The sequence below is a fragment of the Lepus europaeus genome, chromosome 22 (assembly GCF_033115175.1).
Source record: "Lepus europaeus isolate LE1 chromosome 22, mLepTim1.pri, whole genome shotgun sequence".
NCBI lineage: Eukaryota > Metazoa > Chordata > Mammalia > Lagomorpha > Leporidae > Lepus > Lepus europaeus.
In genome coordinates, this window is record NC_084848.1 from 13,810,983 (window position 1) to 13,955,161 (window position 144,179).

The following is a 144,179-nucleotide window of genomic DNA, read 5'->3' on the forward strand; positions in this document are numbered from 1 at the left end:
ATTTATCTCATTGTCAGTATGCACAGATAATAGACCTCAAGCTCTGCTTTGATAATGCAACAACTATAACTTTTGTCTTATTTTTGGAAAAAGGAAAGTGGATAATGAATTAAAGTCCACTGCCAAGCTAAAAAGATTGTAGGAAAGAGAATCAGGTATAGCATCATTGTATATAATCAGAACCAGCATGAAACATCTTTACTCAACAGGCCTTTTATTTTTGGACAGGCAGAGTTAGACAGTGAGAGAGAGAGACAGAGAGAAAGGTCTTCCTTCCATTGGTTCACCCCCTACATGGCCGCCATGACCGGTGTGCTGCACCGATCCGAAGGCAGGAGCCAGGTGCTTCCTCCTGGTCTCCTATGTGGGTGCAGTGCCCAAGAACTTGGGCCATCCTCCTGCTCCCCTGGGCCACAGCAAAGAGCTGGACTGGAAGAGGAGCAACCGGGACAGAGTCCGGCGCTCCAACTGGGACTAGAACCCAGGGTGCCGGCACCACAGGCGGAGGATTAGCCAATTGAGCCGCAGCACCGGCCTTCAACAGGCCTTCTTAAAAATACTCCAATGCCTTCACTCATCCCCTGAAAGTGTTAAAGCATTTTTTTTTCAAAGTATACTGATGCTCTTTTCAACATGTGCCCAGAGCTCTGGAGATCAACCAATCCTATTGTTTCACTGCTCACCTATGTTGGACATTTCAAAGACATCCAGGGAAACTACACCTTAGCTCACTTTTTTCCCAGAAGGCATGAGTGATTTCCATCCAGGAACTTCTGAGAATAATTCATCTGGAAAACTTACAGCTGCTAAACCCACGATGCCTTGTCTCAATACTCAAAGATGATAAACCCAAATGCCTTCAGGAATCAGGCAGGGATGAGAAATGTGTGGAGTATGTTGGGTGCAACACAGTAGGATTGGTAGAGACCAAGACAAGTAGGAAAAATGCACGCTATACATAAAATTTAAAAGGCTTTTGGGAATATGCACCTTCCAAGTACACCTATAGGCCCACTTTATTCTGCTTAAGTTTTCATCTTACACACGGCCATTTAGCATCTCTTTCACTCACACTCTATAACTCTTGGTGATTCCTTTCCCTTGAACAACCTGTCATATAACTTCAGATTTTCCAAGCTTCTCTCTCCTATTCCAGCTACCCCTGTAAGCAACTGATTTTACATAGATTTTGACTGATTTAATGCAAACCAACCTGAAAGTCCTGACCCTTATTATCTGACTTGGGCTTCCCCATTGATACTGTTGTGGACCCCTGCTAATCAGTTATAGGCAGAACATGGAACTACAGGGGAGTTACCATCTTCCCCCAAGGTAAACTTGACCAATGGGAGATGGGAGATTGGAATGAGTTGATAAATTCTTCCCTTTTCTCTCTCTCAACCAATGAATAGGACCACATTGCTTTCCTGGGGTTGGATCCACAAACTTGTTCATTCAGTCATACCTGTTGGCAATCTTCTTGCTAACAAATCCTCATATTGGCTTTCCTTATGTCCCTCTTTCCCCTTGTCCTTAATTCCTGATCTCATGGATTATAGTTAAGCCCCTTGCTTTGGGTGTGCTTTCTTCAAAAGCCCAGCTAAAAAAGTTGTTATTAGGAGTGGCCCTATAAATCAAATAATCTGGATGGGATTTTTAAGATAGATTACTTAGCGATGTTAACTAAAATGCTCAGAGCCTGAGAAATCAAAGTTAAATTTCGGGGGCCAGCGCCATGGCTCAATTGGTTAATGCTCCACCTGCGGCACTGGCATACTATATGGGTGCCTAGTTCTAGTCCCGGTTGCTCCTCTTCTGATCCAGCTCTCTGCTGTGGCCCGGGAAGGCAGTGGAGGATGGCCCAGGTGCTTGGGCCCCTGCACCCACATGGGAGACCAGGAGGAAGCACCTGGATCCTGGCTTTGGATTGATGCAGCGCCGGCCATAGTGGCCATTTGGGGGGTGAACCAATGGAAGGAGGGCCTTTCACTCTGTCTCCCTCACTATCTATATCTCTACCTGTCAAATAAATTAAAAAAGAAGAATCAAATTAATCAAAAAAATTAAATTTCTTTCTGCTAGTCAGACTAAGGATTTAAACCTGGAAACAACCAGTTAATTGCCTGAGTTGACTGTTTCACAAGCCTGAATGTGATTATAGGTTTTAGGCTTTTCTTCCAGGGTGAGTACCTGCATTGAGTCAGGTTTAAAACAATACAGATTTATGTATGGTTATCAGTCACATTGAAAATAAATAGTATTGGGGTTGGTACTGTGGTGCAGTGGGTTAAAGCTGCTGCCTGCAGCGCCAGCATCCCATAAGGACGCCTGTTCAAGTCCTAGCTGCTCCACTTCTGATCCAGCTCTCTGCTATTGGCTGGGAAAGCAGTGGAAGATGACCCAAGTCCTTGGGCTCCTGCACCCATGTGGGAGACCAGGAAGAAGTTCCTGGCTCCTGGCTTAGGATCCGCTCAGCTCTGGCCATTGTGGCCATCTGGGGAGAGAACCAGAGAATGGAAGACTTTTCTCTCTCTCTGCCTCTGCCTCTCTGTAACTCTCACTTTCAAATAAATAAATAAATCTTTTTTAAAAAGAAAATAAATAGTATTCATTTTGAAAATCAAATACCTGGTAAAAGCCAAGAGACTTGAGTATTAATGAGTTTCCCACACTCATTCTTACATGGGATGTGATCTATATGCAAGGACAGGGAAACAACGAGGTTATTAATCACTTTTCCTTCAATGGCCCTAAGATGTAAAGCTCATTCCTTCTTAAGGTACAATAGATGTTTCCTTGACCATGACTGGGGTTTCCTTTGTCACCACTGAGGTTTGTTGAAAGGTCACACTACATGGGAACCAGTTGCAGGGTGTTTTCACAGCACAAACAACATCTTCAAAGGCTTCTGCAGTCACCATTTAAGTCCACAGCGAACTGACGGCAATAACAAGGTACTGCCCTGATGGTGGGAATTAGAGAGATAATTCTAGGGCCTGCAGTGGCAATACAATTACTAAGGCATGTGCCAGAAGCTGGTTGTGTAAGGTTCAGTTAGAAGGAGAGGCACTAGAATGTGTTGTCACTTTTATATTATGAGAATGATGATGATTATAAGAATTTTTGAATGGGATAACTTTCTCAACTGCATTAAAGGACTTGGCACAAGAAAACGAGAAGCTTATGACAGCCAAATGCCAAGTAAAAACACTTTTAAAAAAGCCAGAGTGTTCTATGGCAACTTTGAAAGACACTCCCAATTTCTGCAAGCTGTGCTAAAAATCAGTGTCTAATTATAAGTGTGATGTCACAGGAGACTCGATGAGTATTCTCAACGGGTCTCACCTAGCAAAGTTAATGCCCTAATGGGAAGAATGGTACCCCTTGGCATATTTTAGGGATATTTGGGTTGATCATTCTGAGAATTGTGGACCTAAAGTTACCCTAAATTCAAAAACGTGACAGGAGTAAATTCTTCCATGTTGTCTGAGGAGAGAAGCACCCCCTATCCTAGTCCAATGATATGGCCTAGGGCAGATGTTTTGCAATATGCATGAGATTTCTTCAAGATCCACACTCCTCATTACTTCCAGGCCAATAGCCAGAATCAGGTCTTAGCATAGTCTGATCAAGGAAGATCAACCTCTGCTCCCGGAGGAATAGCCTACACTCCAAAGCATTTGCAGAACCTAGGGAACACGTTTGGGAGTGGGTCTAAAGGGTATCGGCCTGATGTGGGAAGGCAGATATGAGGTTACTTCAAAAGTTCATGGGATAATGGAATTAAAAGTTTGTTTTAGTGCACAAGAATTGAAATACATGCACACTTTTTTATAATGTGCATTTCCATGAACTTTTTGAAGACAATTTTCATGCACAAATTTCATTTTTTTGCATGAGAATAAACTTATCTGTTAATTCCATTTTCCCTATAAATTGTTTAAAGTCCTATAAGACTGGGTATGGAGTGTTTATTGACAAGTAAGTGCTTACTCATGACTTGGATTTCAATGCTCTAGGAAACATCTCAAGATGATCCTAAAAAAATCTGTTGGAGGAGGCACTGTGCACTTACTCCCCATGTAGGACCTCTGTCCTTCACGAGTTGTACTATGAGAATTAACGGTAAAACCAGTCTTCAAGCAGTACTTTATACTTTGTGTGTCTGTGTGGGTGCAAACTGTTGAAATATTTACTTAGTATAGAGTTGGTCTTCTGTATATAAAGTTAATTAAAAACAAATCTTAATGAAGAGTGTGATGGGAGAGGGAGTAGGAGGTGGGATAGGAGTGGGGGGTAGGAGGGCAGGTATTGGGGGAAGAACTACTATTTTCCTAAAGCTGTACCTATGAAATTTGTATTCATTAAATAAAAAGTCTGTTGGGATAGCTCCTTAAAGCTTATACAGGATGATGGCCTTCAGTAAATGAGATAGAGTTGCTAGGACTTTCTTGGCATTGTATTGAAGAAGTGATCAGAAGGCTCAAGGAGATGGAACTATTAGAATTAGTGTGTCTTGTAAGATTTAGAAAGAAAAGTCAGAAGACTTTCTATATCAAAGAAATAAACAATACAATAATAACAACTGATGGTTGTTCAGAAGTTAGACAGAAGCTGTCTATATGAAGAGACTGAGGATTGGAGATGCTGGCATAAAACTGGGCTCCAGCTTATCAGTGGAGGTAACAGAATTCCAGAACAGCAGAGTGAGGGACTCTGATAATCTATCAGAGGCATGGTGGATATAAAGTCTATAATGGTTAGTAAAGGCAGACTGTCAATCAGAATGTTTAATCGGTTCTCTGGTATTGGCTAACAGACATAGTGCTTCTGCATGTGAGATAGCTAGACTGCTGACTAGAGTTGCTGACTTATATTTTATATTTTTAAAAAGTGAGAACTACTGAGCAGATGTGGGACATGTTACCACAGTGGAAATTTGTGGTCCCTCTTCCAGTTTCAAAATTTAATTAATTCATAGAGCTAGAATCCATTTATTCAAAGAGAGGCTGAGATCTCTTGAAAAATAATCTTGCAATGCTACCATAAATATATGTATGTATATGCATGTGTGTGTGGGTGTGTGTGTGTCCATTTGATAGAATTTTATACACTGAAGAAAGGAAAATACAAAATGTTTTTTGAACACTGTTAAATACAGGATCTGATTTTTCTTATGCTAGTGGACTCAAAACCTCACTGTAGGCTTCCAGTTAGAGTAGTGGTATGTGTAGGCTAGTTGATAAATGAGATTTTAGAATAAGTTTATCTAAGTTATTTCCCTAGTCTCCAAGTACACAGTTCTCTTAAGCACCTGTTGAGATTCTCACATTGTTTTCCTGATTTGTAGCGTAAAGACCACTATGGCCAAATGGAAAGCCTGACATGTTTGCGATTCTTCCTACACACATACCCGTATATATGCATCCCTGCCCTGCCTGGTAAATGAGAAGAAAAGTGTGTCCCAGTGGGAATCACAGAGATCTTCACTACCATAAGAGATTTAGAGGAATGTATGCACACGATGAAAGGCAGTTGATGAAGGTTCAACTACTTGAGTCCCTGCCAGCACATGGAATTGAATTCCTTGTTCCTGGCTTTTACTTGGTCCAGCTCTGGCTGTTGTAGGCATTTGGGGAATGAACCAACATATGGAAGATCTCTCTCTCTCTCTCTTTCTCTCTCTCTCTCTCCCTCCCCTTCTCGCACTCCTCTCTCCCCCTCCATCCCTTTCAAAAATAAACAAATAAATACAATGTACAGGATGCAGAGTTGGTGGTTTAATATCCCCATTCTGTTTACCTGTCTAGGTCCTGAAAACACATATGGGTTTTGGCAGATAATGGTATACTAGCATAAAAATCGGTTGAAGGGCCTGCACTGTGGTGTAGTGGGTAAAGCTGCCGCCAGCAGTGCCGGCATCCCATATGGGTGCTGGTTTGAGTCCCAGCTGCTCCACTTCCAATCCAGCTCTCTGCTATGGTCTGTGAAAGCAGTAGAAGATGGCCCAAGTCCTTGGGCTCCTGCACCCACGTGGGAGACCTGGAAGAAGCTCCAGATTCCTGGCTTTGGATAAGCACAGCTGCAGCTATTAGCAGCCATCTGGAGAGTGAACGAGCAGATGGAAGACCCCTCTTGTTCTCTCCCCCCTCTGCCTATGTAAGTCTGCCTTTCAAATAAATAGATATATCTTTAAAAAAATGGTTGAGAACTCCCATTGCAGCTTACATGCAAAAATGTAGCACCTTTAATAGAGCAGATCAACATAGTCTCTGCCACTTCCTATGCAACTATCAATGTGGAAGACACATTCTCCTAGATCAAGGGTAGGAAAACCACAGCTCATGAACCAAATATAACTACAGGCTACAAAGGCAAAGAGAAATTGTATAATAGAAGCATGCGGCTGAAAATATTTACTGTTAGACCCTTTACAGAAGAATTTTGCTGAGTAGATATCCATTGATAAAGATGATAAAAGAAATTTACTTTGGGATGTATAGGGAGAACTCTACATGCTCAGTGTTTTGCCTTAGGGCTGTGTTAATTCTCTTATCCCCTGTCATAATATAGTATGTATGGATTTCAATCAACTCAGCCTTTTGTAGACTCATAACATTTGTCTACCATATTGATGGTGTCATGCTTATTGGGAGTGTTAATATTCCAAGTGTCCCCATTTAAAAAAAATGTGTGAGAAAGGAGGAGATAAACCCTGTGAAGATTCAGGATCCTCCCATATTGATAAACAAATAGGAATCCAGCAGTCCAGAACATTCTTATAAATAAATGACCACACTGCAATCTCTATCCCTAAGAAAGAGGTGCTTGCTGAGCCTTTGTGTATTTTGGTGGAAGAATAGACTACCCCTAAAAATACTACTTTGGTCTATTTTGGGTGACAGTTCAGAAGTTTTGCATGGATCCCGCTATGGATTGGGTATAGTTTGTCCACTAAAAGTTTATATGCCAAATACTTTGTCGCCAATGTAAGGGTTTTGAAAGATGGCAGAATCTTTAGGAGGTAGAGCCTAGTGAGTGATAATTAGGCTATGGAAGTGTCACCCTTAGATGGGATTAATGTTTTTCTTGAGGGAGTAAGGTCTTACTCTCCTGGAACTAGATTGGTTAGCATGAGAATGGGTTTTTATAAAGTGAGTTTTGCTTTCTTGAATTGCTCTGTTTCCTCTCTTGAGAGCAGACACTTTTGCCATCTGTTGCCATCCATCAGTTATAGCGCATTATGAAGCCCACACCAGATATGGCCACCCAATTTTGGATGTCTTTAGTTTCCAAAACTGTGAGCCACAATAAACAAAAACCCAGTTTCAGGTATTTTGTTGTAGAGCACAAAGCTAACAGACAGGCCCAGTCAACAGACAGCTCTGCAGAAGCTCTGCCACTTGAGACCATAAGACTGAAGAGATCTAATGTTCATAGAGGTCTCCATGATAGAGCAAGTGTCAGAAATGAGAATCTCTTTAGAGTTAGCAAAGCATTCTCTGATTTTCAGACATTGACATTTCTTTTTTCAGCTCCTGGCCTGCAACTAGGTATTTGTAGAGATAGGATGCCTGGTCATGAGGTCATGGTATACCAGGGGACTATGCAATTGAGGTTCCCATCATGAATTGTCTACTATTAAAGCCACTGATTCATAGATTGGGTGAGTACAGTAGTAATTCCTTATATTAAGGCAACATTGTATTTATGAAATGATCCTGAGAAGCATAAAAGTGGAAAGTTAATTGCATGAAGAGGTGACCCAGATTTGCACATCACCTGTTTTCATTACTCAGATATCTTGTTGTCTCTTCTCTCACTGATGCTTTGTAGGGGATTCTCTATGATCAACTAACTGTTAGAGGAAGGAGTTCAGACCTGGCTCACAAATGTGTTAACAGGTGCTAGTTAAAAAAATGCACTGCTGACATATTATACACCCACTTTGTGGTATCTCTAAAGGACAGTGGTGAAAGTAAGTTACCCAGTGGGAAAGCGGTGAACAACAAAATTGTCATCCACTTTGCACAGACGGCGCCACAGTGCTGGCCCCACCTCTTGTCCTTTTAAATATCTTTTGTATCTGATAATTTCTTGCCATCCCAGATGCCACCTGCCCAGCTATGGCATCTACTGAATCCTTCCCAGTTGTTTTAACAGATCTTCATTCCCAACATCAAATAACTTCTTGCTTCTAAGCTTGTCTCCCTCCATCCACCTTGGACACTAAGACAAGAGGTATCTTCCAAAAGCACAATTCTGATCATGTCAATCAACCTCTCTGCTTACTGATCTTAATATAAATCCATTGCCACTTCCGCCTTACAGTCAGCTCCAATGACACTGAACTACTTTCATTTTCTTAGAATGTAGCTGGGCCTTTACATTGGGTGGCTTTTGGCTTGAAATACCCTCCTCAAGTTCATTAGTTCTTACTCAGCCTGAACCCTCCAAGACTGGACTAGTAGTGATCATCCCACCTGCTCTTCATACTTAACATCTGTTGTAACACTTAGCATGTTTATTCTTGTCTCTGGATGCCTTATCAGACTATAGGCCTCCCAATAATCTCATCATTTGGTAAGAAATTGTTGAAATAATTCATAAATGAATTGAGTGTTTTCTTTCAATTAAATTGTTCACCATCTTTTATAATATCATGTTAAAAATAGAGTACATATTTTCTCATATATTTCTCCAATGTATTTAAGAAGTAAAATGAAATGGCATAAGAATAACATGAAATTGGAAACTTAGAGGGAGGTTATATCATTGGGCTTAACCCCTTGCAGTCACCATTTAGGGGAAACAGATTAAATTCTATGCATAGATTCACAACCATTTACTATCCTTCTATATTTTTATATTTTAAATTTTCTGCATTATATTTTTATCACAATAGTGCATTGTAAACTGGGCATGCCTCCTCTTGAACATTTATTTACCAATGGCTTTGAATCTTTAAATCTTCTGTGACATCATAAGAATTAGAATTTAGACTTCATGGTGACAGATCTGAGGAGTCAAATAAGGCTGTTCTCAGAAGTTATAATGGGGTCCCCAGGGAATACTGGTAGCCCCTTTCTCAATAAAGTACAAACAATTTTTAATAACAAGTGTACATAAGGATTTGCTGAAATTACAGGAGCAAAACTCTCTTGGCATTTCAACCCAGTTAAGATCCATTCCTCACCAGTGATCAGCCAGATTTTACGGTAAGAAGAAGAGCCTGCTACAATACCATAGAATTAGATAGGCCACATAGTATGGGATGAAGGTCACAGGTTTTGGATTCAGACATTTGTGTTCAAATTCTTTTCTGCTTTTAGCCTCTGTAACCTTCAAATCTCTTCATGTCCAATGAAGAAAAATCAAATCTACTTCCTAAGATTGTTGGGGCAATTAAAATATCAGCTGTGGCGTTCTGAGTACCTGGTATCCTAAGTATACTCCTGCTAGGTTTCAGTGGTGAGTTCCCCAAAACCTGGGACTATAAGGAAATCAGATTAAAAGAGGCTTAGGAATCAGATTACTCAGAGAGGGATGGGAGTCAAGGAGCCAAGAGGAGATGAAAGAGGCTGAAGGAAGTGTTGCCGTTTTCTCTAAGGTAGTTTTGGTTAAACTATGGCTTCTAATCTGGTATCCAAAACTCTAGGCAGTCATCCTGGGAGCCAAAAAGGCTTCAGAACTAAATAGTGATAAGCCTGGATCTATTATGGAAAATATTCTCAGCAAACTGCAGGAGAGAGATAGCAGGAAGACCCATGGCTCATGCACTGCTTTTAAAGGACTTCATAACTCACCAGGGCACACAGGATGTTTGTGCTTTTGCCTAGTCATAAACAGATAATAAGCACAGTGACTCACTTGTCAGGCAGAAAACTTGATTAATTTTTTAAAGCAATAAGCAGAATCATAGTAAATCATTTCCTTAATGTAAGCCCAGAGTAGACTGGAGGTTAATTTGTCATTAATTCATTACAGATTTCACATGGTAAAAAATAGTGCCACATGAGGAATGAGTCAAGCAGGCTTTAGAACTTCTGATGATACAAGAATTACAGAAAATCATACCCATAAATAAAGCTTACTATATATTTCTTAGGTTCACATATTAAGTTTTGAATGATCAATATAAAATTAGTATTTTATTGCTCTCAAAACACTTTTATATCCAATATTTCATTGGCACTGAATAACATACAGCACTAGGTAGGCAGCAGGGCCATTACCCTCATGTGGAAGGAACAGTTTCTGAGAGGTTATCTTTTTCTTTTTTTTGTTCAAGGTCACATAGCCTGTAAATAAAAGAACAGCAGGTGTAGAGTCAGGCCCATCCTATTACAGATACTGGAATAAGATTTATTATTCCCAATTGAAAGATGTTGGTTATTTACTTCCAGAAAGGGGAAAATTAGATCCCTTTCATAGAGAGTAGACACTGTCAACAATGTTCATTCTGGAAAGTGATTTTAGGAAGGGTCCTGACAGGCAACAAAGGGAACAATCTTGAGGTATGTGAACCTCAAATTTGAGTAAAAAATACTAAGCAAGTCCTTAAATTACTGTTTAAGCCAATAGAGACTGAAATGCCTCCCTTATGCAGGTTTAGGTTTTATGAGTTTTTTCCCCACCATTGGTGAGAATGGATTTCTTAGGACAAGATAGCGATAGTTTCTTTCCCATATCTAAATGTGGTATGTAAATATGTGACCCCTCAATTAAATAAATGTTTAGCAAATCATGTTAGTTTATACCATTGAATTTATTTTAGATTAGAATTCTAGTTAAGTTAAACTTTCACCCAGTGGAAAACTGTATTAGAAAATGGAGCTGCTGTGAACAGCCAAGAAACTATACGCTAGGTAGATGGTGGAAGAGGGGAGGGATGGAAAAATGAGCACTGTACCCTCTTCAAAATTTTCCTTTGTCTTTATTTCAAGACTCATTTGTTTCTCTGGCATTCATTTGATAGAAGTTAATTCAATCTTCCAAGGAGGCTGCACATGAACATAGAATGTTAATAATCACAATACCTAGTGTCGTATTTTACTTATAGTGGGCATTGAATATGAATTTGGTCATTTGATGTACTGATTATATTTGAAGAGAAATCATGAAAATTACATAGTCTACTTGGTTGGCTGCATTAAAGTGGAGGAGAGGAGTTCTAGGAGTATCAATGGGGCTAACAAAGGCTGGGCATGGTCCTTATTTGTGATAGACTTTATTGGGCAGACAGCAATGGCTGCCTGTCTGCAATGTGCTGGAAATGGACAATGAACTCATTTTCAGACAGAAATTTGCTCTTAGATCCAGCCGAGCTGAAAGTTTGGCCACTATTTATTCTTCTCCATATTTAGTCTACAACATAGTTTAGAAAAATCGAGTGAAAAGAAAGTCTTAATTTTTCTGGTAAAGTTATAATTCTGGTTCTCCTATCCTGCTCTCATGCTAAACCAGTCACCATGGTTGAGGGTAGGTAGCTTTCTCATGGATCAAGCCAGGGTTGCAGGCCAGATGTGAAATAACATGGATTTAGATAGGGGCACACATCAGGAGTGACACAGACAGTTCCCTAACTCTTCTTCCTCTCCAGGGCCTGATTTAGGGCTGATCATGTCAGATCTCTCATCTCTGGCTTCCTTTCTAATTCAATAGGGAATGGGGGGAGGGAAGATGGGAAGATTTGGTTGTTTGTTCCTTTCGTCAGTTCTCACTTTAATGGATGGCCCAAGGCTACCTGTGTCCCAAATGAGGTTCCAGCTCTGTCCTCTGGCCTTCTGAAGACAACCTTCAGACCTGTAGGTTTGGTAGCGACTCCTCCCTCTTTTCCCTTCCTGGTGTCAGGGTGCCCAGATGTTACTATCCCCAGTTACTACACCATCCCTGGGGCTTCCCTATGCCCTGCCCGTGCCTTTGTAAATATTACTGTATTAATCTCTCCTTGGATACATCTACAATTTGCAAAATTCTATGCTAGTTTCTGGGAAGGGAACTGAGGATTGCTTCAGAGGAGATACAGAGGTGAGTGAAACATGGGTTGTGCTCTCCAATAGCTTTTAGCCTGGTGGAAGAGACAGAGGTGAGTAGCACTGGCTAAAGCTAGGCTTAGGAAGGAAATATGGCCTGTACCACCTTGCTGTGAGACCAGAGGGGTGGAAGGTTTTATATATAGCTCCCTTACAGACCTGACAGCTTTCAGACTAATCACTTTTCTTTAGTTCTGCAGGTTTGAAACCAGAGCCAGTAGTCTTTGGTGGCATCTTTTGAGTGCTGACCATGACTTGAGGATTTGTTTTATAGCAAACAGTAAGGACTGAACCTGGGGGTGAGAGGGGTCTGCAAATATACTCCTTGCCTGCAGGCTGTGTCCAAATGCATCTTCAATCGGAATGTGTCTTTCTCTGGTAGATGGTAATTAACAACAGCTGTGTTCTATCAGAGCCGTAGTTCTCAAGTTATGGCCTACCAACATTAATGTCATTGGAGAACTTGTCAAAAACACAAACTCAGGTCCTACCCCAGGCCTAGTGAATGAGAATCTCTGGAGACGATGCCCAGCATTGTTTAATAAGCCGTGCAGTTGATTCTGAGCCACATAAATGTCTGAAAACCACTGCTTTAGATTCTGAATCATGCAACACAATCCTGGGACCAGGGACCAGCAGCACTGGTGTTACTGAGAATTTGTTACAAATGCTGAGTCTTGGGGTCCACTTCTGACTAATGGAGTAAGAATCTTTTATGTTACGATTCCCAGATATTCTTATAAACATTAGAGTTTGAGAACCAGTATTCTAGGTCATTTGAACTATACTTCAACATGGCCTCTATATCATATAGAGATATTACTGTAAGAACAAAACCAAAGTATTTTTTCTTTCTTTTTGTTCCAATCAGACCACCTCTAGTCAAAGCTTGGACATCTTGGAGAAAACGACCCCAGTACAACTCAATTGTGCACACACCAAAATGTCACTTTATTTTCTCTTACTGGTCTATGCCTCCTCTTAACTCATCAACCAGCTTGTTATCAGAGTGCAAACAATTAGTTCATTTGTGAATTAAAGATATCACCACCTCTTCAGTTCTATTCTACCCTTGCTTTTCCCATGAGGCTTTGGGGTGAGAAAGGCTTGCACATCTTTGTGGTGCAGGAGACAGTAGGGTTATGCTGTTTGTATGATATTCTGTAGAAGTTAGAAAAAATTGAGTCTCCCTTAAGATTCTCTCCCTTACAGTTGTTGGAAAATTGTTATGTGGATTTTGTTAGAACACTTTGCTGCCAAATGCTTTAAAATTGCCATTATAAGTGTGCAAATCTACAATGTCTATGATATGAATGGTGCCCTCTTAGACATAAATTTCTTATGCAATGCTCAACCTGCACAACTATATACCAATCTCTATTTCTGTACTGTGTTGGTGGGAATTATACTGAATATGAGGTTGCTCTCTGAGTCTTGCACTATCAGCAGGGAAAGCAGAATACTAGCACTGACTATCACATCACGTGAAAGTTTCTATTGTCTCAGGCCATGAGATTTAACATTTGTTTCTGACCTCCTCATTTTAACTCATCTTTGCCTCCCCATAATTCACTGAGCCAGGAGGTCAGACAGGTTCTTGCATAGCAGGAGTTTTTCTGACATCATAACTGGTTCCTACTGTCCCCTGATGTACAGAAAAGTTAAATTCTAACAGCAAGTCATACAGGCCTATTTTGTGATGTGAAATGGGAGCCCAACAAAAAAGAATGAAATGCTGGCATTTGCAACAACTGTGGTTGCAACTGGAGCTCATTATGCTAAATGGAATAATCCAGACTCAGAAAGACAAATAGCACATTTTCTCTTATTTGTGGAAGTTTACAGAGGATATAAAATTTGTGTGCATATCATATCATTTGGTACACAGTTGTAAATACTGCTTCACTGAACCATACCATGACAATATGCCCTTCTTTCCCGTTATGATCATTGTCAGGAATCCCTCACTTTTTTGAAATTAATATCATTTACTTCAAGAAAAAAATAATATATGTGTTATGTGAACAGTGTGTATATATTAAATGAATATGACAAGATGTTAAAAATTATTAAATTTTAAAGCTAAAAAACAAATAAAAAATGAAAAGAAATGGGACCATAAGAGATTTAAAAAATTTTTTATTTTCAGCCGGCGCTGCGGCTCACTAGGCTAATCCTCCGCCTTGTGGCGCAGGCACACCAGGTTCTAGTCCCGGTCGGGGCACCGATCCTGTCCTGGTTGCCCCTCTTCCAGGCCAGCTCTCTGCTGTGGCCAGGGAGTGCAGTGGAGGATGGCCCAAGTGCTTGGGCCCTGTACCCCATGGGAGACCAGGATAAGCACCTGGCTCCTGCCATCGGATCAGCGCAGTGCGCGGGCCGCAGCGCGCTACCACGGCGGCCATTGGAGGGTGAACCAACGGCAAAAGGAAGACCTTTCTCTCTGTCTCTCTCTCACTGTCCATTCTGCCTGTCAAAAATTAAAAAAAAATTTTTTTTTAAATTTTCTCTATAATGTCTGGCTTTTGAGCTACTTACTGGTGACTCACAAACTATATTCAGTCTTTTTCTTGCAAAATTCACCCTTTTCCTGAAGCATGAAAACATCTTGCTTCTATGCATTGGTCCCCTCAGGGCAGCAGTATTTTCTGGATTTGAAAATCTAGCAGCAGAGCTCTCATAAAAATTGTATTACCTAGCTCTGGAGAACTTTATTGAAGGCTGTAAGAGGAAACCAAAGGACTCCAACATACCAAATTTTCCTGACAATTCCCTGATGTCTGAGCCTTGGTAGACATCGTCTGAGTCCCAGGACATAGCAGGCAAAGGTTTAAACGGTGATTTTGCTGTGGCTTAAGGAAGGCTGCTAATTTCACAAGCCAGAGAGAGCTTCATTACCCTCTTCAGCCTTGGTCTATTCAACAATCCAGAATATGTGATATCACCCTCATTTCCATGTTCTGAATTCTATTAGGACCCATTAGAGTTCAAGCAACAAAAAGACATGGCGGCCGGCGCCGCGGCTCACTAGGCTAATCCTCCGCCTTGCGGCGCCGGCACACCGGGTTCTAGTCCCGGTCGGGGCACCGATCCTGTCCTGGTTGCCCCTCTTCCAGGCCAGCTCTCTGCTGTGGCCAGGGAGTGCAGTGGAGGATGGCCCAAGTCCTTGGGCCCTGCACCCCATGGGAGACCAGGATAAGCACCTGGCTCCTGCCATCGGATCAGCGCGGTGCGCGGGCCGCAGCACACCAGCCACGGCGGCCATTGGAGGGTGGACCAACGCAAAAGGAAGACCTTTCTCTCTGTCTCTCTCTCACTGTCCACTCTGCCTGTCAAAAAAAAAAAAAAAAAAGACATGGCACAGATCCCATTAAGTAATAAGGGGGCTTATTTGATTCATGTCACTGCAATATGCAGAGACTGTGTCATTAGGATCTAGTTCATGTTCTGTGAGTCCTTGGGCTCTCCTTTCTTCTATGTTTGGCTATTTCATGACAACAAAATAACCACAAGATAATACAGATAGCTCATCCACCCCAGCATTTAAGCAGGTTAAGTCACATGCCCACCACTCAACCAGTCATTGTGGCTAGGGGATTGGCCGTTTTGATTATCTTAGTTTAGGTACTAGCTGCTCCATTCCTGAAGCCAAGAACCACATAGATCTGGAAGTTAGGCATTCCCAAAAAAAGGCAGCCATGGAGGTTGTGACATTTTAAAGGAATGCCTATATGGCAATCTGAGTCATTAGCTGGGCTCCTGCCCAATATTGCCAATGAGCCCTATGCTCCAAGATATTCAGGAGCAGCAAAGAAGTGGGGTTCAAGGTACCACTGAAATCTTAGGCAATCACTGGTGAGTGTTGTAGGATATAAACCAAAGCCCCTCCTCCATTTTTTTAGCATCATATAAACCTCCCTGGTTGTGTTGTGAACCCAAAAGAGAAAGACAACCCAGTAATGACTGAGATGAGACTTCCTACAGCTTGGCAGTGTGTGGGCTGGTAGTTACAATTAAAGTGACAAAGTGCAGCAAAATTTAGCACTGACTCCATGAACAAGAGATTCATGCCATTGTTTGCAACAAAATTAAGTAAGTTCATGCACATCTTACTAAAAATTTAGGGGAGGAATACCCAAAAATCTTTTCTCATGCGTAAGGAATAAAATAGTTGGAAATCAACATGACAATTCCTGTTACTACCAATGGGTGGGAGGGCTGGGGAAGAATCACCATGTTCCTAAATTGTATATATTAAATGCATAAAGTTGTATTCCTTAAACAAAATTTTAAAAAGTCATTGAAAATGTCTGTTCCTGTTTCACTGCAGCAAATGTAAGAAAAAAAATTAACAAAGACTTTCCTAAAGGGAGTTCTTTCATCTTAACCTTATTTTTCCATGTGATCTTAGAGTCTTTTGATGTAAAATACAAATGGTTCCAAACGTTGCAGAAACTGAATACTAGGTTATGACAAAGCATGAAATTGAAATTGCACCACTAATCATTCATTCTATTAGTTAACTTATTATTTATTCACTCAACAAACAACTATGATTACTGGTGAGAACATCATTAAGAAGAGTTCTTTCAGGGATTAGTACAAGAGTTATTTCTAGGTTTCCGACAGAGATTTCCAAGTTAAACCATCTTTTAGTTCAGCAGTCTTGGAAATACACCAAAAATGTTAGAGTAATTCAAACACAAATCCAAGAAATTCAATGAAATGCTTGAGACTTAAAGTTAATATTTTAATTAATGGGTTAGTCAAGTCATTGTACAGAAAGGTTTCTTGATTGTGCTCGATTTGTAATAAAGGTAATGAGATTCATATTTTTATTCTAGAACTGGCACAGAACAATATTGTGGCATTTTGTTTCATTTTTCTATTGGCTAAGTACATGGTTTGCTCTTTGAACACCTAATTATTATACTACTTAAAGAACTATAACTTATTTTTAAAAATGTATAAAAATCCACTGGTGGGGTGGGCACTTGGTGGCACTGTTAAGTTATGCCCACATCCCGTACTGGAGTACCTGGTTCATATCTTAGCTATTTGCTTCTGATTCTAGATTTCAGGGAATGCAGTCTTTGGGAGGTAACAGATGATGACTCAAGTACTTGATCCTTGCCACTCACATGGGAGACGTGGATTGAATTCCCAGCTCCTAGTTCAGCCTGTTCTAGCCTTGGCTGGTGCAGGTATTTGGGAAGTAAACCAATGTCTGTCTTTATATCTGTTTCTATTTCTGTCTCTCTGCCTTTCAGATAAAATGATCATAAATTGGGGCCAGTGTAGTGGTACAGAGATAAGCCACAGCTCAGGACACCAGCATGTCATATCGGGGTGCTAGTTTGAGTTCCGGCTGCTCTGTTTCTAATCCAGCTTCTTGTTAACATGCTTATGAAAGCAGTGCAGGATAGTTCAAGTACTTGGGCCTCTACTACCCATGCGGAAGACCTGGATGGTGTTCCAGGCTCCTGGCTTTCGAATAGCCCAGTTCTGGCTGTTGTGGCCATTTGGTAAGTGAACCAGCTCATGGAAGATCTTTTCCTCTCTGTCTCTCTCTCTCTGTCTTTGTCACTGTGACTTCCAAATAAATGAATAAATCTTTTAAAAATGATAATCAATAAGTAAAATGTTTATAAAAGAAAACTATATATTTTTTTTAAAAATCCACTGGTGCTTCATAGGGGGTTTCAGAAAATTATAAGCAGAAGAAAGAAAGATTACAGGCAATTATACACTTAATGATATGCAAATGCTGTTAAATTAGAGCATGATTGTATTACTGTTCTTTGGGGAAGAACAGATTTAAACAACTTAAATAACAGATGCAAGTTTTTAGTACTGAGGTTTAGCAACAATAAATTACAAATTAAAAACAATACATGTAATGAATTCTATCTTGACCTCCATAGCAGACAAAAATGCAAACTGCTTACAGCTTCAGTGTTTTATGTTTCTATTTATATGAAATGTGGCCAGCATTTTCTCATACAGGTGAGATAGCCACATAAAGACATGTGTTTAATGCTTTAGCCATAGTCCTGCAGAAATTACAAACTTAGCCCAAATTCTCTTACATGTGGACTAACCAATTTTAATTTAAGTGATTTATTTTGAGAGACAGAGAGAAGATCCTCCCTGACCCCCACATGGAGATCTCTCATCTGCTGGTTTACTCCTCAAATGCCCACAGCATCTGGGGCTGGGTCAGGCTGGAGCCAGGAGCCCAGAATTCAATCTGAGTCTCCCATGTGGTGGCAGGGACCCAAGCACTTGAGCCATCATCTGCTGCCTCTCAGGATGCACACCAGCAAGAAGCAGGAATGGTGAGTGCAGCCATGACTTGAACCCAAGCAGTCTGGTAAGAGACGTGGACATTCCATTGGCGATTTAACACTAGGTCAAATGCCTGCCCCTGATTACTTTTAATTTTAAATTGGAATGACATTTGGAGTTTAAACCAAGTGAAACTGTTTAATGATTGCCAAGCTTTCCAGAGAGCAGAGAACTAAATGGTGCAAAAAGAATTCTGCATTTCTCCCTTAATTTCCTGTTTGAAGGGAGTTTTTCTTCCTTGGATCAGAAAATGTCTTCCCGGGCTACTCTGCTCTTTGGGAGTGGCAAGGAGATGTGCACTGCAGGGTTCCATGATGGAACGTGGCTGACACCTAGTGGTCACAAGCAGAAGCCCTGCATAGTTTTTCTTGGCCAGCATCAAGTGTTAAGAACAAGATCTTTGGAAGAGAAAAAGAGGAATGTCAACCCTGGCCTCACTTCCCCCCTCACTCCAAATGTGATTCACTTTTGCAAGTGTCAGCTTATTCTCCCAATGCGTGCATTCAGCAAATCTCATTATCATCAGGAAGCTGAGTACATTGTGCTCCACTTTAAGCTGTTAGAAAGGCTACGAATAAAAGAGGAATAGCGGTAACTTTTTAAAATTTGAATTGAATCAAATGTTTATATCTTAAACGAAAAAAATTAAATATTTAAGTTACATTTCTATTATTTTCCCTTAGGAGATATAAATAAAAAAGAAACATCTCAATCAGTACTGAATTTTTTCCAGACTAGCACAGCAATGAGAAAATACACATAGAAGTTTTCTTATCACAGCTCCCTAGAAGGAAGGTGGGAGGGACAAGGAAGGAGAATCTTTTTTTTTTTTTTTGACAGGTAGAGTGGATAGTGAGAGAGAGAGGGACAGAGAGAAAGGTCTTCCTTTTTGCTGTTGGTTCACCCTCCAATGGCCGCTGCGGCCAGCGCATCTCGCTGATCCGATGGCAGGAGCCAGGTGCTTCTCCTGGTCTCCCATGTGGGTGCAGGGCCCAAGCACTTGGGCCATCCTCCACTGCCTTCCCGGGCCATAGCAGAGAGCTGGCCTGGAAGAGGGGCAACCGGGATAGAATCCGGCGCACCAACCGGGACTAGAACCCGGTGTGCTGGCGCCACAAGGCAGAGGATTAGCCTGTTAAGCCACGGCGCCGGCCATGGAAGGAGAATCTTGAAAGTGATCCCCTCCCCACCCCCTACTCCTCAGCTGCAGGTTCCTTGAACAAGAAAATGAGAATACCCACATGTTAGATTATTTCAGAAGTTAAGGAGGTAATATGACTTAAACTAGCTGCTATCATACACTTTAAAAAACAGCAGAAGCCTGTGCTAAAAATACTCAAGGATTTTTTTCTTTTTTATTAGATGGGACAAGTTGCTTGTGTGTGTCTATGAATATGGGTTTTTGAGTCTGAGTGTGTCTGTAGAGGAAGTCTTTTGTTTCTGCAACAAGCTCACTAGAAGGACCTAGACTAAGAGATCTGTTAATCCAAAGGTCTTCTTGGGTCAGGGTGTTCTAGTGGCTGTTGGTTTCTATAGCAAACTACGATGGGTTTAACCAGAAATCAACAGGGGCCCCACTGATGACAGTTATGATTGGGCAAAAGGAAGTGCAGGGCAAGATAAAAGTGTTAGAAAAAGAAATGCATAAACGGTATCATAGTTTCTATTTTAAAATCAGTACTAATTAAAAATAAATAAGGTTAACAAAGCCAAAAGAAGCAATTGATAAATAATTGTTCCTTTGACTATAACATTAAAGAAAAGAAATCTAATGCCTTGGGGAGAGCTGCTGGCTCATCTTGAAAAGAGAACAAGGAATAAATCAGGTTGATAAGCAGATTTGTTCAGGATCCTCCTGGGGAGATAATGCTGTGTAATTTGGATCAAATGAAGCTGATATCTGCCACATCCTTTCATCCATGAAGCCTCATCCATGGAGCTTCGCTAGATTGGGTGAGGGAAATGAAAGTTTTAAACCCTGTACACATGGAGCGGGCATGTGGTGCTGCGGTTAAGTCGCTACTGGGAGCACCTACATCCTGTGTGGGAGTGTCTGATTGAGCCTAGCTTCTGTTTCCAATCCAGCTGCCTGCTAACAAACACCTTAGGAGGCAGCAAAGGTGGCTCACGTGCTTGGGTCCTTGTCACCTATGTAGGAGACCAAGATTGAGTTCCAGCCTCATGGCTTGGGACTGACCCAGCCCTGGCTGTTGCCTGCATTTGGGTGTCAAGATGGAAGATCTTTCTCTCTCTGCCTTTCAAATAAAATGAAAATAAATATTTAAAAAATTAAAAATTCGGCCGGCGCCATGGCTCAATAGGCTAATCCTCCGCCTAGCGGTGCCGGCACACCAGGTTCTCTCCACCTCTGCCTCTCAAATAAATAAATCTTCTTTTAAAAAAAAAAAAAAAAAAACTAAAAATAAAATGAAATTACATAACTAAATTTCTCATGACAATATTTCCTTGGTTAATCAGGTGATTTGAAATTACTTTATACCTAGTTAATATATAAAAATTTGCAACACTCAAAATTTACTGATCAAAAACAAATCATTGAGGCCGGCGCCGTGGCTCAATAGGCTAATCCTCTGCCTTGAGGCGCCGGCACACCAGGTTCTAGTCCCGGTTGCCCCTCTTCCAGGCCAGCTCTCTGCTGTGGCCTGGGAGTGCAGTGGAGGATGGTCCAAGTGCTTGGGCCCTGCACCTGCATGGGAGACCAGGAGAAGCACCTGGCTCCTGGCTTCGGATCAGCACGATGCACTGGCCGCAGCAGCCATTGGAGGTTGAACCAATGGCAAAAAGGAAGACTTTTCTCTCTGTCTCTCTCTCTCTCACTGTCCACTCTGCCTATCAAAAATAAATAAATAAAATTAAATTAAAATTAAAAATTAAAAATTCCTGTGCTAAGTCCCTTCCAGGCCTCTTCAAGATATTTATTTTTAGTTCATTAAATTAAAAAATAATGTGCTGACCGGCGCCGCAGCTCAATAGGCTAATCCTCCGCCTTGTGGCGCCGGCACACCGGGTTCTAGTCCCGGTTGGGGCACCGATCCTGTCCCGGTTGCCCCTCTTCCAGGCCAGCTCTCTGCTGTGGCCCGGGAGTGCAGTGGAGGATGGCCCAAGTGCTTGGGCCCTGCACCCCATGGGAGACCAGGAGAAGCACCTGGCTCCTGCCATCGGATCAGCGCGGTACGCCGGCCGCAGCACGCCTACCGCGGCGGCCATTGGAGGGTGAACCACGGCAAAAAGGAAGACCTTTCTCTCTGTCTCTCTCTCTCTACTGTCCACTCTGACTGTCAAAAATAAAAAAAAAAATTTTTAAAAATTTAAAAAAATAATGTGCTAAGTAAGAAAATATAAAGTCTAAATTTAAACAAATACAGAATGCATGTCTACATGTATGGTGATTTCCATATTGAGCATCTCCTCAGAATCTTGGCCGGCACTATTGAAAATGTTCAACAGATCCAGAAACAAGAAAGGTCACTCAGTGACCATAATGGACTTATCTAACCATCTCTAGGAAGTAACTATAGCAGCCAAATCCTACCAGCTCATATTGCTACATCAGTACCCACAGTGTTCCTTCAGGAATTTTGCTATCCCTTTGGTTACCGTCCACAATCATGCTAAAGATGAAATAACTAATAGTAAATGAACATTTAGAAAGCTCATCACCATTTACAAAGTTTTCACATCTACTTCTTAAAAGCAGTTGTTACTACTGTCCTTAAAGTTTGTAGAAGCTAGTCATGAAAATATTTTGAAGACAAATAGCTAGAAAGTGAATTATTTGATGTTCCAATCTATGTTTTTTGACAATAAAGTCCCTGGTAATAAAGACTAGAAGGTTTTCTCCCTTCTAGAAGTACTTTCATTTTAATGTGGAACTTAAAGGAGGAATCCAAAAAGCCTTTAAAAACTAAAGGATAACTTGCAATCTTGATTATTTTAGTCATGTCTAGAGTCCTGAATCTTATGAATACCCTCCCAACATGGCTTTTCCATGACTGGCCTGGATCTAAAGGAAGGATTAGCAGGTTTGGGCAGCTGTCTGATTCATTTGGAAACTAATCTCACAACATCCTAAATAAAGTTTTGCAGTTAATCATTAAGTAGAACATTCCTATTAAGGATCTGCCATGTATTTTCATACAACCAACTGAGGACAAATCCTGATTAGGTCTTTGTAATAAATCAGTTTAATTACTATCTATATGATTTATTATACTTCCAGAGGTATTAGTAACATTAATAATTTTGCTTGTTTAGACTTAAACCAATCAACAACACTAAACAGCTCTTCATGTATATGCCTTTATTATGCTTAATAAAAGAAATAGAAGTTTGTTAATAATAAGTCATAAAGGGAATAAAAACAACTCTGAAGGGAAATCATATTTGAAGTTCAAAGTCTAGATCTGCTTTCAACCAACTGTGTGATCTTGGATAAGACAATCTGTATCTGACTTTCCAGATGTGGGCAAATTTTTTTCTGGATTTTTTCTTTTATTTTTCTTTTACAAGTACTCAACTCAGAGGCTGCCAGGAATTAACAAAGCAGCTCAAAGTATTTTAATTACTCTTTAATTTTAATGTTGTATGTTCAGTCCTCAAGTGTATGTGGATGGTGTCTCAGAGTGCCAAGACAGAATGTATTAATTAATTTACTAAGTCTCTAAAACCATTATTTCCAGAAATATTCAGAGAGTACACATGTGGCCTCAAAGCAAGGTGGCTTTCTATTGCATGCATACATCTCATCATGGAAGATTTCAAATGGAAAATGTAGTCAGTTTGCATACTCACTGGTCGTTTTTTCAGTGTGCATCTAAAAATGTCTAACTGAAAGTATATTGGTTTCTCTTACTAGGCGTTTGTTTTCAAATGTGTGGGCACCAAGTGGCATCAAGATATTTGTTACCTGAACATTTTGGAGAAAGTACAGAGGACAGATAGGAAAGAGAAGGAAGAGAAGAAGAAAAAAGAAGATAAAAATATCTTTAAACATACTTTGGTTAAAAAAAGTTTACCCATTACCTACCAAAACTGAGTAGGGTTAATTTCCACAGTGGAGATTCAAAACACTACATTATATCAAAACTCTCTAAGTAGTAAAAGTTTGAAAATAAACCTCTGAATATAAGATTTAATGTAACTATTTGTCTAGACATTAAACTTAGGGTATTTTCAACCATGTTGTAATCGGCTATACATTAAAGGAGAATCCAAACAAAACCCAGAGCATAATTCACTTTTACTTTACACGGCTATCTTACGAGCTCAATGACTAGATTTCAGAACTGATGTAAATTCATGCAGCTTCATGAGAACATTTCTTCTCTAACTCCTGTATTCAGCTCAAAACTTAGCACATGGGATGGGTTCAAAGATTTTGTTAATGAATGTGAATAATAAAAGGAGAATTTAGTAGTTGAAGTTGTTGAAGACAGATCCACAGAGTTGGGAGAACTGATGGCTGACAACCTGAAATCCAAAGGCAGTGAGAAAAATCCCCAAACCATACACAGAAATCACTGCAAAAGAGACTAATAGTCCTATATTCCTTTCTAACTTCTGAGGGTTTGTAACACAGACAGAGGAACAATTTCCATTAGCAATCATGACTCTGAGTCTTTATGAAAATATTAAATTTTATTTGCTATTCCTCATTTAATAAAAGGAAGAGAGTTGTACAATGTCCTTTTAAAATATTTCCATTGTATAGACTTTATTAAAAATATTCACTCAGATCACTTAATTTCCTCACATGACAGATTTCCTTTTCAAAATGTGATCTTAATGATATAATACCATGCACCTTAAAACAAAACAAAACAAAGAAAAAAACCAAACTCTTCTACTCTAAGACTTCTAATTCCATTGTATCTTTTGTAGATGTAGAAAGAATGTGTTTTCTTTGTCTTTGTAATTTTTTACCCTTCCCACTACAGAATTTTAATATATTCCACATATCAGATCTTCCTGTCTCAGTTACAAAACAGTAAAGAATTGGATCAGCAACACAATTTAAGCTTGTTAATGCGACTGTGATTCTATACACTGTGTAAGTCTGCTTCCCAGACTTGTGGTTATCTAAGTTCACATCACGCTCTAAAATGCAGCGAATCAGCACCATCACATGAAAGGGAGTAAAGCACAAGACAAAAGTCAAAGTGAGACTAACAAGTAGTTTTATGATGATCTTCTTTTCCCTGTTTTCCGTTGCTTGGTTCTGCCGCACAGCCTGGTAGACTTTCCGGTTGCAGACCATTATGGTGGCTAAGGGTATCACATAGCCTGTACATGTCCTAAACAAGTTGAGATCGATTTGCCATTTCTCCAAAGGGTATTTGTCATAGCACAAAGTAAAATTGGATTTTTTGCCATCACAATACTCAATAGTTGTTTCGTTCTCCCACAAAATGACAGCGTTGAACATGATTTCCAATATCCAGACAGAGAGGGTGACCATGAATGCAAATCTTCTCGTTCTTAGAAAACAAAATCGCAAGGGGTAGACAACTGCTAAATACCGATCGACAGCAATGCAGGTGAGGAACGCTGTGCTGCTGTAGAAGTTCAGATACATGAAGAAAGCACTCCCTCTGCACAAGGCAGGAGAGAAAGTCCAGTTGTCGTTATTCCAAGTGTAATTAATCCAGGGAGGAAGAGTCAATGCATAGAGCAAATCCGATAGTGATAAACTGAAGAGGTAAATCCCTAGTTCATTTTTTTTCTTTGCTTGAAGAAAGGACACACAGAGAGATCCAATATTGGCTGGAACACTGACTATGATCACAAAAATGTAAACAATTGGAAACAAATAGTGATCCAGGTCATGTTGTTCTTCAATACACGTGGTGTTCATTTTTCCTTTTTAAGGTGGAAATTATATTTGTTCTTAGAAGATGAACAGAAACGTAAGTCTTGCCTTGTTGTAATTAGTTTTTAAGATTGAATTCTCTTTCACTAAGATTTCTTTTTCTATTTTTCTTTGGTTTTGGAAGTTCTGATTAATTCACTAGGGCTTTAAAAAGGGGAGATGTTAGATCAATTTTCATAGAAGTCAATCCAGGCAGTTAACTAAAATGGTCAGCTGAATTTAATGAACAGACATCCATGTGGTCATGATCACAGAACACTGATGAAGAACTCTGAAGGATCAACTGAGAGATTCCTTTGGTGTTCATGGAGTGTTGTCCCCAATTTAACTTTCTTCATGAATCTCACAGGAGATTGATTCAAACATGAATACACAAGGCTTTGTTTTCATAGAGACTGACTTTTTAAAAAATGCTTTTGTTTCTGTAATGAAAGATGAACTAGATAGTTTAGATGTTTAAAAAATAAATAATCTCATTAAAGTCATGATTTCAAGACAATATCATTTAATTTACTGAAGATACTGAAAATGCATAATGTTACAATGAAAGTGTTTAAATGGGAAAGTTATCTAATGGATGTCAGTAGATAAAATCAAGCCCAGGTATTTTATCTACCTCAAATAAGAATTATCCAACAGTGCTAGATTAGAGATAATTATATTTCTCACTGGAAATGACCTAATAATACAAAGCCAAAGTTAAAAAGCCATATTAGCAGCTGAAGTTAGACAATTCAATGATTTTTTTTTTTTTGACAGGCAGAGTGGACAGTGAGAGAGAGAGAGAGAGAGACAGAGAGCAAGGTCTTCCTTTTCCATTGGTACACCCGCCAGTGGCTGCTGCGGCCGGTGCACCGCACTGATCCAAAGCCAGGAGCAAGGTGCTTTCTCCTGGTCTCCCATGCAGTTGCAGGGCCCAAGCACTTGGACCATCCTCCACTGCCTTCCTGGGCCACAGCACAGAGCTGGCCTGGAAGAGGGGCAACCGGGACAGAATCCGCCGCTCCGGCCGGGACTAGAACCTGGTGTGCCGGTGCCGCAAGACGGAGGATTAGCCTATTGAGCCACGGCGCCGGCCTCAATAATTTGTTTTTGATCAGTAAATTTTGAGTGTTGCAAATTTTTATATATTAACTAGGTATAAAGTAATTTCAAATCACCTGATTAACCAAGGAAATATTGTCATGAGAAATATAATTTAGTTATAGAATTTCATTTTATTTTTAGTTCTTTTTAAAAAAGAAGATTTATTTATTTGAGAGGCAGAGGTGGAGAGAGAGAGAGGTCTTCCATCTGCTCGTTCACTCCCCAGATTACTGCAACCACCGAAGCTGCGCCGATCCAAAGCCAGGAGCCAGGAGCTTCCTCCGGGTCTCCTGTGCAGGTGCAGGGGTCCATCTTCAACTCCTTACCCAGGACATAGCAGAGAGTTGGATCGGCAGCGGAGCAGCCAGGACTTGAACCATGCCCATATAGGATGTCAGCACTGCAGGCAGTGGCTTTACCCCTTACACCACTGGCTCCAGTTATAGAATTTTTTAATTTTTTTTTTTTTGGCAGATAGAGTTAGTGAAGAGAGAGACAGAGAAAACCCAGTTGTAGAATTTTAAAAGACAGTAGCCCGCTGGCACTGTGGTGCAGTAGGTTAATCCTCTGCCTGTGGTGCCGGCATTCCATATGGGCACCAATTCTAGTCCCCAGCTGCTCCTCTTCCAATCTAGCTCTCTGATATGTCCTGGGAAAGCAGTAGAAAATGGCCCAAGCACTTGGGCTACTGCAACCGTGCAGGAGACCCAGAAGAAGGTCTTGGCTCCTGGCTTCAGATCAGCTCAGCTCCAGCCATTGCAGACATTTGGGAAGTTAACCAGCAGATGGAATACCTTTCTCTCTGTTTCTCTTTTCACTGTCTGTAACTCTACCTCTCAAATAAATAAATAAAATCTTAAAAAAAAAAAGGCAGCTTGTTGAAATATATTATGTAGTGACAAAATCCTACCTATTCTGTTTATCTTTTTGCTTCCTTTGTGGGCTCATGGCTTTATATTTCTTCTACTTTTGTAAATGAGAAGCATTCTAGCTCTCAGTTCTGGGTACAATCTTGTGATCATCAGTTTCTACCTTTCTACTTGATTGTTTATTCAGGTAGTTTCTTTTTAAAGCTAATATGTCATAGATTCACATAGGTGTGGAGGATCCCCCCCTTCTCTCCTTACTGGAGTAGAGAAACACTTCTGCCCACCTTTCTGTGGTAGGAAGGCTCTTGGTGGTTTGGAGACCTTCATTATGGGGACAATATGCAAGGCAACAGAACCACTTCCTTCCAAGTGCTGGTGAGTCCTATGCACAGAAATTTCCTGCTACCAGAAGGCAACAGGTCTCCGGAAGTAGCATAAACTATAGCCAGAGTATCTATTGTGACTGTATCTCGACCTTCAAACATATTAGAGAGAGAAAAGAAGCTCATGATACCTAGTTTCACCATACTTAAAATATGAATACAATGTGAAAAACAGCCTTCTGAATCAATATGAAACTTCCACAGAAGAAAAACATTGTGATAGGGAAAAGGAAGTGGGAGCTGGAATCAGGGAGTAAATGAGCTGTAAAGCTCTGGATATACAGGAGGCATTTGTGGATCTGGAGGCACACACTTAGGCCACTGGATCAAAGGAACCAGGCACAAGGCTTAGGCCCATGCAGGTAGGAAAGGGTCCTTGACCACATGTTAGGATCCAGGAACCTCTGCCCTCAGGAAAGGCAAGAACTAGAAAATAAACACAACATACTCCAGAGACATTTGCAGACAACAGAGAAAAGTTGGCAAGTTCCCTGCCTTAGCTTGGTTTCTGTGAGGAACTACAATAAAAAATCCTTCTTTGAGGATTCATGGCTTACTTGTGGAACCCACTTGGAAATGGACTCTGAGTCTACACAGTTAGTCTTGTGGCAAAAACATTAGGCCAACCCACATGCTCAGCTTCACTGGTCATCAGGGAAATGCAAAGGAAAATCACCATAAGATACCACTACACACTCAGAAGAATAAATAATATATAAAAAGGTAGAGACTTGTATCAAATGTTATTGAGGATATAGAAACCTGGACCTCTGGGGCTGGCGTTGTGGTACAGTGGGCAAAACCTCTGCCTGTGACACTGGCATCCCATGTGATTGTGGTTCATGTCCTAGTGTTTTGCTTTGGATCCAGCTCCCTATCACTGGCCTTGGAGAAGCAGTAGAAGATGGCACAAGTAGTTGGGTCCCTGCCACTCATGTGGGAGACCTGGATGAAGCTCCTAATGCTGGCCACTGCAGCCATCTGGGGAGTAGAAGATCTCTCTCTGTCTTCCCTCTCTCTATGCAATTCTGATGTTCAAAATAAATAAATAAATCTTAAAACAAACAAACAAACTTGGACCATTACAGACTGTTGACTGGAAAATTGTATGGCACTTCCATATATCAAATGATTCAGTAATTTCACATCTCGGTACATGCTCAACTAAATTTACACGTAGTTTACCAAACAGCACATAGCTGAATTAGTATGCTCACGGTAGCACTGTTCATAATATTTCCCAAGTACCATGGCTATTATCAGATTAGATAAGTAAATTAAAGTATGTTGACACACTGAAATCTATATATTAGTGACAAAGAACAAATTTTCATTGTGTGCAATCATATGGTTGAAGCTCATAAACATGATGAATTAAGAAAAACAAAAAAACAAGCAGTGATGGGTATGCCAGCTCACAAAAACATGATGATCTATTATGGTAGGAGTCAGCATGGTGGTTATCTTTGGTGAATGGCTGGGTCACACTGGGACAGGACATTGAGGGTATTTCTGATATCTTGGTAATGTGCTCTTTGTGGTTTATGCTGTTTCTATGAGCTCAGTTTGTAAATATTTATCAAGCTGTATACTTAGGATATATGCAATTATTTGTGTGTATTTTATATTGCAATTGAAAAGTGGAATCCAAAGGTTGTATAAAATGGAATGTGAAACATTTTGACAAATGAGCTATTTGTATCGACTGCAAATGGGGCATTTATGCCTTCATATGAAATTGTATGATTTTAGTTCTTTTCTCAAATATAAAAAACAATTCTGGGAAACAAAACAATATGTGAATAACCTAAATAATTATGAAAATAAATATGGCAAAGAAAAAGGTTTACTACATGAAAAAATAAATCCAGGGGTTGGCGTGTGGCGTAGTAAGCTAAGCCTCTGCCTGCAGTGCCAGTATCCCATATGGGATACGTGTCCTGGCTGGTCCTCTTCTGATCCAGCTCTCTGCTTATAGCCTGGAAAAGCAGTGGAAGATAGTCCAAGTGCTTGGGCCCCTGTACCCACATGGGAGACCTGGAAGAAGCTCCTGGCTTCAGATTAGCCCAGCTCTGGCCGTTGTGGCCATTTGGGGAGTGAACCAGCAGGTGAAAGACCTTTCTCTCTGTCTCTCCCTCTCTCTCTGTAACTCTTTCAAATAAATAAATAAATAAATAAATATTTAAAAAATAGTCTGGTCATTTGTTAGTCTCTTGCTTCTTGTTCATATTTTCAAATTCCTTTTTTTTTTTTAAGTGGGAAAAAGTCTTCATTATTTTATTTCTCTCAAATGCTTTCTTAAGTGCTTCAAGAAAGTTTTGACAAAATAGTCACCAAGTAAAAACATTCAGTCATATTTTCTATAGGAGTCCTTAGTATTAAGGACCACATGGATGCAGGAGCCCAGGTACTAGGGCCATCTTCTACTGCTTCCCCAGGCACATTAGCAGGGAGCTGGATTGGATGTGGAGCAGCATGGACTCTAACCAGCGCCCATACCCTGCTATACCACAGCACCAGCCCCTGGGCAGAGTTAGACAGTGAGAGAGAGAGAGAGAGGGAGAAAGGTCTTCCCTCCATTGGTTCACTACCCCCCCCCCCCCCGGATGGCTGTTGCGGCCAGTGCGCTGCGCCGATCCGAAGCCAGGAGCCATGTGCTTCCTTCTGGTCTCCCATGCGGGTGCAGGGCCCAAGCACTTGGGCCATCCTCCACTGCCTTCCCGGGCCACAGCAGAGAGCTGGCCTGGAAAAGGAGCAACCGGGACAGAATCCGGCGCCCCAACTGGGACTAGAACCTGTGATGCTGGCAAGTGAGCCGTGGCACCAGCCCCCCGGGCATATTTTATTTTATTTATTTTTTAAAAAAATTTTTGACAGGCAGAGTGGACAGTGAGAGAGAGAGACAGAGACAGAGAGAAAGGTCTTCCTTTGCTGTTGGTTCACCCTCCAATGCTTATCCTGGTCTCCCATGGGGTGCAGGGCCCAAGCACCTGGACCATCCTCCACTGCACTCCCTGACCACAGCAGAGAGCTGGCCTGGAAGAGGGGCAACCGGGACAGAATCCGGCGCCCTGACCGGGACTAGAACACAGTGTGCCGGGCTGCAAGGTGGAGGATTAGCCAATTGAGCTGCAGCGCTGGCCCCCGGGCATATTTTAAAAAAAGAGTCAAGAGTTCGAGTTTGGCCTGGCAGTTAGGACACTGTTGGGATACTCATATGTCATATCAAAGTGCCTGCATTTAAGTCTTGGCTCTGATCCCGATTCTAGCTTCCTGCTCATGAAAACCCTGGGAGGCAGCAAGTATGGCTTCAAGTAGTTGTGTCCCTGCCACCCATGTAGGAGACCTGGATTGTGCTCCTGACTTCAGCCTAGCACATCCTTGGTCATTTTTGGCACGTTGGGAGTGAATTACCAGACGAGATCTGTCTGTCTGCTTTCCTTTCTCTCTCTTTCTGCCCCTCAATAAAAATTTATAAACATAATAGGATTTATAAAAAATATAATAATTTAAAATTAAAAATCAGTAGGGACTAACTGTTTGGATCTAGTTGGAGAATTATTGCATTGCAAGATAGAAGTAAATAGATAGAAAAATACCAAAGAAACCTGGACAATAAGGTGAAAAAGTCAACACAAATTAATTGTGTAACTGGAGTTTCATAAAGAGAGAATAAGAAAGAGCTAATATTGTGAAGATAATGGCTAAGAACGTTCTGTAACTGGTGAAGGACAGGGAATCCTTCTGTTTAGTAAGCCTAGAAACTCCCAAATAGGATTAAAAACAACCAAAAATGGAACTCTATACTTAGACTCATTGCAATCAAAGACTACGAGAAAAAGATTCAGAAAGAAGACATGGATTATTACATAGGATGGAGTTAGACTGGCAAAGCACTTCTCAATAGCAACAACAGAAAGCAGAGATGAGGGATTAACATTTCCAAACTGTTTAGAAAATATATGCCATCCTATAATTATATACCCAATAAAACCGGATTTAAGGACTACTGCAAAAATTAAGTCATTTCCAGACAATCTCACTGAAAAAATTTACCCTCCAAATCCTTAATAAAGAAACTTCTAAAGTATGTAATTGAAGAGAGAAAATGACACTTGTGTAAGATCTGAAGTACATAAAGGATTGATCAAGTTATTGTGGATGACTCTGGTGAATGCACATCGTATCCACCATTGGACTCAGGCATCTGGAGAACACCTGAACCCTGAAAATAACCCCGCTGAAGACTAGGACCAAGAGAGTTGGGTGATGGGAAGAGGCTACCTCCTCCATCTTTGTCTGTTCATATATATTTGTCTGTTTATATACCTTATATTGTATATATGTTATACATACACACACATATATTTTAAAAATAGACAAGATGGAAACAATGATTTTTTTTTTAAACTCAGTTCTCAGTAGAATGAATTTCTCTAGCTATAAAAGCATTTCTTGCCTCCACTAACACAACCACAGACAGAATGATTTGATGGAACAGAGACCGGGTCTCTTTTTTGTTGGGCAGGAGAGATAGCAGAGGGTTGTGGTTATGAGCATGGGCTCTGGAGATAGTTTGAAGGTCTCTCAATAGCTCTTGGTGGCTCTGTGACCATCTGTGTTTCTTCACTTATCTCAAGTTCCAGTTTCCACATGAGTAAGTTAGTACCCACTTCCTATGGTGCTGTGAGAATTAAATGAAATGATACATAAAGCAAAGTACCTAGCACATGGTAAGCCCTTGCTAGACATGAGATGATAGTGTTGTTTCAGGGACAGTATCAGTGGTCTGCTGCTATTTTCTGTGTTGTCCCCTACATTCCCTAGAAAGAGGTCATCTTTGGCCATCTAGGCAGAGAGCAGGAGAGAAACCAGAGGCACTCAGAGCATGATTCCTACAGTAACACTCCACACACTATACCACATACCACAATTTGTCAATTTAATTTGTGCAGATGTAAAATTTTAATGGAATATATAATTTCTGAGGCTGGTGCTGTGGTGTAGCAAGTTAAGCCACGGCCTGCAGTGCCAGCATCTCATATGGGCACCAGTTCGAGGCCTGGCTGCTCCACTTCCAATCCAGCTCTCTGCTAATGTTCCTGGGAAAGTATCAGAAGATGGCCCAAGTACTTGGGCCTCTATACCCATGTGGGAGACCCAGAAGAAACTCCTGGCTCCTGGCTTTGGATCAGCCCAGATCCATTTTAGAGAGTGAACCAGTGGATGGAATCTCTCTCTCTCTCCCTCTCTCTCTCTCCATAACTCTGCATTTCAAATAAATCTTAAAAAACAAGAATATGTAATTTCTATCACATATATATATTTTCAAGTATTTTTAGCTATTTTAATCATATTTTGATACAACTGTTTTTAGAACCAGCACTGAGATATTTGCACTAGTTTAAACTTATATTTTAATTTTTACCAAATGCCAAAAAGACAATCTACAATATTTCACTCTTAATTGGCTCTAAAAATAGTATAAATCATTGATGACAATAATCAAAAGTGAAATGTTGTCCCACAATATTACAGGAAATGCTTGCTTTCACTTGGTAGTTTAACAGCTACTTACTAACAGTCCACTATGTACAGGAACTGTGATGGTCATTTATTAACTAATCAAATGTATAGTATTAATCAATATCAATGATTTTCTAACTTCATGTTGTTTCTGATTGATTTAAAAAGTATTACTAGACTATCGTACAGATGAGGAAATGGGACTAGATAGCTTTACAGCCAGAAGCTGGTAGGTTTCTTCCTAAACAATGCAGTTTGCTAATACATTGTGTCTTGGAAAAGAAATGGAGCATAAACATCCCCCTTTTGGATATCCAAGGTTTTATCTAACTAGCTCTAAATTTAAGTTTTGACATTCTTTAACCACTGTTCAAAGAAGAGGAAACCGCATTTCTCTTTCTTGCTTACCACATTTATACTGCTTAAACCAGATAAAATGTTGTGAACATTGTTGACATTCATATCTTTCAAAATATCTTATTAAATCTTTTAATATTTTATTTTTAAATCTTATACTTACCCATGTTCTTTGGATGATGGTTTTGTCGACTGAACAGCCTGATAAATCTTGTTCATGGAGAACAGAAACCAACACTGTTGAGAAGACAGGAAATTGCACTCATAATTTCATCATAAACCAATGAGGAAGCAGTATCTTAATGTGGGGGATGTACATTTTCCAAGTTTGAACAAAATAAGCCACAATTATTTTAAACAATGTTTTTTATTTATCAATTATAGTAGTGTAATTTTTGTAACTCACTTTTCTCTTTGCACCTTTATTTATTTGAAAGTCAGAGTTACACAGAGAGAGAAGAGGCAAAGAGAGAGAGAGAGAGAGAGAGAGAGAGAGAGAGAGAGAGAGGTCTTCCATCCCTTGGTTCACTCCCTAGTTGGCCACAACACCTGGAGCTATGCCAATCCAAAGTCAGGAGCTAGGAGCTTCCTCCAGGTCTCCCGTGCAGGTGCAGGGGCCCAAGGACTTGAGCCATCTCCTACTGCTTTTCCAGATGATAGCAGAGAGCTGGATTGGAAGTGGAGCAGCTGGGACTTGAACCTGTGCCCATATGGGATGCTGGCACTGTAGGCAGCAGCTTTACCTGCTACGCCAAAGCACCGGCCCCTCTCTTTGCACCTTAATGTGCACCTACTAATGCATATTCTGGGAGGCAGCAGGAGAGGACTCAAATACTTGGGTCCCTCCTTCCCAGAAGAGGGATCTGGATTCAGTTTTTTCTTTCTTTTCTTTTTCTTTTTTTTTTTTTTTTTTGACAGGCAGAGTTAGACAGTGAGAGACAGACAGAAAGGTCTTCCTTCCATTGGTTCACCCTCCAAATGGCTGCTACAGCCGGCGCACTGCGCCAATCTAAAGCCAGGAGCCAAGTGCTTTGCTGCCTCCTGGTCTCCCATGTGGGTGCAGGGCCCAAGCACTTCCCTAACCGGGACTAGAACCTGGGCTGCCAGTGCCGCAGGTGGAGGATTAGCCTAGTGAGCCTTGGCACCAGCCTGGATTCAGTTTTAACTCCTGGCTTTAGCCCAGCTCAGCACTGTCTGTTGCAGGCATTTGGGCATTGAAATAGCAGATGGAAGATCTCACTCTGATCATCTCTCTGCCTTTCAAATGAATTTTAAATTATTTTGTATTTTTTAACTTTTAATCAGTTTTTAACAGATTCAATGTGATTTGTAGATACAATTTTTTTTTTTTGACAGATAGAGTTAGACAGTGAGAGAGACAGAGAGAAAGGTCTTCCTTCCGCTGGTTCACCCCCCAAATGGCTGCCATGGCTGGCACTGCGCCGATCCAAAGCCAGGAGCCAGGTGCTTCCTCCTGGTCTCCCATGCAGGTGAAGGCGCCTAAGCACTCCCATTATTTATATATTTATGTATTGCACCACATTTTCTTCATCTATTCATCTGATGACAGACATCTTGGTTGGTTCCAAATTTTGGCTATTGTGAACAGTGTTGCTATAAACAAGGTGGTGCAGATGTCTCTTTGATACATTGTGTTCATTTTGGGTAAATAGCCAGTAATGGGATTGTTGGATCATATGACAAGTCTATTTCTAGTTTGTAAAGAAATCTCCACACTGTTTTTCACCGTGACTGCACTAATTTACATCCCCACCAACGGTGTTTAAGTGTTCCCCTTTGTTCACATCCTGGCCAGCATTTGTTTCTCTCTGTGTTTTGGATTTTAGCCATTCTGACAGGGGTGAGATGGTATCTCATTGTGGTTTTGATTTGCATTTCCCAGATGGCTAGTGATGTTGAGCATTTTTTTCACATATCTGTTGGCCATTTGTAGCATGTTTGTGTGCTAATGATGAGCTCAAGGAAAGAGAAATCAATAAAGAAATCCATTCACAATAGCTACAAAAAATCAAATATTTAGGAATAAATTTAATCAGAGAAGTGAAAGATATCTACATTGAAAATTATCAAACATTGATGAAAGAAATCATCAAGGACACAAAGAATGGAAAGATATTCCTTGCTATGGATTGGGAGAATCAGTATCATTAAAATGTCTTTGCTTCCTAAAGCAGTTAACAGATTACATGCAATCCCTATCAAAATACCAATGACATTCTTTACAGAACTAGAAAAGCAATCCTAAAATTCATATGAAATCACAGAAGACCCAGAATGGCCAAAGTGATCTTGAACAAGAAAAATCAAGCTGCAGGCATCACAATATTTGACTTCAAAGCACACTACAAAGCTGTAGTAATTTAAACAGCATAGTACTGGCATTAAAACAGAATTATAGATCAATGGAACAGAATAGAGAACCCCAAAACTAAACCACATACATATAGCCAACTGATTTTTCACAAAAGTGCTCAGACCATACAGTAGACTAAGGATAATCTCCTCAACAAATGGTATTGGCAAAATTGGATGTATATATGCAGAAGAATGAAATTAGATTCAACCATATGTCTCACCAAATACAAAAATCAACTCAAGATGGATCAAAGCCTAAATTTAAGACCTGAGACTATGAAGTTGTTGGAAGAAAACGTAGAGGAAATACTTCAAGATATTGGTGTAAGGGACAACTTCTTGGATAAGATTCCCAAAGCACAGGCAACAAAAGCAAAACTAAATAAATGATACTATAGCAAACTCAGAAGCTTTTGCATAGCAAAAGAAAAGATCAATACAGTGAAGATTCATCCAACAAAAAATGTTTGCAAACCACCTGACAAAGGATTAATATCCTGAATATATCAGCAACTTAGAAAACTCAACAACAAAAAAGCAAACAATCCAGTTGAGAAATAGGAAAACGAGTTCAATAGACAGTTCTTAAATTTTTTTTTTTTAACACTGTAACAGGACATTCTGAGTCTGCGTTTGTTAAAGGATATTTAAGGTGTTGTTGATGGGCACTTTTTTTTAATCTTTTATTTAATGAATATAAATTTCCAAAGTACAGCTTATGGATTACAATGGCTTCCCGCACCCATAACTTCCCTCCCACCCACAACCCTCCCCTTTCCCACTCTCTCTCCCCTTCCATTCACATCAAGATTCATTTTCAATTCTCTTTATATACAGAAAATCAGTTGAGTATATATAAAGTAAAGATTTCAACAGTTTGCCCTCACATAGCAAAACAAAGTGAAAAATACTGTTGGAGTACCAGTTATAGCATTAAATCACAGTGTACAGCACATTAAGGACAGAGATCCTACATATTTTTTTTTAAAATTTATTAATTTTCTATGTAATTTCCAATTTAACACCAAGTTTTTTTTTTTCCATTTTCAATTATCTTTATATACAGGAGATCGATTCAGTATATACTAAGTAAAGATTTCATCAGTTTGCACCCACATAGAAACACAAAGTGTAAAAATACTGTTTCAGTACTAGCTATAGCATTACTTCACATTGGATAACCCATTAAGGACAGATCCCACGTGGGACGTAAGTACACAGTGACTCTTTTTTTTTTTTTTTTTTTTTTATTTTTGACAGGCAGAGTGGACAGTGAGAGAGAGACAGAGAGAAAGGTCTTCCTTTTGCCGTTGGTTCACCCTCCAATGGCCGCCGCGGTAGCGCGCTGCGGCCGGCGCACCGCGCTGTTCCGATGGCAGGAGCCAGGTGCTTCTCCTGGTCTCCCATGGGGTGCAGAGCCCAAACACTTGGGCCATCCTCCACTGCACTCCCTGGCCACAGCAGAGAGCTGGCCTGGAAGAGGGGCAACCGGGACAGGATCGGTGCCCCAACCGGGACTAGAACCCGGTGTGCCGGCGCCGCAAGGCGGAGGATTAGCCTGTTGAGCCACGGCGCCGGCCCACAGTGACTCTTGATGTTGATTTAACAATCTTGTTTATGGCGTCAGTAATCTCCCTAGCCTCTAGTCATGTGTTGCCGAGGCTATGGACGCCTTTAGGGTTCGCCGACTTTGATCTTATTCTGACAGAGTCATAGTCAAAGTGAAAGTTCTCTCCTCCCTTCAGAGAAAGGTACCTCCTACTTTGATGGCCCCGTTCTTTCCACTGGGATCACACTCGCTGAGGTCTTTCATTTAGGTCTTCTTTTTTTTTTTTTTTTCCAGAGTGTCTTGGCTTTCCATGCCTAAAATACTCTCATAGGCTCTTCAGCCAGATCCAAATGCCTCAAGGGCTGATTCTGACGCCAGAGTGCTATTTAGGACATCTGCCACTCTGAGTCTGCTGTGTCTCCCACTTCCCATGTTGGATCGTTCTCTCCCTTTCTGATTTTATCAGTTAGTATTAGCAGACATTAGTCTTGTTTGTGTGATCCCTTTGACTCTTAGACCTATCAGTGTGATCAATTGTGAACTGAAATTGATCACATGGACTAGCGAGATGGCATTGGTACATGCCACCTTGATGGGATTGTATTGGAATCCCCTGGCACGTTTCTAACTCCATCGTTTGGGGCAAGTCCAATTGAGCATGTCCCCAGTTGTACATCTCCTCCCTCTCTTTTTCTCACTCTTATATTTAACAGGGATCATTTTTCAGTTAAAATTTAAACACCTAAGAATAATTGTGTGTTAATTACAGAGTTCAACCACTAGTACTAGAACAATAAAATACTAAAATGGACAAAGTATTACATTGTACAAAAACAGTCAGCACAGGAGCTGATCAAATTACTGTTTCTCATAGTGTCCATTTCACTTCCACAAGTTTCCCCCTTGGTGCTCAGTTAGTTGTCACCGATCAGGGAAAACAAATGATATTTGTCTCTTTGGGACTGGCTTAATTCACTCAGCATGATGTTTTCCAGATTCCTCCATCTTGGTGCAAATGACCGGGTTTCATTGTTTTTTGACTGCTGTATAGTATTCTATAGAGTACATGTCCCATAATTTCTTTATCCAGTCTACTGTTGATGGGCATTTGGGTTGTTTCCAGGTCTTAGCTATTGTGAATTGAGCTGCAATAAACACTAATGTGCAGAAGGCTTGTTTGCCAATTTAATTTCCTTTGGGTAAATTCCAAGGAGTGGGATGGCTGGGTTGAATGGAATCGCCAGACTGACTTCCATAGTGGCTTAACCAGTTTTCATTCCCACCAACAGTGGGTTAGTGTCCCTTTTCCCCCACATCCTCTCCAGCATCTGTTGTTGGTAGATTTCTGAATGTGAGCCATTCTAACCGGGGTGAGGTGAAACCTCATTGTGGTTTTGATTTGCATTTCCCTGATTGCTAGTGATCTTGAACATTTTTTCATGTGTCTGTTGGCCATTTGGATTTCCTCTTTGAAAGATGTCTGTCGAGGTCTTTGGCCCATCTCTTAAGTGGGTTGTTTGTTTTGATGTTGTGGAGTTTCTTGATTTCTTGGTAGATTCTGGTTATCAACCCTTTATCTGTTGCATAGTTTGCAAATATTTTTTCCCATTCTGTTGGTTTCCTATTCACTTTCCTGACTGTTTCTTTTGAAGTACAGAAACTTCTCAATTTCATGCAATCCCAAAAGTTAATTTTGGCTTTGACTGCCTGTGCTCCTGGGGTATTTTCCAAGAAGTCTTTGTCAGTACCTATACCTTGCAGGGTTTCTCCAATGCTCTCTAATAATTTGATGGTGTCAGGTCATAGATTTAAGTCTTTAATCCATGTTGAGTGAATTTTTGTGTAAGGTGAAAGGTAGGGATCTTGCTTCATGATTCTGCACGTGGAAATCCAGTTTTCCCAGCACCATTTATTGAATAGACTGTCCTTACTCCAGGGATTGGTTTTGGATCCTTGATCAAATGTGAGTTGGCTGTAGATGTTTGGATTGATTTCTGGTGTTTCTATTCTGTTCCATTGGTCTATCCATCTGTTTCTGTACCAGTACCATGCTGTTTTTATAACTACTGGATGGGCACTTTTTCTACCCAGAAATGGAAAAAAGGATCTTGTGGTTTCACCAACACTTTCCATCTTGGGGTTAATCAGAATATATTAGGAACATAATTGCTTTTGATTCTTTCTTTGTAAGTCTTATATTGAGAATAATGAAAGTAATACCTTAAATTTATTAAGTATATAAGAGTTTGCAAAGTAATTCAGCATATAGCAACATAAAATTCATAATACTTCATATTGTTACTGAATTAATGAAAAATTAAGTACAAAACTTTAAATTTTTACAAAAAAACTTCAAATTTTTACAAAAATAAAAGTAACAATTTCAGTTTATTTGTGACTACAATACAAAATTCTCATTTTTGCTTGGGTTTTGTAAATCTGCTTATGTGTGGTTTATATACATGTATATTTTCATGACTCTGACAATCTCTTATTTTACATAAATAGAGAATACTTCTGCTTTTAGTGAGAGGTACTTGCATATCCATGTCAAATATGTATGCATTTTGCTATCCAAACAAAAATATGTGGTTAGGAAACACAATCAAGCTTTAATTTCTCCTAATTAAGCAGGAGGAAAACTGTGGCTGGCCTACTAAAATCTTGCCAACTCTATACAACAAGAAATTCTTCACCTTCTAAGAAATTTGCATCTTATTTAGTCCAGAAAATATGGCAATACTATATTTTTAACCATAAGTCCATTTTTTTTAAGATTTCTTTATTTGAAAGTCAGAGTTACATAGAGAAGGAGAGGCAGAGAGAGAGAGAGACAGACAGACAGACACAGAGAGAGAGACAGAGAGAGAGACAGAGAGAGAGAGAGGTCTTCCATCTGCTGTTTCACTTCCCAGATGACTGCAAGGGCTGGAGCTGTGCTGATCCGAAGCCAAGAGCCAGGAGCTTCTTCCGGGTCTCCCACATGGGTGGAGGGGCTCAAGGACTTGGGCCATCTCCTACTGCTTTCCCAGGCCATAGCAGAGAGCTGGATTGGAAGTGGAGCTGCTGGGACTGCCTATATATGGGGTGCCAGCATTGCAGGTGGTGGCTTTACCCACTATGCCACAGCGCCGGCCCCAACCACAAGTCTATTGTTATCAGTTAGAAATTTCAGAACATTGAGTTTATGACATTTTAACAACGTAAAACTTAAGAACATGCCAAACAGCAGTTATTCGGAACACTGTCTCTAAGGAGTTGGCATTCCTGGCTAGTCATTTATCCAGTCTTTCGTGGTCTGAAATTGGGCTCTCAACACTGCCCAGTGGCAGGGTACCTGGGACACCAATGAGTAAAAGGGACTAGAATGCAGATTAGCCTGGTTCTGACTTCTCCATGGGGCAAACGGTACAAGAATCTATTCTGATGATGAAGAGGGCTTGTCAGGCCACTTTGGTGCAATTTAACCCATAAAAATAGCAGCTAAATATAGCAGGGTAAGATTTTGAAATGCTACCATATTTTCCCAAGCACATTTCCTTTTACCTCAGTCCTACCTTCATGCACTCAATTAACTGTTTTGAATTTATTGCTTTGAGAGAAAGGATTCTCAGCAGAAAAAGAGGCGAAAATAAGACAATGTAGGTTTTGAGTTTCCAAAGATTTAGGGAGCTTGAGGATGGAAAGGACGAAAGCATTGATAACATGCTTGGAATAATAGCTGTCGAAATACAGCAGAGCGTCCATCCCCAGAAAAAGGTTTTGCTGCATGGTGGAGGTGGGGCTTAGGGGAGTGAGAAAGGAAACAATGAGAGTTTACATGTGGTGAGTACCTGAGAAAGGGGTCCCCACATCCTGACTGTTATATCTCTCCTCGAAAGCCCTGAGCTACGGTTGCATGAAAGTTAGACAATTAAGTTAAAATGAAAAACAGACAGGTTCTGTAACCGGGGGAGAAGAATGAATTTGTGCCTTTTATGTTATGAGACTCAGGAGTACGCATTTGAAAGGCCTGAGATTACCTCACCCAGTCCCCCTGAGCTCACATAACACAGGGAGAGCAGAATGATTGGCATGTCCAGTGTCCCAGCATGGCGCAGAAGCAGCCACGAATAACAACTTAGGTGAGTCACATAAGACTGACCACCACCTGATGGACGGCTGCTCTGCGAACTGAGGGTGGTGACGCCTTCCAGCTTTCATAACCTGAAAGCTTTCTGCATCTTAAATGGTATTATGAGCTGAAAATTTTTTACCTCTCCTAAATTCATGTGTTGAGGCCCTGAACCCCAGGGCCTCAGAATGTGGCTGTATTTGGAGACAGACCCTTTAAAGAGGTAATTAAATTAAAATGAAGCCGTAAGAATGGGCCCTAATCCTATGTGACTGGTATGTTTATAAGGAGAGGTAATTTGATAACAGAATAAATTGATAAAATTCTAGATACATACAATCTACCAGAACTGAGTCATAAAGGAGAAAATCTGAATAGATCAGTCACAAGAAGATTGAATCAGAATATTAAAACATCGTCTATCAAAGATAAGGCCAGGATCTGATGGATTTGTTACTGAATTCTACCAAAAGTTTAAAGAATAAATACTAACCCTTGTCAAATTCTTTCAAAAAATTGAACAGATGGAATACTTTCAAAATCATTTCATAAGGCCATTATTATCCTGATACTAAAGTAAGACAGAGGCACTTTAGGAAAAGAAAATTACAAAGCATGCTTTCTCATGAATACAGATGCAAAATCCTCAACAAACTACTAGAAAATCAAATGCAACAGCACATTAAAAGTATCATTCACTATGACCAAGTAGGATTCATTCCAGCAATGTAAGGGAAGTTCAACATACACAAACATATAGATGAGATATACTGAATTAACAGAATGAAGGACAAAAATCATGATCATCTCAATAGATGCAGAAAAAGCACTTGAAAAATTTCAACATCATTTCCTGATAAAATCTCTTAATAAATTATCTGTAGAAGGAATGTAACCAACACAATAAAGGCCATATAAGAGAAACTCATAGCTAATATTACACATTTTCAAATATTTGGAAAATTCTCCTCTAAGGCAGAATAAGACAAAGATGCTCAATCTTTCAACTTCCATTCAAAATAGTACTGAATCCCCAGCCAGAGAAATTAGGCAAAAAAAAAAAAAAAAAAAAAAAAAAAAAAAGATAAAAGGCACTCAAGTTGGAAAGGAGGAAGTTAAATTGTCTCTGCATATTTCATGATATTGTAAATGGGAAACCCTAAAGACCACCAAGAAACTGATAAATCAAATAAATGAATTAAGGAAAGTTGCCAGACAAATTGAATACACAAAAATAAATTATCTACAAACTTACAATGAAAAAGAAATCAAAAGAACAATCTCAATTATAATAGTGACAAAAATAAAATATGTAGCAATAACTAAGAGATGAAATATATATTGTTCATAACTATAAAACACTAATGAGAGACATTGGAGACAAATAAATGGAAATATATTCCATATTCATGGATTGGAAAAATCAATACAGTTAAAATGGCTGTCCTATGCAAAACAATCCTCAGACACAATGTAATTCCTATCAAAATTCCAATAAAGGGGCAGATTCTGTGGTAAAGTAGGTTAAGCTTCCACCTGTGGCACTAGCATCCCATATGAGTGCCAGTTTGTGTCCCAGCTGCTCTTCTTTCAATCTAGCTCTCTGCTAAGGTCTGGGTAAGCAGTAGAAGATGGTCCAAATGCTTGGGCCCCTGCATCCACATGGGAGACCCGGAAGAAGCTCTTGGCTCCTGGCTTCAGATTGGCCCAGCTCTGGCCATTGTGGCCATTTGGAGAGTTAACCAGCAGATGGAAGACCTTTCTCTCTGTCTCTCCTTCTCTCTATCTGTAACTCTACCTCTCAAATAAAATAATTTTTTAAAAAATTCTAATAAATTTTTTTTCACAGAAACAGAAAAAATTCTGAAACTTGTGTGGAAAAAAAGATCCAGAATAGACAAAGCAATCTTGAACTAAAAGAATGGAGTTATTGTATAATCTGATTTCAAAATAAACTACAAAGCAATGACAATCAAAATAATAACTACTGGCATAAAAACAGACACATAAACCAATGGAGAAAAGCAGAGAACAAACAAACAAGAGTATGTATTTATACTTAATTGATTTAAATAAAGATGGCAAGAACACACAATGGGGAATAGCAGTCTCTTCAATAAATGGTAGTGGGACAAGTAGATATCCACATGCAGAAGAATGAAATTGGACCATTTTATTACACCATATAAAAATAAACTCAAAATGAAATAAAACTTAAATGTAGAAACTTAAACAATAAAATTATTAGAAGAAAACAAGGAGGAAAATTTCCATGACATCAGTTTGTGCTATGATTTTTTTGGATATGACTCCAAAAGCACAGGGAACAAAAGTAAAAATAAACAAATGTAATTACTTAAACTAAGAAAGCATTTGTACATCCAACGAAATGATTAATAGAGTGAAGAGACAATTTAAAGAATGGGTGAAAATGTCTACAAACCATACATCTAATTTCCTCATCAACAATACAAAAGGAACTCAAACAACTCAACAGAAAGAAAATAAATAACCCAATCTTAAAAAATTGGCACAGGATCTGAATAGGCATTTCTCAAAAGAATAAATACAAATGGCCAATGTGTATATAAAAAATGCTCTACATCTTAAATTGTCAGGGAAACACAAATTAGAACCACAATGAGCTATCACTTCAGAACTGTTAGAATTGTTACCAAAAGGAAGACAAGAAGCATGGAGAAAAGGAAATTTTGCATATTATTGATGAGCATATAAATTAGTGTAGTCATATTGGAAAACTGTATGGCAGTTCCTCAAATAATTAAAAATAGAACTATCATATGATTCAGCAATCCCATTACTGGACATATATTCAAAATTGAATTCAATATGTCAAAGAGACATCTGTGCTCCCACATTCCTCGAGCCAATATTCACAAATAGCCAAGATATGGAATATCTGAGTGCCTATCCATTGATGGATAAAGGAAATATCACACACACACACACACACACACTGTAATGCTCTTCAGCCTTGGAAGAAGAATGAACTCCTGTCATTTGTGACAACATGGGTGAACCTGGAAGATATAAGTGAAATAAGCCAGGCACAGACAAATAACACATGATCTCTCTTATACCTAGAACCGAAAAATGTTGAATTCACAAAATTATAGAGAATGGCAGTTACCAGGGGTGGAGAATTGGGGAGATGTTGGTCAAATAATAGAAAAATTCAGTTACATAACAGGATCAAGTCCAAGAAATCTATTGCACAACATGGTGACTAGAGTTAGTAAAAAGGTTTTATATTATTGAAAATGGCCAAGAGGAGATTCTGAGTGTTCTCACCAGAAAAACAGGTATGTGAGGTAATACATACATTAATTAGCTTGATATAACCTTTCATGGTGTATATATATTTCAAAAATTATGTTGTACATGATAAATATATATATAATCTTACTTATCAATTAAATAAAGTTTAGAAAATAAAAAACAAGAAGAAGAAATTCGGACACAGAGGAACACCAGGGGAAAGACCATTTGAGGACATAGTTTGAATGTGGCCATCTATAAACCAAGGAGATCTCAGGAGAAAACAAATTTGTGGGTACCTTTAACATTGCTTTTCTGGCCTCAGAACTATAAGAAAATAAATTTGTCTTTAAACCACCCATTGAAAATAATGGCAGACACAGCAAATTAACCAACTAGTTATTCTTCAACCATGTCTTTTGCAGTCAGAGGAGTTTTAATGAGTGTGGCTAGCCCAGGGCCTGGGATATCTCAGATCTGTTGATCCCAATGTGACTACTGTACATTCAAAATGTGGCTAGCCCAATCTGAGATATATGTGTAAAATACACCATATTTACGAAAATCTAGTATGCAAAGAATCCAAAATATCTTACTAATAAATATTTATAATAATTACATATTGTGATGATAATATTTTATATATTTGGGGTTAGACAGAAACATCACACATCATCAGAATTAATCTAAATCAGCTTTTACATTAATGTAGCTACCAGAAAATTTAAAATTTTATATAAGTGTGTGTGTGTGTTTGCATTATATTTCTGTTAGGTAGCATTGTTCCAGATGTTTAAAAAAAATCTTTTGAGTAGTGAGAATCTATCATTAGTCTCCTGAGACCACATCTATCCTGAGATTAATTGTGAAATGCAGCTATAGAGGCTACAATGATCAAATAAGCTCTGGAGTATAATCTGGTGTGTCAGTTTGTATTTTTGCTGCAGACAACAGAAACCACCAAACCACCATGTGCAGAAAAATGACCTAGAAATAAGTCAGGATAGAACACAGAATTGGTGCTGGGGCTTCAGAACCAGGTGAGTTAGAACCAAAAGTCCCTCTGCTTGAGCACTCGGGTTAGTATGGCTGCTGTATCACTTCTCTGGGCACTTGTGGCCACCTCTGATGGGGCTTCTATGTAGATTATTTTCCTGGATTATGACAGGGCTTCAGGGTGATTCCTCAACTCTGCATACATCTGGTCAGTCTTCCAAGGTCAGAGCAGCAGGTTCCAGGAAGTAAGTGAAGGAGGTTGGCCACTATTACAGCCTGCACTGCTGAAGGCAGCAAGAGGGAGGATCTGGCTCCTTAACTCATGAAGGAGGCCAAGACTCTCATCATAGGGATCTAGCCACATGAAACATAGTTAGGATGATTGTAGACCAAAAAATAAAACAACATAAAAATATCCAGACCTCTCCCTCCAAAAAAAATTCAGACCAACACAAAATAATACTTTTCCCCAAGACTGTCTTCATTGTTGGAAACAACTCAAAAGTTACAATTAAATCTGTATGTAACTTATGTAATAAACACTAATATAGAATGTAACATGTGTTAGTCACTCTTCCAAGTGCTATAGGAATACAGAGTTGACTGTCACATCAACACATTGCCATCATTATCTCTATTTTATAGAGGGTGAACTTAAGTCTAAAGAAGTAATATAACATGGTCAACATTATACATCAAGTAAATGATAGGAGAGAGACTTGAATCTAAGAAGTCTGGGGCTCCAGGACCAATATTTTAACCACCACAGTACATTGCTTTTTGCAATGCTAGTTTTTATTTGTACATATTCTTAAGAAAATGTTTAATAAGCAAGGTATCGTTTATTCCATTAGGTGGATTCTGTCCTCTGGACTATATTCCTTGTGTTTATATAAAGTCCTGAGTCAACAGAACCCCTTCTCATAGTTTGGAGAGTTGTTGATTAGAGTGACATAACGAGGAGCTGCAATCAAGCAACTTATGCCCAGAGTTGAAAGACCAGATCAACAGCAGATGTTACAAGACAGTTAATGAAGAGACAATACTCCATGTCCTTTTATTCTCCTGGAGATTCCTACTTTAAGGAATGTTTCTGTCAGGTAGATAATTAGGCATGAGCGGCTGGGGAAAGGCCATGAAACCCTCATGCAGGGCAGGGAGCAGGGACCAACCCAAGATGCTCACTCTGCAGTTTAACTTGTGGTTAAAGTATCCTGATAAAATGGGAATTTAGCCAAACTAGAAAACTCTAGTTTACTGCCATATGTGCAGAGAGCCAGAAGGTGTGCAACTCCCAGATGTCAATCATGAAGGAACATCATGGCCACACTGCAAGTAACCGCTCCTCATACTTCAGGGATAAAACCTACAAACCAGGAAGAAAGGCTTCCATGTGCTCTCACCTGGCCTGTTCCTTCCTTGGGATGTCCTTTCATAAACTCTTGCTTTATTATCCATAATTCTGTGTCCTGAACTGTAATTCATTATCTGTCTGGGAAAAGGATTTGAAGTAAGCTGGCTGCCACTGGTGACACTTTCAAATCTTTTTGTATATAATTCTTTCTTCTTGCCCCCTTATGTGATCATTCAATTATATACATATATAAATTACATATATATAAATATAAATTACATATATATGTAGGTATATGTATGTAATTGAATTATATATATATATATATATATATATATATTTAAAGTTCAATTCAAGCATTATGATATATTGAGTACTTACCCAGGGTCAGACATGTGTTCAGGAATATCAATTCATTCAAGCCAGAAATTGTCAAAGTGAAAGAACTTTTTTGGAGTCTTAGGAACTGCAATTCAGGAACCAGCTTGAGTTTAGCACCGAAAAGGGTGCTCTGAAGAAGGTAGGGAAAGTAGAGGTTTATGTAGGCAAGCAGTGCTGACTTATTACAGAACAGTAGAAAGTCCTTTGTAGGAAACAACTGAATCTTGAGAGAGAACAGGGATTACATGTCTGATAGAAGATAAGAATATATATACTTAATAAAAACATCCATAAAATAAGAATCCAATAAATTCTTAGCCTATATCTTTAGTCTCAGGATGCAGTATAATTACCTGGGCCTTCCCATCTTTTCAGATGCTTGTAGTCAAAGGGTGCAGGTTGTCAAAGTTCATGTTTCCAGGCTTGAAGGGAACAAAATTCCCGTTTTCTTAATGGTCTCCGGACTCCATCTTGAAAAGCTCTCTCAATGTTTCTTTCCCCTTGATTTTAGAACAAAGAGATAAAACTTGGCTTCTGCCCTTGAATTTCTGTCAGCCTAATTCAGATTTTTAAAAGGTAAAGCTGTTTCTTGCACTGAGAAGCAGATAGCTATCAGCCTTTATCATGAATTTCCATTAAAAGAAAAAATTTCTTATCTTTCTAAAGAGGAAGTCTGATTTTGATAGTTTTCACTTTAGAAAAAAAAGAAATTTTGCTATGGCTGATGTAATAGTTGCGATATTCATAATCGCTTCTGATTTAAGAGAAAATGTCATTACTTTTAAAACTCCTACAAGAAATGTGAGAACTAGGACCTTCTTACTCTCTTAATGTCTTATTTCAGTGATCCTGAAACCACAGATACAAGGTAAATCAAGTGCATGAACACCTGTTTGCTAACTGCCATTTCCGTTTATCTCACATCTTGAGCAAATTTGAGTTTTATGACCAGCACTCCAAAGATCTTTCTCAACTTGGATTTATTGCCCTTTTCCTTAGAAACTTTCTTGTCTAATGGTCTCCTTAGTGTAGATTAGAAATTAGAAACAAATGTTTTCTCTGATGAGTAGTTGTTCTCACAGATGTACAAACAGGAATTAGAGATACTTGCTGGAAATGAGATTACCTTTTCTGTTTCTTCTATGGAATTCATACATTGCACAAACATTTGGGGCCTTTCACAAGGTTCAGTGAGGTGCCACCTGATGACATATGCTGGGTGTTGGTCTGAATTTCCTAATTTCATATGCCTGGTATTTCTCTTATCACATTGGTACTTCTCATATAATCACATTCTGTGATCCTTAGGTGTTATGTGCATATCACAAATATACAATTTCAGGGTTGGTGGGAAGCTTACCTCTTGGCATACACAGGTGCTCCAGCTTATACTTAAAAACATGCTTACAAATGCACAGGGGCAGGCATTTGGAGGAGCGGTTAAGTTGCTGCTTGGAAGGCTTGCATTCCATATCAAAGCGCCTGGTTCAAATCCTGGCTATTTCATTCTGCTTTTGATCCAGCTTCCTTCTAATATGTATTAGGGGAAGGCAGCAGATACGGGTCCAAGTATTTGGGTTCCTGTCATCCATATAGGAGACCCAGACTGAATCCCAGACTTCTGGCGTTGGCTGACTGTTGCAGGCATTTAGGGAAGTGCACCAGCAGATGGAAGATTTTTCTGTTTCTCTCTCTTTGCCTTTCAAATAAAATGGAAATAAATTAAAAAATTTAAAATCATGATGAAACATGGATAAGAGTGAGCTATACAAAATTAAGCCTATAGAATTGGAGAGTTACCAAATTTTATCATAGAATGGGATGGGGGGGGGGGGCAGAGGCTGTGGTGCAGCGGGTTAAAGCCCTGGCCTGAGGTGCTGGCATCCCATATGGGCACCGGTTCTAGTCCCAGCTGTTCCACTTCCGATCCAGCTCTCTGCTATGGCCTGGGAGAGCAGTGGAGGATGGCCTAAGTCTTTGGGCCCCTGCATCCACATGGGAGACCTGGAGGAAGCTCCTGGCTCCTGGCTTTGGACTGGTGCAGCTCTGGCTGTTGCGGCCATCTGGGGAGTGAACCGGTGGATGGAGGACCTCTCTCGCTGTCTCTACCTCTCTGTGTAACTCTGTCTTTCAAATAAATAAAATAAATCTTTTTTAAAAAAAGAATGGGATGGGGAAAACAGAGTTCAGATATATGCAGTATTGGGGAAAAAAAGACAGTGAATAAACTAATTGGCCCATAGGAGTACATTGGGAACTATATAACTTATCATTCATATCAGAACACATTTCAGGATAGAAGAGTTACTATTAATAATTGCTTGAAACAATCTACATAGGCTTGGCAAACCAGAATAGACTTGGCCAATTTAAAAAGAGAGGAAAAAAAAGCCATTGTCCATTAAGAACCTCAGGATTTCAACAGGCCTGGTGAAGATGTTTATGGGATTGCTCAAACTAAGATTTGACCTCTGCACAACTGTCCAGAAATTTAAATTTAAGTCTCTAGTAAAAGGAAAAAAGAATTTTATTTCCAAAAGGACTTTCCAGATAACACTCCCTGTGTGTTAAAGCCTCTGGGTCTTCTTGTCATTTCGGCGTCCCAGAGGCTTGCATGGGTATTGATAACCAATTATTGCATGCTTCTACCAAGGGAGATTTTGGGATCAGAAAGGTTTTCTCTGTAGCCTCTCAAAGTGTCTTTAATTTGGTCTAATAACAAGGGAATCAGAAATCTCAGGCCAATGCAGGATACCACAGAAATCCTAGGGCAATTCACAACTTTCCTACCAATTTAGGCTTGTCTGTAGAATCATTTCAACTGAAGGTATCAGTTTAGAAGTTAGGAAGAATCCCACCTCCATTCTTTTAGGGTCCTAGCTAGGCACAAGAACTGACAAAAGATAAATTAACAGGAGAACATAGGAACTTATTCGAGTTTTACATGATATGAGAGTTCTCACAAGGAAGTGAAGACCACAAAAAAGCAGAGTCAATCACTTATATGCTGTATTGGAGCAGAAATTATTAAGTTGTGAACCGTGTTTAGGCAAAGGGGCTTGGTCTGGGCTAGTTCACTGGGAAGTCGCCTAGGAAGAAGAGGGTTAGTTTAACAGGGCTTGTTTGCAGACTCCTTCCAATCTCTCTTCTTCAGGAGCAATTACTTCAGATGCAGGACAGCTTTTACATAGGAACTTCATCTGCTGTTGATACAGAATGAAGGTCAGCGTGGTCTCCTAGCGAGTGTTTTTTTTTTTTTTTTTTTTTTTTTTTTTAAGTGCTGTTAACTCAAAATAGGCCATGTGCCATACCAGCATACTCCAGGGTGGCAGATTCTTCACTCTTCCCTGCTAAAAGCCCTGAATATACTAATTAGAGAGTGGAGAATCTTCTCAGCTAAGGCCTGTCGAGTGTGCAGGGCACTCAGGTGGGACTGCCCGCGTGCCTAGCACCTGCTCCTCGCATTTAACCATACGTCCTCCACACCGGGGCTGTTCTCAAGGTGACGCTTAGCCTCTGAAAACTAAGCGACTCCAAGGTGACAGCTGAAACTGCGGCTGGGCGAGAGGCTCCAAGCTTGGTCCTCCTTCCTGTTTGCCACCTACCGGTCCGGGGACTTGTGCCCTGAGACGCTGGGGTAGGTGCATGGTAGCACCACTCACTGCTTTCTCCTTTGACAGGCCCTGAAGCCCACATCCCTTTCACTTATGCGCTCAGCGAAGCGCGCAGAGTCCGGAAGAGAAGCCACAGAGCACCGGCGAAAACCAGCGGGGGCGACCGGAGAAAGTTCGCCGGGCTTCCCCCTAAAACTACGGAGGCCGCACGGCCGGATCCTAGCCCGCACTCAAGATGGCGGCGCTGGCGTCAGAAACCTACTTGCCCTTCTCCATCATGACGGCGACCGGACCCGCCTCCTTGGGTGCCAGAGTCATGTGACCCACACAATGGCTGAGAGCCTGTTCCAGGCTTCCCGGCAACGCCAAGGGAAAGTCATGACGGCCGCCGCGGGCTCGGCGGGCCGCGCCGCGGTGCCCCTGCTGCTGTGCGCGCTGCTGGCGCCCGGTGGCGGCTACGTGCTCGACGACTCCGACGGGCTGGGCCTGGAGTTCGACGGCGTCGGCGGTGTCAGCGGCGGCGGGGTGAGGCCTGCGGCCAGGGCACCAGGGGCTGTCAGGTGCCGGTCCCCTCCCGCCCCAGAAGCCCCTGCGGCATTTTCCCGCGTTTCGCCTCAGCTCTGGGTCCCCTCAGCTGCGGTCCGGCCAGGCGACGGCTAATTAAGACGGATGTAGAGAGGCAGTTAGGTTTGAATGGAGGGTCGGGAGGTCCGGAGTTAGTGACAGGTGCAGGTGGTGACGCGGCAGGACCCGGGCCCTCCTCCTCGGCAGCGGGGCTGTGTACTCCTGGCTGAGGGGACGGAACTCGGGGCGGGGAGGGGTCGCTTCGGGAAGGACGAGGGGAGCCGGGAGGGGCCCCGTGCCCAAGGGGACACCCTCGTTGGTGGCTTTGGCGATGTCTCCTACATCTTCGGCAGCGGAGGAGTCTGGGAGTGGGAAACCCCAGGTCACTAGGGCAGGTTCCTTCTGAGGAGCCACAGTGGAATAGCTTTAAAAAAAAAAAAATTAGTCTACTTTTAATTTTTAAAGAATTGTTTATTTCAAAGGCAGAACGACCTAGAGAGAGGGAGAGACAGGGAAAGAGCGAGCTTCCATCTGCTGGTTCATTTCCCGTATGCCCAGCACAGCCAGGTCTGAGCCCGGAGCCAGGGACTTGAGTGGCCGGCCTGGGCCATTAGCACCTGCTGCTTTCCCAGGCGCATTAGCAGGGAGCTGGATCAGAAGCAGAGTAGGCAAGCCATGGCTTAGTCCTCTGCGTCATAATGCCCACGTTCCCCCCCTTTTTTGGGGGTGGGGGTGAGAAACAGATTTAGGGTCCGCCAGTTCTCTCTTCAAATGCCAGCAACCATCCGGGCTGAACTAAGCCCAAGCCAGGAGCCGAACTCCATCATGTAGGGTGGCCAGGACCATTATCTGCTGCTTCCCAAGTTTATTAGCAAGAAGCTGGATTGAAAGCAGAACCCAGCTGGGATGTAACCCTGACATTTTGATGTGGGATGTGATTGTAGCAAGTGGTGCCTTAAACTTTAATGCTGTGCCAGACACCCCCCCCCCCCCCCCCCCGCCCTGCTCCGCTCCCATGTTTGATTTGGAGGCGTGACTGGTGCCTTAAGGTCTCTTTATGAAGCTATGAGGCCTGAAGTGATTTAGGACTTTTTTTTTTTTTTTTTTTAATAAGGGAAGGCTGTACTTATCCACTGATAGTTGAGGATATTTAGTTTATAGAAAGATTTTTAAGACTGTAAGAGTGTTCTCTTATCTGATGGCCAATTTCTTCTATTAGAGTGGTAGCTTTGTCACAGCCAGTATTATTAAAGTTTATACTTCTTTCAGATTTTCTTAGTTTTTATACAAAACTTCCTGTTCCAGGATTTCAACCACAGTGCCACATTGCATTTAATTGGCATGTATTCTTAGGCTTCTCTTGGCTGGAATAGCTGGGATGACTTCGTTTATGTAGATGATTGTAGAATTCACCTGAAAAGAAACAAGGGGAATTACAGTTTTATGCAACACTGTGAATGGGCACAGCTGGTCATTTTCTTAACTCATGCCTAAAGGTGAATTCCAGGAGTGGTGCTATTTTCAGTGGCGTCATTGTTCTTGGCTCCTCACAAAAGTTGCTTGTCCCTGTCACATGCTCACTGTAACCTTTATTTTGTTATCTTCTTTTTATAACCTTTAGGCCAATGGGATTTATGGTGCTAGATATTTAGGTGAGAGGGTTTCTGTGCTTTGTTTTGTACCCTGGTTCACATTTAAAAACTATTTTTATTTGAAAATGCTAGGGCAGAACTCTTAAACTCTTGATTTTGTTGAGTTGGACAGATGGAGCTTGCATTCTTAGATCCAACTCAGAGGAAATTTGAGGACTTGCTTGTGGCTTGGGTGATGTGACCTGTAGACTGCTCATAGTGATTTTTCTTAAGAAATGTTTTCCTGGTTCAAATGACTTTTCTTGATTTTTAAACCTTTATTACCTAATTTTCAACCTCACCTGATGCATATTTCAGGGAGAACCTGAAGGGCTAATGAGCTTGTGCATTTGTTTTTTATCATTACCATACTCCTTTATAATGTATTTATATACATATATGTATTTTATATATATATATATTTGTCTAAATCTGAGATAACCAATATTTCATAAAAAGAGACCTCGGTCTCCTTCTGAAACCTTGATGAGTGATATTAGATCTAGCTTATTAGCTTACTGAAAAATGGAAGTTTTTGGCTATATTTTGTTTAGCTTTATATAAAATTATTAAGATGAGAAGAATCATTTCATTACTCAGGATAGGAAACTCCTATCTAATCTGATTGAGTATCCAACAGTTAATAGTGTCCCTAGGTATAGTGTGTTACTCATCTTAGAAGCTCAATAAGCAGTGAATGAACATTGTTGTAACACTATAGTTTTACACCAATTTAAACTTCTTTATGGAATCCTTGGTACCTGGCACAGTTTGTGGGAGTGTTTAGAACGGTTTCATGTAATCTTCATATCAGATAGGGGAAGCATTTGGGTGCAGTAATGTGGACACATAGTAGGAGGCCATGCATAGCTTTTTTCATAATGTGTATTTAACATGAAGTTTTTGAAGACCCCTTGTATGTATGCATTTCAAATTCTTTTGATTCCATTTTTTTCATTTTGAAGTATCCTCATGTAGTGATCATTCATTTAAAGAGGGTCTACTTTAATATTTGAGATTCTGCTAAGCTCTTCAAGTACAATGTAATTAAAAATTTGTATAGACAATGCTTGTCATTTATTTATAGCTTACAATGTGCCAGGTGTTGTGCAATGTCCTTTACATACATTTTATTTTAGTCTTACAACTGCTGAATGGGTTGTAGTAATTTGCCTTTGGTTGCATAGCTTATAAATGACAGAATCAGTATGCAACCTCCATTTGACTCAATGCCACTTACATTAGGTTGCCTGCTCCAGTGCAACAACAACAAAGTCATAAAAGATAAGTGCTTATTAAAAAACAAAGAGTGAAGATATGAACTTGAATGAGACACAGTCCAGGTCCTCAGGGAATTTAGAGGTGAGTCAGAAAGGTAAACCAGTAATTAGGGCACTGGGTTCCAAGTGTGATGGTAGAGATATGGACCTGGAGTCAAGGGATTTTAAATCAGGAGTACTTAATGAAATCAGCTGGGAGAGGAAGCAGCCATTCTTCCTTGAAGAGGTGGGGTTTGTGCTCAGAGCTGAAGATGAGTTGGAGTTGTCCAAATGAGGATGTGGAGTTTATTCCAGGTAGAAGGAAAAGGAAAAAAGAAAAAGCCATGTCAGGATAGAAGATAAGAGATTGAAAAGGGGTAAATATCAGAGTTAGGGTTCAATAGTTAAGGAGTTTGGGTGTAAAACTGAGCAATTTGAGTTTTCTCTTTAGCAGATTTGAACATGACAGTTAAAAAAATGTTTATTTTACTTGAGAGGCAGAGCAACAGGGAGGGAGAGAAAGAAACACACACACAACACACACACACACATACACAGGGAGAGAGAGAGGGAAATCTTCTATCTGCTCTTTCTTTCCTCAGATATCCACAACAACCTGTCCTGGGCCAAGCTGAAGCCAGGAGCCCAGAACTCCATTTAGGTCTCCCCCATGGGTGGCAGGGGCCCAAGCACTTTGGGCCATCCTCTAATACTTTTCTCAGGCCATTAACAGGGAATTGGTTTGAAAGTGGAGCACCTGGGAAAGCAACTGGCACCCATATGGGATGTTGGTGTTGCAGGTGGCAGCTTTATCCGCTACACCACAGTGCTGACCCCTCATGTGGTATTTTAGCCACTGTGCCAAATGCCTGCCCCTCAAGATTACATTTGTATTTTGGGAAGATGAGTCTGATAAATGGTGTGGTGTATAAGATACAGGGAAGCAGTTAGAGGGCTCGAGACCATTTATGCTGTTCTAATTAGTGAGGAGGTCCTAGGTTCAGTCAAAAGGGTTGAAGAGTAGGTGGTGCATTTGAGAGATATTATGGACTTAGTGATGACTGAAGATGGATATAAAGTTTGATGAAAGGATCGCCCCTAATTTATGGTTATGGAGTTTTTTCCCAACTGCTTCTACTTTTTATTTTTTGGTCACAATTTACATGGTTTTATTATTTGTATACCTTAACAAATTATTGAAAGTTTTTTTTTAAAGTTCTGTTTATTTATTTGAAAAACAGAGCAACAGACAGATAGAGATCTACTTGCCTGAAATATCTGCAAAATTCAGGGCTGAAGCCAGGAGCCTGAATTCAAACCAGTTCTCCTAAGTGGGTGGCAAGGATCCAAATACTTGGGACACCTCTTGCTATATCACAGGGTTCACATTTGCAGGAAGTTTGTATCAGAAGTGGAGCCAGAACTTGGTCCCAGGCACTCCAATATGGAATTGAAGTACCCCAAGTGGAGTCTTAACTACTAAGCTAAATACTCACCCTAGTTGTTTTTAAGTTTCATCTTTTAACCTTTATATTAAAAAATATACTTGATTTTTGTTTTGCCATTACAATATTTTTATGCTTTGGATTTGACAGTGTACTTACTTTTAAATATAACTAGTGAGTTTTGTACATTCATATATTTTCATGTTACCATTTAGCAGTCTCTTCTTTCAGTTAGGATTCGCTTAAGTATTTCTGTTTTTTAAATTTTTATTAATATAAAGTGAACAGATTTCATGTGTTTCATAGGTATAATTCTAAGAAAATAATCAGACTTCCCCTCTCCCTCAATCCCCTTTCTTCCTTCCTTTTTTTTTTCTTTAGTTTTTGCAAAAACATAAATTCAGTCCACAGGCTTAATGCATCACTAATCACAATATTCAGCAAATTAAAAAATAGAAAGACCTCAGTTCCACAGGAGCATAAACAAGGGCTGAAAACAACAATCAGCACTTAGCGAGATCACAAATGTATGAGAATGTGCAGATTTAGGCAAAAATATTATGTTTGGTTTGGAAGTGTTGAGCTAAATGGGACAGGTGACAAGAGAGCAGTTCTGTAGTTCAGTGGCAGGAACTGAGGAGGTTCTGGGTGCATGAGAGAGTAGATACGGGTACCTCTAGAATGTTAGTGGTAGGATATATGAGAGTATGCTATAGAAAGTTGAACCCAGTGAAAGTCAAGTATCTTGTCCTGTCATACACCCAAGGTGATTTAACCCTAGGAATATCTGGCTTCTAAACCTAGGAACAAGTTACTGTTTGGTGCCAAAAACTTACCTTTTTTATTTCCTTTGCTTATATTGCTCTTAAAAGATAGGCTATTAGTCAGTTACAGGTTTTGAGCTTTCTTTTTTTCTGGTAGTTATTGGCCATGGTCTCAGTATGATCAAGTATTGGTCCCTGAACTTTCCACTTATGTCTTTCCATGGCTTCTGAAGCCAATCTTGTGTGAGGTTTCCATAGTACAGTCTGGTCAGAGTGGTCACTGTGTGGTCATTCTTAATAGTAACAGAACTTGTGATGAGGAGGATAGTGCATCCTTCCAACATTGCTGCTTATAACATTTTCCTGCAAGATGGTGAAGGGAAAATTATCCTAGATTCTTTTCACCCCTCCTAGTACTGAGAGACTTTTGTTGATAAATGATCTTAAGATAGAAAACCTAGTTTTCAAGGTAAGTTTGTAATCACAAGATTCAACAAAACCTCATCCCAGCAGAATGCAACCTCTTAGCTGGTGTGCCAACAATGTCCCTGTTTGCCCAGTGATTAGCAGAGCAAAGGCGGTCAACCAACCTGAGAAGTGACTCTCCACAGAGCCACCTTGCCCAAGAACTGGCTAAGCATGAGCATGAGCTTTATAGGCAAGTATTTGTGACTGGATATGTTTTATTCATACTTTTAAAAACTTTTTTTTCCAGGCAACCTCTCGACTTCTAGTAAATTACCCAGAACCCTATCGTTCTGAAGTATTGGATTATCTCTTTAAGGTAATGAAAAAAATAATCATTTAATGGTACATGTGATGTTTTAGAAATTGGTGAATTTCATCCATAGAATTTATCAGCTTCACAATTCTAGTTTTTTAAAAACAATTTTATTATTTGACTGGCAGAGAGAGAGAGAGAGAGAATGAGTGAGCAAGTACTCTCATAGACTTTTTTACTTGTCACATGCCCATGATGGGTTGGGCTGGGCCAGACTGAAGCCAGGAATTTAATATAGGTGTCCCACATGGGTGGTAGGAACACAATTACTTCAGCTGTCACTGCTGCCTCTCAGGATCTGCATTAGCAGGAAACTGGAATCAGTACCTAGAGGCAGATAATGAACCCAGGTACTGTGGTATGGAATGCAGGTGTCTTGACTGCTTGATCACATGATGCTCCTTGATTTTGGTTTGTGAAAAATGGCAATTTGCTTTCTGGGATCAGTTGCTCTTTAAAGTTTTGCTTTTGTTTTCTCATCCTTAAAACCCAAAGGTCAAAGGCAGTAACAAACAATTGTCTTGAAGCTTCATAGGATGAAGCACAGTGTTAATATTTTTACTTCTTTCCACAGCCAAACTTTGGTGCCTCTTTGCATATTCTAAAAGTCGAAATAGGTGGTGATGGGCAGACAACAGGTAGGAGTATTTGGGAAATAGGATTCCTCCTTCCCCAACATTTTAATCTTTATCTAACCACATGGACTATGATTTCAGAATATAAATAATACCAACACTTGAAGTTGATTGCTGCCTCGTAGATTATTCTTCATTGTTCTTTGTTAACTGTAATTTAGCAAAAATATATAGAAATATGAATTTCATGTCAAAAATAGTATTCAGACTTTAACTTGCTTATTTCATTGAAGTTTTCTTAAAACTGTGTAAATTAAACAGAGCAAAAGGACAGTTAGGAGTTTTTTTGAGAAATTCAAAAGTTACAAAAGAAAGACCTTAATTTTGTGTAGAACATATAAGGCATCATTAACTTTAATTTTTTTAAAAAAGATTTATTTGAAAGTCAGAGTTACACAGAGAGAGAAGAAGAGGCAGAGAGGGAGAGAAAGGTCTTCCATCTGTTGGTTCACTCCCCCATTGGTCACAATGGCTGGAGCTGTGCCGATCCAAAGCCAGGAGCCAGGAGCTTCTTCTGGGTCTCCTATGCGGATCCAGGGACCCAAGGGCTTGAGCCATCTTCTATTGCTTTCTCAGGCCATAGCAGAGAGCTGGATTGGAAGTGGAGCAGTTGGGACTCGAATGGGTGCCCATATGGGATTCCAGCACTGCAGGTGGTGGCTTTATCCAATACGCCACAGTGCCGGCCTCAGGCATCATTAACTTTAAATATGTGGTAAAAATATAAGTGGTCAGTATTTTGGAGATGTAGCTTTTAAATTTATTTATTTACCTTTTTTAAATTTTAAAGTAAAAACTATTTTTAATCACTCAATCCCCAATCTTCATTGTCAACATTTTAATTGGCTTTGTTTAGTACATACTATCAAGTGGCAAAAGGCCTGTGCTTTCAGGAAGAAGAGAAAACAATTTAAATCTCTCAGTGATTAGATATCGCTCATTATTTGTAGGTCAGATTTCATTATAATTAACTCTAGAGTATATCTTCTATCTGTGCTGCTGCTAGTGATTGGAAGTAATTTTTTTAAAAAGATTTTATTTAGTTATTTGAGAGGTTGAGTTACAGACAGAGAGGGAGAGACAGAGAGAAAGGCCTTCCATCTGCTGGTTCACTCCCAAATGGCCACAATGGCTGGAGCTGAGCCAATCTGAAGCCAGGAGCCAGGAGCTTCTTCCAGTTCTCCCACACAGGTACAGTGGCCCAAGGACTGGGTGGTCTTCCATTGCTTTCCCAAGACATAGCACAGAGCTGGAATGGAAGAGGAGCAGCTGGGGAGTAGAACTGTCGCCCATCTGGGATGCCAGTGCTGCAAACGGAGGCTTAGCCCTCTAAGCCACAGCACTGGCTCATGGAAGTAATTTTTTTTTTTTAACAAATCTGTCTTTGTGTTGGTGGCAGTAGTGTGTAATTTATATAGAAAAACAGTGTAAACCTCAAACCAAAGAAAACTCCCATAATAGAATCTTCCCCAAAGTTGTTTCAAGAGAACATAAATTTTATTGTCAAAAATTTTAAGGGAGAATTAATAATCACTGGCCGGCTCCATTTGCTGAAGATAATTAGAGGTAGAGACACAGACACAGGTAGTTCTGGTGAATTCCTATATTTACCTTTAAGAAGTGGGCAGGGATCCCTCTTCTTGAAGGCTCTACTTGGCAAAGGAAGACATTTGTGAAGCGTGGGAGCACATGAGAACTTGGAAGTCACTACCTCAACACTCTGATGATGTTACCTCAACTAACTATAGATGTTGGGATAGGATTTTATTATTGTTATCATGGGGATGTGTGTACTCTTTGTTTTATGTTCTTGAAAGTCTTGTGTCAAGATTTGTTATAGGCTCAAGATGTGAGGTATGAGAATTGGGGCTTAGGAACCTGCGAATTCATCTACAAGATTGAGGCTGGAAGTTGAGGTTATGTGAACTTAGACTGGTTATGGGGATTTGAAAACCTCAGAGAGAGCAAAAGCCCAGCAAAATGTAATCCTAAGGAATATTCAGCTTTATGAGGTAGTGGTACTTCAGTTAATTCTGCTGATAAGTGAAAGTTCTAGTTTTATGTAAGACCTTTATAATGCTTAGGGCAATAAAAGGAAATAATATGCTTTGGTTATTCATCCTCAAGTTATTTAAGATTATTCTTTTTGTCTAATTTCAGGATTGGAACTGAAATAGTACTTTTGTGAAGTGTGTGTGTATGTGTGTGTGTAGGGAGAGTGGCCCTAGGAAGCAACATTAATGGATCATTTCCTTTCTCTTCTGCTTTTCTCTATTCAGATGGAATCGAGCCTTCCCACATGCACTATGAGCTAGATGAGAATTATTTCCGAGGGTATGAGTGGTGGCTAATGAAGGAAGCTAAGAAGAGAAATCCCGATATTATACTTATTGGTAAGAAGTGAAGTTGCAGTGTATCTGTACTCTCCTTTCCTTTAACTTTACATTCGGCATCATATTGGTGGAGTCTCTAAGCTACCAAAGCAAAGCCCTTTGCCCTTGAGTGTTATGTTGGATTTTTACAACATGTCTGGAGTAAGGCATCACTATTCTTGTTTTGCAGAGGAAGCAGTGAGACTTTGAGAGCTTTGCCACTAGCCTAAAGTCACAAATAGTAAGTGGCAAAGTCAGGTTTAGAACCTAATTCCATTCTGTATTTTTTTCCCCTGTGATGCTAAACTGGTTACCTCAACGAAATTGCTCATCAAAATTCATGAAAGGGCAATGCTGTTTACAGAAGTTTATATGCAGTAGTGTATCCTGTTTCTAGAAGAGGTACATAAAGAAGTGTGTGTATATGTGTTTGTGTGTGTGTGTGTTTGAAACTCAGGAATGTGCTGATAACTATTCCTGGGACCAGGGCTATGAGAGAATCTAGTCCCTAACCTCTGTCCTTGTAGGGTTCAGGTTTCTAACAGGATCATTGGGTAATTGCTCAAATGGGCCTATATTCATTTTACAGTCTTGTAGCAATGTGTACAAACTCTGTAAAACTCTGTGGGTTTGATACTTTCATCACTTGAAATACTGTTGATGTTTTGAGTCAGGCTTACATTCAGAGTAAGTTAAATGAGATTAAAGATCCATTTTTAAGACTTGATTTCCAATTTTTAAAAAAGACATTATTTGTTTGTTTAAAAGACAGAGTTACAGAGAGGCAGAGGCAGAGAGAGAGAGGTCTTCCATCTGTTGGTTCACTTCCCAAATGGCCACAATGGCTGGACTAAGCCAATCCAAAGCCAAGAGGCAGGAGGTTCTTCTTGGTCTCCCACGTGGGCTCAGGGGCCCAAGGATTTGGGCCGTCTTCCACTGCTTTTCCAGGCCATAGCAGAGAGCTGGATTGGAAGAGGAGCAGCGGGGACTCAAAACAGTGCCCATTTGGGATACAGCACTGCAGGTGGCAACTTTATCTGCAACACCACAGCACTGGCCCCCTGATTATTTTAAATTTTGCAAAAAAGGATAAGGGTAATATTTTCTAAATTTACAAAAATGAGATGTGAGTGTGTTCTTTCAAATGGACTTTTGTAGGGGATTCCAGAGATGTGTTGAACAGTAAAAGCATCACTCAATTCAGCACATGTTCACCCATTGGGCTGCTTTAAATGTGGAAAATATGCAGTGCTAAATTGAGTGCTAACAAAGACTTACCCAACGTTGGCCTTTGGATTGGACTTATCATTTCACTGTGTTCAAATGTTCTATTGTTTTAATGTCATATTTCTTATGTAACATGTAGGCATTCCTCCTGAATTGAGAAAAATAACCTCTTTTTAATTTTGATTTTGGCTTTTTCAGTGGTGAGCTAGATTGGTAATATACTCAACAACTAAGGAACTTAACTGTCAAACTTAATATATTAGGAACATAATTGGGATTGTTAGTGTTTTTCTACTCTTCATTTTTTTACTTACAAATAATAGGACTTAGTATATATATAATTTAAGAAAGATATATTTCCTTATTAACATATCATATCAGGAAAAACTTTCATTTGTTTGCTAAATTTGATTGCCTAAGTGATTAATCATTTCAGTAGCCTTAAATTGTAAGAAGTTATTCTAGTGAAAGAAAAATTTGTGTTATACTTATTGCCTAGAAGTTGTTTAGTGTAAGTCTTTTATGACATTTTGACCTCAGAGAACAGAAATTGATTAGTAAACATAAAATGTAGCATATATTTTCCTATTGGTTAGTGTCTATGAGAGAGGTGTTTGTTTTTTATTTCTTTTTGTTGAAAGAATATTTGGAATTATAGAAACTGATTCAAAAATCAATAAGGAATTGCAGTGTCCATATAGTATCAAGAATTTGTGTGGGGTATATAATCTTTCCATTAGTGAGAGCTGTACTGGATTGTTGCTTAGCTGAGTGTTGTTGCTTTTTAAAAAAATTTGTTTTGTTTTGTTTTGTTTTCAGTAGTGCCAGCACTGCTGTTGTACCCATTCCACGTGTGCCTCTTTCCCTCTCTCTGCAGGGTTGCCATGGTCATTCCCTGGATGGCTGGGAAAAGGTTTCAACTGGCCATATGTGAATCTTCAGCTGACTGCCTACTATGTCGTGAGCTGGATAATGGGTGCCAAACGTTATCATGATTTGGACATTGATTATATTGGAGTTAGTAATATATTTAAAATATGACTAATTTTTGGACAATTATTTGTACTTAGTCCAACTTGATTCTGCTGCTTTAAAGTTTTCCCTAGTTTTACTGGTTCCTAAAACAATCCTATCTTTCTTACACAGTTTGAAGATTATCCTCATTTTATTCTGTGAGTCTTCTGTTGTTCTTAACTAGGGATTGGCAGTTTTTTTTCTTAAAGGGCATAAATATTTTAGGGTTTGTGGGTTATTTTTTAAGATAATTATATAATTACTTATAATATATAGCTGTTTTAAAATTAAAAAACACATTTAGCTCCCAGGCTGTAAAAATATATGTGGTGGGCCAGATTTGTCAGGCTGGCTGATATCTGCCTCCCTAGGTCATAAAATGTTATTTAACCCCTTTTAATGATTTTAAAAAGTATAAAGAAGATATTGTGTCTTTCCAGCTGCTTTAGTGGTAGACTGGAGGTGTGCTTCAAACTGCGTTGTAACCCACAGGGCTTCTACATATGCATAGTGGATCTCCATAAACATTTTGTTATTAATATTCCATATGTCAAAGCTGACTTCCCATAAAAAATTATGGAGCTCCTGCTGTGTTGCAGGAAGTATGACTACAACGTTCTAGGATTACCAAGGTTAATAGTTTCTTGAGTTTGTTGAGAGAGGTAGACAATGGAATGGATAAATTGCAGTGTCATAGGATGATATTGGGCATGATGTTGAACCAAGGGCTACAAGGAAGTTTTTGCTATCCTTTTCCAAATTATAATTTAAAAATTGGTTGGTATTTGAGAATTTTCCTAAATGTCAGGGCATTTTTAATACTTAGACTAAATATTGATTTGGGACTGATATATTTCTATTATAATACAGTAACACTTAGAAAATGTTTCTGGTGAATAATCAGTGATTGATGTCTCATATAGACACTTGATAATCACATGCTATGTGAGGAGCTTCCATGATAGGAAATTATTTGTTTTTAAAAGTCTATTTACTTTAAAGACACACACACACATACACACACGCTGATCTCAGTCTTCCATTTGCTGGTTCACTTCTCAAATGCCTACTGCAGTTTAAGACTGGGTCAGACTGAAGCCAGGATCCTGGAGCTCTATCTCAGTCTCCCATGTGGATGGCAGAAGCTCAAGAACTTGAGCCATAACCTGTTGCCTCCCAGGATATGCATTAGCAAGCTGCTGGATCAGAAGCAGAGGTGGAACTCCATCCCAGGCACTCTGCCATATGGGATGTGGGCATCTCAAGAAGTGGCTAAATCTGCTAATGCCAGTATGCCCGTTCCAGGAAACCGTTTCTTTTATCATTGGAGTAAAAAAAAAAAAACTATGGTAATTGGACTCTAGAGTCATATCTGTTATATATGGTTTTATTTGCTGCAAAATGAAAGTTCTCATTCGACTCTAAAATCCCATGCTTCATGATTCTGAACCTAACAGGTTTATGTGTGTTTCTTCTATGCATCCTCACTAGGAGTTTGCTTTTGTAATCTGGCAAATCATTGTGGTTCTTTGTATGTACTTAAAAAATTTCCTTTTATACAATGTACATATTAATACTTGGCTTTCAGGTGTTCCTGTAGGAGTCTTGTCAGAATTTTTGCTATAATCCCCATTATGTTGTTTTCTGGTGCGTAGTATAGTCCCTGTCACGCAAGAATGAACATTCTGTTGTTTAAAATCATGACTCCTTGAAGAATTGCCACCAAATATTTTACAGTTTTTAAAAATTACATTTTAACTTAGAAAAGTCATATTGCCTTATAAGTAGCTATACATTTTCTGGCAGGATGTTCCATAAGGTAAGGAAAAAAATGGCTCATCAGGTAATATGGAAGATGATGTGAGTGAAAAGTGGCACCTTAATGATAATGTCTATTGTCTATTTCTGATATTAGAAACATTTCACTTTGCATTTTCTGACTTTCTGTCTTGCAGATTTGGAATGAGAGGTCATTTGACATCAATTATATCAAGGTCTGTACAAATTTAATATCTTTCTTTCATTAAGTTATTAGTGAATAATTCCCTATTGTTCTACATTCAGAAATTTGTAGAAAATGTATGGTAGGAATACCATCATTTTTTATTGCACAGTTATTTATTTTGCTAATTGTGACATAAAACTCAAGCACTTTTAGTAATGTTTATGTTCCTGACATTAAAGCATATATAATTCTCTGTAAGCACTAGATTGCCTTTATCTAAAGAGTTGTATTGTAGTTTCCTTTTAAAATGCATTCATTTTAAAATTATGATAAACATTATAAAACAAGTGTAAAATTTTAGACTTTGTGGAATTCAAGAAGTGTAACTTTTTTATTATGTCAAAAATTGTAGTATACTCATTTTTGGGGGTATGCTTATGATATAAGATCTTGTTATATGTAACATGGCTTTCTTTGAGATTAGCAAAGAGATAGCAGCTTACATTTTCAAATTGTTACTTTTGAGCTACTTTTCCTAAGTTTTTATCGCATTTAACTCTTACAAACTTCCTCATGAGGTAATTCTTATTGTTATTTTTTTCAAGAAAGGAAAAACTGTATGTAATGCCTTCTGTTGAAAACAAATGGCAATTTTGCTTTTCAACTATTTTCCAGTTTACTTTTAAGTTCCATTTGTCTGGTTTTATGCATCTTTCCCCAAGAAATCTAATTTTGTGGTTATACTTTTTTTTTTATTTGACAGGTAGAGTTAGACAGTGAGAGAGAGAGACAGAGAGAAAGGTCTTCCCTCCGTTGGTTCACCCCCCCAAATGGCTGCCATGGCCGGCGCACTGCGCTGATCTGAAGCCAGGAGCCAGGTGCTTCCTCCTGGTCTCCCACGTGGGTGCAGGGGCCCAAGCACCTGGGCCATCCTCCACTGTCTTCCTGGGCCACAGCAGAGAGCTGGACTGGAAGAGGAGCAACCGGGACTAGAAGCCAGTGCCCATATGGGATGCTGGCACCGCAGCCGGAGGGTTAACCAAGTGAGCCACGGCACTGGCCCCTACTTTTTGTTTTTTAAAATCTTTCTTCAAATTTAATGTTTTAAAACAGATAATATCCAATACATTTCATTCATTTGTTCATTCAGCAAGCATTTATTCAACACCTAGCTGGTCAGGCATTGTGCACATTCTTGAAACATAATAGCAAATTCTGTTTCCGCCCAAAAGGCACTTATTTGAGGGGCAGTATAGAGTCAGATATGGATAATTGAAATATCTGCCATAATTTTCTCTAATAGATTAACACACAGACAGGGTTCTTCAAATGTGCACAGAGGAGATGTCACCTCTGTCTGGGGTCATTAGGGATGTGACCAGTAGTTGGAATCTTCAAGAAGGATGGATAGAAACTTGTTCCCTAATTGCTAAGGAAGGGCCATGCAAGGAGGTGAGGACTGATAGGAAAAGGGATTGAAGGGAAAAGTGTAGGCAGCCCATAGATGAGTCAAGGTCAGTCTTGGCTTGTGGAATTCCTGGGATGAGAAAGTCACTACTCCCATGTTGAAGGAGGATGATTAAACAAGAGCACTCTGTTAAAATTGACTATGTTATGATTATGTTGCAAAAAGCCTGATAAGTTGCTTGTGTATGTTGTTATCCTCTGTGTTGCCTTGAGCTATAGCTGGTTATGTATAAATATCGCTGAAACACTGGAATAAATGAGCCTTGATCAGTCTTTTGTCTTGGCTCCATTCTCTGTGCCCTTGTCCCTCTTTTCATTCCCACACTCCCCTTCAGGTTCTGTTCGACTGGTGTGGCTGGCCCGCACAGAAAAGCAAGTCATGTAAGATAGATTAGACAAGGGAGAGAAAAGTAGGGGCCCTGAGCCTGGTTGGTAAGCTCATGTGTTCACTGAAAGAGAGACATATTATAACGAATCTATCGTAAGGAAAAAAAGACCATAGATATGAGAGGATCCATTGCAGCCAAGACCAGGTAACTGGAGGTCAAATCCAGGCTGTAGGCTTTATCAATAGGGCAGGGGGAGTATTGTGGTGGGGGGCTGGATGATTTGGCAGGTAGGGAAGTGGAGCTAGTGCAAGATTGAAGTCCAAGGATTGTTAATGGAAATCATGGCTGCTATGTGCACAGTCTGATGAAAGTAGCAGAACACAGCAGAAGCCAAATTAGTGCATGTGTGGTGTAACTCCTTAGCAAGTGGGTGGTGTGACTACAGGGCCTTAATAGTGAAGGGCAGTGAATTTTTTATTTACCTAAATTTGATATTTTGAAGCTTGTGTTTTTTTTTCTTTTTTGTGTGTGATTATACAGGGTCTGTCTTTTTATTTTTTTTAAAAGATTTATTTTATTTATTTGAAAGTCAGAGTTATAGAGAGAGGTAGCTACAGGGAGAGAGGTCTTCCATTTGCTGGTTCACTCCCCAGATGGCTGCAACGGCCAGAGCTGTGCCAATCAGGAGCCAGGAGCTTCTTCCCGGCCTCCCACATGGGTGCAGGGGCCCAAGTACTTGGGCCATCTTCTACTGCTTTCCCAGGCCATAGCAGAGAGCTGGATCAGAAGAGGAGCAGCCAGGACTAGAACCAGCACCCATATGGGATGCTGGCGCTTCAGGCCAGGGCTTTAACCTGCTACGCGACAGCGCTGGCACCTATACAAGGGTCTTTCTAGTAGTGTTCATTTCATTTGAGAAAAGTACTAAAAGTATTAGAATCTAGATTGGTGGTTTTTTTTTTTTTTCAAACTAGTGCTCTAGGACTGAGGTAGATTTTTTTTTTTATCTTTTTATATGAAGAGATTATCACTGATTACTGTTTTTTTTTTTTAAGATTTATTTATTTTTTTGAGAGTCAGAGTTACAGAAACAGGAGAGACAGATTTTCTATCTGCTGGTTCACTCCACAAATGGTCACAGCGGCTGGGGATGGGCCAGGCTGAAGCCAAGAGCCAGGAGCCGGGAGCTTCTTCTGTGTCTCCCACATGGATGTAGGGGCCCAAGGACTTGGTCCATCTTCCTCTGCTTTCCCAGGCCATCAGCAGGGATGCTGGATCGGAAGTGTAGCATCTGGGACTTGAATTGGCTCCCATAGGGCATGCGGGTGATGCTGAGAGCAGCTTAACCCACTGTGCCACAGTGCTGCCCCCCGATTCCTGTGTGTTCTAATTAAATTTATCTGATTTGAAATACTAATTGTTGCCCTAAGATTCATTATCAGAATTTTAAATGGTTCTTATTTAATTTCCTTTTCTCTTAAACCTTTGACTTTTCTGCAGTGAAATGCCTAAGGATATAAAATTTTTGTTTGTGTTTGCTGGTTTTTTTTTTTTTTAGATTTATTTTATTTATTTGAAAAGCACAGTTACAGAGAGAGAGAGAGAGAGAGAGGAGAGAGAGAGAGAGAGAGAGAGAGAAGGAGTGAGAGAGAAACACACAGAATATTCCATCTGCTGGTTCACTCCATAAATGGCTGCAATGGCCAGTGCGGAGCCAGACTCAAGCCATGAGCCAGGAGCTTCTGCCAGGTCTCCCATGTGAGTGCAGAATCCCAAACTTGGGCTGTCTTCTGCTGCTTTCCCAGGTGCATTAGCAGGGAGCTGGATCAGAAGTGGAACTACTGGGCCTAGAACTGACAACCTGCTATGCCACAACACCAGCTGTTTGCTGTTTTTGCAATAAGATTTTTTTGGGATCTGTGTTTGAAATGCCTGTTGTAAAAAGTTCATAATGTCAAATGAATGTAGGTACTGAGATTGGAATGTACATTTACTATATTCCATGTAGTATATTGAGATAATTCCTAGAAAGAATAAGGATTTTTTTAAAAAGTAGAAATAAATATAATACTTTAAAGATAGCAAGTTTATTCTTTGCTATTTACATTGTATTATTTACCTTGGCTTTCAGTAGTATTCTTAGGGTTTTAACATTGTATGTAGAAAATACCATCTAGGATCTGATGTTGGTGGATTGAAATGGATTTGTGAATATTTTGGTTCAACTAGAATAGCTTCCCTTTCATTTATTTTATAAATAGGGCTTCTGTCTAAGCTTTTTTTTTTTGAAAGGGAGAGTTGCACAACTAAAAACAGATTTGAAAATGCATTAAACTTTGCTCAAAGAATGCTACTATTTGTACCGACTTTTGGATGGAAATTTATTTATAAATCATAGCATATAGATTTACACATTTTGAAGTGTTATTATAATATTAAGCATAAAAGTAAGCAATTTTACTGGTGATTGTCTAGGAACAAGACTAGAAAAACTAGATATATCTAAAGTGATAATTGCAGATTTTTCTAAGTTGTTCTCATTCCTGTCTATAAGAATAACACTGAGGGGCCAGCGCTGTGGCATAGCAGGTAAGACCACTGATTGCAGTGCCAGCATCCCTTATGGGCGCCGGTTCAAAACCCAGCTGCTCCACTTCCAACCCAGCTCTCTGCTATGGCCTGGGAAAGCAGTAGAAGATGGCCCAAGTCCTTGGGCCCCTGCACCCACGTGGGAGACCTGGTAGAGGCTTCTGGCTCCTGGCTTTGGATAGGTGCAGCTCCAGCCATTGCAGCCAATTGGAGAGTGAACCAGTGGATGGAAGACCCCGCCTCTCCTCTCTCTCTGTAACTCTGACTTTCAAATAAATAAATAAATCTAAAAGAAAAAAAAAAAAAGAATAACATTGAACCTCAGGGTGATGAAACTCAAGAATGAACTGCTGGCTGGCGCCGCGGCTCACTAGGCTAATCCTCTGCTTGCGGTGCCTGCACCCCGGGTTCTAGTCCCGGTTGGGGCGCTGGATTCTGTCCCAGCTGCTTCTCTTCTAGGCCAGCTCTCTGTTGTGGCCCGGGAAGGCAGTGGAGGATGGCCCAAGTGCTTGGGCCCTGCACCCGCCTGGGAGACCAGGAGGAAGCACCTGGCTCCTGGTTTCGGATCGGCGCAGCACTGGCCATGGCGGCCATTTATGGAGTGAACCAACGGAAGGAAGACCTTTCTCTCTGTCTCTCTCTCTCACTAACTCTGCCTGTCAAAAAAAAAAAAAAAAAAAAAAAAAGAATTAACTGCTAATAGGGGGATAGGGAGTCTCAATCCTAGTTAATCTTGGGAGTTGTTCTCTATTTACTATTAAGGACCTGTTTGTCATGAGGAGTGGCCTGTGGAGGCTGCTGTTGCAGAGAGTGTGAAGAATTTACCAGCAGTAGAACACAGAGAGGAGTGACCAGAGTTAGATTTTTTTTTTTTTTTTTTTTTTTTTACAGGCAGAGTGGACAGTGAGAGAGAGAGACAGAGAGAAAGGTCTTCCTTTTGCAGTTGGTTCACCCTCCAATGGCCGCCGCAGTTGGCGTGCTGCGGCCGGCGCACCACGCTGATCCGATGGCAGGAGCCAGGTGCTTCTCCTGGTCTCCCATGGGGTGCAGGGCCCAAGCACTTGGGCCATCCTCCACTGCACTCCCTGGCCACAGCAGAGAGCTGGCCTGGAAGAGGGGCAACCGGGACAGGATCGGTGCCCCGACCGGGACTAGAACCCGGTGTGCCGGCGCCGCAAGGTGGAGGATTAGCCTATTGAGCCGCGGCGCCGGCCCAGAGTTAGATTTATTAAAACACACTGCAAAGGGGCAGTGTGCCAGGAGTACAGCAGACTACTGCTTCAATGTGTATGATGGTCTGGGGGATATGTGTCTGAGGCAGATTGTGCCGGCTGGAGGCTTTTCCATCACTAATGATTTCCTTATTCCCAGGGGCCAGGTGATCTCCACATTCCCCCCAGGAGATTAGCATTGACAAGTATTTAGCATTTGGATCAAGGCTTCTTCTTGTATAACTGCTTTATGCTCAGCTAGGGACATTGCATAGGCCCTAAGATTTGTGATCAGTCTGGAGTTTAGGGTGTCCTGGGGCCCTGGCTATAGGGATCCAGCAGGTAGTAGAGCCTCAGGAAACAGGGGATGATCTGCTCTGGAAATGTCTGCCCATGTTATCCAGGGGACTGTTGGCAGCCTTGTCTGGAGGAATTTGATGTTGAAGGAATTGCATTATAATTTGGAAATGGAACTGCTGTATTCTGCAGGAGATAAAACAAACTAATTTGTTTAAAAGAGGAGGCCCAAGAGTTAAGGGCAAGGAGGGAAGATCTGAGAGGAATGACTGGGGGCAGGAGAGAAAATAGAATCCAAGTTATCCACCAGGGGAATTGAAAACTCAAGCCTAGGGTCTCTAATTTTCTTAATCTCATTTACCTAACATTCAAGTTCTACAAACCTTCTACAACATTCTTTTTTTTTTTTTTTTTTTTTAAAGTCGGAGAGAGAAAGGTCTTCCATCCACAGGTTCACTCAATGGCCAGGGCTGATCCAGGCCAAAACCTGCAGACAAGAGCTTCATCTCCTGTCTCCTATATGGGTGGCAGGGGCCCAAGTGCTTGGACCATCTTCCATCTTCTGCTGCTTTTCTCCAGGCCATTAGCAGGGAGCTGGATCAGAAGTGGCGCAGCTGGGACTTGAACTGGTGCCAATATAGGAGCCGGCATTGTAGGCAGCAGCTTTACTGGCTACACCACAATGCCTGTCCCTCTACAACATTCTTATATTCCCTCAGTTATTTGTCCTCCTTTCCTTTCCAATCTAGAATAATCCATTCTATTTCAGCACAAAAAATTCATATTTTGTGCCTTTCCTTATCCAAAAATTCTCTTTTCTTAACTTTCTTAACAAGAACATATTCTCATATTTATAGTTCCCTTTATAACTCTCTCTTATCTACTGGCTCCTTTTTTTTTTTAATACATTTATTTATTTGAAAGAGTTACACAGAGAGAGAAGGAGAGAGAGAGAGAGAGAAGGAGAGAGAGAGAGAGAGAGAGAGACAAAGAGAAAGAGAAAGAGAAAGGGGTCTTCCATCCACTGGTTCACTTCCCAGTTGGCTGCAATGGCTGGAGCTGAGCTGATCTGAAGCCAGGAGCCAGGAGCTTCTTTGGGTCTCCCATGTGGGTGTAGGGGCCCAAGGACTTGGGCCATTTTCCTCTGCTTTCCCAGGCCATAGCAGAGAGCTGGATTGGAAGTAGAGCAGCCAGAACTCAAACCAGAACCCATATGGGATGCTGATGCTGCAGGTGGTGGCTTTACCTGCTGTGCCACAGCACTAGCCCCTCTACTGGCTCTTTTAATTTACATTTTGAAACAATCCTTTAAACATATCTAAGTTAAGAGAAAACCATTTTTTAGTATGATAACATTTATATAGAATGCAATGAATACTCTACCTTTATCTCAATTATTTGTTTTCTTCTTGGTTATAAACTCAGGCATCAATATATACTAACAATTCTGAAAATATCTTTACCCTTTTAAAAAACAAATTTAAGGCAGTTTATCTAACAAAGATTTACTTAAGTTATGTGAACCAACAGGCATTTAGATTAATACAATTTTTATGAGCCATTAATTTGAATAATTTCATTTATTCTGTGTTAGTGTGCTTTGATATCACAGCCTAAGAGCTTACATATATGGAACTTAAAACAATTCTGTCTGAAAAACAGTAACTCAATCTCAGGAAGTACTGTGGCCAAGCAGTATTATGGTCATGGCCTTACTTTAATTGGTCAGTGCTATTGTGCTCTTCAGGAAATTTTATGATGGCCAAGATCATAAACCCCTACTTCAGTGCGAATGGGGTTTATTCACAGATAGTAGTCCCAGACCTGGAATTTCCCTGAAGTGAGGCTTTGTGAGAGGATATTGATCATCAAGGTGCTATCTGTTGGAGAAACAATTGATTTCATGAGGGATTAGAATCTTTAGCGCCTGCTGTACCACGCTGGCAATTCAGTGAGTGAGGTCAAGGAAGGGTAGCTAGGAGACTGGGGCTTGGTGGTATCTGCATTCGAGGTGCTGTTTTGGAACTTGGTTCCATTGTCCTCCCTCTACCCCCCAACCCCATTTCTTGTTACTCCTCAAACCTGTAGGAGTTTCAGGGTTGGAGGAGAACAAGCTGGGAACATTCTCTTTAAGAAAATCCTTGTTCCTGGCTTACTTGAAGAGATTTTCTGCATCATGATAGGGTTTGGCTCAGTAACTTTTATAGCTTCATTTTACAGGTGCATCAGCATTCTACTCCGAGCATTCCTATACTTATATTGAAAGCTGGAAAGATTAGTATTTTCTCACTAGAAAACTTCTAGTCCCAAACCACTAGTAAAGCCATTGATTTAGACTTAATGTGGGATCAGACACAGCACTAATCTGGGTATGTATATACTGAGGAGCTACAGAGATGTAAATAGAACATTGTTTTTAATGAGGCACAAGTTCTCCCATGGCAGCTGTAAGAGCATCTAGAGCCATTTCACTTTGAAGAACTGCTTTAACAAGGACAGTTCTCTGGCCAGAAATGGCAGCGCACAGTGAGATGTATGTACTGCGGTGGGCTTCCTGAAAGTAAATCTGTCTTCTGCAGTATAGAGGGCCTATTATTCTCAGATACATCAGCCAGCTTTGGGTGACAATGTCCAGATTTTTGAAATGTATGCCATCAGTCATTTTATTTTTCCAAATTTTAAATCACTACTTCCCAGTGCTAATCTTACTTCTCAGGTATGAAGAGGTCGAAGAGCTTTCTTAGCGCCTCACTATGAAGTGAAAACATATAGTTTTCAGTATTAGGAATGGGGGCCCTTTCTAGAGGGTGTAGTTATAGCAAAGTCTTTTGTCTCAGTTATTATCAGCCAACTATGCATAAGAACCTTTCTTCCATAACCTTTTGGCTTTATTTAATTTTGTTTATAATTGACACTAGGGGCCCCATCTTGATTTTTATTCCCTGTTTGTGATCAAGATCTTTTTCTGAGCATGTCACTGATCAATCATCCTGTAGCTAGGTCCTGCTTGTCCCTCATTGCTAGGTAAGATTTGATCTGGTTCTAGATCTGGACCCACACTAGGCAAGAAGCATTTGATGACTAAGAGTCACTGTCAATATCCCTTTCAACCGCATTTGAGCAACAAAGAGTTTCACAAGGAGTAATACTTAGGCTAACTTTACCTGGAGTCTATTGTTAAACAGCGTTATCTGTTCTGTAGGCACAATTCATCATCCCAAAATGCCAGGCCAGCATTATCTTGCTGGAAATTTTACTTCTGTAAAGATGTAAAGTAAAAAAATTTTTCTTCTGTAAAGATGTAAAAGTAGGTGTATCTTAGGTTGTTGATTGACTATTTTCATTAAGTACAGTGACAAATGTTGTTTTACCATATGATAAGTTTAGATTTAGAGAACTCTCAAAGTTAAAAAGCAGACTTAGATTTTTTTAAACTATGATGCCAATCTTTTGAAGCTTCAGGGTCTACTAAAAAGTGGCAACTTTACTTAAACTCATTGCAATGCTAGGAACTCTTGAAGCAAGGCATTTTGTGTATAATTTTTAGATATGCCAATGTTTCCAACTGTATTTGTTATAAGAACAGATTTTTATTGAACTTGTGTAATCACATTGCCATGAAACATCAACAATCCTCAGAAAAGTCACCCTGGCAAGAATCACCAGCACACGCCTGCTCTTCTCTGAGTATCAGAGAGAGAGGACACAGAGAAAGTATCTTCACACATGAAGGCAATGGATATGAGGCATCTGAGAATGGGGGTTTTTCAATTCTGCAGGGGGTAGCCCTGGCCAGGACTGTCAGTTGCCCCTCTGCTGGTGAACTGCTTGCCAAGGACCAGAAACAGAGAGGAAGGGTTGAGAGTGATCAGAGGGCAATGGCATGGCTCCACATGATCAGAGGAGAAATCCCCATAGAGGGGATAGGACCATGTCATCGGTGGTAAGAGTGAGCAGAGTTAGATTTATTAACATACAGTGCAAGGGAGCAGTGGGTGAGCAGAATACCTAGAAGCTGACTAGTGCTGTAATGTGGGTTGTAGTCTGGGAGATACACAGATACATATCTGAGGCAGATTGCCACTGGCTAGAGGCTTTTCTATCACTAGCGATATCCTTATTGCTGGGGATTTTTACCAAAGGTTCCCTTGTTACCAGGGGCCTAGGTAACTTGCACACTACTCATATTGCTTCTAAGGTGTCCAGGGACTCAGTTGATCTTACTTGAAAGGTGAATTTGAATTGCCCCTCTAATTCTTACTCCATTTTCTTAAATTCCATAATAATCCAGCTAAAAATATCCATTGTAAAGTACACCACGGATTCAGTTAGAGGCTTTGGTATCTGTCATTTAATTGGAAATTTCCCTTGTTCAGATGAGTTAGAATGTGAAAAACTGGTGCTGTTGAGACCTGCTACTGCAGACACAACAGTTTCAAGGCCTTGAAAGGATATTTAGGGGGGTTCTTATTTGAAATTTGTTCCTCATGATTCTGGATCAAATGATGTTTCCTTTTCCCTGCTGTTGTTTTATGTTTAGATAACCCATTCATTTTCCTCTGTCCCTACTCTGTCTAGCATACCCTGTTAGTTTTGGTATTCTGGTGAAAGTGTTCACCACCAAAGGGTGAGGGCTGCGCCTTGTGCTTTTTCTAGGGCCATCCTAGGGCCCAACTGTGGTATTAAGTGCCAGAGTAGGTGCTCAGTTTGTGTTTTGTCAATGTGTTTCCATTATATTTAACTTATTACTTTTAATTTTTGTAGGTGGATAGTCTTACAGGTAGATTTTATTTTCTATTTATAAATGTGAAAGACTACAAAATGGAGTATTTCTACTTCTAGTACGATAAAATATTTGAACAACTATTTAAAATTTGAAAAGCATTGGGAAATACTTAGAATAAAATGGCTTGTTGTATGTTATGATTTCAATTTTATTATTGTGTCTGTGTGGGAAAATTCCTGGAAGAAAACATACCAAAATATTTCTTTCTGTCTTTTTTTTTTTTTTTTTTTTGACAGGCAGAGTGGACAGTGAGAGAGAGAGAGAGACAGAGAGAGAGAAAGGTCTTCCTTTTTGCCGTTGGTTCACCCTCCAATGGGCGCCGCGGCCGGTGTGCTGAGGCTGGCGCACAGCGCTGATCCGATGGCAGGAGCCAGGTGCTTCTCCTGGTCTCCCATGGGGTGCAGGGCCCAAGCACTTGGGCCATCCTCCACTGCACTCCCTGGCCACAGCAGAGAGCTGGCCTGGAAGAGGGGCAACCAGGACAGAATCCAGCGCCCCGACCGGGACTAGAACCCGGTGTGCCGGTGCCGCAAAGCGGAGGATTAGCCTAGTGAGCCGCGGCGCCGGCCCAAAATATTTCTGATAATACTATTTCATTATTTTTATTTCTATCTTTCCCTTCACTCTGCTCTTTTCTATGGTTAAACATAATTTTAAAGCCAGAGGGAAAATATATAACTATTTGGGAGAGAACCAGCAGATGGAAGATCTCTTGATCTATCATTCCTTTTTTTTCCTCTATCACTCTGTCTTTCAAATAAATAAAATAAACCTTGAAAGTTTTTTTTCTGATGCAAACAAGTATGAAAACCATGCACAATTTTTCTGTAATATACATTTTTCATGAACTTTCTGAAGACTCGTCTTATGCAAGGATTTCAAAATTTTTATTGGTCCCAAATAAGCTTCTTTTAATACATTTTCCATGTGCTTTTTGAAGTACTTTAGTATTACTGAAACCATCTTCCAAGAATGCTGATTTTGAAGCTATTTAGGCTAACTTCATTATAATTCAATAGCTAAAAACTCAGTTGTAACCTTTTCTTTGTTCTGTTTGTCTCTCTAAAAGGTTTTAAGAAAAATGCTGAACTATCAAGGTCTCCAGCATGTGAAAATCATAGCGAGTGATAATCTCTGGGAGCCAATTTCTGCTGCCATGCTTCTGGACACTGAACTCCTGAAGGTGGTTGATGTGATAGGGTAAGGAATCTTTCACTTTAAAAACCAGCAGTTTCTGGTTGTTTGCTCTGCTTCTCAACTGTGCCTTTGTTTTTCCTTTCTCCTCCCCATTTGAGTATATTCTCAGAAAGTGAGGTATTTATTTAAATAAAGCATGTATAACTCATAGTTCATTCCTTCCTCTTTGAAATATGTGTTTTGAGATCATTTTATGACAATGAAATATACTGTTAAGTTAAAAAATATGTTGATATTTAGAGTAATAAAATGGGTTTATTTTAAGGGGGTAGAATATTTTTTTTCACTTTTAATAATTTTAAGTTTACAAAACAAAAATTGTGAACCGCCGGCACCGCCGTAGTTCAATAGGCTAATCCTCCACCTGTGGCGCCGGCACACTGGGTTCTAGTCCTGGTCGGGGCGCTGGATTCTGTCCTGGTTACCCCTCTTCCAGTCCAGCTCTTTGCTGTGGCTCGGGAAGGCAGTGGAGGATGGCCCAAATGCTTGGGCCCTGCACCCGCATGGGAGACCAGGAGAAGCACCTGGCTCCTGGCTTCGGATCAGCATGGTGCGCCATAGCGCACCGGCCGCAGTGGCCATTTGGGGGTGAACCAATGGACAAGGAAGACCTCTCTCTCTGTCTCTCTCTCTCACTGTCCTCTCTGCCTGTCTAAAAAAAAAATTTGTGAACCAGTGCAACAATTTCCTCTATACCCCTCACTCAACTTTCCCTGTGGTTAACACTTCAAGTTAGTATATTTGTCATAATCTATAAACTATACCCAACTCCCTCTATTACAGAATAGTATTTAATTTTAATAGGCAATGTTGTAAAATGAGTTCCTAAGTCAGGTTTCTTTTGGATGGGAGTTCTTGTGTGAACACTATGTTGGAACAATGACACAGACTGTAACTTTTTGTCATATTTCTTTAGTAGTATGGTTCTGACCTTATTCCTTTTTCTTCTTTCAAACCATTCAGTCCTGACCTCACTGCATTCCAGCAGTGTTTTTTCTTGGTTAATTTGCATTTATATCATGATAGTGTGTATAAACATTTGAAATATATATTACATATATGTGTGGAATTTGTTATTTTTAAAAATTATATATTTACTTACTTGAAAGGCAGTATCTACTTAAAAGTTAGAGTTACAGAGACAGTTATCTTCTATCACTGGCTTACCCCCCAAATGGCAAAAATAGCCAATGCTGGGAGAGGCTGAAGCCAGGCTCCTGGAACATCATCTGGGTCTTCCACTTGGGTTGTAGGAGCCCAAGTACTTAAGCTATTCTTCCCTTGCTTTCCTTTGCACATCACTGGGGAACTGGATCAGACATTGAGCAGCCAAGACTTGAACCAGTAGTCATAAAGGTTGCTGGCATCACAGGTGGCAGCTGTACTCACCACAACTCCAGCCCCAGAATTTGTTTTTTATCTAGTATGAACACGTTACTTGATCTCTCCATGTACTTTATTTATTTGTTTAGTAAATTTTGAAGTATACAAAAATAGGCAGACCAATGCAATGAAGATATTTTTATCACCCATCTTCAAGAACTGTGATCCTATGGCCAATTTTCTATCCACATGCCTATACAGTCCTCTTTGTTTCCTCCCCACATTATTATATTTTTAAGATTTTATTATTTTATTTGAGAGTTAGAGTTACAGACAGTGGGAGGGAAATACAGAGAGAAAGGTCTTCCCTCCGTTGGTTCACTCCCCAAATGGCTGCAGCAGTCAGAGCTGCGCAGATCCGAAGCCAGGAGCCAGGTGCTTCTTCCTGGTTTCCCACGTGGATGCAGGGACCCAAGGACTTGGGCCATCTTCTACTGCTTTCCCAGGCCATAGTAGAGAGCTGGACTGGAAGAGGGGCAGCCGGGACTAGAACCAGTACTCATATGGGATGCCGGCGCTGCAGGCAGAGGATTAACCTGCTGTGTCAGGGCGCTGGCCCCTTCCCACATTATTTTGAAGCAAACCATAGACATTATATGATTTCTTCCATAAAAATTTTTACCTCATACCTCTAAAGAATAGAGTTCTTTTTCTTTTTATCATAAGCAACACTATTATTATTCTTAAAAAGGTAATAATTATTGATATCTTGATAGAATCAACTATCCATTATTTTATACTTTGTGTGGATTAATTTAAAATTCATATATTGTAGTTGGTTAATATTTAAGACTCATCTGTAGGTTCTTGCTGTCTTTTTTTCCTTTTATTTGTTAAAGAAACAGAGCTATGTGTCTTTTAAAAATCTCTCATGGTCTGGATTTTATGATTTCATCCTTTCATTTAAAGTAATCTGTTCATCCATTCTATTTCCTATTGGAAATTGGAGGCAAGATTATATTCGATTTTTTTTTTTTGGCAAGAGAAGTAGCATATTTGTATAGTTATGAGGGAAAACAAAGTTATGTTGATCTTGGGTATATTTAATTAGGAAAAAATACTAAACCAAAGTGTAGGTTTGACTATAGCTTCATAAAGAGATTGAATAAATATTTTTATTGCTTCAGTTAGTTTAATGCAATTAATTTTCCTCTGAGAACTGCTTTAGCTTTATTTCATGGGATCTGCTTGATTATCATTAATTTCTACTTTTATTGCATCATGATCATTTAGTGCTAAAATGTATTTAATTTTTTTTTTTTGACATTTCCCAAGAACTTTTTTTGACTTGGGATGTATTCTCTATCAAGGTACAGAGTTGAGTGTATAATACCTATCTTATTGATTATAATTTTTAGATATTTTATATCCAGGAAAGCAATATATTTGTAAAAAATGATTCATAAAGTAAATTGGGATTAAATAACTAAAATCCAAAACAAGTCTTCACAATCATTCATTCGCTGTTATGAGCATTATTACACAAAACTATAAGGATCAGAATTTTGACATAATCTAATCTTTATTATTCAGCTTGTGTTACTGTTACATGTCTTGTAAGTAATTGTTGATCTAAAAATTATAGTCTTATTTCTAAAAGCTAATATGCTCTTACTATTGTATTAACTCTGTTTTCCATTTAAAATATATTGTTTTTATTTATATCATTAGTAGCTTCCACAATCATGATAGATTTTACTCCTGTAATAATAAATATGCATTTATTCTTCAACTAGTTGACTTCCTTCAAATACTAGAATGAGAGAGGGACTCATTTTCTGGGACAATTTTTCAACTTTTCCTCTGTCATCATCATCATCATTATCATCATTATTATCTTATAAAACTTTATTTATTTGAGAGGCAGAGACACAGGTGGAGAAAGAGGGTTCCCATCTGCTGATTCCCTCCCCAAATGTCTGTAACTGGGCGGAGACAAGAGCCAGGAGACAAGAATGCAGTCCAGGTTATCTGTGTGAGAGGAAGGAATCCAATTATTTGAGCCATCATTGCTGCCTCCCAGTGTCTGCATTGCTGGGAATTTGGAGTGAGGAGCTGAAGCTAGGAATAGAACCCAGGTACTCCAATATGGGATAAGGGCATCTTAACTGCTAGACTAAACACCTGCCCCATGCATTATTTTTTCAAAGGAGAATTCCTTGTTGTCAAGGCCTATCTTAAGTATTGCAGGAGTTTAGCAGAATTTCTGGCCTCTAGTAAGAGGGACAGTTGAAAGTATCCAGATATTGGGGCCAGCACTGGGGCATAGTGGGTAAAGCTGCTGCTTGCAGTGCCAGCATCCCATATGGACACTGGTTCGAGTCCTGGCTGCTCCACTTCCTAATCAGCTCTCTGGTATGGCCTGGGAAATCAGTAGAGGCTGGCTGAAGTTCTTGGGCCCTTGCATCTGCTTGGGAGACCTGGAAGAAGCTCCTGGCTCTCGACTGGCACAGCTCTGGCTGTTGGGGCCAACAGGGGAATGAACCAGTAGATGGAAGACCTCTCTCTGTCTCTCTCTCTTTTTCTCTCTCTCTGCTTCTGCTTCTGCCTCTCTGTAACTCTGACTTCCAAATAAATAAATAAATCTTAAAAAACAGACAACGTGTCCAGATATTGCCACATATCATCTCTAGGGACAAAATCACTCAGGTTGAGGTTCATTGCTGCTTTGAGATAGTGATTTCTGGTTTTCCCAAGGTATTCTTTTTATTCAAAAAAGAACCGTATCTGTCCTCACCCTTTTGATTTGCCTGGGAATAAATGCAAAGCAGTGTTTCTCTGCCCACTGGAGGCAGGATTAGGGAGTGGTGTGACTTTATACTGTAGACTTATTAGTCTTTGACCTCCTTCTTCCTACATCTGTCCCAAGCTCTCTGCCTTCTCCTAGGGAGTCTGAATCCTGCTTCCATCTTATTCTCATCATGGAGTGTCCTAGGCTGTGACTTCCTCAGCTACCTCAATTTATCAACACGCTTCGATCCATTTTATGATTTTCAGAAACACTGAAATTTCTCATCCATTGAGGAGCTTCCTTCCTATTCTATGCACTGTTTGGGGGTGACCCCCTGACCCCCTTTTGCTTTCTTTGCTGTCGTTTTGAGGACAATCAGAGACAGAAGGGCTGGAAACAGATGCTGACATTCAGTCTGCCATCTACTTGGAAGTACCCCAAAGGTTTCAAAATAGAAAACCTTGGAGAAGACTTGTATTTTTATTCACTCAAAACAAATATATACAGGAGCCACATTCTGGTCTTTTGTCATTTACTCCTGTGTGGGAAACACAAACCGATTTCTGTCTGACTTCAAAAGGTGTGGGGATGTCTCCCCACCAGCAAGCAAGTCATTAATTCTGCAGCAGCAGCAGACACTGGCTGGGTTTCCACTAGTCCATTTCATTCCTGACCCTGTCTACCTGGAGATAGCTCCAGATAACACACATTGAGAGCTCAGTCTGCGACACTGCCACCACACCGGACCCAGCCACAAGTCTGGGCCTCCAGAGCTTATGACCAACCAGTTACAAATTGAGGTTTCCATGACCCCCTCCTCAGGTTTGATGAACTTGCTAGAGTAGCTCATAGAACTCAGGGAAATACTACAGGAGTTGCATTTACTGGTTTATTATAAAGAGTTGTTTTAAAGGATACAAATAAGCCACAGGTGAGGAGATACATAGAGTAAATGAGGTCTGGAAGGATCTCAAGCACAGGAGCTTCTGTCCCAGTGGAGTTGGGGTACACTATGCTTCTGGAACATGAGGGAATCTTTGTTCATCTTCCTGTGAGCCTTCGTGTGGTCAGCTGTACAGAAGCTCTCAGAATCCTATCCTGTTGGGTTTTCATGAAAACTTTCTTGCATAGGCATGATCAAAGCATGGACAGCCTTGTTAAAATGTGATTGCACAAAAAGGTGTGAGCTACTGCTAATATGTGGAGTAGGGAAGCCCAGCGAGACCTGTCTGTTCACTGTTTTTCTTGGTCTCTGATGCAGCAGTCCTTCCTTGGAGGCATGGAGCAGGATCCCTTCTGAATGGGGGTTTTATGATCCATTCAGACAAAGTGGATGGCCAGTTCCAAGACAGAAAGATGAGAGGAAAGATTGGGATATAGTCTTAGTTTCTATAGCCAGTCTTGGGGAAGAGAAATTCTAATTCCTATGGTCTGCTTTGGGGAGAAAAAGGAAGAGAGAGAAAGGGAGAGTATCTGAGGATTTCTTGAAAGGTTTACAGTACTCCAGCTTCATTTTTGTCATTTGGGAAGTAGCTACAGTTGTAATTAGCCAAGAACTGTGGACAAACCCTCCCCTCCACATACATTTATTGATCGATCAAGCATAACTCCTACTCTCTCTTTTTTAGGGCTCATTATCCTGGAACCCACTCAGTAAAGGAAGCAAAGTTGACTGGGAAGAAGCTTTGGTCTTCTGAAGATTTTAGTACTGTAAATGATGATGTTGGTGCAGGCTGCTGGGCCCGCATATTGAATCAGAATTACGTCAATGGATATATGACTTCGTAAGTTACTAAAAATCTTTGAGTTCTTTTATTATGAAAGTGTGAAAAAAATCACAAGAAGTAAAATAAAGTGTAATAGACTTCCTTATTCTTACAACTACATTCAGTGATTGTAACATTTTGCCTTACTTGTTTAGTCTATACTTAATTTATACCTGTCTTTGTTTCTATATTTGAATATAGTTCATTTTAAATAGAGCCAGGTTTATTGAAGTCTAATTTACTTGTATAGTAAAATTCATACAGTTCTATGATTTTGACAAGCTACTTATATTTTTAGTGAATAGTGATAAATTATGTCATGACACATAACCCTTAGATATTTTAGCATGTATCTCCAACACATAAGTGTGGTTTCCTGCATGATCACAGTGTCATTTTCATAGAGAAGAGCATTTGAAAATATTTCTCGTATCCCGAATACATTCATATTTTTCTAATGTCATTTATGATTTTTTGTTATTTATTTATTAAAAAAAGATTTAGTTATTTAAAAATTTGAATGACAGAGAAAGGAAGAGATCTTCCATCGTGTGGCTCATCCTCATATGGCTGCAGCAGCTGAGGCTGGGCCATTTTGAAACAAAAGCGCAGCACTCTAATTGGGTCTCCCATGTGGTGGCAGGGGCTCAAGCACTTGAGCTGTCATTTGCTGCATTCTCAGGCACATTAGCAAGGAGCTAGATGGGAAGCTCATTCATTTATTCATTTCTTTAGAAAGAAAGATGTAATTAAGCACTATGCATTTTATTTAGAAATTATGCCCTTCTTGTCTCTTTTAATCTGGAATAGTTTCCTTCATCCTCATTTTTCTAACATATTCAAAAGATTAGGCAAGTAATTTTGTGGATATCCACTTTCCAGTCAGCCTAGTTGGTTCTTCAAGGGATCTCTTACCTTGTGTGGCTGTTAGAAAACATAGATTCTTAAGGGAGAATGCTACTCTTTATTTCTAAAAAAAAGCTTTTTTCTTAAATGCTCTGAAAATACTGTGTGATTATATTTAAATTAGCTTTCTAAAACATTGATAAATTGAACAAACTCAAAACAATTTATCCACGTACCTTTGTGATTTCAGTGCTAGTTGCACATATATTACATCTGAACTTTTTCTTCTTGAAAGAAAAGATGGTTATGGTGGAAAGTTTGATTTTGAAAGTAATTTGTGTTCATGGCAGAGAATTTAATAACTAAAGATTAACTACAAAGGATGAAAAAAATCACTCATAATTTTATCATCCAGAAATGACTATACAAATTTTGGTGTATGTCCTATTTATGTTCATATTATATATTTTCAACACAAAATAGAGACCATACTATAGTATAAACTGTTTAGTAAGTTGCTTTCCATTAGCCATGACATTATGAACTTTCTCTCATATTTGTGTTTCTAGTTCATCATTTTTTTTTTATTAAACTTTTATTTAATGAATACAAATTTCCAAAGTACAGCTTATGGGTTACAATGGCTTCCCCCCTCCCATAACTTCCCTCCCACCTGCAACCCTCCCCTTTCCCGCTCCCTCTCCCCTTCCATTCACATCAAGATTCATTTTCAATTCTCTTTATATACAGAAGATCAGTTTAGTATATATTAGGTAAAGATTTCAACAGTTTGCCCCCATATAGCAACACAAAATGAAAAAAATACTGTTGGAGTACTAGTTATAGCATTAAATAACAGTGTACAGCACATTAAAGATAGAGATCCTACATAATATTTTTTTAAAAAAATTAATTATTTTTCTATGCCATTTCCAATTTAACACCAGGTTTTTTTGTTTTCTCATTTCCAATTCTCTTTATATACAGAAGATCGATTCAGTATATAATTAGTAAAGATCTCATCAGTTTGTACCCACACAGAGACACAAAGTGTAAAAATACTGTTTCAGTACTAGTTATAGCATCACTGCACATTAGACAACACATTAAGGACAGATCCCACATGGGATGTAAGTACACAGTGACTCCTGTTGCTGACTTAACAATTTGACACTCCTGTTCATGGCATCAGTAATCTCCTTAGGCTCTAGTCATGAGTTGCCAGGGCTATGGAAGCCTTTAGAGTTCGCTGATTTTGGACTTATTCCGATAGGGTCATAGTCAAAGTGGAAGTTCTCTCCTCCCTTCAGAGAAAGGTACCTCCTTCTTTGATGGCCCCGTTCTTTCCACTGGGATCTCACTAACAGAGATCTTTCATTTAGGTCGTCTTCTTTTTTTTCTTTTCCATGGTATCTTGGCTTTCCATGCCTACAGTACTCTCTTGGACTCTTCAGCCAGATTCGAATGCCTTAAGGGCTGATTCTGAGGCCCGAGTGTTGTTTAGGACATTTGCCATTCTATGAGTCTGCTGTGTATCCCGCTTCCCATGTTGGATCCTTCTCTCCCTTTTTGATTCTATCAATTAGTATTAGCAGACACTTGTCTTGTTTGTGTGATCCCTTTTACTCTTAGACCTATCAGAGCCATCAAATGTGAACTGAAATGGATCACTTGGACTAGTGAGATGGCATTGGTACATGCCACCTTGATGGGATTGTATTGGAATCCCTTGGCACATTTCTATCTTCACCATTTGGGGCAAGTCCGATTGAGCATGTCCACAATTGTACATCTCCTCCCTCTCTTTTTCCACTCTTAAATTTAACAGGGATCACTTTTCAGTTAAAATTTAAACACCTAAGAATAATTGTGTGTTAATTACAGAGTTCAACCACTAGAATACTATACAGCAGTAAGAAACAATGAAACCCGGTCATTTGCAACAAGATGGAGGAATCTGGAAAACATCATGCTGAGTGAATTAAGCCAGTCCCAAAGAGACAAATATAATTTGTTTTCCCTGATTGGTGACAACTGAGCACCAAAGGGGAAAACTGTTAAGTGAAATGGACACTATAAGAAACAATGACCTGATCAGCTCTTGTCCTGACTCTAGATGTACAATGTAATACTTTATCCTTTTTAGTATTTGTTGTTGTTGTTGTAGTTGTTGTTCTAGTACTAGTGGTTGAACTCTAGTTCATCATTTTTAATACCTATGTGTATTCTGTTATGTAAAGCAGTAAAGCAGGATTTTCCAAACTTGCCTTCTCTTAAAAGTATGTGAGACACTTGTTACATTGATTCCTTGGCAGGGACCCAGGCTTACTAAATCAGAATCTGCAGGAAAGGCTCCTGGGACGGTCTAGTCAGTGCCACGGGTGATTCTGATGCCACAGAAGTTTAGGAAATACTGTTGTAGAAAATGTGTTATATCTCATTGGCTTTTTCCATTTTCCTAGAAATGGAGGGTATTACTATTTTAATTAGTAACTTTGTATAAACTGAAATAATTAACTGTATATAAGTATCTTTCTATGCAGCTATAACTATTTCCTTGGAATGTAATGTTGGGAATGAGATACCTGGGTCAGAGGTATATAAATTTTTGAGGTGCATTGTACTTATTTTATTAAATGCCATCTGGAAAGTTTGTCTCAATTTATACTTCTGTCACTAGCCAGAGAGGATGCCAGGCATCTTCAAAACCATAAGCAAGATCATAAGAACTCTCAAAATGTTCACTGGAGAGTAAGGTTTATTTTGAAAATTGGGACTTTTACTAAGATTACTAGTTTTTTTTTAATGATGGATAAGGTCTTGATAAGAAAAATAAAATTTTATGAGTAAATTGTTTTTGTTTGTTTTTTTTTTAGCTGTTAGTGACTGAGCAGTATTAAGTAGAAAATTTCCCTTTTGCCCTTGGATTTTCTGAGAACCACTGAATCAGAATCTTAGGTTTTTGTACCTACTGTGAATTGTTAGGGCCTGGTCATCTGCAAGAATAGTTCAGAAGGACCCAGGAGCTGATGCAGTTAGTATTTGTTGATGAAGCAGAATAATGGCCCAGACCCTGTTCTGTAGTCTTCAGGTGCACTAGGACGTTTAGTCCTCGCCATAATCACGTGAGCAAGGTACGATCGTTAGCCTCATTTTACAGATGAGCAAACAGGTCCAGGGAGGTTGAGTGGTGGAACCATGATTTGAACCCAGTCAGTCTGACTCTTAAGGGTTTTCAGTTGTAAAACTTCGCAACAGTTCAGAATCAAGTTGATAGAAATTATGTCATAAATCTGGGGCATTAAGAAGGTTGACTGCCAAAAGGAAAGCAGGTATGGATGAAGTCTTTATTCATATTTGATTCAAATTTGTGATATATCTGGTACTTGTAATGCATGATTCATCTTCTGGATGTATTGTTGTTCAGTAAAAAAAATGTGTAAATCCCATGTACATTAAAAAGTTATGTGGTTCACCTGTAAAATATTTAGATATATACAACAGTGGATTTTTCAAAATAGGGTGAACTTAGGTAACTTACATTTTCTTGTCTTGAGTGGTCATTTTATAGTCATCTATATAAACTCATGTAACTGTGGTAAGTTCTTTTTATTGTAAGTTTTGTAGACATTTATATCTTTATCTCAAATTGTTTTGGTGTTTTTCTTTTACCTACAAATCTTTTAGAACAATAGCTTGGAATTTGGTAGCTAGTTACTATGACAATTTGCCATTTGAGCGATGTGGATTGATGACTGCCCAGGAGCCATGGAGTGGGCATTATATAGTGGAGTCTCCTATCTGGGTCTCAGGTATGGTTTAGATTCCATCTCTCTCTCTCAATTTATTTCTTTCTTTCTTTCTTTTTTTTTTTTTGAACAGGCAGATTTAGAGAGAGAGACAGAGAGAAAGATCTTCCTTTTTCCGTTGGTTCACCCCCCAAGCGGCCATTTAAGCTGGCACATTGCAGCCAGAGCATTGCACTGATCTGAAGTCAGGAGCCAGGTGCTTCCTCCTGGTCTCCCATGCATGCAGGTGCAGGGACCAAGCACTTGGGCCATCCTCCACTGCACTCCCGGGCCACAGCAGAGAGCTGGACTGGAAGAGGAGCAATGGAACAGAACCGGCACCCTGACCTGGACTAGAACCCGGGGTGCCAGCACCACAGGCGGAGGATTAGCCTAGTGAGCCGCGGCGCCGGCCCTCAATTTCTTTCTAAGAGAAAAAGCAGAAAACAGAGGACGTCATACAAATTGTGTGTGTGTGTATCTGTGTGAGTGTGTGTGCACACAGACTGTTTTGGGTAACTATACTGCTTTTTGTATTCTATTCTTGATTAAGACCAGACTGTTAGCCAAAGGTGTGGTGGGGAGGAAGAGAGACATAGGTAAAGGTGTTGAGATGGAGAGAGCAAGAAACAATACCAAAGTGTATGAAAACAAATTATATTAGTTAATAAAATGATACATTTGTAAAGATTCATTCTAATTTAGAGTACCTAAAAGTCTTAAAGTTAGTTTTGGAGAAATTTTAAAAATTATATGTTAATATAGCTTTTTGGTGCCGGCGCCATGGCTCACTAGGCTAATCATCCGCCTGCGGTGCTGGCATCCTGGGTTCTAGTCCCAGTTGGGGCCCCGGGTTCTGTCCCAGTTGCTCCTCTTCCATACCAGCTCTCTGCTGTGGCCCACGAGTGCAGTGGAGGATCCAAGTGCTTGGGCCCTGCACCCGCATGGGAGACCAGGAGGAAGCACCTGGCTCCTGGCTTCGGATCGGCGCAGTGCACCAGCCGTAGCAGCCATTTGAGGGGTGAACCAACAGAAGGAAGACCTTTTTGTCTGTCTCTCTCTAACTCTGCCTGTCAAAAAAAATATATTGCTTTTTGGTTTGAATAGTGTGCTAACAAAATCAAAGGTGGGTGATAAATCAGGCAATTAACATAAACCATTGAATCATTAAATTAATAAGTAAATATCAAAGTCAGGTGAACTATCATGGCTTTAGATTGTTCCATTAATCTCCTGGTTTGTGTTGTTAAAAAGTAATTTTCAGAAAAAGATAAAATTATAACTCATGTATACAAAAATGAGCACACACTGAAGAATGTTACTCATGTGATATGAAGGAGTCAGGTAGCTGTTAGAACAAGTTCAAAGGAAAAGTCAACACAGCACAAATTTTTGTGGAGTAAAGGAATATGAGATGAATTGCAAATAGGGACATGCTGCGTTTCTCAAAATAGTGAGGAAATCAATTAAATTCCCACCAGACAAGACATCATTTACATAGCTTAAAGAGAATGAACAGGGATATTGATCCATTTATTTCAATTGAGACAAAACTTTTTCTACTGTATTCTTCATTAGTCCCAAGGGAGGTTTAGGTTCATGTAGACAATGTATGGCGTGGTATCAGTTTCTCCTGAAGGGTCATAACCATCCTAATATTATAATTTCAATGAAATAAAAATCAGTTGAATAATATGGAAATTTTTTCTATAATTTGTTGGTTAAAAGTTTAAACATTTATGACCATTTTGCTTTAAAATCATGATCATAATCTTTTTAAAAAATCAGTTTCTTCAAAGGTAAGTTGCTTTCAGGAAAATTATGAATTCAGAGTAGACTTAATTTTAAACACATTTTGACAATTTTTTTTTTTTTAGTTTATGTGTCTCAGGGAGATTTGTAATCATATTAGTCATATAATCATGATATTATTCTAAACTCCTTATATTCTTAATCTAAAGTATTGAAAAATTCAATTGAACTTATAATGTCTTGCCTTAAATATTAAAGTTGTTGGCCCACGTTATCTAGATAAATTAACATGTCCTTCTGTTTTCTGAGTTTTGGGGGTGTGAGTGGACATGGGATATTAGTACATTTTCAAGATCAATTTTAGAGATGATGAATAAATGTACACAGGTACTTCCAAAAGTTCATAGAAAATGTAGACCTTTTGATTCCATTTTCCATGAACCTTTGGAAGTATTCTTTTTTTTTTTTTTTTTTTTTTGACAGGAAGAGTGGACAGTGAGAGAGAGAAAGAGAGAAAGGTCTTCCTTTTTGCCGTTGGTTCACCCTCCAATGGCCACCGTGGTAGCGCGCTGCGGCCGGCGCACTGCGCTGATCCAATGGCAGGAGCCAGGTGCTTCTCCTGGTCTCCCATGGGGTGCAGGGCCCAAGGACTTGGGCCATCCTCCACTGCACTCCCTGGCCACAGCAGCGAGCTGGCCTGGAAGAGGGGCAACCGGGACAGGATCGGTGCCCCGACCGGGACTAGAACCCGGTGTGCCGGCGCCGCAAGGCGGAGGATTAGCCTAGTGAGCCACGGCGCCGGCTGGAAGTATTCTTATATATGTTGTAGAAATGATTTGCTTGAAACTATACAACTTAGTTTTTGAAATGCATTATTAACTTTTTAGCTTCTTTTTTGCTGTTATATTAGGATGTGTTAAATAGTGATGAACAAAAGTTGGGAGAGAATACCTTTATTTTGCCCTTGGGAAAAAGACCAATCAATATTCTTAAACTGACAGGTTCATTTACTTTTATCAATCATTCAAAGAGTCTTCCTGTAACTACTATTTAAGTGGATTAATTATTTAAAAATTGAAACATGAGGTTGGCATATATTTTCTTCCTAAATAGAAAAGAGCTTGTAGGTTTAATCATACTCAAAAATTTTTAAAGAAACCCTATTATCAAAAATTTTTATCTTATTTGAATCTTCTGTGCTTTTGTTTAGCCCATACTACTCAGTTTACTCAACCAGGTTGGTATTATTTGAAGACAGTTGGCCATTTAGAGAAAGGAGGAAGTTATGTAGCTCTGACTGATGGCTTAGGTAACCTCACTATCATCATTGAAACTATGGTAAGTTTTTGTCCTTGTTATTGGATTAACTCACTTTTATTTAAATATAAATTCATAGGTACAGCTTTAGTAATATAGTGGTTCTTCTCCCCACATCCACCCTCCCACCCCCAAACCATCCCACCTCCTTCTCCCTCTCCCATCTATTCTTCATTCAGATTCATTTTTAATTATATATAGAAGATCAACTCTATACTAAGTAAAGTTTTCAACAGTTTGCACCTACACAGACACACAAAGTATAAAGTACTGTTTGAAGACTAGTTGTACTGTTAATTCTCATAATACAACACATTAAGGACAGAGGTCCTACCTACATGGGTAACAAGAGCACAGTGACTCCTGTTGTTGATTTAACAATTGAAACTTTTATTTATGACGTCAGTGATCACCCGAGACTCTTGTCTTATCATAAGCCACTAAGGCTATGGAAGCCTCTTGAGTCCACAAACTCTGACTTTATTTAGACAAGGCCATAATGAAAGTGGAAGTTCTCTCCTCCCTTCAGAGAAAGGTACCTTCTTCTTTGACAGTCCCTTCTTTCCACTGGGATCTCACTCCCAGAGATCTTTCATGTAGGTCATTTTTTGCCACAGTGTCTTCGTTTTCCATGCCTGAAATGCTCTTGTGGGCTTTTTAGCCAGATCCGAATGCCTTAAGGGCTGATTCTGAGCCAGAGTGCTATTTAGGACATTTATCATTCTATGAGTCTGATGTGTGGCCTGCTTCCCATGTTGGATCATTCTCTCCTTTTTTATTCTACCTACTGTTATTAGCAGATACTTGATCTTATTTATGTGATTCCCTTTGACGATTATTCCTATCTATATGATCAGTTACACACTTAAAATGATCACTTTAACTAGTAAGATGGCATTAGTACCACCCAGCTTAATGGGATTTGGAGTCCCATGGCAAGTTTTTAGCTTTACCCTTAGGGATAAGTCCATGGGAATGTGTGCTGAACTGTACATCTTCTCCCTCTTTTATTCCCACTCTTATTTTTCACAGGGATCAATTTTCAATAGGATTTAAATACCTATGAATAATTCTGTTTTAAGAGTTCAACCAATGGTATTAAGTAGAAAAAGAAAATAGTGGGGCTGGCGCCGTGGCTCACTTGGTTAATCCTCCGCCTGTGGCGCTGGCATCCCATATGGGTGCCGGGTTCTAGTCCCTGTTGCTCCTCTTCCAGTCCAGCTCTCTGCTGTGGCCCGGGAGTACAGTGGAGGATGGCCCAAGTGCTTGGGCCCTGCACCTGCATGGGAGACCAGGAGGAAGCACCTGGCTCCTGGCTTTGGATTGGTGTAGTTCCAGCTGTAGCGGCCATTTATGGAGTGAGCCAACTGAAGGAAGACCTTTCTCTCTCTCTCTCTCTCTCTCTCTCTCTCTCTCTCTCTCACTGTCTAACTGTCAAATAAATAAAAAAAAAAGAAAGAAAAAGAAAATAGTAAAAAAAAAAAGAGAAATAATAAACTGTTCCTCAACAGGACAAGGGCTGATCAAGTCTTTGTATCTCATAGTGTTAATTTCTCTTCTACAGGTTTTCTGTTAGGTACTCAGTTGTCACTGATCAGGGAGAACATATGATATTTGTCCTTTTGGGACTGGCTTATTTCACTAAGTATGATGTTTTCCAAATTCATCCATTTTGTTGCAAATGACTGAATTTCATTTTTTCTTTTACTGCTGTGTAGTATTCCATAGAGTACATATCCCATCATTTCTTTATCCAGTCTTCCATTGACGGGAATTTAGGTTGATTCTATGTCTTAGCTATTGTGCATTGAGCTACAATAAACATGGAGGTGCAGATAGCTCTTCTATTTGCCTATTTCATTTCCCTTGGGTAAATTCTAAGGAGTGGGATGTCTGGGTTGTATGGTAGGACTATATTCAGATTTCTGAGGTATCTCCAAACTGTATTCCATAGAGCTCACTTCTTTAGTTCTTGGAAAAACACATGATAGAAAATGGGACACCTTTTTTCCCCTTCACATACATATATAAACATACTGAGAAGTGCTAAGATGTTATACTTAAAATTGTGGCCTTGAGTCAGTACATCATAGCAGAATAACTGATTGGTTTGAAGAAAGTTATTAGCTCTCAAATTGAAGTTACCTGTTTATTAATATTTGTGGAAGAAGGTTACCTGTTTACTAATGTTTGTGGAAGAGCCCTTTAAGGTTTTCTCTTGCCCTGCCATGTAATCTAAAGGAGATAGAGGCTTTTTTCCTTTACCAACCTCAGGTGGTTACTTTTGAGCATCTTTGAGTCTATTGAGAGCAGATGTCCTGAAGTCCAAGTGACTGAAGGGCTGATGTGGGAAGGAAGAGGTCTGGCAGGGGTGGATAGGTAATGGAGGAGGTAGTAACTTGAAGAGGGACATATTAAGGATTCAAGGGAACCAAATGGAAATATCAAAGGAATCAAGTAGGGGAAGAAACACGTCTTAGAAGTGCCAGACTGTAGAGATCATAAAGAGGCCAATGATAGTCTAACAAAAATGAAGTAGACAGAGCTGGTGGAGCATATAAAATAGGGATATAAAAAAAAGTTTCAGTAATACTGAGATGTTTGTATGAGAGAAGCAGGCCATTAAAATATATATAATTGGAGCATATACTCCAAAAAGTTCATGGAAAAAGGAATTAAAAGATAAATTAATTTTGGGACAAAATTTTGAATCCATGTGTAATTTTTAAAAATATTAATTAATTTATTTGAAAGGAAGATTTACAGAGAGATAGAGATCTTCCATCTGCTGGTTCACTCCCCAAATAGCCAGAAGAGCTGGGGCTTGGTCAAGCTGAAGCCAGGAATCTGGAACTCTATCTGGGAGGATGGCAGGGGCCCAAGCACTTGAGCCATCTGCTGCTGCCTTCCCAGGCACATTAGCGGAGAACTAGGTTGGAAGTGGAGCAGCCAAGACTTGAACCAACACTCATATGAGATGCTGGCAATGTATGCATTAGTTCAACTGGCTGCACCATAATACCAGCTCCAAGCTTTTTTCATAATACACATTTCCCATGAACTTTCTGAAGGACCCATTTTGTATAAGAAACCATTGCCTCATCAAAAGTCATGGAGATTTACACCTATGTTTTCTAGGAGTTTATAGTTTTACATCTTACATTTGGGTCTTTGTTCAATTTTATTTCTTAATGTGAGGTTATGTAGGTGTCCAACTTCATTCATTTGTACATGGGTATCCAGTTTTCACTTAAAATCCCTTTTGTTTATTGCTGGACTTTTTGTTGTTGGAGATTTTTGTGTCTATATCCATAAGAAATATTGTTCTGTGGTTTTCTTGTGATTTCTTTGCCTAGTTTTGCTATCATGGTAATATTGATCTCATAGAATAATTTGGGAAATTTTCTTTGAAGAATGTGTGAAGGATTAATTCTTTCAGTCTTTGGTTGAATTCCTCTGTGAAGCTATGTGATCCTGAGTTTCCCTTCAGGAAAGTTTTGGTTTACTGATTTAAGGTCTATGCATTATAGGTCTATTCATATTTCATAGTACTTCTTCAGTAGATTGGTAGTTTGGAATTTCCTACAAATTTATCTTTTTTATCTATCATTCCTAATTTATCTGCATATAATTGTTCATAGCATTCTCTTTTTTATTTACATTAGGTTGGTAGAAAATGTTCCTATTTCATTCCTACTTTTAGTAATCTGAGTCTTCTTTCTTTTTTCTTGCTTAGATAACCACAGGGATTGTTTCAAACTTTTGTTTTTGTTATTTTTTTCTATTTTCCATTCTAGTGTTTATTGTTTCTTTTCTTCTCTTTACTTTGGGTTTAGTTTGCTTTTTAGAGAATTTTTTAGGTTTTTTTTTTTTTTTAAACATTATTTATTTATTTATTTATTTATTTGAAAGGCAGAGTTACAGACAGGCAGAGGGAGAGAGAGAGAGACTGACAGACAGACAGAGACAGACGGGGACAGGTCTTTCATCTGCTGGTTCACTCCCCAAATGGCTGCAATGGCCAGAGCTGAGCCAATCTGAAGCCAGGAGCCAGGAGCTTCTTCTTGGTCTCCCATGCAGGTACAGGGGCCCAAGCACTTGGGCCATCTTCTATGGCTTTCCCAGGCCATAGCAGAGAGTTGGATCAGAAGTGGAGCAGCTAGGACTTGAACTGGTGCCTATATGGGATGCTGGCACTGCAGGAGGTGGCTTTACCTGCTGTGCCACAGCCCTGGCCCCTCTTTTTCATTTTAATGTCTGTTTAGTCTGCCAGTGTTTGAGCCATTACCACTTTCTTGTGTTTCCTATTAGTAGGATATTTGTTTTGACTCTTTTTGCTTTCAGTTTATTTGTATTTTTGAATCTAAAGTGTATCACCTTTCAACAGCAAAAAGTTGGATATTGGCCTTGTATTTAGTTTGAATTTGTGAATGGTTTAATCTAATCACACTTAATATAATATTAATATAGCTTGATTCACATCTATGACCTTTTTTCTTTATGTGTCATGCTTTTTTCTTCCAACTTTACCGTTCTTTTTGCATAAGAAAATGTAAAATGTAGCATTTTAATTCCTTTAACAATTTTTTTCACTATATTTTTGTGAGTTATTTCTTAACTGGTGGTTTTGAAGCTTACCATACATGTCTCAACCTATCAAAATCACTTCAGAGTTAAACTAACTGGATTCCAGTGAGATATAGAAACAGTATCATATTACACTATTCTCTTACCCCTTTTTTATTCTATTATTGTCGTATACATCACACCTCTATCTTATAAATCTAACATTGTTATAATTATTGCTCTGCATATAAATTTATATTCTTTTAGAAAGCTGAGAGAAGAAAAAACAACTATTTATAGCATTTATTCTTTTAATCTTATTTACCATTTTTTTGTTCTTTTCATTTTCTATGGATTTTAATTGTCATCTTGTGTCATTTCTTTATTTTAAATACAACTTTTCTTCTACCTGGCTTTTTTTTTTTTTTTTTTTTTTTTTTTTTTTTTTTTTTTTTTTTTTACAGGCCGAGTGGACAGTGAGAGAGACAGAGAGAAAGGTCTTCCTTTTCCTTTGCCGTTGGTTCACCCTCCAATGGCCGCCACGGCTGGTGCGCTGCAGCCAGCGCACCGCGCTGTTCCAAAGGCAGGAGCCGGGTGCTTATCCTGGTCTCCCATGGGGTGCAGGGCCCAAGAACTTGGGCCATCCTCCACTGCCTTCCCGGGTCATTGCAGAGAGCTGGCCTGGAAGAGGGGCAGCCGGGACAGAATCCGGCGCCCCAACCGGGACTAGAACCTGGTGTGCCGGCGCCGCTAGGCAGAGGATTAGCCTGTTGAGCCACGGCGCCGGCCTCTACCTGGCTTTTTTGTGCTGTTATTGATTGTATTGTATCTTTGTTTATTGTAAGTCCGAAACACAATTATGTACATGTTGTCTCTTAAAATACTTTTAAAATCAGTTATGAGAAAAAAAGGAGTATGTGTTTTTTACTGTCTTTTATGATTACATGGTTAACATTGCCAGTAATTTTTGTGTGGATATGAATTACTGTCTGGGATCATGTGCTTTTAACTTTGGGTACTTTTTTTAGTATTTTATGAAAGCTTCTTCTGCTATCAACAAATTCAACTTTTTTTTATTTGAGAATATCCTCATTTTGCCTTTGTATTTTGAAAGGTAGTTTAATGAATATAGGATTCTTGGTTGACAGTCTTTCTTCTGTTAGCACTTTAAACATGTTGTCCTCCCTTGTTTTGGGTGATAAATCAACTCTAAATATTATTAATATGTCTTTGTAAGAGATGAAGTCATTTTTTTCTCTTGCTGCTTTCAAGATTTTTTTTTTCTTTTCTTTGATTTTCAGCATTTTCACTATGATATGGCAATGTGCTGATCTCTTTGCCTTAACTTTTGGAGTTTTTTTGAGTTTCGTGACTTTATAGATTTTTTTTTCATGAAATCTACGGAATTTCTACCTGTTATTTCTTTGAGTATCTTTATTTTTCATTTGACCCATGGACTATTTAAAAACTTGTAGTGGGGGTGGGAGGTGGGTATGGGGGGAAGAACCACTATATTCCTAAAGCTGTACCTATGAAATTTGTATTTATTAAATAAAAGCTTAAAAAATTTAAAAAGAATTAAAAATGAAAACTTTTTACCAGTTTTTGGAAATTTCCAGAGGTTCTTTCATTACTTGTTTTTTATTTAATTCTATGTGGTCTGTCAGGGTTGTATGATTAAATCTTTTGAATTTATTAACACTTCTTTTATGGATAAGAATATGGTGTACCTTGTGTACTTGAAAAGAGCGTATTTTCTGTTGAGACTGGACAGAATGATCTGTAAATGTCAGTCAAAGCAAGTTGCTTGTTAGTATTGTTCAAGTCTCCTACGTGTCCATGCTGACTTTCTGTCTAATTATGCTATTGTTCTGGCATAGGCTCCCAGCTGTATTTATTTCAGGTTCTCAGTTCCCCATGAGGTAAGAATTCAAAGCAGAGACATAGATAAAGTGAAAGCATGGGAGCAGGATTTATTTAAAGAGAGAGAGATGGGGAAAGTAGACATTCATATGTGAATGTGGGCAGCCCCAAGAGGAGAGACATGCCATGAGGACGATCTGCACATGCGGAGAGAAATGCTCCCCTCCACCATTTAGTTGCCCCCTTTATTGGGTAGGAGATGATATCTTAATCGAACATACAAATTGGGTGGAGTTTGGGCAGGACTCGCTACTCATGATCTCTGGGAAAGTTTTCATGGTATCTCCAGGTACAGCTTAGTGTATGTAGGCTCATCATGGCATCTTCTTCACGATGGAAGAGACTCAGGTGCATCATAGGAAGGTGTGTGTGTGTGGCAAATTTGGCATGCAAGGGGATAGAGTTAAGAATGCAGGGCTACAAGACACAGAGACTGCTGGAAACCCCCCAGCTCTTTTGTTTCTGACTCCCTGCCTATCAGTTATTCAAAGTGGAATAGTAAATGTCTAATTATGATTACATGTTTTTTATTGTCTACAAAGCCTAGTATAGGGTACAGAACCTTGTACTATAAATGCTCTGTGATTGTTGAACTCTCTAAAATAGGGATTTTGTCTCATATTTCTTTTGATCCCAGTTCATAGTAGTAACTATGAATATGAGAACTATTTGTTATACATTTTTAGCTAACCTTATTGAGTATGTATTTGAAAGTTATACTCATATTTAGATGTGATGCTTTTGCATTTTATTTGATAGATTTTACTTGGAAAATAATTATAATAAAAAGAGTAATCTGTGTGTACCATAAATGTTATCTGGAATTTAGGTATGAATTCAAAGCTTAATTCAGTTAAAATGCTATTGTTGACTAGGCACACACAAAACACATTCAATAAAAGTTATGTTTAACAAAAAGCTTCTAAAATTCAAAACAATCCTGTATTTGTTATATTACATATTCCATTTCTATTAGTATTCAAAATTTTTATTTATTTATTTATTATTTGAAAGAGGGAGAGACAGAGACAGAGAGATGAAAGGGACATATTCCAACCACTGGTTTATTCCCTAAATGCCTGCAATAGCTGGGGCTGGACCAGGCTGAAACCAGAAACTAGGAACTCACTCCAGGTCTCCCATGTGAGTGACAGGGGCTCAAGTACTTGAGCCATCATCTGCTGTCTCCCAGGATGTACATAGTGGGAAAACTTGATTGGAAATGGGGAGTAGCCAGGACTGGAACCCAGACACTCCTGTATGAGATGTGGGTGTCCCAAGTATAACTTAATCATTTTGCCACACATCTGCCCCCACTTCTATTAATCTTAGGGCATTAACTATTTAATTTTTACCCCCATGAAACCAGCATGTACATCATTTGGATAACTTAGGTAATTTTTTGTCTCCTCAGAGTCATAAACAATCTGAATGTATACGACCAATTCTTCCTTATTTCAACGTGTCCAAGCAATTTGCTACTTTTTTTCTTAAGGGATCTTTTGTAAGTAAACATATCTGACTTTCATTGTGCTTTGATTTGAGAACTTATGTACCCTATTGAAGGCTAGCCATTCTTAAGTGAAGTCTTATGTTATGAAATATTAGCAGTCTGCATATGAATGGACAAACGCCCTGTTGTTTTCCATTTCTTGATTGTTTTAATCAAACAGGTCAGAAGCCAGTAGGAGGCAATGCTCTCTGGGCTTTGAGGAACACTTGGGGCTTCTAACAAAGTCATTATTGATGGGCAACCCTCCACTGTGTGGTGAAGGAACTTCCAAGTATTGATCTTTTCAGTTCTCTACACCAAAAAACAAAACAAAACAAAAGGCACCGGTTTCTTGCTATTTCTACCTGTTATTAGATTTGAATTGAGAAAACACAATGCCTTTCCTGGCTACTGATGGTGAAAGAATTATTTTTAATACCAGAAAAATTTTGAGAAACGTTTTCAACAGATGCAATAATGAGTTTTAGTGCAAATGCACTAAAATATTTTTTAACATTTGCCAAGATTCTTTGCTGTTTATTTGAAAAAAATAAAGTATGTTACCATTTAAACTTTGAGGTGGATCTTTTGCTAAGTAGAAATGGAGTGCATATTGCAATTAGTGTATTCTTACTGATCCTGATTTTAGAAATCCTCAGAGAGGGTCCTATGAATCACTCAACCTTGTTTTTTTGTGTGTGTTTTCTCCCCAGAGTGAAATACCAGAGCTACAGGTGTGGTATACTAAACTTGGAAAATCATCTGAGAGATATCTTTTCAAACAACTGGATTCACTATGGGTAGTTTTAAAATAAGTTCCCATATTGCAACAGTAAAACTCCATCTAAGTCTCCTATGTGGGTGTCAGGGACTCAAGTGCTTAAGCCATTATCTGCTGCTTCCCCGGCACATTAACAGGGAGCTAGGTTGAAAGTGGAGCAGGTAGGACTTGAACTGGCACTCCAATAAGGGATGTGGGAATCTCAAGTGGTGGCTTTACCTGCTTGTGCCATAACACCTGCCTCAAAAATTTTAACATTGGAATTTACAGTTGAAGCGTAATAAAGTTATCCCCAACTGTGTGCTTCTTTTTCTTTTTTCTTTTATAGAATTTCTTTTGAAGGCAGAACAGAAGTTTTTAGGAGTGTTTTTCTCTGAGTTCTAGCTTATCTTGGTGCATGATATTGCCATCATTTGGCTGTCCCAGTCAGAGATTCAAGCTTCATTCCAGACTCTGTATTCCTCACACATCCTCTGTATCACATTGATGATGGGGTACAGAAGATGATTCTGTCATCCACGAATTTCTCTTACTCATTCCTCAGTCTTCATCCCCACTCCTACTGCCTATCTCAGTTTCTCTTTGTTGCTCTCCTGGGTTCCAGAAACTTCCTCCTGTTTTCCCAACCTTCCACCTAACTCTCACCAGGCTGCCTACCACACTGGTACCAGAGCAGTGTGTCCGAAATGCAGAACTGGATTTTGTCAGTACCTTGCTCAGGGTGCCTCGGTGGACTGCTTTCCTTCCTAGGCCCATGCCCCACTAACCTGGCCTCTCCTCACGGATTGAACTTCTTGCATTTTTCAAAGCATGGCAGGCCTGCTTGCTTAACTCTGTGACTTTGCACATGCCCTGTCCTCCCCTAGAATGGCTTCTGGTACCTTTTTCTCTTTCAAAATTCAGCTTAGGCATCATTGCCTCTGAGGCTGTCCCCACCCTCTTAGTGCATAACCATCTAGGATTATGTGCCTGTCTAATTAAACACTTTTTTCTCCATCAGATGCCTTGAGGATTGGGCTCTGCCTTTTTTGGTTTTATAACTCTTGTGTCTACAGCAGAGCTTAGCACATGGTGGTTTCTCAGGAAAGGTTTCTGAGAACGAATTGGCTTAAGCAAGCACATTATTCCACCTAATTGATACAAATATGCCATTTTTCTTATAATAATTAATGTTCTTATAATCAGCTTCTATATATTAAGTTCTAAAAAAAGAAGTCTCTACTTTTTGTATAACAAGTTGTTAGCACTGATATAATGAGATTAACTTTTCCCACTAGAAAGAAGAGTATCATTTGTGGTTATTCCTGAGCCAGAATACAGTATTAGATATTTCATAGATCCAACCATTAATTTGTTATTAAAGCAAAGATATGATTAAAAAAAACCTTTAATTCAAAGAAGAAAATAAGATCTCAGTTTTTTATGTAATGGGCATAAATCTAATGCCTATTGTAATTCTGAAAGGCATTTTAGTGTTTTCAGAGGTTTACATTTAGCATAAAACAACTATGACATGGGAGTGTTTCCTGTTGGTCACACACTGAGCTCAACAGTATCTGGTTTATAACCAGTATATGGTTTAATCCTCACAACAGTCCTGTGAGGTGGTAGATGAAGAGATTGTGATTTACATAAATTAAGTTGCTAAATCATAAGTTTGACATAAACTTAACTTGTTCATTGGACTATGTATTGAATGTATAATGAGCAGAATTTTTCTTTCTCAATTGTAAAACATTTTATGTGTTTAATACCTGAGTAAACAATGAAATTTTAGGATTTTTGTACCTTACTAAAATCCCAAAGCAGGAATAAGCAGGTTTCTTATTTGTATGTATTGATATACATAGGTTTTAAAGAGCTAGTGGTTAAGGGGGAAAATAGGCTCATAGAAATAGTTTTGGGCATCTAGTTATTTTTCCCTCCATGAAGTGAAATTCTTTAGAAATCCTTTCTATAAAATATAGTTTTGTAAAGTCTTCACTCAAGACAAAAAGAGTCTAAGGGCCTTATTATTGGTCAGTGCCTTTTGCAAGTGTTTAAGAAGTTCTAAGAGAAATGAGCTATTTTGTTGAAATGAGCCCTAGCACCTGGCCCTAAATGTAGTGGTGTTGTCTTTTTCAGCTCCTTGACAGTGATGGCAAATTCACACTGGAACTTCAAGAGGATGAGCTGTTCACACTCACCACTCTCACCACAGGTCACAAAGGCAGCTACCCACTGCCTCCAAAATCCCAGCCCTTCCCATGCACCTACACGGATGATTTCGATGATGGTAAGTATTTTTCACTTAAAACATAATGTGATCTCTATTTTTAGCTGTCGTAGGTTGATTGCTACCTATCAAATTAAATGTGTGATGGAGTGGTTGTTAAAAAGCACATTCGTTTAGCTCTCAGATCTCTAGGTATAGGTAAATCTCAACTTGAAGACCCTGTATTTTTAGTGCCAGGAAAAATGTAGAGATCATTGTCAGAATGAAGTTCTAATTCTAACTTGGTAAAACTTTGTGACTTTGCTATTTCCTGGTAGCCATTCTTGGCATCTTCCTTTTGTTTGGAGGTTAAAGCTCATTCGTTTCTGGCATTCCATGGTGCTGGTGAAGCAGATACTTAGGGGAACTTCTGCTCTCCTCAGATAACACAGCTCATTATGTAGCCTCTAGCTGTACAGGGGAGTTTACATGAGTACTAGAGCTCTCCTGGTGTTACAGGGAGATCTGCCCTAAAACTATTAGAAAAGCTTTGGATTATGGGTAATTTGGGAAAACTGGAAAAAAATTAGAAGATGTGTTCTATTCATTTTTTTTAAAAGATTTATTTATTTATTGGAAAAGCAGAGTTACAGAGAGGCAGAGGCAGAGAGCGAGAGCGAGAGAGAGAGAGAGAGAGAAAGTCTTCAATACACTGGTTCACTCCCTAAATGGCCACTATGGCTGGAGCTAGGCTGATCTGAAGCCAGGATTCAGGAGCTACTTCTGGGTTTCCCATGTGGGTGCAGTCTCCTACTGCTTTTCCAGGCCATAGTAGAGAGCTGGATTGGAAGAGAAGCAGCTGGGACTTGAATGGGCACCCACCCTAACCCTAACCCTAACCCTAACCCTAACCCTAACCCTAACCTAATCCTAATCCTAACCCACACCTTTACCACTATGCCTTCATGCTGACCCCTATATGTTCTATTCTTAGGTCATTCAGCTAGCAACAAAATTTGTTGACAGTAGGTGTTGTGTAGGCTTGTGGATCTTGCAGACAGATGGATGGCTCCATTATCTGTTCCTAAAACCAGTAATTGTGGAAAAGTGAAAAGGTGGGAACTGGCTTCACTAGAGAGTGTCTTGAACCTCTTGTTGGCTGCATGGATGTTTGTTCCTTCAGAAATGGAGACTGCCACCATTGGAGGTGGCTGGAATAGAGGTTCTTGTCTTCCAGTAAGAAAAGAATTTCAGATGTGAGGCAGAGAGTAGTGATAAGCAAGGTAGCAAAGTTAATGAGTTAGTGCACCCATCAGAACAGATGGGTACCTCTCCAGACAAATCTGAGGGAGGGTATTCAGTCATCCAGACTGGGTAAGCCAATTTACAGTCTTTAATAGGGAGAATAGACCTGTCAGGCCAGGTGGGCATCTCAGCAAAGAACTAAGACCCTGGTTTGCATTCAGGCTGGGGTTTATTAAGGGAATGGGATCCAGTTCTTCCTGCTGTTTTTCCTGCTCCCTCCAGCCCCCACTTTTCCAGGACAAAGGGTTTCTTGGGTTTGAAATTGGTGAAATTCCTCCTGAGGTTTTATTACCCAATGCTATTAGACTGGATAACCTGCTTGGCACTGGGCAAAGAGCATTTCTAGGGGAGTTTTTCTTGAGTGGTGGAGATGTTGGGAATACCTATAAAGTTATTGGGATATGAGCAGGATTTGTAGTTTAAAATACTGGGCTGCTTCCAAGGTATGCTTCTGAGGCTGATACATTCTTTTCTGCAAGTGCTTTTCTTTTCTTAGGCCCCCTTAACACACAAAGGCTTATTTCTGTCTTCTTACCTAGCACCACCACCCCTTCCAGTTATTGCCGTAGGGTCCCAACTCATTTCCTGGGAAATGTTCTTCTAGTTGACTGGAGTATAAGGCCCCTTGGGATGTATACTGGAGTCTTCTCAACTGTTTGGGCAACATAGACAACAGTGAGCCTCAGGGGAACTTGATGGTTTGTTTTCCTCAAACTCTTTGAAATGATCTCTTAGATGAGTCCATTAATTTTGCTCCACACAAATGTCTCAGAAATCCGTGGCTTAATTGGCAAAGTTAACAGGACAGCTTCAGTGGATGAAGTGTCTGTGTGGGATATGGTGCAGCTAACAACATGGGAGACTTCTGCTGACATGAGAACATTCTTCTGTGACCTGAAGACTGAGGCAGTTCTCAACCTTCAAATCTAAAATGCCATACTTTTATTGGCCATAAAATGAAGCTAAAAACTAAAGTTAAAAACTATAAGCCAGGCTTTGGAACATCATAATGGAGTTCTTAATGTCTCAAATGAGGTAATGAATATGAACACACTTGGAAAAGCATGAAGTGGAAATAGCTGTAAGAAATTATGACTAAAATTGTCCTTTGATAGACTTCATTATTGTAAGACTATAATTTAATTTAATAAAATTGGAAGAGGATTGATAGCTTAGGCCCCAAACTGGTTTGGCACATTTTAGAAGTAGAAGATGATTTATAAATTCTGTACTTGATAAGGTGCCTTTTCCAGTGTTCTCTGAGTTGATGATTATGACCACTAATTTGGATCCTTTTTTGACAAATACTTATATTAGAAATAACAAAATCATTCACTTTTCTAGGTGCTAACTTATGTACACATGTTCTGTACATTTTCTCATTCAATTCTCTTGATCTCTTGCCAACCTGGAAATGAGGAAACTTAAGGTGCATGGTAGTTAAATAACTTTCCCAGGGTGACAGACTGAGCTAGAATTTAAATCTAGCTTTGACCTATCCCAATACTAATGATCTAATGCATGTAATAAATATTACACAGGATCTGTATCTCAAACCCATCAGCTTGATATTTAATAGTGACAATATTAAAAAGTCATTATCTCTTTATTAAAGACTTAAACCCTGAACTTTGGTTATAAGTAATATTTACTTATTTTAAAATGTTCCAAGGGTGTATTGAATATCTCATAAAATGTCAGAGGGGAAAGATTCTAAAAGGATTTGATACTAAACAGAGGACTCATTGTGTTCCAAACAGATTATCCATATTTTAGTGAAGCTCCAAATTTCGCCGATCAGACTGGTGTATTTGAATACTATACCAATATTGAAGATTCTGGAGAGCATCGCTTCACACTACGCCAGGTTCTCAATCAACGACCCATTACTTGGGCTGCTGATGCATCCAACACCATCAGTATCATAGGCGATTACAGATGGTATGTAAGATTGATATCTTCGGTGTGGATTTGGCTGAGATAATTTGTAATGTTGTTGAGTCCTTCTGAAGCAGAGATTTCAATGGTTCTCCTTGTTCAAGACCGCAGGTGTGTAGTAATTGTTGAATATTGTGGTGGCCACAAATCAGGAAATTGTTTTGCTGCCCCTGGAGATATGAAAGGAAAAGCTAACTCAAACCCAGATTCTGATCCTCCTACTGTATGCTCACAACACAGATCACTTCTGTGATCGCAAAAGCTATGGGGATTTCTCCCCTCCAGCAAGCAAGCCATCAGTTCTGCAGTGGATCCTAGCTGGGTGCCCTCTAATTCAGTTCGGCTTTGACACTGTTTACCTGGAGATAGTGTTCCACAGGTTTAGGGCTCAGTCTCCCTGTTTTAGATGCTATTCTCAAACCCTTGGTGGTTTTATCTGTGATTCCTATCTCCCCATCTTGGGTTCCACAGCTCCTCCTTGGATTCCATTAATTTGCTTGAAAAGTTCCCAGAACTTGGGGAAATGCTTACACATTTACTGGTTTATTACAAAAGATATTTCAAAGGGTACAGTTGTAGAGATTTATAGGGTCAGGTATAGGAAAAGGGGCACCACATCTCTAGAAGTTCTTGGGACTCTTTAGGAGTTTTGTGGAGACTTCACTGCCTAGGCATGATGGCTAATGGACTGGGTAGGGAAACTTAGGCTGGTGTGTTCAGCTTCTTCAGTTGTCCTTCCTCCAGGGTGTGGAGCAAGTCTCCTCTGGAATAAGCAGGCACTTAGGAGCTACTCATTGCATTTCCATGGCTTGCCTTGGGGAGAGAGTTGTGAGCCAGCAACTATGGGCAGGTACCAATATATTGTATATATAGCATTGTTTCCTCAGATTTTTCAAATTAAATACTCATTATTGCAGGAGAAGTTTGATTTTAATATAAAAATTGAGGACTTTTGGAGTCAATTGTAATATTTACTTATAAATAGACTGATTTGCATGTTTTTGCTTTCTGATTTATTGGATGGTTAATTTCTTGATTTATGGTTGCCATCTGCTGGATCAATAATAGAATTACACTGTCTTAGCTTTTGCAGAAAATGTTTACCTCTTGACAGTAGATGGCAATAGTAAAAACTTAATCAGCTTTAGTTAGCTTGTGACTTCAACCCCCCCTTTTTTAAAAGATCTCTTCTCTTCTCTTCTCTTCTCTTCTCTTCTCTTCTCTTCTCTTCTCTTCTCTTCTCTTCTCTTCTCTTCTCTTTCTTAGATCCATTTATTTACTCGAAAGGCAGAGTTACAGAGAGGCAGAGGCAGAGAGAGAGAGAGAGAGGTCCTCCATCCACTGGCCCACTCCCCAATAGCAGAGAGCTGGATCAGAAGTGGAACAGCCGGGACTCCAATTGGTGCGCAGGCAGCGGCTTTACCCACTAAGCCACAGCGCTGGCCCCTGCTCCACTTCTGATCCAGCTCCTTGCTAATGTGCCTGGGAGAGCAATGAAAGATGACTCAGGTTCCTGGGCTTCTGCCACCCATGTGGGAGGCCTGGAAGAAGCTCCTGACTCCTGACTTCTGCCTGGCCCAGCCCTGACAGTTGCAGCCAGTTGGGGAGTAAACCAGCAGATGGAAGATTCTCTCTCTCTCTCAACTCTGCCTTTCAAATGAATAAATAAATATTTAAAAAAAGCCCAGCTCTTAATAGATAATTAAAGGTCCATCTTTCTGATTATGTACTGTTGTAGGTGCTTCCTTTTTCAGATTTTTCTTTATGTACTAAAATTGCATTGTGTAAAATTCACTGATCAAAAGAAATTCAGAAATGTAAAAGCCACATAATTCTAGATTCAATCTCCCCACACTTACAAAATAGATTTCTTGACTTTCTTAGCCTTATTTTAGATAAATCACTTGATTTATTACTTGATGGTCTACAGGCTTTCTTATCACTTACAGTTAAATATTGAGTAGGAAGTAATTTATTTTCAGGGATCATGTTGGTTCAGGGTGGTTGTGTCATGCCAGAAGTTGAGTTGTATCTGGTAGCATTTTAAAAGTGCAACCTTGAGGAGAGTTCCTTGTAGAAGCTCTAGTAGTTCCTGGTTGGCTGAATCTTTTCCCTTTTTTGATAGACAGTTTCATGGATCAAGGAGCCTAGAACCAGGGTTTTATTGCCTGTGCATGGGGAGACCTGCTCTGTAGAGGAAAACAGTTCTCAATGAGAATTTGCTAGGCAAGCAAACTCGAGGAGACTCAGACCTGCTGAATCAGATATAGTAATTGAAGTTCTCCCTTAGGGCACTAGCACTGCCTGCATTGCTTCTCTTTGCTGATGGAAATGTGAATAAACCTGTTTAGAATTCTGTGGAAACTTTTATTTTTTATGTGTTCCTAGAAAAAACTGGCATCTTTCATTCAAGACAGGGGTGAGGAGCAGAAGTTGTTTTATTATTGAGAGACAAGATATAGGTTCTTAAGAAACTTCAAAACTGAATATTATTGTCTAATAGCTCATTAAAGAAAGCAACAAAATGACTCCATTTAAATCATGTAAAACTTAAAACTATCATCAATGAATATTTTTGAGATTTATTTATTTGAAAGTCAGAGTTACACAGAGAGGGAGGAGAGGCAGAGAGGCAGAGAGAGAGAGAGAGAGAGAGAGAGAGAGAGAGGTCTTCCATCTGATGGTTCACTCCCCAATTGGCTGTAACGGCCGGAGTTGCGCCGATCCGAAGCGAGGAACCAGGAGCCAGGAGCTTCCTCTAGGTCTCCCACGTGGGAGCAGGTGCCCTAGGACTTGGGCCATCTTCTACTGCTTTCCCAGGCCATAGCAGAGAGCTGGATTGGAAGTGGGGCAGCCAGGTCTCGAACTGGCACCCATATGGGATGCCGGTGCTTCAGGCCAGGGAGTTAACCCACTGGGCCATAGTGCCAGCCCCATCGATGCATATTTTTGAAGCCCACTCCCATTGCAAGTTCAGACTTAGCAAATCATATGCTCACCTCAATCAGAAGTTTGGAAGCATTTGCTGAGAAATGATATATTTGCACTACATTAAGAGTGTCAAAATTTAAGAATTCTAATCACCTGTTTCATTCTGTAGGAGCAATATGACTATAAGGTGTGATGTTTACATAGAGACTCCTGAGGTGGGGGGTGTGTTCATCGCAGGAAGAGTAAATAAAGGTGGTGTTTTGATTAGAAGCGCCCAAGGAATTTTCTTCTGGATTTTTGCAAATGGATCTTACAGAGTCACAGGTGATCTAGGTGAGTAATATCTCTCATAGCACTTTTAAAAATTATTTATTTATTTGAGAGGCAGAGTTACAGAGAAAGAGGGAGAGACAGAGATCTTCCATCTCCTGATTCACTCCCCAAATGGCCACAAAAGCTGGGGTTGGACCAGGTTGAAGGCAGGACCCAAGAACTCTGTTTGGATTTCCCACATAGGTGGCAGGGAACCAAGGACTTGAGGCATCTTTTGCTGCTTTCCCAGGCGCATCAACAGGGAGCTGGATCACAAGTGGAGCAGCAGGGGCTCAAACTGGCACTCTGCTATGAGATGCCAGAGTTGCAAATGGCAGCTTAACCTGTTGCGCCACATTGCTGGCTCTGGTATGTGACTTTTTATGTAATATTTTGTTTTGAGCACCTGCTTCTTATTTGTGGGCATGATAAGAACACTCTACTTCAAGGTGTTGGGACATTTTATTGTGAAGATATTCAGCATATGCATCCAAATACCAAATAATGCACAGTATAGAGTTACTTAATTAGAATAGATATAGGCAGTTCAGTTAAAGAGAAGTAATTGTAGAAAGCTTTTTGGGGGATTGAAGAAGTGAGCTGGGCTGTGTGTGTAGTCATATGAACTGGGATTAGGTGGTGGTGGGAGGGAGAGGGTATCCAAGAAGCATCGTAAACAAAAACAAGACCATAAAATTGTTGCCACTGTGCTTAGGAAAATAGTAGGGAAGGGATTGATCTACTTAAAATGAAGAAATCCTGTTTTCTTATTTGTACTTGAACACACCTCTACTTTTCTCATTTATATGGTACTTTTCTCATTTATACAGGTTTTTTTTTTTAATGCACAATAGGTATTTAGAAAGTGCCAAAATTGGGGCCAGCATCGTGGCACAGCAGGTTAAGCTGCCACCTATGATGCTGGCACCCCATATGAACCTTGGTTCAAGTCCCAGCTACTATGCTTCCAATCCTGTTCCCTGTTAATGTGACTGGGAAGACAGTAGAAAAAGGCCCAAGTGTTTGGGCCCCTACCACTTGTGTAGGAGACCTGGGTGGAGTTTGAGGCTCCTGGTTTTGGCCTGGCCCTGCTGAACCATTGCAGCCATTTGGGGAGTGAACCAGAGGTGAAAGCTCGCTTGTGTTCTCCCTCTCCCCCCCCCCCCCCGCCCCACCTCTCTCTGCTGCCTCTCCTTTCTCTGTAACTTTGATTAAAAAAAAAAAAAATGTGCTCAAATTGAACTGCATCCAGTTCAGTAGGTTTTGGTACAGTTCACTCCACTGAAATTAGACTTTATTGGTGGTGATTTTTCTTGATTTTTTTTTTAAAGATTTATTTATTTATTTGAAAGTCAGAGTTACACACACAGAGAGAGGTAGAGAGAGAGAAGTCTTCCATCTGATGGTTCACTCCCCAGTTGGCCGCAATGGCCGGAGCTATGCCGATCCAGAGCCAGGAGCCAGGAGCTTCCTCTAGGTCTCCCACGTTGGTGCAGGGGCCCAAGGACTCGGGCCGTCTTCTACTGCCTTCCCAGGCTATAGCCGAGAGCTGGATCAGAAGAAGAGCAGCCGGGACTAGAACCGGTGCCCATATGGGATGCTGGCACTTCAGGCCAAGGCGTTAACCTGCTGCGCCACAGCTCTGGCCCCTTTCTTGATTCTTGATTTCTTCTTACATTAATAAAATATCTTTCTTTGGTAATTTTCTGCTCTTTGCCTTGCCTCTGTCAATAAATAAAAATTAAGGAGGTAATAGGTGGTAAGGACATTACAGCAAGAGTTGTAAAATCATAGCATGACTGGTCAAGAAGGTACCTCACTGATTCTCTAATTCAAAACAAGGCAGAGAGGCTAATTGATTTGCCCAGTCTCAAAAAAACTAGTTAGTGGCAGAATTGGAAGCAAGAATTTAAATCTGTATATTTTGTAGACTGCCTCGTCTGGGGTTTGTCCCCAGGCACTCAAATGGAATAAATCCAAAAATTAACTGATCCCTTTCCCCCTCCGAGTCTAAGTGGATGCTGTTACTGTGGAAGCAGTTACACCAGGCAGGAACCTTGTGTATTCCTTGCCCCCTCTTATCCTGCATAGTCTGTCCTTCAGATATAAATGTGTATGTGGACCACAGATGCTAACACATTGTACTGTGGTGTGAACTCATAGCATTTGGCTCGGAGTAGATCTCAATACATGCTTACTGAATGCATGGCAGAGTTAGGGATGCTTTTAAGTCAGTAACAGATCTAGATGTTATGGGCCATAGTTCCCTATCAAGCCTGACTTTATGTATCAGTGCTATCTCAGGACTCCTACCAAGTTATTTGATTCTGTGATTTAGATTTTAAAATGCATCAGTCAGGATGATCTTTGTGTTACAGCTGGATGGATTGTGTATGCTGCAGGGCGTGTTAGAATTATGGAGAAAACATGGTATACACTCACATTAACTATTAAGGTAAGTGTTGCTGATCAGAATGTCTGGAAGTAAAATGTTCTTTTGTGTGCCTTTCTAAAATGTTCTGTGATAACAAGGGAGGAAGAAAGTATGATAAATAATGGAAACAGCAGGGAGTCTGCCATTCAACCAGTCAACCACCTATCCTTCAGATGATAATATGTCTCAGATAAACCCACATGACAATCACTAGCTGTCAGCTCTATCATACCACTAATTTTTTTTATTAGGTTTTAATTTGAAAGGCAGAAAGACAGACAGACTTCCTATCTGCTGGTTCACCCTCCAAATGCCTGCAAAAGTTGGAACTGGGCCAGGTTAAAGCTGGGAGCCAAGGACGGAATCTTGACCACTATTTTCTTAAATTTTGTTTTTGATTTTTAAATTGAGGAGTAATTGGTGGAAAAGTCAATAATTGAATAATTGAATTCAAATTTACTTGAACCATGACTATAATTAGAGCTTATTTTTATAAGAAAAGTCATATAAATTTGTTTGGTTTTCAACACTCAGAACAGGTTTTATAGGTTGGTTTCCATAGATATTTTGTTAGAGAAGATACTAGATTAATCACATCATACTGGAAATCTAAAAATTGTCAAAATTATTTTTTTTAAAAAAATAATTATTTGAGAAGAAAATTTACAGACAGACAGAGGAAGAGACAGAGAGAGAGAGAGCTCTTCCATCCACTGGTTCACCCCCAAATGGCTGCAACATCCAGAGCTGGACTGATCTGAAGCCAGGAGCCAGGAGCTTCTAGGTCTCCCACGTGGGTGCAGAGGCCCAAGCACTTGGGCCATCTTCCACTGCTTTCTCAGGTCATTAGCAAGGAGCTGAATTGGAAGTGGAGCAGCTGAGACTTGAACTGGTGCCCATATGGGATGCCAGTGCTACAGATGGAGGCTTAACCTTCTATGCCACAACACTGACCTCATCAAAATTATTTTTTATCATGAGTTTATAATTGACAATGCTTCTAAGTAATGCTGTATAGGGAAACTTTTTCATGTAAATACTGCTCTTCCCCAAAATATTTTTCTCATACTATTATTTAAGTTGCAATAGCAATTAAAAATGGGGTTCAAGTATGTGCAAAGACTCGTTTCTAAACTTTATGCTCATATTGTCTGACATCATTTTTTAAATTATGTTAGCTTTCTAAAATCTTTGTTTTTTCATTTGCATCCTTCAGAATTCTCTCCTGACCACCTGATATAAGATAGTACTCCTCTCACTCCCAGTCCTCCTGCTATTACTTAATTTTTCTCCAATGCCTTTGTCACCACTTTACACCACCACATCCCATTGATTGCCTGTGTGTTGTCCCGCTCCCTCCAGTGGAAATCATTCCTTCAGGGACCAGTCTGTCTCCATGGTAGTCGCTGCTTCTTGGAAGCACCTGGCAGATGTCTGGCGCATGGTCAGAGCAAAAGCCCAGTGGATTCTTGTTAAATGAATGAGTGGATATTGTTTGTAGGGAGGCACCTTCTTTATTGTTTCTTTTTCAAAATTATCTTTGCTTTTTTAGTACATTTACTTTTTGAATTTTGAGAGCAGTTTTTAATTCTATAGAAAGTGCTGCTGATATTACATTGAATTTATATATTAATTTGGAGAAAATATCTTTTTAAGTAATAATATGACCTGAATATGCTGTACCTTCTCCCTTTTTGAGATCTTTCACTATGTCTTTCAGTTTTGTTTTTGTACATTTCTGATTAGGGTTTTTTTTTTTTGTAATTTTATGAATTGTTAAAAATCATGAATGGGATATGAAAAATGAATTTCCTTAATTTTTCCTGGGAGCTTCTTCTGGGTCTCCTACGCGGGTGCAGGGGCCCAAGGACTTGGGCCATCTTCCACTGCTTTCCCAGGCCATTTCAGAGAGCTGGATTGGAAGAGGAGCAACTGGGATTAGAACTGGCACCCATATGGGATGCCGGCACTTCAGGCCAGGACGTTAACCCGCTGCACCACAGAGCCAGCCCCATAAATAAATATTTTTTAAAAAAATTTAGACAGTTGCATTGAAAGCTGGCACATCCTTCCTATTCTCCCATTCCTTCTTCCTCATCCCAGTTTTGCATTCTGTGCTTCTGATACAAGCATTCTTACTTTTTTAGCTATGTATTCTGGTATGTCTTTAATATAATATAATTTGTTGCTTTTAGAAATTAGCTCTTGTCTTGCTACTAAAGTGGATGGGGATTTTCTGACTTGGACACACTCTACTCCCTTTCCTCCAATATTTCTTTCTTTTTTTTTTTTTAAAGATTTATTTATTTATTTGAAAGGCAGAGTTACAGAGAGGCAGAGGCAGAGGCAGAGAGAGAGAAGTCTCCCATCTGCTAATTCACTCCCCAAATGGCTGCAACTACTAGAGCTGAGCCTATGAAAAGCCAAGAGCCAAGAGCTTCTTCCAGGCCTCCCACACAGGTGCAGGGGCCCAAGCACTTGGGCCATCTTTTACTGCTTTCCCAGTCCATAGCAGAGAGCTGGATCAGAAGAGGAGCAGCTGGGTCTAGAACTGGTGCCCTTGTGGAATGCCAGCACTGCAGCTGGAGGCTTAGCCTACTGCACCACAGCACTGCCCCCCTGCCTAGTATTTCTTGTTCTGTCATCTGTGTGCCCTCTGTTTCTCCCTTGCATCTCTGCTGTGTGCCACATACTCAGAATCTTTTTCCAATCATCCAGCCTAAAGCTATCTCCCAGGCACTCATCATCTTGTCAGTGTATTTTGATACTTGACCCCCTTCACAGTGCTTAGCTCACATTTATTGTGTTTGTGTGTCTCCTTCAACTAAAAAGTAATCTCCCTGTGGACAGGCTCTTTTCTTTTCTTGTTTTCCCTGAATTGCAAGAACATCCAACAGCATTTGATGTATTAAATCATTGCTGTGTAAGTAAAAAAAAAAAAAAGCATAATCTCTGTTGCCCATACTCCAAATTATAGCTGATGTGAGGATTTTATCCTTTTTACATTGGCTATTTGTTTCATTCTTCCCAGAACATGTCAGATGCCTTAATCCCTGCACTTAAGCATCACAGTGGTTAGAAAGATAGACTAAAGTCTGTGCTCCCCTTGCAAGGATTTACTGTCACTTAGCTTCAGTTTTTCTCATCCTGTCTAACATCATGAAGATTAAATGAGATACCATATATGAAAGCTTGGCACAGTACCTGATGCATGGTGAGAACTTCATGAATCAAGTTAATATTCTTATGAGTAGGCATAGTTGGAACCAGATTCAGGTTTCCTTGGTGATACATACAGAGACTCTCCAGCAAGTTATTTCACCTTTTCCAGGTGCTGTTTCTTTATCCATCAAGTGGAGCTACCCTCTGTGAGGTTGTCTTGAGAGCTAAATGTGTCTCATAGTTTCATCCAACACCTTTTGGTTAAACACCTTTCCTTAGTGCTTGGGCTGTAGCAGCTTGCAAACCTGATAACATTTCCTGCTTTCACAGTGCAGAAATTCTTAGAAAAAGATAGGCAAGCTTCTTCTGTCAAGGGCAAAAGTGTCAGTACTTGAGGCTTTGTGGGCTCTGTGGCCTCTGTTGTAGCCTCTCAACTTCACTGTGGAAGCATAGACTTACTGAGGAAGTAAGTGAACAGGTGTGTGCCAGGAAAACTTTATTTATAAAAATAGGTAGCTGGCCTGTGGGTCATAGTTTCCCAACCCCTGTTCTAAAGCATTAAACTTATAAATAAATAAATAATTATGAAGAAAAAAGTGGGCTTATGAGATAAATTATCTCCCCTGCTGTCATCATCTAATTAGGGAGGTTGGGGAAGACCTTGCTGAGCTGGTGGTGTTTGATCTTAGACCTGAACAATGAAGAACAATCTGAGCAGACAGCACAAATGGGGCAAGAGTAGGCCTGGCTGGTCCTGTCTAAGGGGCCTTTCAGAGGCAGGACTAGCTGAAGCCTGGGATAGTAGAGGGCAGAGGAAGAGAAGAGTACTATTGGGTGAGCTTTGTGTTTAGGATGATTTGTGACAGGGATGTTCAGTAAGGATATTTAGGATTGAAGCTAGCTGTGCAGGTGTTTGGTAATATGAATGTGACAATGAATTTGCAGCTGGATGACTTGGAGTCACATCCTAGTTCTGGTAGTAACTTTGCGACTTTGAGTTTTAATCTTGTTGAACCTCAGTGTCATAAAATAAAAGAACCAAATTAAAGCCTATTGCATTATAATTCTAAGACTTAAGAACAATTAGTTTTGCTTCTTGGCCTAGTGCTTTGAATCATCAGCTCTTCCGTATTTGAGAGTAGCCAGTTTTAAATATTTAGCTCTAATTGTTAGGCTGTGACTATCAGCTTTCTAATGCGCTACAGTAATAATAAGAATGGCTAACATTTATCATGCACCATGTGCCAGACACTAAGCTAGGAGAACATGGCGTCTGCCTGAGGACAGGAAGTACCGCAATATTCATCCTGCTCTCATTCCACTCCCCCCCCCACCACTGAGTTAACTGATGGTTGCTATTTTTCCAGTTTAAGGGTAGGAATTTCATATGGCTTTGAGGTGATAGTAAATACATGGGGACAAAAAATTAAACAAAAGGTAATTGCTCTCCTTCTAGCTGGGCCAAGGATCCTTAATGAGGACCTTAAATAAACAATGAGGTAGAGCAGACGTTTTGGCTCCAGCACTGAAGCCTTGGTGCCTGCTAGCCACAATACCTGTACATGCAACTACTTGTAAATAGCAATTTTTGCAAAAAAAAAAAATAGTATACTTTTGTCTAAAACTTTATGATAATATTATGAACAGTTTTTGTTGTTTTTACATTTTGTGGAGCACAAGGAAATATTCTGAAATTCCTTGGGCCTTGGGAGCTATTTAAATAGGAAGGTAAGAATTTCCTCCTGGAACATTCCCTGTATTTCAAGTTTTTGCCCAGACTTGTGGAATTGAGTTTCATTGTGGTAAGTCTGGAGTGAGAAAGATATTTGCTCCACTAAGTAGGTGGCCTATGCATTTTTTAGGAAACAAGACTTCAGAAGATTATTTCCATATGTTTTCAAGGGATGTGTTTCTCTCTACTCCAGGGTCATTTGTCCTCTGGCATGTTGGATGGCAACTCTCTGTGGAATAACACCCATGTAATGTTCCCGAAGAATGGCTGGGCTGCGATTGGAACTCACTCCTTTGAATTTGCACAATTTGACAACTTTCATGTGGAAGCTGCATGCTAATACTGAACATCACAGAAAACGCTTTGGATATCCTTTCTGTCTTTTTGGTTTTGATTCAGAGCCCATTCTTGTTTTGATGGACCAATATATGGACCTTTGGAGGCTGAAAATAATGAAGAGTAAATGGGGAGAATAATATATTTTGGTTTGATCCTGTGGAAGATTTTCCTAGAACCAATTCCAGAAGACTACAAATAGATCTTTAACACTATCTACTGTGTCCCCTCAGTTCAGACTGCTCACTGGTCCTGTCCTTAGCAGTGGTTTGGGTGGTTCCGATGTCAAAGCCTTGGTGTTAAACCGAGGTAGCTCTCTTCCTGTTATTGCAAGTAGTCATTCCAGTGGCTCTACTGTGATCACGCCAGAGGTGTTTGTGAATGCTGACCATGTGTCTGAGTGAACTGAAATTCCCGTCATGAGACAGAGCTGCTACAGTGGGAAGCTGAAGAACTCTGGAGGTGCTGATTTTGAAAACCACTTAACACATTATTCTTACAAAAAAATGATATTTCTTTTATAAGATGATGCTTTTCGTGGCCTTAGAATTACAGGAAGATTTGAAAAATGCCTCATTAATAAACTACCTCTACAGCTATTTCTGCAGTAATAAATGTTAATAGACTAACTGGGTTATTTGTATTCTTTAATTCCTGTGATTTCAGCTTTTAGTCTTATAATCCGTGTACTCTCTGTGATCATTTTCCCAGGTGGCTGGAAGAAGGAGGAAAATGAAATATAGCCACTGCTCTAAGTGAGTCTAAAGTCAGAATTGTAGTGGTTTCCTTGTGTCTCGTTTCAGTGTGCCTTTTTCTGGTCTGTCCCCACATGTGGCACTGAGAACAGCTGAAATATCTGATGAATACTTTTATCTCCTCATGTGGAGAAGGGGAGGACTCTTAGCTTTTTACTGTAGTTCGCAGAATTGGATCACCCCTTAATGTTTGCTCAGTTAGATGCACTTACTTTTTAAAAGTTCAAATATTTTTAAATATGGTAGAATGTGTTTCTCATGTAGTCTATATCTAAGCATAATGTTGCTGTCAGAAGAAAATCAGTTATTGACACGGGTAAAGTAGATTCTGGAATTCTTTATAAGAATTATTCATTGAACTAATTCTACTACTTAGGAATTTTTAATGGTCTAACTAGGCTAAGATACAATAAAGTTTTACATTACTTTGGAAGACAAAAGCTAATTACTGGAGTAAGTCAGATAACAGAGAAAAGTTTCTAATTAAAACCAAGTTTAAGTTATTTCCAGTTCAGATCTCTATGTATTTTCAAAACTAATTTTGTAGTATACTTTATGAACAATAAAATGTTCTCATTGAAAGTGTACAGTTCAATGAGTTTTGAAAAAATGAGGCCGGCGCCGTGGCTCAACAGGCTAATCCTCCGCCTTGCGGCGCCAGCACACCGGGTTCTAGTCCCGGTCGGGGCACCGATCCTGTCCCGGTTGCCCCTCTTCCAGGCCAGCTCTCTGCTGTGGCCAGGGAGTGCAGTGGAGGATGGCCCAAGTGTTTGGGCTCTGCACCCCATGGGAGACCAGGAGAAGCACCTGGCTCCTGCCATCGGAACAGCGCGGTGCGCCGGCCGCAGCGCGCTACCGCGGCGGCCATTAGAGGGTGAACCAACGGCAAAGGAAGACCTTTCTCTCTGTCTCTCTCTCTCTCTCACTGTCCACTCTGCCTGTCAAAAATTAAAAAAAAAAAAAAAGAAAAAATGAAAAACTCATGTAACCAGTTCTTCAATCAAGCTGTTGAACATTTCCATCACCATGGAAAGTTCTCTTATACACCCATGCTGTCAGTTGCCCTCACTATCAATCTAGGCAACTACTGATAGGATTTCTGTCATTATAGGTCAGTTTTCTTTGTTTCAAAACATCCAACAATGACATCATATGCTATGGACTCCTGTGAAGGGTTTCTCTTTCTTTTATTTTAAAGCTTTTATTTAATGAATGCATTTTTCATAAGTACAACTTTAGGAATATAATGGTTCTTTCCCCCATACCTACCTTCCCACCCCAACTCCCGTCCTACCAACTACTCCTTCTCCCATCCCCTTCTTAATTATGGCTTATTTTTAGTTTAACTTTATATGTAGAGGACCAACTCTATGCTAAGTATAGATTTCAGCAGTTTGCACCCACCCACCCACACAACATAAAGTACAGTTTGAGAACAAGTTTTTTTTTTTTTTTTTTGACAGGCAGAGTGGACAGTGAGAGAGAGAGATAGAGAAAAGGTCTTCCTTTGCCGTTGGTTCACCCTCCAATGGCCGCCACGGCTGGTGCGCTGTGGCTGGCGCACCGCACTGATCTGAAGGCAGGAGCCAGGTGCTTCTCCTGGTCTCCCACGGGGTGCAGGGCCCAAGCACTTGGGCCATCCTCCACTGCACTCCCGGGCCACAGCAGAGAGATGGCCTGGAAGAGGGGCAACCAGGACAGAATGCGGCGCCCCGACCGGGACTAGAACCTGGTGTGCCAGTGCCGCAGGCGGAGGATTAGCCTACTGAGCCATGGCAATGGCCGAGAACAAGTTTTACAGGTAATGCTCATAGGACAACTCATTAAGGACAGAGGTCCTACATTGGGAGTAAGTGCACATGACTTCTGTTGTTCGTTTAACAATTAACACTCTTATTTATGATCTCAGTGATCATCCGAGGCTCTTGCCATGAGCCGCCAAGGCTGTGGAAGCTTTTTGTGACCTCAGACTGCATCAGTATTTGGACAAGGCCATAAGCAAAGTGGAAGTTCTCTCCTCCCTTCAGAGAAAAGTACATCCTTCTTTGATGGCCCCTTCTTTCCACTGGGGTCTCACAGAGATCCTTCCTGTAGGATATTTTTTGAAGGGTTTCTTTTAGCAGGGTGCTTTTATTTATAGCTGTTAGAAAATTTTATTTTATTGTTTTAAAAGATTTTTATCTAAGTTATACAAGTTTCATGTATTTCATATATACAGATGCTTTTGAGTTGTCCACTGTGTGTCAGTCAATGATTTGCTTCTTCTTGTTTCTCAAGAACATTCCCTTTGATAAATATACCAGATTTGTTAATTGTTCCTTCCAATTTCTGGTATTGCAAATAAAAGGGCTGTTAGCATTTACATGCAGATCTTTGTGTAGGCATATATTTGTAGTTCTTCTGGATGAATACTGAGGACTGAAATTGCTGGGTCTTACATTAAATATATATTTATATTTGTTAGAATCCATGAAACTATTTTCAAATTATATCAACAGTATTTATGAGTTCTACTTAATTCATATTCTTTTGTGCTTTGTGTTGTTTTTTCTAATTAAAAAAAATTATTTGTGAGGCAGGGTCAGGGGTGGTGGGCAGGCAGGCAAAGATTTCGCATTCTCTGGTTTATTCCCATGTATCCACAATGGCTGGGTCTGGGTCAGGCTGAAGCCAGGAGCCAGGCACTCAATGCAGGTCTCCCATGTAAGTTGTAGGGACCCAACTGCTTGACCTATCAGTTGCTGCCTTTCAGGGTGCATATTATCAGGAAGATGTAACTGGGAGCAGCGCTGGGACTTAACTCCAGGCACTCCATTATGGGATGTGATGTCCCAAGCTGTGTCTAAACTGCTATGCCAAGCACCAGCCCCTATTCTTTTTCAGTTTAACCCTTAATTGAGGCTGAATTTCTCTGATGAGGGACTGGCATTGTGGCATAGTAGGTAAAGCTACTGCATGTTATCCTGGCATTTCATGTGAGCATCAGTTTGTATCTTAGCTGCTCCACTTCAGATCCAGCTTCCTGATAATGGCCTGGGAAAAGCAGTGGGAGATGGCCTAGCTGTTTTGGCTCCTGCCATTCACATGGGAAACCCAGATAAAGCTCCTGACTCCTGACTTCAGCCTGGCCTGGTCCTAGCCATTGTGACTATCTGGGAAGTAAACCAGCAGATGGAATATATCTCTCTGTCTCTGTCTCTCCCTCTCTCTGAACTCTGACATTCAAATAAAGAAATAAATTTAAGAAAAAATGTTGAACATCTTTTTATAGGCTTACCAGCTAGTCTTTCATTTTGTTTTACAAAATGCTCAAATGTTTTGCTCCTTTAAAAATTTGTGTTTTCTTTTCCTTAAGCAAATTATTTTATTTATTTGAAAGGCAGAGTTACAGAGAGGGGTGGGGGAAAGACAGAGAGAGAGGTCTTCCATCTGCTGGTTCACTCCCCAGATGGTCACAACAGCCAGAACTGGTCTGGTCCAAAGCCAGGAGCCAGAAGTGTCTTCTGGGTCTCCTACGTGAGTACAGGGGCCTTGTCCTCTACTGAATTCCCAGGCACACCATTAAGGAGCTAGATCTGAAATGGAGCAGCCGGTACCAGTGGAACCAGCACACACATGGGATGCCAGCACTGCAGGTGGCAACTTAACCCACTATACCTCGCTGGCCCCTGTGTTGTTTTTCACTGAATTATAAACACTTTTTATGCCAGATACATTTTTTTTTTTTGACAGGCAGAGTGGACAGTGAGAGAGAGAGAGAGAGAGAAAGACAGAGAGAAAGGTCTTCCTTTACCGTTGGTTCACCCTCCAATGTGCTCTGCGGCCGGCGCACGGCGCTGATTCAAAGGCAGGAGCCAGGTGCTTCTCCTGGTTTCCCATGCGGGTGCAGGGCCCAAGCACTTGGGCCATCCTCCACTGCACTCCTGGCCACAGCAGAGAGCTGGACTGGAAGAGGGGCAACCGGGACAGAATCCGGCGCCTTGACTGGGACTAGAACCTGGTGTGCCGGCACTGCAGGTGGAGGATTAGCCTATTGAGCCGCGGCGCTGGCACCAGATACACTTTTTTAAAAAAATCAATACTTTACAAATTATTTTCTGGAAAGAACCTGATTTGATTGCAATCACATTTAAGTTATGGATCCATTTGGGGAGAACTGATTATCTGAATAATATGGACTCTTCAGTCTTTGAGCAGTTACGTCTCTTTTTGTATTTAGACTTTCATAATTTATCTCAGAAATTTATAAAGTTTTCAGTGTACAGGTCTTGAACATATTTTCTGAAATTTATCCTTAAGTGTTTTGGCTTTTATGCTATTGTAAATAGTGGTTTTTTTCTTGTTTCCTATTTCAATTATGTGCTGCTCATACATAGAAATGTAGTTGATTTTTGTATGTTGACCAGCAGTTCTATTGCCTTGCTAAGTTCAATTACTAGTTCTTGTTCTTTTTGTAAATTCTTTAGTATTTTCTGCATATTTTTCAAAAATGTGTATTTGAGAAAGAGAGGGAGAGAGAGATTGACAAATATGTTCCCATCTACTCCCCAAACATCCCCACACCTACTTGGATGAGTTGGGGTGAAACTGGACCTGGGAACTCAATCCATTTCCCCCATGTGGATAGTAGCAGGGACCCAATTACTTGAGCCATCATCTGTTGCCTCCCAGTGTCTACGTTAGCAGGAAGCTGGAGTCAGGAGCCAGAGCTCGAAATCAAACTCAGGCATGTTGATGTGGGATGCAGTACATCCTAACTGGTGTCTTAAGTGCTAAGCCAAAAGCTTGCCCCTACATATTCAGTTATTAATCTGTAACTACAGACAGTGTTCCTGCTTCCTTTCTAATATGTTCCCTTTTTTCTGATGTTGCCTTATTGCCTAATTGTCTAGGACTTCAAGTACAATGTTGAGAAGTGGTAAGAGCAGATGTCTTATTCCTGATCTTAGGAAGAGTGTCTTTCACCATTGAGTAAAGTGTTCTGAGTGTGATATTAGTTTCAGAGATTTTTGGTTTTCTTTTTCTTTTTTGTGGTTTCCCTTTATACTAGAAATTTTCCTTCTATTTCCAATTTGCTGAAATATTTTTATTATGAATAAGTGTTAAGTTTTTTAAATGCTTTTTCTATATCTAATAATTATGTGTTTTTCCTCTAATCTGTTTATCTGAGGTCACATTGTCTGATATATTATTTTCAAATATTAAAACAACTTTATTTTCTTGGGAGATGGCATGATTGAGTTGGGTTTATTATCCTGTTTTTATACTGGTGAATTTAATTGACCAATATTTGGTTAAGGGCATTTGTATCTATGTGCATGTGGAATATTGGACAAGTTTTATTTTCTTGTAATGTCTGGTTTTGGCAACAATGAGATGGCTCAAAAGTGGTTGGGAAATCCTTTATTTTCTGAAAGAGTTTGTGAGGTTCTTGAATCTTTGAGTTCACCAGTTGTATTAGTCAGGGTCCGATGAGGAGACTGAAACCACACTAAGAAAAACTTAATATAAAGCACGGTTAACTAGTAACAGAAGAAGCACCACTGAGGGATTTAGAGAACTCCAAAGAGTACAGAGAGTGGCCACTCCCTTGACCAGGGTAGAGGAACCCAAGGAGGGAGCACGTTTGGAAGAGGTCCTCCTCACAGGGCTGGCATTCAGGTCCTGTGAAGATGATGTGGCTGTGACCCTGGGATGACAGACATTTGTTGAGATGTTGCATGCTTGAATTGGCAAGCTTGGTACTGCCGGTGGGGTGGGGTTGAGACATTGGTTCTGGGTGCTACTGAAACTCACCAGGAAGCCCTGCTCTGTGATACTGGTTGGGAATCTACCTTCAGGGATGTTGGCAAAGGGCCACAGATGGTATTTGTCACTGACTGTCCTACTGCTCCCTGGAGATGGTTCTTCATTGAGTGTCTCAAGTGCAACTTGCAGGTATCTGCCACAGAAGGAAGAAGCAAGAAACCAGGTGAGACCTGAAAAATTAGTTCCTCCCCTTGAATTGTCCTTCCAGTAACTTATGACAAAGCTTAAACGTGCCACATGCCACAAGGAAATGTTCACAGAACCCAGCTCCAATATCATGGGGCAGGAGCAAGAAGAGTGGATTGGGAGTCAAGAAACTTTAACACATATGACATATACAGGGTTGTTCCATTAATTAATTAAGTCTTAGAAAAGAGGCAACTTATTAACCCTGCATAATTTATTCTACTGCTTTTTGTCGGCAGCTGCCACCTGTCTCACAATTCTGTCCAGATCTCTTTGTACCTGAGAGGTCAGTTTGGGGCCCCGATTTGGCCTTTTCCACCATTTTCAGGCCCTCCAAGACTTGGAGGAACCCTGGGTCACACTTTGGAGCCTTAGTTGAAGAGGCTGGGCATGCGGCTGTTTCTCTGATGTCCCTGTAGGTATTTGTCATGGAACCAGCCCCAGTGCCACCCTGAGGTTCGGGTGCTGCATTATGGAAGTAGCTTGCAGGTAGAAATAGTTCTCATAAGAAGCAAGTTCTTTATGCTTGGCCACCTTGGCTATACCAACTGTTTGAAGCCTTGCAGCTTCCCAGGCTGTTTGAGGAAGGCTGCAGAGCGCTGACAAACTCCTGCCAGCTCACAGTTTTTGCAGTAATTCCAGGCATTGTGCGACCTCCATACTGCCTCAGCTTTTAAATTTCTTATTGTCAGTTTTGGCAGTTTGTGACATTCAAGGAATTTGTCCATTTCATCTAAGTTGTCTAATTCTTTTTTTTTTTTTTTTTTTTTTGACAGGCAGAGTGGACAGTGAGAGAGAGAGAGAGACAGAGAGAAAGGTCTTCCTTTGCCGTTGGTTCCCCCTCTAATGGCCGCCGCGGTAGCGCGCTGCGGCCGGCGCACCGCGCTGTTCCGATGGCAGGAGCCAGGTGCTTATCCTGGTCTCCCATGTGGGTGCAGGGCCCAAACACTTGGGCCATCCTCCACTGCACTCCCTGGCCACAGCAGAGAGCTGGCCTGGAAGAGGGGCAACCGGGACAGGATCGGTGCCCCGACCGGGACTAGAACCCGGTGTGCCGGCACCGCAAGGCGGAGGATTAGCCTGTTGTCTAATTCATTCACATGAAATTGCTTGAAATACTGCAATGTCTATAAGGCATTTGTGAGATAGCTAAATCATGCTTTCTCTCTATTGTTTATGGCCTAGTTTAGTGTTTTTGTTCATTTTATTTACTTTTCTAAAAATCAGGCTTTGATTTCTTTTTCTGTTACTTTGTTTTCTATTTTCTTGATTGTTCCCTATATCTTTGGGGTTAAATTTACTTTTATACTAGCTTCTTACGGTGTAAACTTAGATCTTTGATTTTGGATTTTTTTTCATAATGTAAAAAAGAATACTGAACTAGAGTCCTAAGATCTTGGTTCATTATCAGGTCTACTGCTTAATTAATCTGACTTTGGTTGGGTCACTAAAGCTTCTGGACTACAGCAAAGAAGTGGGGCTGGATGATCATGGAGACACTTGCAGAATGTATTCACTGAGGGGAAACATTTTGCAAATGAATTTTACTGTTTTTGATAATATAGATATAATCTATCTGTCTATCTATACCTATATATATAATATGGATAATCCTCATGGCAGATTCCGTTCCTCTGGATATGTGACTTGCTTCAAAGTCACCATTTTTTGTCACTATAACTGGTCTATTGTTAATATGATGATGGTCTAAGCAATGGGATATGATAGAGTCGAGAGATAGAAGACATGGTGTAGAAATCAGTGTTCTACAGTCTGCTTTTGGTAGAGTTCCTAACGCTTGATTTTTCTTTTGTTAGTATTTTACAAGTTTTCTTTATATGTTAGAAGTATTATAGTTTGATAATATTCTGAAAACAGGTTTCCTGCTTAATTCACACCCATGAATAATTTGAAATTATTCTAAAACCCTTTATCCACCTCTTCTTTCTCTTCCTCATCCCCTCTTCCCTCTTCTCCATTCCCTCCTCCTCTAACCTCTCCTTTCTTATCCAATAAAACTGAACTTGATGCTCCATGGAATTGACAACTTGTACTCAACTAGAAAAAAATGAAAACATTTTGAGGGATGTAGAATATTGTTGGGCAAGAAATTTGAAATGATTTGTTGCAACAGGGTATTTATAGTTACCACAGTCACTAGGGGGATGGAAACATTATAGAATTAAGTGATTTGAAGATTATACTGAAGAGACAGTTTATTGCTTTCCACATCTGTTTAACAGATTGCACTAATTAATGTTTTTGAATTGTGTGGTATATATTTAATACAATGTGGGTAGTCTTTTTAAGACTGTGTTAAAGATTTTATATGTGAGGTGGTCCTGTGCTTTGGGAATTGGCATGGACTTTGACATCTGTTATTTAACAGCAATGGATTTACTGCTTTATTTGATAAACTGGAAAGAGGAGGCGGCAAGATGGCGGAATAGGCAGGGAGCACACTTAGTCCGGGGGAGAGAAAGTTTAATATAAGTGGAGATACTTGGAGCCCATACTAGACACAATAGATGATATAAGAAACTTATCTGGGTATTGATGGTTCTTTACTGTCCTCCCTGCTAGGGTTGCATGACTTCTGGCCCTAGAAACTCATAAGGATTTCTTTACAATTTTTAAGAAATGTATTTGAAAGATGAAGAGCAAGAGAGTAAGCTAGTGAGACAGAAATAGGAGAAAGACGGAAAGAAAGAGAGAGAGATTGCCTATCCACTGTTCACTACCCCAAATGCATACAACAGACAGGACAGGAACAGGCTGAAGTCAGGAGCTGGGAACTTGAATCCAAGTCTCTATGTGGGTGGTAGGGGCACAAATACTTGAGTCATCAAGTCAGGGTTATGTCCTTCAGGGTATGCTTTAGCAGGAAGCTAGAATAGAAAGCAGATCTAGGACTTGAACCCAGGCATTCTGATATGGGATGCAGGTATCCAAGAGGTATCTTAATTGTTGCACCAAATATTTACCCCTTCAAGGATTTGCTTATGATATTGTTTGATGGAAGTGGAAATATGGTCAGATTTTGTGCAAATTGAAGGTTTCAGGACATCTCACCCCTCTTACCTCTTTCCAATTGTTGTGATGACTTGGCTAAGTGTGTGACTACTCCATATGCACAACTAGTAAGAACCGCAAAACAAATAGAATTTACTGGCCAGCGCCATGGCTCAACAGTCTAATCCTCCGCCTTGCGGCGCCGGCACACCGGGTTCTAGTCCCGGTCGGGGCGCCGGATTCTGTCCCGGTTGCCCCTCTTCCAGGCCAGCTCTCTGCTATGGCCCGGGAAGGCAGTGGAGGATGGCCCAAGTGCTTGGGCCCTGCACCTGCATGGGAGACCAGGAGAAGTACCTGGCTCCTGCCTTTGGATCAGTGCAGTGCGCTGGCTGCCACGGCCATTGGAGGGTGAACCAACGGCAAAGGAAGACCTTTCTCTCTCTCTCTCTCTCTCACTGTCCACTCTGCCTGTCAAAAAAAAAAAAAAAAAAAAGAATTTACTGCTAGACTGGGTGAGCTGAAGGTTGGTTTCTCAGGTATAACCCTCTCTTTCCCTGTTGTTGGTCCAGGCCATGGATCTCTCCCTTCTCCCCTGAAGTCTCTTCCACACGTTATATGCCAGATTTACATAGGCTGAGATTTTCATTGGCAATAATTAAGGTTTGCAAATAAAATTAAGATGCCAGGGTAGTTAATTTTACGTGTCAGCTAGAGTAATCCACAGTAGCTAGATAGTTGGTCAGATATCTTCCTAGATGTTTCTATGAAGGTGATTTATAGATGAAATTAACTTCTAAATCAATAAACTTTGTGTAAAGCAAATTATTCTCTACAATGTGAGCAAGCCTCATCCAATCTGTTGAAGATCTTACTAGAACAAGGCTGATCCCTCCAAGCAAGAAGGAATCCTATAGTTCTGCATGTAGACAGTCTTGGGACATAGACTGCAACAGGATCTCCAACCTACTGGCCTATTCCACAAGATTTTGAACTTGCTAAGTCTCCACACTTGCATGACCAATTCTGTCTCCAGAGAATCTGGACTGTTATAGATGCCTTTTTGAAATGCATCTTGAAATTCTGAAAGAAAACTGCCTTAGATTTCTTAATACAGATCTAAGTTTCTCTGAGTGCAGGGACCTTTGACAGTTTCTCATAAAGGGTACAAGAATGCATGGACAATCTTTAATGATCATAAACAATTTGTCAGGTGAAAATCTTATAGTCACTCTAACTATGATGATATTTTCCCTCAGGAGTGTAAAGGGTATAAAAATCATTAAAAATAGTATGGATTGCTGAATTATGGTGGTATTTAACTAAAAAAAATTGTCAAGCAAATACTGACTTTTGATTTCTTCTTTTGCATATTTTGGTGGTATTTATCTTTCAACATATCCTTTAGTTTATTGTTGTCCATTGGAGGAAGGAGGGCTTGGCCTTTCTCACAGAGAGACTTGCTGGAAAGACCAATTTACTTGTCTTTAACCAAAATTAAGTAAAGTGCCAGCCAGGGAATCATACAGGAGTCTGGGAAATATCATTCATTCAGCTGGGAGACATTGACACTTCACGTAAAACCGGGATTCAGTTACTGAGGTGGGAGGGGAAGATGGATATTAAGGTAGGCAGCACACAGCTTCAGTCAGAGTAACTGATTCTGATCAAGTTATTTAAAATCTCAATCAGTGCAAACACATTTTGTGTAGTGTTTTCATTGCTGCAGTTAAAGCTGGCAGACCTGAAGTGTCATTGCTTTTAGGCAAAAGTACAAAATATACATGCACTTAAAATTATCAAAAAGTGCTAAGACTAGTAGGGATCTGAGAAATAATCTGGGACAGCTAGAGGAGAAACTAAAGCCCAGGGAGTACAAGTGACTTAAGTGGGAGTTAAGTGCACCGGTAAGACTTGAGTAGGCAATGTCAGCCCACGCTGTATCTACAGACCTAGAATCCCTGTTATCTCAAGTTCAATCGAAGTCAGCATGCCATCCCGCCCTCCCGTGCTGTGTTGTTGCTTCCCATGAAACATAATTGTACAAATGCCTGCCATTTGGGAATCAGCATGCTTGAGGAAATGTTTGCAAATTCTTGCTGTGCCACTCACAACGGTTTATTTTTAGCAGTGAATGGATTGTTCCCATTCTTAGCATCTTGAAATAATAATAGCAGGCATTTATTGAGAATTAGCTTGTAAGCTCCATGGAAGCAGGGATCAAGTTTGATTTTATGCACCACTGTATCTGGAGTGCCCAGCATAGCCCCTGATATATGATACAGATTGCCACAAACAAACAGCTGTTGGTTGAGTGGATGTAGTGTTTACGAGGTAGCAGACATTGTCTTAAGCACTTCTCATAAGTTACCTCATTCCATCTTTGGAACAACCTTGGGAGGCAGATATGTTTAAAAGCAAAATTTGAAAACATGCCCAAGGGTACAAACATAGTGAGTGCTGGGATCTGAACTGGTCTGTCTGACTCCATCTTGAATTACTAAGGGGAACTGGAGGTTTTAGCGTTGCCATTTTATTATCATATGAAAGAATAAAATGACTTTTAGAGTAACTGTGAGGAATTTGAAAAGCTTGACTAGGTGACATATTATCTGGCACTAAAGATATATTTATTTTGCTTTATGAAAAATGGGAACCTGTTAGGTGAGCCAATATTTGGAGAGGAGTAGGGTGAGGCAAATGGTGAAGAAATCATTCAATGCAATTTCTTTTTCTCTTTCTTTCTTTCTTTCTTTCTAAGATTATTTATATTTTTGAAAAGCAAAGTGACACACAGAGAGAAGAGAGCACGAGATCTTCCATCTATTAGTTCACTCCCCAAATAATTGCAACAACAAGAATTGGTCCAGGCCAAAGCCAGGAGCCTAGAATTCCATCTGGGACCACATGGATGGCAGGTACCCTTTCACTTGAGCCTTCCTCACTGCTTTCTGAGGCATATTACTAGGCTGCTGGATTGGAAGTGGAATAGCCAGGACTGGAACCAGTGCTCTGATATGGGAAGCCAGTGTCACAAGTGGCAGCTTAACCTGCCGTGCCACAGTGACAGCCCCTCAATTAAATTTCTGCCCTCTCTTGTTTTAGATGTCAGGAGACTTTCTTCTGAGCCATACTCTCAATTTGAAAAAGCCATCCTGTGTGTATTATCACATGTAGGTCACGGATAAGTGACATTGAATTTTATTCCCAGGACCCCAGGATGTATTTTTAATGGTTCTAAAATGTTTTTCAAAGGAAATGGTGAATTTCTGCAGCAGCAGAGGAGAACAGCAAGCTACAGGAATGGTCTCTTTGTGGCTTTTGCGCCTCTGGCCTCTTCCACCTGCAGAGTCACAGACTCTTCCACTTCCATTGGGAGAGAATTTTGGTATTTTGTGTACATGCCCCAAGGCATTTCTAATGCCAGAAACCTGTCTTAGATGCTTTGCTGCTGTGATCCAGTGTCCCAGATCCCTATGGAGAGATTCAAGTCATTGGATCTGGGACAGGATCTCTATAGCAGACCCGTGGGTTCAATGTGGCCTAGGAATCAAGTATTTTATTAGTGGATTTGGGCTACAGACTATGTGGCTGTATTCCTTTAAGAGTTTTCCCCAGCTTTCACTGTGTTTCCGGAACCTAGAGAGTCTCAACTCCGGTACACATTAGAAACATTGAGGAGACTTAAAATACTGATGCCTATGTTCTACCCCAAAGAGTCTGCTTAGATTTGTTTGAGGAAGGGTCCAGGCATTAGTATTTATTTTAGCAGCACCCTGGGTGTTTCTGATGAGAACCATTCCTGTTGCCTAACAAGGCTTCTGTCCCCCAAACCCTTTCCCTACTTCCTGCATCCTGCATCGTGTAGCACGAGAGCTTCTGCTTCTGTGGGAAGGCACTTCTTTTTTTTTTAAACTATTACTTAATAAATATAAATTTTGAAAGTACAACTTTTGGATTGTAGCGGATTTTCCCTCCCATAACCTCCCTCTCACCCGCAGCCATCCCATCTCCCACTGGGGAGGGCATTTCCAAGGACTGTCAGAGATTGTGTGTTGCACTGGGGAAAGCTTCTATGGAAAGCACCTAGCAAGGCCCATGTAACGATGAATTATTTTTCTTTTTACTTAAAAAAATAATGAATTAAGGAAAGAAACAAAAACTAAGTATGAACAAGAAAAGTTTTATGGTTTTTTGTAACCAGTAAATCCAAATGCAGTAATCTGCCAACAAATGGAAAAATGATGCTAAAAATTAATGCTTTTCCAAGAAAAAGCCTTAAAAAAACCGACTTAAAAGGAGCTGAAAAAAAAAAAAAGAATGACCAATCATATGGAAGAAATTGAGCCAGTTGCTATAAAACATCAGACACGAACTGTTTTACAGTTGCATAATTTTAAATTATTGAGGCCCTGATGGCCCCCAGGCTGTTTGCAAGTATTTTAAAACAAAGAGAAGCTTCTGAATTATCTTTATGAAGTAAGCACAATATAGGTATTAGAAATAGGTGAAGGTAGCACTTAAGAACAGTTAGATATGCAATTTAATCTTCATAAGAACATTGATATGAACACCCCAAATAATGTTCAAGTGAATAAGATCTAGCAATGAATTAAAGGATAGCATGTGGCTAAGTGAGGTTCATTTTAACAAATCAAAGATGGATCAATAGTGGAAATCTGCTAATGTAATTCTTTATATCGATGAGTAAAGGAGGATGAAAAGCATTGCTCTCATTAAATGTGTCAAAGACATTTGATAAAAGTGAGTATATGTACTGGATAAACAGTAAAATAGTAATAGATCATAGTAGGAAATTTTCGTGCGTTATTTCCATTATGCCCAATAGTGAAATACCAGAATCATTTTTCAAAGTTAGAAATCAATGTGGATACTCACAGCAATAACACTGTTCTTTAACAAAGGTAGCATGAAGTTTATTTAATGTTTTTCAAGCAGACATAAAATTTGTACATTTTTATGGGGCACCATGTGATGTTTTGACACGTGCATAGTGTAATGTCCAATTGGTAAATATATTTATCTTCTCAAACATATAACATTTCTGTATAGAGAGAACATAAAAAATCTTCTAGTTTCTTTTTAAAATAGAGAAATGTATAGAATATTAGCATTATCTATAGTCATCCTACTGTGCAATAGAATTCCAGAACTTCTTATTCAGTTAACCCATCAATCAACCTTTCCCTCCTTCTTGCTTTCCCTCTTCAGCCTCTGGTAGCTACCATTATACTCTTTTTTTTTTTAAATTTTTTATTTTTATTTTTTATTTTTGACAGAGTGGACAGTGAGAGAGAGAGACAGAGAGAAAGGTCTTCCTTTTGCCATTGGTTCACCCTCCAATGGCCGCTGCGGCCAGCGCATCTCGCTGATCCAAAGCCAGGAGCCAGGTGCTTCTCTTGGTCTCCCATAGGGTACAGGGCCCAAGCACTTGGGCCATCCTCCACTGCACTCCTGGGCCATAGCAGAGAGCTGGCCTGGAAGAGGGGCAACCGGGATAGAATCCCGCGCCCTGACCGGAACTAGAACTCAGTGTGCCGGCGCCACTAGGCAGAGGATTAGCCTGTTGAGCCACGGCGCCGGCCCCATTGTACTCTTATCAACTATTCAATCACCTGTTTTTTAGAGTCTACATGGGAGTGATATTATGTGATACTTATTTTTTCTGTGCTTCTCTTATTTCTCTTAACACGATGACCTCCAGTTCCATCCATGCTATTACAAATGGCAGGACTTCATCCTTCTTATGGCTGAGTAGTATTTCATCGTGTGTAAATACCGCATTTTTGTTATCCATTCTCAGTGAATCAGAACTTAGTTTGTTTCCATTTCTTGGCTATTGTAACTAGTGCTGCAGTAAAATCGGGAGTGCATGTTTGACATGTTCAACAGATTGATTTCCTTTGCCTTGGATATATTTACCCAGTAGTGAGATTACTAGGTCATAGAGTAGTTCTATTTTTAGTTTTTTTGAGGAACTTCCATACTGTTTCCCACATTGGCTGTACTAGTTTACATTCCCATTAATAGTGTTTATAACAAGAGGTTTAATTCCAAGTGAACAGTACTTGTTGTGTGCCTTGTAGATAGATCACTGAATCCCCCCAAAACCTCGCCAGAGAGACTTATTCCCATTTTAGCAATGAGAAAGCAAAAGCACGGAGAAGTAACTGGTTTAAAGCCACACTGCTCTTAAGTAGCAGAGCTGGGATTTGAATCTCCACCAGTACTGACCCTTTAGGAAGAAAATTAATGTTAAACTTGAAAATTAAGGAGACTTGAATAAATGGAGGTCAGAAGACAATTTTGTAAAGATGGTATTTTTCCCTAAGTATATTTATGAATAAGGTTGTACTTTAATTATATATCCACTGGGATTTTCTTAATCTGAAAAAATGATTCAAAAGTTCCTCTAGCAGAACACTCAAGAATAGCAGAGCAGGTGTTTGGTGCAGTGATTAGGATGCCACTTGGAATGTCTGTATCCCATAACACAGTGCCTGGTTCGGGTCCTATCTTCTCTGCTTCTGACCCAGCTTCCTGTTAATGTGTACCCCCCGGGGGAGGGCAGCAGATGATGGCTCCAGTATGTGGGTCTCTGCCACCCATGTGGGAGACTCAGTCTGAGTCTCCTGGCCTGACCCAGTTCTAGCCATTTTGGGAGTGAAGCAGCAGATGGAAGACCTCTCTCTGTCTTTCCTTTTTTTAAAAAAAATATTTATTTTATTTATTTGAAAGAGTTACAGAGAGAAGTAGAGCCAGAGAGAGAGAGGTCTTCCATCTGCTGCTTCACTCCCCAAATGGCTGCAACAGCCAGAGCTGAGCCGATCCGAAGCCAGAAGCTTCTTCCACATCTCCCACGTGGGTGCAGGGGCCCAAGCGACTTGGGCCATCTTCTACTGCTTTCTCAGGCAATAGTGAAGAGCTGGTACAGAAGTGGAGCAGCTGGAACTTGAACCTGTGCCCATATGGGATGCTGGTACTGCAGGCTGGGCCTTTAATGTTTTGCGCCATAGCACTGGCCCCTGTCTGTCTTTCAAATAAAGCAAACAATAATGACAACAACAATACAACAAAAAGATAGCCAGAAAAGAAAATCTGTAAAGAAGTGCAATAAAGCAAGACAAGGTGCTGGCATTGTGGTATAATGGGTAAAGCCACTGCCTTTGATGCCAGCATCTCATATGTGTGCCAGTTCATGTCCCAGCTGCTCTACTTCTGATCCAGCTCTCTGCTATTGCCTGGGAAAGCAGTAGAAGATGGCCCAAGTGTTTTCTCTCTATCTCTCACTCTCTCTGAACTCTGACTTTCAAATAAATAAATAAATCTTTAAAAACAAGATGTAAATTTGTAATGCAGCAAGCATGGAAATAGCCTAGGAATAAATGAAAAATGTAGGCAATAGAAGGGGAATCAACATGCTGAGGCTGGTGGGTCAAGTGTGGCCATGCCCAGAGTTTGCAAATCATCTCTGACCACTTTTGTGCTATAGCAACAGAGTTGAGTAGTTGCAACAGAGACCACATAGCTTCTAAAGCCAACAATATTTATACTCTTGTGTTTATTGGTCTATTGAGGGTGTTTAAAACCCAGTGGAACTATTGAGTATGACAATTGTCTTATTCTGCAATACATACAAACTTCAAATAGTATTATTAGTAATAAAAAATATAGATTTTATAAACTTGGAAAGAACAAGTCCCTCCCCCCTCCAGGGATGCTATAAGCTAGGAATTGTAAAGAAAGAGTTCTAACATATATGAGTACAAATAAAGAGTAAGTGAAAACAGCATTGAACAACAAATAACAAATGTGGGAAAATATTTGAAAGAATATTTAGTGTTTAGTGATTGAATGTTTTGTGGTCAGCTCCCAGTTATAGATTGTAGTTACTGGTTATAGAACCCACTGTGACTCTTTAAGCAGGAAGGTATTTAATATACATAATTTACATAATATGAACATAATGTACATGCTTAGATGATTACTGAATCATTGGGAAAGTCAAAGGAGGAGATTACAGAGACAGCCTGCCGAGGCAGCTGCTACTCTGCTTCACCAAAGAAGCTGCTACCTCTTCTGTTGGCCAATAGCTTGTGAGATCACAGCTCTGAGCGAACCATGAGGAAACCGTGGCCAGAGCTATTGGCCAATCTAATGAGCCCCTTGAGTCCACTGACTCCACAGAAGCAAAAGTGAATACCATAAGTGCCTCAGGGGCTGTTTCTCTCTCAAGACTCCTGTCAGTATGTCTGGGTGGTAGAACACCATCATATTTGAAGTCTTAGCTGCAAGGGAGTCTAGAAAATGTTCTTTTTAGCTCCCCTGGAATGGGAGAGGTTAGAGCAAGCTGAAAGAGCCAATGCACTCTACTCCCACACTGCTGTGTATGTAGTGCTGTGTAAAGTAAACCAGGAAAAGCTGAGCACCCTAATTTCACAAACAGGCAAACGAAGACAGGCAACTCAGAAGAAGGAAAAAATAGGGTCAGTTAAAAGGAGAAGCTATTCAACCTCATTATAGCAAGGGCTGCAACTGAAATCACCAAAGACAAATCTAGTGTTGTCTAAGACATGGGAGATGAGGCACTTTAGCTCTAGTGTAAAATCAGAGATGCTTTGTAGAGGGTAGGGTAAACCCTCTGACTTAAGAGGCATGAGTACATCCAAGTGCGTTGATCAGAGTGTTGCTTATCACTACAAAGTATTATAAATAATCTAATTGCCCATCAAAAAGGGGCTGAGCAAATAACTGATGGTACATTTATAACACAAAATGCCATTCTTCCTTTGAAAAAAGAGGCATTGCTCAGCAGTGGTATATCATGTGACAATTAAGTGCACACAAACCATGGAATCAAAGTGCCTGGATTCTGTCACTTATTAGAATGTAATCTTTCTTGGAACTTCATCTTTCAGTGAGTCACATTTTATAGAATAGAGACAATGACAGTGAAATAGGCATAGTAACAGATAATATTGTGCTTGGCTGGGATTTTTATGAGAATTGAATGAATTCATACAATACTTCTTTTTAGTGTCAGTGGATATAAGATGTTATGTTGGTTGCCAAAGACTGATGACCATGACATGAAATTTTGAGTAGTAAAGTTTCTAAAGATCAAGTACAATATGATCCTGTTTTATATAAGGAGAAATGTGCACATGAACACACACACATAAATGACAGAAATAAGAAAAGAATCTTCTTGAATATCTTCAAAGAACAGAGATGCTCTTTGCATGGCCATTTCATGCAATTTTACTTTATTCACACTGTTCTGTATTTATATATGTTTAAGTATGTTTGCTGTAATGTGTCATGTAATGCTTTTAAAACCTATTAAGAATAGGCTGGCGCCGTGGCTCAACAGGCTAATCCTCCACCTAGCGGCGCCGGCACACCAAGTTCTAGTCCTGGTTGGGGCTCCGGATTCTGTCCCTGTTGCCCCTCTTCCAGGCCAGCTCTCTGCTATGGCCCAGGAGTGCAGTGGAGGATGGCCCAAGTGCTTGGGCCCTGCACCCCATGGGAGGCCAGGAGAAGCACCTGGCTCCTGCCTTCGGATGAGCACGGTGCGCCAGCCGCGGCGGCCATTGGAGGGTGAACCAATGGCAAAGGAAGACCTTTCTCTCTCTCTCTCTCTCTCACTGTCCACTCTGCATGTCAAAAAAAAAAAAAAACCTATTAAGAAAAACAAAAGACCAAGATTTAGATTGCCTTCTACTATTTTGACTAAAGTAAGACACAGCTCACTACTGACACTCCCTGAAGAGAAGCCAGGAGTGTCAGCCAAGCCTGGAAACTCACAGTGCTCCAGCAGGGAGCCTAAGGTCTCCTAGCAGGAATCAGGTGCCAGCTCAGATCACCATGGCAACCACAATGGAAAGTTAAATATGGAATTTTGAAGGAAAGAAGTGCTTCTCTTTATTATTAAGGGCAAAGAAAATCTTTTAATTCTTATTTTTTTGACAGAAATTCTCTTTCCTTTATCACCAAATCTCCAAAACAAGAATTTCAATCTTTTAACCATAGATCCAGGTGGCAAATGAATGATTTGACATAAGCTCTGTTCACAAACAGTCCTCATGGGCAGATTTTTCCTCCTCTGATGACCTGCAGACTCTATGTAGACGGTTGTTTAATAAGCATGTTGGTCCTGAGACATCCAAATGAGTGGTATTCTCTTCCAAATAGTATTAGTAAGTCTTTGAGTTATTTGTAAGTTGCTTTGGAGCCTGGATGAGGAGGAACTCCCACTTCTGCAGCTCTGACCAATGATGGTTTAGCTTCTGCCTGACTCCTCTAGTGACAGGTGTCCCTACTCATCCAGAAAGATTGCTTCATTGTAAGAAAATTCTAATAATTAGATACAATTTGTTTTGTGCTCCCAAATTTGCCTTCTAGAACTTCCACCAAGAGAATCTAATTCTAGATCAGAATCGACTCTGAAAAAAATCCAATTAAAGACCCTCTTCAAAGCCTTTCAAATAGATAAAGGCCACTGTCATGGACCACTTTGGGATGCAGTATTTCTTTATTGTCTTTGACAGGCTATTTTAGGAGTTGTTAGGTAGTAAGGGTGTAACGAATCACATCCCTCCTCCGCCTTTATAGTATTGTTTCAAAAAACTGATCTAGTTTCTGCTCCTTCTGATCTAGTTATTTTTCAAAAATCACTGCAAACATTGTGCCCTGGGTTTCCTGATTTGCTCAACAGAGCTTCTTGCTCTGTGACTGCTCCTTCTTCCTGTGGCATGAGGATTTTCTTTCAGATCCATGTCCTTCCTAGAACCAATAGTCACTAGTGGAGTCGACGTTTGGGGTGCTGTCTGTCTCAGTTTCCCAAGTGCCCATTCTACTCTGAGACTCGATAACTATCAAATGCATGGTGTAGCTTGTACAGAGGAGCAGGGAGACAAGGCTGCTGTATCTGTACATCTACCAGTGCATCCTAACATGATATTTGCTTCTTGGTCTGCTTGTTGTGAGGGTAGTGACTGCTATAACAAAGTACCGTATACTGAGTGACTTAAACAACAGCATCTATTTCTGACAGTTCTGGGGGCTGAGAAGTCCAAGAACCAGGTACTGCCAGTTCCAGTGTCTGGTGAAGGCTGTTTTCCTGGCTTTTGGACTGTGATCTCACGGTGGCCTCACAAGAGGGAGTGTAACCCCGGCTGTCTGGTGTCTCTTCTCATAAAGGCACCAATTCCATCATGAGGGCCCCATCTTCATGATGTCATCTAAATCCAATCATCTCCCAAAGACATCACTTCCAAATACCATCACATTGGGATTAGGGCTTCAATCTTTGAATTTTAGGTGGAGGGAACATTCACTTCCTAGAATACAATGTGTTTAGGCTCTGACACACTTGAGTTGTCCTCTTCTACCAAGTGAGGTGTCACAGCTCCAGTCAGAGACACAGAGAAAGCTTCTGGTAGGTTTGCTTAGCCTTTCAGTACAATAGTTTTCCTCCAGTTTGGTCTTTAGCTGTTAGAAATGGTGAAACATGCTGGTGTCAGGTGTGGAGTGAAATCATCTGCCCCTAGAATTTCTTGCAAATCCCCACAGCTGAGATGACTCCCCTTGCCCTCCACCCTGGCCACCTTCCAGGTGCTAAGCACCTATGTCCTGAGTTGAGGTGACTGTCAACAATTGGGGCCTGACCCATCTCTGCATGGCTTTATGAGACACTAGTTATAGAGCTGGCCCTATTCCTATTGAGTGAGCTCTCCCTGGCAGGAAGAGGGCTGATCTCCCTGATGGAGAGTAGCTTCTCATGGGGAAGGCATGATAGGGAAGAGAAACTATTTTTGTTGCCTCCTCAAAATAACAGGTGAGAGGTTCCCCAAATCCGACGGTGCTTGGACCATTCCCATCTCCACTTGCTCAGGAATTAAAGATCATTCGTTGTCTTCTGCACCAAAGTTCCAGTGCTGCTGGAGTGAGGAGACAGGGACTGCAGAGAGAGGGCAGAGTCAGAGCTAGCCATGGGGTAACTGCCTGTCCTGCTACCAAGGGTGTTATGGGGACAATGAGCATCCCGTGTTTCCACTGGATACTTGGAAAGCTGTCTGTGTTACAGGCATTCCCAAAAGAGCTGCCTAAGGGGAGAGGAATCCCTGAAGCCTCCCTTGTGGGTGCTGGGGAGAGAGGGAAAGGACATTCCAGTAGGGTTTCTGTGGTGAAGACTGTGCAGCAAGGAACCCACTCTCCTTGTAAGAATTCACAAACATGTTCCTGAGAGTCTGCTTTGAATCCATACAACACAGAGGGAACTGGGGAGTAGGCAAAGATAGAGAAACAAGGCAAAGACAGGCTGGCAGCTGGGCTGCTGGCACTTGCCTAGTGGGCACCTTAGTCCCTCTCTCTTACCTCTGCCCCAACACTACAGCAGTTGGAACCAGAAACCGAATGTGAGGGAGCAGCAAGCCCAGCCTAGCCTATCTTGCAGAAAAGACTTTGAATCAACTAGACTGAAGAGTTAAATGAACACAAGTCTTTTTAAATAGGCATTTTACTGTTTTAGTAATTGAAAAGGACCAAGAAGCAATGGAACTGGGGATGTTTGCGGAGCATACTTTTGAGGCATGGTCGTTATTGGAAAAAATGAGACTGTTTCATGTTTATATCCCCAGTGAGTAAGACCTCCAGAAAATGGAGCTTCTTTGGATATGTTTATAAACAATTGATGAGAACTGACCCTCATAGATGGCTACTGGAAGGTGGGTGACTTTCCCATTTTTGGAAAGTTACCTGGAAGTCACCTAGTCTGGTGAATGAAGCTGTGAAAAGAGGGCTATCTCCTCACTGCAGATGTGTGGCGTGGCATGGGTGTGGAGGAGGCAGGGTCTGACTAATGGAAGGAGATCCAACAAGAGCGTAAGACCAAGTGACCCAGCCAACCAACTTTGAATGGGTATATACTTTACAGCAGAAAGCAATACATAATTGGATGAACTTAGGAGTACAATAGTCAGAAAAGCCATCCATCTCACCGTCCTTTTCTTTCCCTCCTTTACCCCACAACTCCCTCCACTTATGTGTCCTCCTCCCTCTGTTTCTTCAAACATCCATGTGTCTCCTTCCCATCATTTCTCCTTTGTATAATTTATAATAAGTACACACACATTTGTTTAACTTGGTATATTTTATCCCTTCCACTGTTTCCATCCATATGTCCATTTGTCCACCTGTATAACCAACCCTCTATATGCCTCCTTCCTTCTCTTTCTCCTTTGTAAAATTTATAACAAGTAAATACATATTCATTTCCTTTTGTTTATTTTCTGCCTCCTTACTAGATACTAAGATCCTGAGAATGCAGCCACATCTGTGGGACACATCACTAGATTTCCATATTCAGTCCAGTGATGGGTGTGCTGCAGTACTCAATATTTATTATGAATGAATAAATAACAACTATGGTAGTCATTAAAACAATGTTCTTTAAATGGCTAACTTTGCTGTAAGCTAAATATGTTGGTCTCAGTAGGCTGTGATACAAAATGATACCACCTTTTCTTTTAAATATCCACACTGTATTATTCCTCACTGTCTTGACTGTCCCATCCACAGTTTAGTTCAGAGGTGTGTTCTCAAATTTGCTCAGGACCAGTTGTCTCTACTGTTTTCTAGCCTCCTTGTGATGTGCCACATGCCTGATCCAGGTCCTGGTGACCCTCAGAGGGTGTTCATCCAAGGAACGTGACTGCCATGTGCTGTGTCTTTCTCTTGTGCTCTTGTTCTGGCTTCATGGGAGCATGACTGCTCTTTTCTCTTTGCTCTTTCATCTCTGGCTTGGATCAGGTTCTTCCTCTAATTTCCTGTAGTATTTCACAGGCCCAGAATTCACAGGGAATACTTAAAATCTTCAATAGTTGCTCCATACAACTCCTGGGATTAGACCTGTCAGTTGGTAGTTTTTACTCCCTACTTCCTAGCCAGACACTAAGAGCAAGGGAAGCTCTCCTTCCAACATGAGAAGGCCCAGACACCTCCATTTCTAGGACCTGGGACGTATGTTTCTCTTAGTACCGAGAGAAAAGAGAGGAAGAGTTGTCCATGTGTGCATATTGTATACCTCCACTTAATTGAAAGCCCACAGCTTTGCTGAAAGACATCCACAATTTACACTATTAAGCGAAACAAACTGTAACATCAGCATTCAGGTTACTCCACTGAACACAGTTCTTCCCCTGGGACAACAGGTGGGATGTGCTTATTTGAGTAGGGACATTGTCCTAAATGCTAATATGGTTGTCCCTGAAAATAAATTCAAACACCATTCCCTAGGAGGCAGAAACCATTGCATTATCAAAAGTTTCTAATCCATTTTCAGTGAGAGCCACCCTGCTAACTTATCGCAACCATTGTCTTTTATAGGACAGCACTCATTTGCATGTCACATTCTGATACTCTTGTTAGAAATCTAGTCACTACTTTACACTTTCATCTTATATATTTATCTGCTGTTTATTTAACAACTACTTATTGAACACTTTCAAAGTCTCCATTTTCAAGGGACTTACATTTTAGAGTAACAGTTGGCAACCTTTCTCTGTAAATGACCAGATAGTAAATTTAGTCTTTGCAGATCATACAGTTTCTATTGCAAGTACTCAATTCTGCTATTATAGCACTTGAGTAGCCATAGACTCTGTGTAAATGGATAATGTGGGAGAATAAATTTTGTATTCAACACTTGTTAAAAATGGTGATATGTATTAAGGGAGAGGGACTTCAGTATAGATCTGAGCTCCAATGTGGAGCTTGACTTGATTAGCTCAAGAGACAGGAAATTATTGCTAAACAAATATAACAGAAGGCAGGCTAAGAACTTAGATATCAAGGATGAGAGATAAGGAATTTGAGCAGATACCAAGGATGGAAAGATTCTTGATAAACTACTTTTGCAGGATTCTTCTTAACACTAGGCTCAGCAGGCTGAGGTCAGAGAGGCAGACCAAGTTCTAGGCCCAGTCAAGGAGAGAGTTCAAGGAGACTGACTTAAATTTGGTTAAGGAGAAAGTCCTTGTCAGTGAACATGGCTGTCTTCCAATAGAACTTCATTTATAAAACAGGTAGCTGTCCTGAGGACTTCAGAGTGGTGACTCCTATTCTAGACTACAAAAATGCTAAGAATAATAAACCATGATGACTAATAAGGGACAGATCATGAAGGATTTTATATATAATAGCAGGAGATCCATGGAAGATTTGAGTAGGGAATGGGTTTGATCTGGATCTCAAAAGATGTGACTGCTGCATGGATCACACTGCAGTAGGTGGACAAACGTGGAGACCAATGATCCAGACACCAAGGGGTGGTAGCTGGTACCAGGTTGGTAGTGATGGTTGAGGTAGTGAAAAGTGGTTGGATTCTAGATAAATTTTGAAGGTAGAACAAATGGGCCTGGCTGATGTAAGGTGTATGAGAAAGGTATAAGATACAAGATGTAAGTGGGAGAGCAAAGTTCAAGGTTGCCTTTCATATTTCAGCTTGAGCAGTTGGAAGAATGGAGTTTGCATCTAGTGAGACAAATAAGAGCAAGGAGGACCTAGAGTTATATTTTGGACATGTTAAGTTTGAGTCAGATAGCCAGGTAAAGATGTTGAGTAGGCACCTGAATACACTGACCTGAGGTTAAATGAGAGGTCTGGTGTTACAGATTTGAGTCATCAGCATATGTCTGGTTCTTGAAGTATAGATGAGTTTAGCCAGGGAGTGAGACTTGATATTGAAGAGAGCTCCAAGGATTGAGCTCTGGAATGTTTTGTGTTTGGAGGTCAGGGAGATGGAGGTAACCAGCTGAGGAGACAAAGAAAAAGTGGCTCACAGGTAGGAGAGAGTCAAGGGAGAATGGAGTTGGGCAAAGGTTGGAAAGATTGGGGTGTCCAATGCTGCAGCTGGTGAGCAGGATGAGGCTGAGACTGTCAGGCTCACAGATCCTGCTCTTCCTACTCTCTGTGATGAGATGCTAGCACTCTGCAGGGATGGGATCCTGCATGTCATTTCCTGCTGTTGGTCCCTCCTGCTGCCTTCGGAGAGTTCCCAGACCATCACTCTTTCCAGATCCCTCTGTCACTAGACAAGTTGCATTTCCTTCGTGACTTGGCAACTTGGCAGTGAAATTGTACCTCCCTAGCTGCTCATAATCCTTGGCTAAGCTGCTCTCTTTGTACTGAAGGAAGCCAGAAGAGTCAGAGTGATTTCTGGAATGAATGGGAAATTTTTATGACAAAAATACAGACATTTTACATGCTTGGATGTCAGCCTACCTCCCCACTTTTCCCTGTTCTCTGGGGCAAGGTGGATAAAATATTGAAATCTGCCACCCAGGATGGCAGGTTTCTCATGGAGTAAAAACTACAGCTACCCCAAGAAGTGTAGGAAGCATTCTGGCTTTCACATGGAGACAAAAACAAAGGGACTGATCTTTCCTGAGCAGGTATGTATGTTTATGGAAAAATGAGGTGAGCAAGACGAGGCAGAGGCAAGACAGTAGGTCTGACGCAGAAACCGAAGTAATGGGGGTACGAGCATTTTCATGCAGCATTCTGAGTGTGTTTGATTCAAAATTGGCCCCGTGGTTAAGGTCACGTATCCAGGAAATCAGTCCCCTCCTTCCTTGCTCCTCTTCTTGCTCCAGCAAAGATAACACCTGGTGCTCTCAGTGTGCATCTGCTGATGCCTTTGTTCTGTTTGTTTTTTTTCCCCCAACTCTGTTCAATTTGGGTATTTGGCAGGACAGGCTGAGGTTTGAAAGCAAGGCTCCAGCTGTCCCCTCCATGCCCACTCCTACTGAATTATCTTGAGATCCCTCCTGCTTGGCAAGACTTTCTTAAGTTCCCACTAAGCAGTCTTCAGCAGTCCTCTGTTTTGACACAGAATTGTGCACTTGGCACCTCCTGCCAATGGTCTTCTTGGATTATTGAACATCTGTCTTCAAGGCTTAAGTCTTGTGGTTGGTGGATAACCAGCTGTCCCTGAATAGAGCTGAGAGTCACAGAACTGATGGAGTCTCTTAATGATGGTTTGGGTTCCAAGCCAAGGAATATGTGAGTAGCCCTTGTGTTTTACATAGCTCTGGCCAGCCAGGTCCTTTATAGTGGAATTCCCATAAAGATGGAATAGTCTTAAAATGGTCTTTGTGTTCCTGGGATTTATCCAATCCATAAGACAGCATTTATTTCTCTTCCTCTTAATTTTTATGTATTTGAGAGGAAGAGAATGAGATAGAGATAGAGAGAGAGACAGAGAGAGAGAGAGAGGGTGAGAGAGAGCGAGAGAAAGCACACTTGCACCCACTGGTTCACTTTCCAGATGCCCACAATGGCCTGGATTGGGACAGACTGAAGCTAGAGCCAGGAACTCAATTCAAGTCTTTCACATGGGTGGCGGGGATTCAGTCACTTGAGTCGTCATAACTGCCTCCCAGGGTGTGCATAGGAGAAAGTTGGATTCAGGAGCTGCAGCTGAGAATTAAACCCAGGTACTTTGATGTGGGATGCAGGTGTCCTAACTAGGATTTTAACCACTTGGCTGAATGCTCACCCCATCAGAATACAGTGTTTCTTTATAAACCTGGCTACCAATTATGTAGTCATGAAAAAAGTAGGTAGGGGAGAAAAAGATATGCAGGTGGGAGAAGAATGTATTATTTTAACATCTGCTACCAGAATTATCCCTTGGAGAGGAGCTATTTGAGGAAAGTATCTTGACAAGTCATTTGGGGATGGACCAGGAAGTATTGAGGGCTTGAAGCAGTGAAGACAACCAAAGGGATTTAAGAATTTCTGTGTGTAAGATACTGAGGCTTGTAGACAGGGAGAAAAGATAGAGAGAATGGTGGTGAGAAGCTGGTGACAAGCCCCTAATGTGATTAGGAAGGCATAGCAGTGTTGTGTGTAGAGATGTAAAGGCTCAATCTGAAAGGGCTATATTCAAGTGATGCACAAGTAACTCTCCTGTCTTTCCCAGTTTTTTGAAATCTGCTGTATTGTGCATTTCCTCTGAAAGTCATGTGTGTGTGTGCGTGCGTGTGTGTGTCTCTGTGTGCATGGAGTGTGTGGATGTAAGCATGTGTGTGGTTAACATGTGAATGTGCATATGTGTATATATGTAAATGAGAGAGACACATATATGCACAGAAAAAGTAAGAGACAGAAATAGAATGAAAGAATAGTTTGTGTAGGGGCAGGCATCATGGCACAGTGGGTTAAAACCTAGGTCATCTCACATTGAAGTGCCAGTTCAAGTCCCAGCTACTCTGCTTCCAGTCAAGTTTCCTGCTATTGCACCTGTGAAGCAGTGGATGAAGATCCAAGTTCTTGGTTCCCTGCCACCAATGTAAGAGATCCAGGTGGAGCTCCTGGCTCCAGGCTTTAGCCTGGCCTAACTCTAGCTATTGTGGGCATTTGGAGATTGAGCCATTAGACAAATCTCTCTCTCTCTCTCTCCCTACCTCCCTCCCTCTCTCTCTCTTTCCTCCCTTTCTGTTGCTCCCTCTTCCTGTCACTCTACCTTTCAAACAAAAAATATGAATCTTTAAGAAAATGAATGGTTTGTGTAGGCAAGGAATGAATTTCTTCTTGGAAGGCCATGGCAATGCAGAACAGGTATCTGATGAAGAGATGATCCAGAGACAGTGAATTAAGCAGAAATAGGGTTCTAAGTCAGAGGCAATCAAAAGACACAAATACATAAAGTCTTGTGGCTGGCTAAAATGAAATGGGAGTTACAGACAATCTTATCTGGATTGTAAGAGTCATGGTGATGCCCAAGACAGGTTCTGAAGGTTCCATTATCTCTTGGTAAAATATAAAGGTCTGAGGCTAATAGATTCACAGTCTGACTGTAATTGCCTTCCACTCTCAACAAAGCAAATAATCCAGATCATTCCTTTGCCTTTATGGTCCTGTCTAGTTGCCATTTCATGATAACTTTCCATCTCCTCCCTTATTAAGGACACTTGAATCTAATTTTAGCAGACGGAATTGTTAGAGATGAGGGTGTGATTTTCAGCAATGGCTTGGGATG

General features: G+C 40.2%; 2 protein-coding genes across 6 annotated transcripts; one reads left to right on the plus strand and one right to left on the minus strand.

Annotated features, from left to right (window-relative positions):
* Positions 1–24,089: 24,089 nt before the first annotated feature.
* On the minus strand, positions 24,090–51,528 carry GPR65 (G protein-coupled receptor 65). 3 transcript variants are annotated; one of them, XM_062181197.1, is made up of 6 exons: positions 51,145–51,372; positions 48,900–49,238; positions 47,893–48,039; positions 47,208–47,296; positions 33,654–33,727; positions 24,090–25,691 (listed from the first exon to the last, which is right to left on the minus strand). In XM_062181197.1, the coding sequence occupies exon 6, from the start codon at positions 25,252–25,254 to the stop codon at positions 24,244–24,246; it is 1,011 nt and encodes a 336-aa protein (XP_062037181.1). In that variant the 5' UTR covers positions 25,255–25,691; positions 33,654–33,727; positions 47,208–47,296; positions 47,893–48,039; positions 48,900–49,238; positions 51,145–51,372; the 3' UTR covers positions 24,090–24,243. The 3 variants fall into 3 exon arrangements, with proteins under 3 accessions (XP_062037181.1, XP_062037180.1, XP_062037179.1); XM_062181196.1 differs by lacking the exons at positions 47,208–47,296; positions 51,145–51,372 and adding an exon at positions 51,416–51,528; XM_062181195.1 differs by lacking the exon at positions 47,208–47,296.
* GALC (galactosylceramidase) lies at positions 51,484–116,584 on the plus strand. 3 transcript variants are annotated; one of them, XM_062181192.1, is made up of 17 exons: positions 51,484–51,678; positions 57,532–57,600; positions 58,172–58,235; positions 60,512–60,625; positions 62,709–62,848; positions 64,801–64,839; positions 76,539–76,669; positions 82,409–82,564; positions 87,080–87,204; positions 90,143–90,270; positions 98,153–98,242; positions 98,944–99,030; positions 101,136–101,286; positions 104,271–104,451; positions 107,549–107,712; positions 110,070–110,146; positions 115,213–116,584. In XM_062181192.1, exons 1-17 carry the CDS (start codon positions 51,484–51,486, stop codon positions 115,357–115,359), a joined length of 2,058 nt encoding a protein of 685 aa, XP_062037176.1. In that variant the 3' UTR covers positions 115,360–116,584. The 3 variants fall into 3 exon arrangements, with proteins under 3 accessions (XP_062037176.1, XP_062037177.1, XP_062037178.1); XM_062181193.1 differs by lacking the exon at positions 110,070–110,146 and having other exon boundaries at positions 115,213–115,359; XM_062181194.1 differs by lacking the exons at positions 51,484–51,678; positions 58,172–58,235 and having other exon boundaries at positions 57,534–57,600; positions 115,213–116,577.
* The last annotated feature ends 27,595 nt before the right edge of the window (positions 116,585–144,179 follow it).

Excerpts from the sequence above, each read along its gene's own strand:
- GPR65 (XM_062181196.1), bottom strand. The coding sequence starts at position 25,254 with ATGAACACCACGTGTATTGAAGAACAACATGACCTGGATCACTATTTG.
- GALC (XM_062181192.1), top strand. The coding sequence starts at position 51,484 with ATGGCTGAGAGCCTGTTCCAGGCTTCCCGGCAACGCCAAGGGAAAGTC. Across the intron at positions 57,601-58,171 it reads TATTGGATTATCTCTTTAAG|CCAAACTTTGGTGCCTCTTT; the intron begins GTAATGAAAAAA and ends TTCTTTCCACAG. Across the intron at positions 58,236-60,511 it reads TGGTGATGGGCAGACAACAG|ATGGAATCGAGCCTTCCCAC; the intron begins GTAGGAGTATTT and ends TTCTCTATTCAG.